General features: G+C 42.3%; 3 protein-coding genes and 2 pseudogenes across 3 annotated transcripts in view; 3 read left to right on the top strand and 2 right to left on the bottom strand.

The window, feature by feature from the left end:
• LOC132492646 (interferon-induced protein with tetratricopeptide repeats 1-like) overlaps nucleotides 1-2,732 on the bottom strand; it is a 15,631-nt gene extending 12,899 nt beyond the window's left edge. Inside the window, exon 1 of the mRNA XM_060102377.1 lies at nucleotides 2,578-2,732. Within this exon, the coding sequence (XP_059958360.1) occupies nucleotides 2,578-2,582 (5 nt within the window). The 5' untranslated portion in view covers nucleotides 2,583-2,732. The remainder of the gene's footprint in view (nucleotides 1-2,577) is intronic.
• A 6,655-nt stretch (nucleotides 2,733-9,387) lies between these two features.
• Nucleotides 9,388-10,766, bottom strand: LOC132492658 (interferon-induced protein with tetratricopeptide repeats 2-like; annotated as a pseudogene).
• A 13,721-nt stretch (nucleotides 10,767-24,487) lies between these two features.
• Nucleotides 24,488-27,144, top strand: LOC132487940 (serine/threonine-protein kinase MARK2-like; annotated as a pseudogene).
• A 10,841-nt stretch (nucleotides 27,145-37,985) lies between these two features.
• LOC132492668 (lysosomal acid lipase/cholesteryl ester hydrolase) lies at nucleotides 37,986-73,618 on the top strand. The gene is made up of 10 exons (XM_060102387.1): nucleotides 37,986-38,199; nucleotides 40,944-41,055; nucleotides 43,783-43,900; nucleotides 59,382-59,580; nucleotides 60,931-61,040; nucleotides 62,582-62,718; nucleotides 65,465-65,611; nucleotides 66,494-66,565; nucleotides 71,862-71,933; nucleotides 72,810-73,618. The coding sequence occupies exons 2-10, from the start codon at nucleotides 40,945-40,947 to the stop codon at nucleotides 73,041-73,043; spliced, it is 1,200 nt and encodes a 399-aa protein (XP_059958370.1). The 5' UTR covers nucleotides 37,986-38,199; nucleotide 40,944; the 3' UTR covers nucleotides 73,044-73,618.
• A 6,823-nt stretch (nucleotides 73,619-80,441) lies between these two features.
• On the top strand, nucleotides 80,442-81,765 carry CH25H (cholesterol 25-hydroxylase). Its single transcript, XM_060115479.1, has one exon. The coding sequence runs from the start codon at nucleotides 80,442-80,444 to the stop codon at nucleotides 81,252-81,254; it is 813 nt and encodes a 270-aa protein (XP_059971462.1). The 3' UTR covers nucleotides 81,255-81,765.
• The last annotated feature ends 62,414 nt before the right edge of the window (nucleotides 81,766-144,179 follow it).

The following is a 144,179-nucleotide window of genomic DNA, read 5'->3' on the forward strand; positions in this document are numbered from 1 at the left end:
AGAAGCATAGTCCTGGAGGTATTTTGTTTTGTTTTTTGTTTTCTTTTGTTTTGTTTTGGCAGTATGGTATGCGGGGTCTTAGTTCCCCCACCAGGGGATTGGACTCATGCCCCCTGCAATGGAAGTGAAAAGTATTAACCACTGGACTGCTGGGGAAGTCCCTGGAGGTATTTTGAAAAGCAGTTTCCCATTTGTGGGAGATCATGTAATGTATCAAACAGTGATTCAGACATCTAGAAGAAAGGAAAATAACCACAGAAAGCCTGGACTTCGGTTTTCTCTTTGACCAGCTCTGGGATATTTCTTGAATCACACCACAGCCTCATTTCCTCATTTCTAAAATGGCCTGGAATAAATTTCCTTTTTTCTTCCATCCAAATGATAGGAAACTGTGCCATAGGGAGATCCACTTTTACCTTCATGTCAGGTGTGGCTCTGGGCACTCTAAGGACTGATCCTCCCTCTCCAAATAGGGACCCGAGGGTCCAGACCTCCCAGTCCCTGCCCATCCTCTCTAATGTGAGCATAATTAAAAGCATTAATACATTTCACCCGTTTGGCCTTTGTACCCAGAAGAAGCTCAGCCCTGGAGTTTGGCACCTTAGTAATGACCCTGCTCTGACACACTTTCTATATGACTTCTCGGCCAAGTAATTTGCCCTCTGAGACCCGTTTTTCTCATCTAAAATATGAGGCTAATAAAAAATAATAGCGTCCCCTTCCTTGGGCTACTGGGAGGATGATAATAGATGATGCGTGTAGAGCCCTGGACAGAGTGCACTTCCAACTACAAGGAAACTGTTACTGCCATGATCAGTGGCATATCAGTGTTATAATTTTAAGTGAATTCTGGGTGTGCAAAGGGGCCAACAGAGTTCCTCAGTGGATGGGGCATAGGAGGGCACTCATTAGCCAGCCAGCAGGTATGAGGTGTTTCCCCAGGTGGCTTCCCCGTTTGGAAATTTTTAGCACAGCTGAGAAGGAACAGCCTAACTTGCCCCTGTTCCTACAGCCTCTGAGAACAGGGCACCTTGATGTGGGCCTCCGTCCAGCATAGTCCAGAGAGCCTCCCTCAGACTTCCTCAGGTCCGTGGCTCTGGACACACCCAAGCACAGATCACTGCCAAACTTCTTAGGCAGACTGGCTACCGAGGCACTGGGTAGGGCTAGGTTTCTCTGATCAACTCATTCATGTAGTTATGATTCACATCACTCATGACTTGAAGCCCATCACATAGGGGAAGTGACCTGAGGCATTTAGCAGTGAATTCCTCTTATCCACCCCGTCCCCAGACACAAGCCTGCAGAGCATTTGGGAGCCCTTGGATCGCCCTGTCCTCATTCCCGGAATGGTCACTAGGATGCTCCCTCCCCAGCCAGTCAACCCTTCAATCCCTTCCCATAGGTGTCTGATGGGAAAGTTTTCCTTTTCTCTCAGCTGTATTTTTCCTGAGGCTCTAACTGATGTTAGAACTCAAGCAGGTCTATATGCATCTTTGAAAATCAAGTTTACTAAGATTGTACTTTACATATAATAAAATGAACCCATTTAAAGTATAGTTTGATGAATTTTGACAAATGTATATACCCATGTAACCACCACCACTATCTCCCTATAGACTATTTGCATCATCCCCTGTGTACCCTCCTGGTCAAGCCCAGTCTCACCCTCTACCATCCCCGGGCAACCATTGCTCTGCTTTCCTTCATTAGAAATTAGATCAGTATTAGGAAAGAGATTAGGTCATTATGTTTTTTTTTTTTTTTTTTTTTTTTTTTTGCTGTACGCGGGCCTCTCACTGCTGTGGCCTCTCCCGTTGCGGAGCACAGGCTCCGGACACACAGGCTCCGCGGCCATGGCTCGCGGGCCCAGCCGCTCCGCGGCATGTGGGATCCTCCGGGATCGGGGCACGAACCCGTGTCCCCTGCATCGGCAGGCGGACTCTCAACCACTGCGCCACCAGGGAGGCCCGGTCATTATGTTTTGAAGAGAAATTATTTTCTGCTGCTCACAAGTTCTCATTACAGGGATAAAAAATAAACTCTCAGCTTCCAGTTTGTTTTCATATAAGAAATGGAAAAGATGTCTATCTGTAAGGATTGTTTTTTCCACTTCCCACCTTGAAGTGATCCAACTTTCAGGGCAAAATTCCCAACATGGGTTGCCTTTTTACTACCAATTTCATCTTTCATAACATCTGCTGAAAAGAAATGTTTCCTTTTAAAATGACAAGAAGAAAGCCTCTTAGTTCTTTCAAAGAAAAGAACAGAAAAAGCCTCAAAAGAGTAATTTGCTTAGATCTGAGTTTGAACCAGCAAACTTCGTACCTGATTGGATCTAACCACTCCTGCCAAGCCTCCCTCACATCCAGCTCCTGGCTCCCAGCTCCACCCGTGAAGCTTAGGGAGTCTGAGTGCACACACCAGAAAAAGTCACAGAAATAAAAAGTACCCCTATTGGTAAAGGCATGTTTAGTCCACAAGCAACAGGACAACTCTGGAACTTGCCTGCACCCAAGAAGCTAAGCTTACAATTTGGTTTCAAGATCGAGGGTGCTTGCAAGGTATCTCACTGACCTCATGATGGTGATCTGTTCTCTGCTGTTCTGAAAAGCTGGTGTCCAAGCTGATTTGCTCTTCAGAAGTCTTTCACGTCTACCTCAAGGTAAGTACTGAAGGAGCTATAAAAGAGGGATGTGGGGTGGGGAGAATGCATCAGCTGATGCTTTCTCCCAGTCTCTGAGTGACTGCCTTTATGAAAGGGAAGAAGATTTGGAAAGTGAAACTGATTTCAAATCAAGAGGAGGAAAAGGAAACTTAAGGGTTTCTGTCATGATTCAGTGGAAGTAAATCATTTAAAAATCATGACTGGGGACTCCCCTGGCCATCCAGTGGTTAAGACTCTGTGCTTCCACTGCAGGGGGCGTGGGTTCCATCCCTGGTGGGGGAACTAGGATCCCACAGGCCTCGGGGCGCAGCAAAAAAAAACACCAAAAAACAAAAAAACCCGGGCTCCCAGGAATCTGACCCTAACTCTAGGGTGGGTCCCAGGAAATTGCATTTTTAATGAAGTCTGTAGGAGATTCTGATGTAGGGGTTTCTGGGAGCACATATTGTGAAAGACTGCTCCAGAAATATGTTGTGAAAAGTAACTTCGTCAAGTCAATTTACTTGTGGGAGACAATTTGCACCTTGAGACCTGGATTTAATTCTGTGTGTTATTTACTAGCTCTGGGATTATCCATGAGTCAAATCACTGAGCCTGATTTTTTTTTCCCCCATGCTAAATATAAGAAGCCAAGCCCTGGAGTAAACCCTGAGCACTTTCAATCTCTGAGGTCTAAGGCAAGCAAGCTGCCTAGCTGATAAATTTACATATTTATGCTTCAAGCTCTGAAGGCGTGATAATACTCTGAGAGATTTTTTTTAAATAAAATTTTCTATGATGTAAATATCCGTGAAAATATAGGGAATATAGTTCTCATGGCTGATTTGAACATGAAAGACTTGTCAATTGCGTAGGAGAAAGGCTCCCTCCATTCTGAAGCTGCAGAAGGTGAGAGAGATGCTTGTGTAACAAAACGGACACCTGTTTGTTTTTTCCCAACAATGGGAGTACCATAAGATACTTCAAGTTCAGAGACTGTGTTATGTCCAACCAGAGTAACCTGCAACTGGGAAAGTCTGTAATTCTGTTGGTTGTCTGACTTAACAATTTGTTATCCTGGTAGTGATAAAGTGACATCCCTTTATATCTTATAGTGTCACCCAGGTAAGAGGGGCCCCTGCTTTTGGCCCTGTGCTTTAGAGGGCCCACATACCACAGACACACAAAATGTAAATTTGTTAAGGAACACAGGGCATCTCTGTTACTGAGAATCCGGTGCTTAATCCTGGCATAGTGAGACTTGCAACCTTAAACGTCCCACATACCACAGACACACAACGTGTAAAATTTTTAAGGAACACATGGCATCTCTGTTACTGAGAAACTGGTGCTTAATCCTGGCATAGCGAGACTTGAAACCTTAAACATCCAGCCCAGGGAAAATGTGTCTCTATCTCTTGCCTTCTTTGCTCAAAGAGAAAGGAAATTGTGTCATGAAAATTTCTGTGTTGTGAGGGTGCTGATTTTAGGGATAGACACTACTTTGAAGTGCAGAAATGATCGGAAGTGGTTAGATCAGAGAAAAGGCAAATTTACTGAACTGGCCAAAGCCTTCCTCTCAGCCTGAATGCAATAGATCTTACATTATGAAGTTATTTTCCAGTACAGTTGCACCAGCTGCCCATTTCTTGCCGCTTTTCTTGTTCTAATTCCTGGCTTATGCAGCGCTCATGAATTAGCATGGCATTTGCAACAGCTGCATATGGTAGTTGAATAACATTCTATGTGTTAAGTAATTCATAGTGTGCTTAAATTTGTACACACGTACATTTAGACTTACACAGTGACTCACATGTTCTTCTGCTTTTAAACTCTTCCTTTGTGGCAATTTGCTGAAGAATGGTTCCTGTGAACGGGTATTTAAAACTAAAACAAGTGGGACCAGATTTTCATCCCCACACCCTACTCAGAAAATAGAATATAGAATTTCTCCAACATGTCTCTTGAGTGCAAAAGTAATGATGGTACTTAAAATGTTAGTAATAAGAAGGGCACAACACAGTGCCAACAAACTTAGAGGTTAAAAGTAGAAGGCAATGAAAGGAAAGCTTGCTTTCTTTATATACATTTATAACAAGAGTACTCATTCTTTTTTTAAATAGCCATATTGAAATATAATCCACATACCGTACAATTCACCCATTTAAACTATACAATTCAATAGTTTCAGCATTTCACAGAGCTGTGCAACCATCACCACAGTCAATTTTAGAATATTCTCATTTCCCCCAAAAAGAAGCCCTACCCCCCTTTGCTGTCACCTCCAGTCCTCCCATCCCTCCCAGGCCTAGGCAACCACTAATCTACTTTCTGTCTCTTATAGATTCGCCTACTTTGGACATTTCGTATAAATAGAATCATACAATATGTGACCTTTTGTGACTGGCTTCTTTCATTTAGCATAATATTTTCAAATTTCATCTATGTTGTAGCATGTATCAGTAAGTACTTTATTTTTATTGCTGAATAATACCCCACTGTATGGAGATACTTTATTTAATACATCAGTTCATCAGTTGATGGATCTGCCTGTTGGCTGTTGTGAATACTCCTATAAACATTCATGTACAAATTTATATGAATGTGCATTTCCATTTCTCGTGGGTATATACCTAGGAATAAAATGGCTGGGTCATGTGGTAATTCTGTGTTTAACCATTTGAGGAACTGCCAAACTGTTTTTCCAAAGGCACTTTACCATTTTTACAGAAAAGATTTTAGTCAGTTTCCCTCTTTGTGGCCTCCCAAGAAGGCATAGATTACCAGTAATGAGGCAACTATGCTGTAAATCATAAGGAAATTTTGTAATTAGTCAAATCAGGTTACCTCCTTCCCCAAAAGAGACGATGGGGGAAATGGTGGAGGAAGAGAGGAAGCAGGAGTACGTGGTCTCTAGTTGGAGCCCACATTTTCCACATTGGCCTCCAGGGTTGACGCTGCACATGCTAAGGATCCTATCTGTGAGTATCTTCAGAATTCTCACACTTCCATGGTTCCAGTCGCCCTGGACACACATTGTGCAAGTCAGCTGACATGAAGTGGAAAGAAAGATGAAAGTTGTGTGGAAAAGGGGGCTGGGGGCAGAGGCTGATGAATCTTTTGCTGAGGACTCTGAGGCTGAGGAATAATTAGTATCACTTAGAACCCAGGCAGGATGAGAGAAATTCTCCTCACTCCTTCATGGGCATCAACACACTTGAGAACGTCTTTGGCAGGGATATCAGTACTCTCCAGGTGACAATCAAATACAGAGAATGACGAGCTGTATTGAAGCAGGTTTGTGGGCAGAGGACATTGTGGGTGCTGGAGCCATGCAAGAGGCAGATGTTATCAGGTAAGTCTGACAGACTTGTTCATCCACACTTAGGAGACACCTGTTGGGGGCTTGTTATTTATTTGGTGAGTCTGAGGGGAGGGAAATGCACCGAGAGATATGGTTAAGCACCAGGGAATTACAAGTCATTCCATTTAATGTGGCTCCATTTGTTATTTCTGGATAGTGAGATTTCAGGAAACAAGAGCTACATACATAATTGTTTTGATTGTTTTCCAATCATTTCTCTTAGCTTTAAGTCCTCGAATAAATATTAAGTGTAATATGACATACATCTCTTCCCTACCCTTTCTACCTTTTTTCCTTTTGGGCTCCTGTTCCAGCAAGGGTTTTGGTGGCATGACGTGCAAGGACAAGGTCACATACACCTGGGGTACCTTCTTTAGCACTCTGCAGGCGCCGATGGTCCTCTCTCAAGGTCAGCATGCCTGCCCATCTTACCCTCCACTCAGAACACTCCCAGTTTTTCTCCCCAGGCACCAGATCCGATAATAAGTTACTCAGGCCAAGTGAGCTAAATCTTCCCCTGCAATGGACACTTGCCCAATTCAGTGCAATAGAATAAGTTTACCTTTGCGGCTGGTGTGAATTGTATTTTCCACCAGAGGCCTCTTGAGAAACAAGAGAGACTTCTCAGCTTCCTGTCTCTCTCTGTTCTTTATTTAACAGAAAAACTTCTCCCACGTGTGTTTAGATTGCCTCCAGGATGGGGCCTAAAACAGAATTGGAGATACTCCTCGTTTCTCATAATGGACATCAGAAGAGGAGAGAGAATGTGGGTGGAAGCACAAGATGTTGACAAGATCTAGCAGAGAGTAGGGCAGCAGCCCACCTGCTTCCCTGTGGGGTCAGGGTGTTTATGTACACGTGGTGCGTGGGGGTGGTGTCAGGGTGTAAACTGAAGCCTTGGACTCTTAAAGCTGTAGAGGAAATGGTTGTTCTATTCAGTGGTCATGAAGTTAGACCAGTCTGTGTTATATGGAGCCAGTTCATGCTCAGTGTAACATTGTATGTATCAGTAGTTGAGTCTGGAAGATTTAAGGTACAGCAAAATTTCAGAAAAACCAGAACACGCCTTTATGTTCCATCACACCTAAATTATTATTATTATTATTATTTTTTTTGCGGTATGCGGGCCTCTCACTGTTGTGGCCTCCCCCGTTGCGGAGCACAGGCTCCGGACGCGCAGGCTCCGGACGCGCAGGCTCAGCTGCCATGGCTCTCGGGCCCAGCCGCTCCGCGGCATATGGGATCCTCCCAGACCGGGGCACGAACCCGTATCCCCTGCATCGGCAGGCGGACTCTCAACCACTTGCGCCACCAGGGAGGCCCACACCTAAATTATTTATTAATTAAGTCGATGACTTTTTCAGGCATCCACACTATGTATACTGATGATCTCAAGTGCACACCACGCTATTTTTAAAACAAAAAATATTCACTATACTGTGCATTAAACCTCCAGGTCTTATTTATCTACCAGTTGGAAGTTTATACCCTTAAACTACATTTCTCCTATTCCTCCCCACACCGCAGCCCCTGATAACCACCATTTAAATTTAAATTAATTCCAACAGGCAATCATTTTGCAACCCAGAGGGTGACTGGTGGTCTCATGCTGGGTCAGCTGACTGTTTTGATTCACACCAACCTTGATGTCTGTCCCTGGCCATTCAATATTTACCTAGAAAATCCCAATTGCCCCAGGCATACCATGACTTTTGTGGTTTCCCTCAAGATTTTCAAGGTTAAATGAAGTTTTATATCACCTAATATACAATATTTCTAATGGGGGGAAAAAAACCTCCATTATTATTTCCTAAGACCTTTCACTAGGTCCTTAACCACCCAATAATTCCTCTGTCCAGCCGCTTTCCTATCATCTTGAACCTGGGCTCATCAAAGCATTTCTGAATAAAGCAAGTCTTCATGTTATCAAGACATTTTCCCAATAGTGGCTAAGAAAATGAAAATTTCTCCGTAAGTTTATAATGTACGATGACAAACCAGCATTGTTCTCTCCTTCTCTTTTGCCTATCTTTCCCCATTCCTACTGGTAAGACATTTTTCCATATAAGTTTTATAGAAAAGTATTATTTTGGTTTCTAGCATATTGTACAGAATCTACTTTTTAATCCTTCACATGCTGTGTTATGATTACAGGGGGGGCAGAAAGGAGGTGAAATCTCCCCACATGCCTCCTGAAACTCTTGTATTGTTGTTGCCGGACCCCATTTCTTTTAGATATATTCCTTCTAGATTTGACCTGTTCTCTGCTCTCTTTTTCTAAAAACTCTCTTCCCCCTTCAGTTAATGGGACAGTTGAACTCATGTTGTTTGTAGAGACAATCCTAGATGGAGGCTTTTCTGAGGAGGAGGGGGAAAAAGGCAGAAGGGAGAGAGAGAGAGCACCCAGCCCTCTCTAGGCTTTGGTCCCCCAGCCTTTGGATGGACACAACACATTAGTGTCTATGCAGGGTGTAGGGGAGGGGCAATTCACCTTACCCTTTGGGGTTCCTCTGGCTGATCTAATAATTAAATTGACACAAGACAAATGAACAGGAGAAAATCTAAGTTAATTTCATACATATGGAGGTCTCATAGATACAGCCTAAGAAGTGACCAAAGCAAGCAGCTTTTATACCTTTTAGGCAAAGAAATAATAAATTTGTGAGGAATTGCCAAGGCAAAGAAACTTGGGCTTGGGTACGAATTAGTGGAGAATCTAAGCAGACCTGGTTTACATAGCCTTCTCGGCCCTCAATTCCCTGTCTCCGGCGACAAGGATGTCTCCCTACCTCCTGCTACAGTGAGGGTACCTTTCACATGGGAGATTTATTTCCTGCTTTCAGAGGACGGTCAGAGTGTTCTTCTGGCGCTGGCTGTTTTCTCAAGCAACAAATTCCGAGTAATCAGTATGCCACTGGCATATTTTGTGACAGCCTGCATTGAACTGAATCACAGGACCAATCTGTACAGGATCTAAAATGACTCCAAGGATGGAAAAACATTGCTTAAAAGGACCACAGTGTTACAGGTGTGAGGTATCTGACTGCTTTATAAAAACAGAGAAAGAAACCCAAGACATCACCCCACAGAGGGAATGTCAGAGTGCCAACTGATCCCAAGAGGTCAATTGGGAAATAGCCCCTTTACTGAGCCCCAGGACCTTCACCCAATCTAGTCCCCCTCCCAGAACTCTCTGAGCCATTCAAGTGTTAACACTTACCCAGCAGAGTTTCTCCTTAACCCTGATCCTGTACTGTGGCCAGGGCCTAAGTCCATGCCAATGCCATACCAGATGTTAAATATTTTGAATACCAACTTGGTGGAAGGGTTTCAGCTCCCTTCCAGCAGTAGCCCTATGGGTACCACATTCCGATTCTTATTCCTCGCTTAAAGATGCTAAAGGGATGAGGTTTCCAGAGTCCAAAACCCTCTCAGAGTTTTTCTCTGCTGGCTGCATTTCTCCATTCAGTTCCTGAAGAAACGCCAAGAGATGCAAAGCCTTAGGATCTGCTCTGTTTTTTGAGAGGTTGATTTTGGCAAATTTTTGCAGTCTGTTTTACATTTTTTTCTCTCTCCTTTGACTCCTGGTTTATTTTCACACCTGTCATAAAATGGTGGATGGCCTTGTCTTCACACTTCATTTGATACAGCTGAAAGTTGCAATATCGCAGATGGAGCACTTGTTTGGCTACAGGAGGTAGCTCTTTGCTGAATTCTTTTTGAAAGTAATACTCTGCGTCTTCATACCGACATGCTTGTGAAGAGAGACAGGCAATACAGGAGCAGATATGGAAGAAATTTCCATTGCTCTCATCAGCTCTCTTTAAATGATCTAGAGCATGTCGTATTCCTGTAACTTCTCTCTTTTCCCACCCATTTACTGTATTTGAAGAACTTTGGCCCTATAGTAGCACCCAATGTGGCAATGCAGGTAGGTGTTGTTTGGCATGCATTTTAGAGCCTTTCTCAGGAGTTCTATAGCTTGGTCCAGGTCACCTTTTCTTCCATACAGCTTTGCTGCCCCACGAAGCACATCTGTTGCCAATGGGGCTTTCTCCAAAGCTTCTTTGACTGACCTCTCTCCTTCACCTTCTTTATTAATCTTTTGAAGTCTCAGGGCCAAGAGGACTTTGACATACTGGTTGTCAGGATTCAGCTGAATGGCTTGCCTCAAAGGGTCAACGGGATTCTGAGACGGTGGCCAGTTATCCAGACGGTAGCTCGCGATGGCCAGTCCAGAGGAGAATTCTGGGTCTTGGGTTTCTTTTCCAGAGCCTTCTCAAAACACACCTTGGCCCTTTCATTTTGGTTTCCTCCACACCTTAACCGTGTCCACCCTTCCTCACAATGCATCTCAGGACGCTCAATTCTGTAGGGGCTGGAATACTTCTGGCATACTTGTTTCACCTAGTCTACATAAACCTGAGCTTCTGAGAATCTTCCCAGGTGGTAGTAGACCCAGGCGTAGTTTCCCCAGGTGACCAGGCTTCTGATCTCTGCCTGGTCAGCGTGCTCTCGCTGGATGAACTCTTCAGCCTGCCGTAAGCATCCCAGGGCTGCCTCGTGCTGGCCTCTGCAGTGTTTTATGTAGACCAATATGTTGCACATTGTGGCTTGGAATTCGCTGTTCTGAAACTCAATCAGGTTACACACTCTGTCTTCAAAATCATCCAAGGAATTTTCTCCCTCTACCAAGTTCCAGGTGAAATGGCATTTTAGTTGCCATAGGCTGCTGTCCAAGGAGTTCTTTGTGGTCTCACTGTGGGGGGGAAAAACAGAAAGATGAACACTCTGAGACATAGCACAGATTCACCAGACAAGAAATGGGGAGCATGACAAATAGCATTCTCCTCCTAAAGGGTGTCAACCCCAGTCAAAAAAGAATATCCTATTGGGAGACTGGGATTGACACATATACACTATTGATACTATGTATAAAATAGACAACTGATGGGAACATACTGTATAGCACAGGGAACTCTACATAATGCACTGTGGTAACCTAAATGGGAGGGAAGTCCAAAAGGGAGGGCATATCTGTATGTGTCTGGCTGATTCATTTTGTTGTGCAGTAGAGGCTAACACAACATCGTAAAGCAACCATACTGCAATAAAAATTAATTAAAAAAATTTTTTTAAGGAATATCCTTTCGGGGCTTCCCTGGTGGCACAGTGGTTGAGAGTCCGCCTGCCGATGCAGGGGACACGTGTTCGTGCCCCGGTCCGGGAGGATCCCACATACTGCGGAGCGGCTGGGTCTGTGAGCCATGGCCGCTGAGCCTGCGATTCCGGAGCCTGTGCTCCGCAAAGGGAGAGGCCACAACAGTGAGAGGCCCGCCTACTGGGAAAAAAAAAAAAAAAAGTGATGAAGGAAATGCTCTTTTGCAATGAGTTGAGAAAAGAAGAAGTGAGGAGACAGTTCTTCTGAGAAGTTTCGCTGTAAAAGCAGGAACTTGGGTGGCTATAGCTGGAGATGGCTGAGGGGAGATTATTTTTGAAAGTGGGTGATATTAATGAATGTTTATGTGCTGATGAGAGTGATGCAGTAGGGATGGAAAAACTGTGATACCAAAGAGCTGACAATTGCTGGAGAGAAGTCTTTAAGGAGGTGAAATGGGATGTGAACTAGAACAAAATTATGATGCTCAACCGTTTTTTTTAAAACACTAGGGATAATTCATCCAAACTATGGAAGGGAAGGCAGGCTGAAGGCATAGATTTAGGCAAGTAGAAGATTTGGTAGTGACACGTGAGGGTGGTTCTCTAAGTTTGCTTCTTGGGGAAGGTATACACCAAAATGTTAGCAATACTTTTTATCTTTATTTATTTCTCTGTGTTTCCTTCTCCTCTACCTCTAAGTTTTTGCTTCTGAGCATGCATTTCTGTAAACCAAGAAATGTAGGCATTATGACTCCATGGAGTCAGGACTCGATAGTTTCCACTTGCCCCTTCAGATCCACTCTGCATCCTTCCCCACCAGACTGTCACCGTCAGAGAGGGAGCTCCATGGTCTCTGGCTTCCCAGTGGGTTTGGCCAAAGGGAGACACAAGAGCTCAGAGGGAGGGAGTGGTATCCTCGTCGCTTCTGGGGCTTCCACCCTGCAGAACGTTCCTCTGCTGAAGCCCACAGGTGCTGTCAGTTGGCCTTCTGTTTACACTTGTTTTTTCAGGTTCCTGTAACTTCTCCTTTCTCTTGGGGCTTGGGGCCCTAGTGTGTTATTAGCCCCAGGGTGTTATATCATCTCTTCTTATCTCTGAACCCAAACCACTTCTTATTCAACTTTCTTTAATTACTCAGCTTGAGTTCAACATCAGTTTCCTGCTAGGAACTTGATTTACACAGAAAAAGAAAGGAAACCTTAAAAACCAGGACTCAGGACCTTAGAACTAATTGGCAGATGAAATTAACACATTCTTTTTGTGACCTTGTGTAAGTTGTTTAGCCTTTCTGAGCTTAGATTTCTTATATCTCTTGTGAGGATTAAGTGAGATACATATAAAGTGCCTGTAACATTGCCTGGCACATGGAAAGCATCTGAAAATGTTATTTGTTAGTACTGTTATCATTATGGGCAACAACAAGCTACATTAATCAAGTGAAGCCATTCACAGGGATCATCTTACTTGATATTCACAACAGCCCCAGGAGGTAGGTGGTCAATAACCCCATTTTCAGAGGAGGAACTGAAAGAGCTAGTTTCTTACACAGTATCACACAGCAAATACATTGCCATTTCAGTCAACCAAATGTGTGTGTGTGTGTGTGTGTTTACAGGAAAAGAAACGTCATTGTTGAGCAATGCATTCTTGATTTCTGGGATGATGACAGAAGTCATAGCACCAGAAGCCTCTGCTAATAATAGCAGCAGCACCAAAAAACCGAAACCATTCTTCATCTCTGTGGGTCCTGAGAAAGGAAACTCCAAGAAAGTCGATCCTCAGGGAAGTCACCTCCCTTCCATCAGACATAGAAATGACAGTTCTTGCTGGGAGCCCCAGTCCCCATGCTTACCCATAGTCTCTTGTCACGGTCCAAGGATCAGGGGAAATCTTCTTCATCTTGCCAGATTTCAGTAGCATAAAAAGTATTGTTGTTTGAGTCAATGAATACAAGATCCAGGATGCTAAGGGAGAGACATCAGTCAAAAATGATTTTTTTTACAAATCCCTTTATTTCCTAATTAAGATACTATGAAGACATGATCTGCCCTGGTTAGCTGTCCAACACAGAGGTCTCTCTTTTTAACTTGTGGGCTGCTTTGGGGGACCGAGCAGAGCAGAGACTTGAGCATCCCCCTTTTAAGAGGACCCACACCAAAGGCTGCCTGGAATCAGGCACTGTGGACATATCCTATGTCCATGGATATGGTCCTTTCCCTCAAGGTCATCTGTCTCCTTCTCTAATTATCCCCAGATGACTGACAATGACGACGTCCATATATGTCTCTCATTTTCATTTGGGTTTCCATTCTCTCTTCTCTAACAAAGACAATTCAAAGCAACAAGTGTGCAAATATTCTTACAGCAGAATGCAAGACCAGAGGCAATCCTTTGCTCTATTTTAGATTCTTGTTATTATTTAATTAAATTATGTCTCATAGGAAGCATTGAAACATTTCAAATAACCCAAAAATACCCCAGAGGGTGTCTGTACTTTTGTCCAGGGGTCCCTGGCACACCATCAGCAGTTTCTACCATCTGGTGAGTCTCAAGGATCCCAGGAATGGTAATCACAGCTATAATAATGTTCTCTAGCAGAGATTGCTAATATTTTTAAAGGCCCAGGTAGTAACTATTTTCAGCATTGTGGGCAACACAGTCTCTGTCTCAACTCCTTAACTCTGCTGTTACAGTACAAAAGCAGTCATAGACAATACATGTTCCAGTAAGACATATTTATGAAAGCAACTGGCAGACTGTACTATAGTCCACGAACTGTAGGGTGTTAGTCCTTGCTATGTCCCAATACATTCTTCATATTCACAGAGCATCTTGAGGAAATGGCAAATAGTGTTATTCACTCTACCTCGTTTTACTTCAAATTTCTGTTATTTTAAAAATTTTTTATTATTATTATTATTTTTTGGTATTTTTCGGCTGCGCTGCACGACATACAGGATGGTTCCCTGACCAGGGATCGAAACTGAGCCTCTGCAGAGAAAGTGCCACATCCTAACCACTAGGCCACCAGGGCACTCCCAAATTGCTGTAATTACAACAAATGACCTACAGGAATATCTCATTGAACATCCCAAACGTACCATCTCCATCTATACATTGGTTAAATCTTTTGACTAAGTGATCAATAAAGTCCTGACAATTGTGGCCTGATCTTCTCCTTAGCAGCCTCCTCGCTGCTCCCCACTTTACAATATTTTTCCTAGCAGACTTCTTTCCTGGCTGTCAAAAATGTGATTTGATTGATACTTAGGTAAATTGGGGCCGACTTGGTTTCTTAAACAGGAAACAAAAAGCATTAACCATGGAAGAAGTCTTGGTGGCAAAACACTTGCTAGGGTTTACTAAAATATACAGAGTGCTGTGAAGTTTTAAATGAAGAAGTGATCACATAAACTCCTCTGAAGCATAAATGGTTAGAAGACTTTGCTGCAGAAGCAGCTCTTGGATACTTGCTGAAGGATGCTGGAATGTTATTGAGGCAGGAGCGCTGCTGGAGACGTCCAAAGACTTACAAAGTAATAAAAGAACAGTGAAGGCTTTGTTGGGCACCAGAGAGCATTCCATTTGATGGCATGTCGTTGTTTAGAGCTAGAGAGAAAAGTTGGAGGCAAATGTGGGAAGCCTTGAATCATCCATCAAAGGCATTATAAGAGGATTGTCCTCTCTAGAATGGGTATTATGGTTAAGCCAAGATGAGCAGAAAGTTTCTTCTTGAGTATCAGCTCCCATGAATTGGTAGCTGATGTCTCCTGTGGTCACTGGAAGGAGTAGTGGTGTATTGATACATACATACATACACATATATATATATATATATATATATATATATATATATATATATATATATAATAACAGCATGATTCCAGTGGTATATTTCTACCTTGACACAATAACCCAGCCAGATGTTTTCCTTTCCCCAGATTTCCGGGTATAGCTGACTCACCCCTGTCAATTCACCACAAACTGTAGATGTCCAAATGCCTGAAGTCCAAAGCTCCAGATTTCTGCAGCTTCACGTGGGTTTCTGTGCTCATGGCCTCCTGAGTTCCCTCATCCCAGACTCCATGTTTATGGTGTTTGTTTTGACCTAGATGTGAAATTAACAACTCCGCACAGCACCCCTAAAATACCCATTCACACAGTGCAACAAACGATTTTGCATTTGTTGCCAAAAAAGAGCCAGGTCATCCAGCTTCCTCCCAGCTCTGAATCCCTTTTGTCAGAGGACACCCAGTCCCCACACCCCATCTCTCTCCTTCCTGTATCCAGGGACAAGATGTCCTCCCGCTCTGAACCCAGAAAATGAACCAGTTTATTTTTCTCAAAAAAAGAAAAAGAAAAAGAATACATGAAGAAAGGAAATAGAACCCCCCACACACAAAAGGAATTGAGATGCCAGTTGCTACTTTAAAAAGGAAAAGTCAACTCATTCCACACTAAAATGCTAGTGGACTCCCAGTGTTCTAAGACTGTGGATAAATTTTCTTTGTGGTTTTCTGTATTTTGGTAATTTTCTGAGTAGTCCTTTTCAAGAACTACAAAAGAAAAATGGTGTTTTTCAAGCACTCACTTCTGAAGGGGTTGTGGAAACCTTTGTGGGGAAAGAAGATGGACAGGCCACCACCGCCCAGCTCACAAGGGGCCAGTGAGTTGGCCAAGCCCGCCCCCTAGTGGGAAAATCTGACAGCGCCCTCCACCCCTCCAGGGTCCGTTAAAATTGTCCTTGCAGAAAAAGCTCCTTGACATCCGTCTTGACAATGATATTTTTGGATATGACACCAGAAGCACAAGCACTAAAAGCAAAAGTAAACAAATGAGACTACATCAGGACATGAACACTACATGACACTGTCCTTCTGTTGCTTTCTTTTCTCTTCCTTTTCTAATTTCAGTGTGTTCACTCTCCTGAAACACTCCTAAGGGTGAAGGCGGTGTGTGGAGCCATGCAGATTTTCCCACTCTGCCTAACACAGCGCCTTGCCCATGGTAACCACAGTACTTGAGTGAAAAGCAGAACACTTCACCACAATTAAAGGTGACCCAGTGGGAGTCCCTGATCGCCAGGATTCCTAGCTGCTCTTCTGGGAGAAGCTGCTGGGTGAGTGGAGGCCTGAGTGGAGATGCTGAGATGCTGCCAGATACTGGACACCTCCTGACTGACAGGCCTGAGATGGCTGAGAGAGACTGAGGGGAGAGAGGAGGGCCATACGACCACAAGTGTATGATGCAAATAGGATATGATAGCCTTAATAGGTTCTAATCGTGGAGATTTTGTCATTCGTTTGTTATCCACATCTATGCAAAGTAAATTCTTTTTATTGATCAATTTCACTAAATTATAACAAGTCTTACAAGTTCTTTTCATTGGCTTTGTAAAATAAGCTTGTTTTCAATGAGTTCCAGCAATGACAGGCTTTCAATAAATGTAACTGGATTCATACCCCTCCTGTCACCGGTGATTCCCAGGTCATTCCAGCCTGGAGTCAAAGCCGGCACCTCCATGAGAGAAACAGAAGAGAGAAGTAAAACCCTGTTTCTCTGCCTCCATTTCCACCCACAAGAGCAGAATCCAGCCCTGCCCTAGTCTACCCCCCCACTCCCAAATATGTCTGGGAGCTCCATGGAATCTCCATGGGGCTTCTCCTCCCTGCTTCCCATGCCATGGTGACACTCCTGCCACTGCTCTCTCCAAAGCCCAAGCTGAGTCTGGTGTCCTTGGCCAGGCCACCTGCTCCCCAGTGAACTGGCAGAAAGGTTTGCCTTGACTCCCTGCATGTAGCTGGGTTACCACATATGGAAAGTGTGGTGACAGAAGAGCTTTAATGTACTTTTACCTACACAAGTAAGTGCCTAGGCCGGACAGAAAGGGAAGGCAGATCTAGAATGAAAACTACTCCCTTCCCTTTCACACTGAGTCATGTTCCTCACACCAAATCTGTGTTCCCATTTTCTCTTCCCTTACCTTAAAATCTATCCAAGACACTCCTAGTCATTTCTGCAAATGGCCCCCAGAAGGGCACCACCCCACACAGCGACACACCAGTAACAATTAACCCCTGAATGCCCCCAGTGGCATGGTGGAGTCAGACTCAGCTTAGTACCACTTAAGCTGTTAAGCCACAATCCTGCTTCTCTTACCTGGACGCGCACACACTAATCATACACATCAGCCCACACACATACACACACAAGCACATACACATGTACACACACTGATTTATCTCCTATTTGAAATATTTCTATCTCCAGTCACTGTTTTTTATTTTATTTTATGTTTTTATACAGCAGGTTCTTATTAGTTATCCATTTTATACATATTAGTGTATACATGTTGATCCCAATCTCCCAATTCATCCCACCCCCACCCCACCCCCACTTTCCCCCCTTGCTGTCCATACGTTTGTTCTCTACATCTGTGTCTCAATTTCTGCCCTGCACACCGGTTCATCTGTACCATTTTCCTACGTTCCACATATATGTGTTAATATACAATATTTGTTTTTCTCTTTCGGACTTACTTCAGACTGAATGGCAGTCTCTAGATCCATCAATGTCTCTACATATGACCCAATTTCATTACTTTTTATGGCTGAGTCATATTCCATTGTATATATGTACCATTTCTTCTTTATCCATTTGTCTGTCGATGGGCATTTAGGTTGCTTCCATGACCTGGCTATTGTAAATAGTGCTGCAATGAACATGGGGGTGCATGTGTCTTTTTGAATTATGGTTTTCTCTGGGTATATGCCCAGTAGTGGGATTGCTGGGTCATATGGTAATTCTATTTTTAGTTTTTTAAGGAACCTCCATACAGTTCTCCATATTGGCTATATCAATTTACATTCCCACCAACAGTGCAAGAGGGTTCCCTTTTCTCCACACCCTCTCCAGCATTTGTCATTTGTAGATTTTCGGTTGATGCCCATTCTGACTGGTGTGAGGTGATGCCTCATTCTAGTTTTGATTTGCATTTCTGATAATTAGTGATGTTGAGCAGCTTTTCATGTGCTTCTTGGCCATCTGTATGTCTTCTTTGGAGAAATGTCTGTTTAGGTCTTCTGCCCATTTTTGGATTGGGTTGTTTGTTTTTTTAATATTGAGCTGCATGAGCTGTTTATATATTTTGGAGATTCATCTGTTGTCCATTGATTCGTTTGCAAATATTTTCTCCCATTCTGAGGGTTGTCTTTTCATCTTGTTTGTAGTTTCCTTTGCTGTGCAAAAACTTTTAGGTTTCATTAGGTCCCATTTGTTTATTTTTGTTTTTTTTCCATTACTCTAGGAGGTGGATCAAAAAAGATCTTGCTGTGTTTTATGTCAAAGAGTGTTCTTCCTATGTTTTCCTCTAAGAGTTTTATAGTGTCCGGTCTTACATTTAGGTTTTTAATCCATTTTGAGTTTATTTTTTTGTATAGTGTTAGGGAACGTTCTAATTTCATTCTTTTACATGTAGCTGTCCAGTTTTCCCAGCACCACTTATTGAAGAGGCTGTCCTTTCTCCATTGTATATCATTGCCCCCTTTGTCACAGATTAGTTGACCATGGGTGTGTGGGATTATCTCTGGGCTTTCTATCCTGTTCCACTGATCCATATTTCTGTTTTTGTGCCAGTACCATATTGTCTTGATTACTGTAGCTTTCTAGTATAGTCTGAAGTCAGGGAGTCTGATTCCTCCAGCTCCGTTTTTTATCCTCAAGACCACTTTGGCTATTCAGGGTCTTTTGTGTCTCCATACAAATCTTAAGATTTTTTGTTCTAGTTCTGTAAAAAATGCCATTGGTAATTTGACAGGGATTGCATTGAATCTGTAGATTGCTTTGGGTAGTAGAGTCATTTTCACAATATTGATTCTTGCAATCCAAGAACATGGTATATCTCTCCATCTGTTTGTATCATCTTTAATTTCTCTCATCAGTGTCTTATTGTTTTCTGCATACAGGTCTTTTGTCTCCCTAGGTAGGTTTATTCCTAGGTATTTTATTCTTTTTGTTGCAGTGGTAAATGGGAGTGTTTCCTTAATTTCTCTTTCAGATTTTTCATCATTAGTGTATAAGAATGCCAGAGATTTCTGTGCATTAATTTTGCATCCTGCAACTTTACCAAATTCATTGATTAGCTCTAGTAGTTTTCTGGTGACATCTTTAGGATTCTCTATGTATAGTATCATGTCATCTGCAAACAGTGACAGTTTTACTTCTTCTTTTCCAATCTGTATTCCTTTTATTTCTTTTTCTTCTCTGATTGCCATGGCTAGGAGTTCCAAAACTATGTTGAATAATAATGGTGAGCGTGGGGCTTCCCTGGTGGCGCAGTGGTTGAGAGTCCGCCTGCCAATGCAGGGGACGTGGGTTCGTGCCCTGATCTGGGAGGATCCCACATGCTACAGAGCGGCTGGGCCTGTGAGCCATGGCCACTGAGCCTGCGCGTCCGGAGCCTGTGCTCCGCAACAGGAGAGGCCACAACAGTGAGAGGCCCGCGTACCGCAAAAAAAAAAAAAAAATAATAATAATAATAATAATGGTGAGCGTGGACAACCTTGTCTTGTTCCTGATCTTAGGAATGCTTTCAGTTTTTCACCATTGATAATGATGTTTGCTATGGGTTTCTCATATATGGCCTTTATTATATTGAGGTAGGTTCCCTTCATGCCCACCTTCTGGAAAGTTTTTTATCATAAATGGGTGTTGAATTTTATCAAAAGCTTTTTCTGCAACTATTGAGATGATCATATGGTTTTTCTTCTTCAATTTGTTAATACGGTCTATCACATTGATTGATTTGCGTATATTGAAGAATCCTTGCATCCCTTGGATAAATCCCACTTGATCGTGGTGTATGATCCTTTTAATGTGTTGTTGGATTCTGTTTGCTAGTATTTTGTTGAGGATTTTTGCATCTATATTCATCAGTGATATTGGTCTGTAATTTTCTTTTTTTGTAGTATCTTTGTCTGGTTTTAGTATCAGAGTGATGGTGGCATCATAGAATGAGTTTGGGAGTCTTTCCTCTGCAATTTTTTGGAAGAGTTTGAGAAGGATGGGTGTTAGCTCTTCTCTAAATGTTTGATAGAATTCACCTTTGAAGCCATCTGGTCCTGGACTTTTGTTTGTTGGAAGATTTTTAATCACAGTTTCAATTTCATTACATGTGAATGGTCTGTTCATATTTTCTATTACTTCCTGGTTCAGTCTTGGAAGGTTATACCCCTCTAAGAATTTGTCCATTTCTTCCAGGTTGTCCACTTTATTGCCATAGAGTTGCTTGTAGTAGTCTCTTAGGATGCTTTGTATTTCTGCAGTGTCCACTGTAACTTCTTTTTCATTTGTAATTTTATTGATCTGAGTCCTCTCCCTCTTTTTCTTGATGAGTCTAGCTAATGGTTTTATCAATTTTGTTTATCTTCTCAAAGAACCAGCTTTTGTTTTATTGATCTTTGCTATTGTTTTCTTTGTTTCTATTTCATTTATTTCTGCTCTGATCTTTATGATTTCTTTCCTTCTACTAACTTTGGGTTTTGTTTGTTCTTCTTTCTCTAGTTCGTTTAGGTGTAAGCTTCGATTGTTTATTTGAGCTGTTTGTTGTTTCTTTAGGTAGGGTTGTATTGCTGTAAACTTCCCTCTTAGAACTGCTTTTGCTGCATCCCATAGGTTTTGGATCGTCGTGTTTTGTCCTTTGTCTCTAGGTAGGTTTTGAATTCCTCTTTGATTTCTTCAGTGATCTCTTGGTTATTTAGTAACATACTGTTTACCCTCCATGTACTTGTGTTTTTCATGGTTTTTTCCCTGTAATTGATTTCTAATCTCATAGCATTGTGGTCAGAAAAGATGACTTCAATTTTCTTAAATTTACTGAGGCTTGATTTGTGACCCAAGATGTGATCTATCCTGGAGAATATTCCATGTGCACTTGAGAAGAAAGTGTAATCTGCTGTTTGGGGATGGAATGTCCTATAAATATCAATTAAATCTATCTGGTCTATTGTGTCATTTAAAGCTTGTGTTTCCTTCTTAATTTTCTGTTTGGATGATCTGTCCATTGGTGTAAGTGAGGTGTTAAAGTCCCCCACTATTATTGTGTTACTGTCGATTTCCTCTTTTATAGCTGTTAGCATTTGCCTTATGTATTGATGTGCTCCTATGTTGGGTGCCTATATAACTGTTATCTCTTCTTCTTGGATTGATCCCTTGATCATTATGTAGTGTCCTTCCTGTCTCTTGTAACATTCTTTATTTTAAAGTCTATTTTATCTGATATGAGTATTGCTACCCTGGCTTTCTTTTGATTTCTGTTTGCATGAAATATCTTTTTCCATCCCCTCACTTTCAGTCTGTGTGTGTCCCTAGGTCTGAAATGGGTCTCTTGTAGTCAGCATATATATGAGTCTTGTTTTTGTATCCATTCAGTGAGCCTGTGTCTTTTGGTTGGAGCATTTAATCCATTCACGTTTAAGGTAATTATAGATATGTATGATCCTATTACCATTTTCTTAATTGTTTGGGGTTTGTTTTTGTAGGTCCTTTTCTTCGCTTGTGTTTCCCACTTAGAGACGGTCCTTTAGCATTTACTATAGAGCTGGTTTGGTAGTGCTGAATTCTTTTAGCTTTTGCTTGTCTGTAAAGCTTTTGATTTCTCCATCGAATCTGAATGAGATCCTTTCCGGGTTGAGTAATCTTGGTTGTAGATTCTTCCCTTTCATCACTTGAAATATGTCATGCCACTCCCTTCTGGCTTGTAGAGTTTCTGCTGAGAAATCAGCTGTTAACCTTACGGGGGTTTCCTTGTATGTTATTTGTTGTTTTTCCCTTGCTGCTTTCAATAATTTTTCCTTGCCTTTAATTTTTGCCAATTTGATTACTATGTGTCTGGGTGTATTTCTCCTTGTGTTTATCCTGTATGGGACTCTCTGTGCTTCCTGGACTTGGGTGGCTCTTTCCTTTCCTATGTTAGGGAAGTTTTCAACTATAATCTCTTCAAATATTTTCTCTGGTCCTTTCTCTCTCTCTTCTCCTTCTGGGAGCCCTATGATGTGAATGTTGTTGTATTTAGTGTTGTCCCAGAGGTTTCTTAGGCTGTCTTCCTTTTCATTCTTTTTTCTTTTTTCTGTTCCATGGCAGTGAATTCCACCATTCTGTCTTCCAGGTCACTTATCCATTCTTCTGCCTCAGTTATTCTGCTATTGATTCCTTCTAGTGTATTTTTCATTTCAGGTATTGTACTGTTCATCTCTGTTTGTTTGTTCTTTAATTCTTCTAGGTCTTTGTTAAACATTTCTTGCATCTTTTCAATCTTTGCCTCCATTCTTTTTCCAAGGTCCCTGATCATCTTCACTATCATTATTCTGAATTCTTTTTCTGGAAGGTTGTCTATCTCCACTTCATTTAGTTGTTTTTCTTGGGTTTTATCTTGTTTCTTCATCTGGTACATAGCCCTCTGCCTTTTCATCTTGTCTGTCTTTCTGTGAATGTGGTTTTTGTTCCACAGGCTGCACAATTGTAGTTCTTCTTGCTTCTGCTGTCTGCCCTTTCCTCATACATTTGTTAAATCATCCTCCAAACTCCGGAACTCCATACTCCAGAGGCCTTCTTTTCCACATGCTGCCTCTCCCATTCTGTGCAGGCCCTCTCCAGTCACTCTTGATATTTCTATTTGTCTCACGCTCCTGACCTTTCATAGGATGATGGAAAATGTATTTGTACAGCATCAGATCACATAAGTAGATACCCTCCAATTGATATTTTTCCGATTGTCACAACTCTCTGAGCAAGGCAGAAAGAAATCATTAGATCTTTTGGTGCCTCTGAGTCCATCATAAAAGTAGGAGAGTGGAGGTGGGAGTTGGGGGAGATATATTGAGAATAGTGACAGAGAGAGAGAGAGAGATAAATGAAGACTGAGAACCAGTTTGGGCTGAACTTCAAATCCGTTGAAAATATGGTGAACATGCTCCAAACCACTGGATTGGTTGAGCCCAGGCACAGTACTCCCAAACTTGGTGTAAGACAGAAATCCCCAAACAACAGAAATTTGTTCTCCACTGTTCTGGAGGCTAGAAATCCAAAATCAGCATGTTGGCAGGCCCACGCTCCCTCTGAAGGCTGTAGGGGAGAATCCATTCTTGCCTCTTCTAGCTTCTGATGGGTCCTGTGTTACTTGCTTTGTGGCTGTGTTACTCTAGTGTCTGCTTCTATCTTCACATGGTCTTCTTCCCTGTGTGTCCCTGTGTCTTCTCCTTTTCTGTCATAAGGACACTGTCATAGGATTTATGGCTAATCCTAATCCAGGATGATCTCATCTCAAGATCTGTAACTTAATGAAAAATACAAATAGTAGCCTCATTGAGGGTGTACTACATGCCAGTCACTGTACACATATTTTCTCTGTTTCTCACAACAAGACTGCAGCCCTGCAATCAGTTCTGCAAAGTGGGTGTTATGAGTCCCACTTTACAGATGGGAAAACCAAGGCTCAGAAAAGTTGCTCAAAGTTTTAGAGATAGAAACTAACAGATCTGACCAGGTTTAGACAGCATACCCCTTGATTGTCACATCCTTGTTGCCAATTCCATTCATTCATTCATTCCACAAACATTTATTGAATGCCTACTGCGTGTGAAAGCCATTCTAGGTGCTGAAGATACCTAGAACAAAGGACAAAACAAAAATCTCTGTTTGCTCGGGCTTCCGTGTTGGCGCAGTGGTAGAGAGTCTGCCTGCCGATGCAGGGACATGGGTTCGTGCCCCGGTTCGGGAAGATTCCACATGCCACGGAGCGGCTGGTCCCATGAGCCATGGCCACTGGGCCAGCATGTCCGTTGCCTGTGCTCCGCAATGGTGAAGGTCACAGCAGTCAGAGGGCAAGGTACCACAAAAAAAAAAAAAAAAAAAAATCTCTGTTTGCTCAAAGCTGAAATTCTAATGGGAGATACAGACAGGAAGCAGATATGTAAAATATGTAGTAATTTAAGTGTTGATATAGCTATGGAAAAATTATAAAGCAATATATGTACCTTGTCAAACATATCAACTGTAACAAGACACTTTGAGATAACCGGGAGATTTGAATATATACTGGTATATGATAATGTTAGTCTCTTAGATTTGATAATGGCATGGTAGCAGTGTTTCTAAAATACATTTATTTAAAGATGCAGACTGAAGTGTTTATGTATAAACTAAGATTGCAAAAATGTTGCAAATTATTGATATTGGATGATAGATACATGAGGAAGATACTCTAAAATTTTTTGTATGTTTAAAAAATTTCCATAATACATAGGGGTGGCAGATAAGACATGCAAGGGGTTTTGTAAGACCAAATAGGTAAATCAGGGAAGGTCGCACTGAGAAGGTGACATTGGAGCAAAGACTTGAATGAAGTTGGGGAGGAAACCATGTGGATCTCTGAGAATGTTCCAGGCAGAAGTAGGAGTTAGTACAGAGCAAAGACTTGGAGCAAAGACTTGAATGAGGTTGGGGAGGAAACCATGTGGATCTCTGAGAATGTTCCAGGCAGAAGTAGGAGTTAGTACAGAGCCCTGAGAAAAGAGAGAAAAAGAGAAAGAGTGTGGAAAGAGAGAAATGTACTCCAAAGAAACTGGGCAGAACTGTGAATAAGAAATCAAACTATGATGCCTGCTAGCTTCCCTTCAGCTTTAGAGTTATTAATAATGTTCTTTACTGTGTCTTATGCAACAGAGCATTTCAGACAGTATCATAATGCCAATTAAGTTGTGACATTATTTTGAGCCAAATCATTCAGATTTTCAAGGATATTGAATATTTTAAGTGTAGACATTATGAGGTTTTCAAAAGCCAGAAATGATCACACCTTTCCAAACTAGAAAAGGCCACTGAAGCATACTACAGGTTTCAATTTCTAATAAGGTAATGTCACTTGCTATAACCCACACAAAAAGCTCTCTGAGGCCCTTAAAAGTTTTTTAAAAGAGTAAAGGGATTTTGAGATCAAAAAGTGAGAAAATCACAATGGATTATCCCCAGCCTTGTTGGTAGATTCATTTCTTCCCATGACCTCATACGAAACTATTGCTTTGGAGTTCCTAGCACTTATCCAAGTCCCTGGCTGGGTCTAAATTGTCAGTCCTTCTGGCTCAGGAAGCTGCTTTTCAGTCACCTGAGAGATTTTGACCAAAGGTACCCTGTTTCTACCTTGGCATTTTTGTCTATTTCATTTGTTAGTTTCTTTTTCTCACTTTTTTCTTTTTCTCATTTTTACCTTTTATTCTCTTTTTTTCTCTTTTCTTTATTCTTTTTATTCACTCCTTTTTCAGTTTTTCTTATTTGTTTAGTTTATTTTCATTTTTGTCTGGCATTGTGTTTTGATTCAGTCATAAAGGGCAGTTCATGGGGTGAACATTGAACTGGTTTTCTTTTGATTTGGACCAAGCTTCTCACCAGCTCTTCCCAGATGTAACCCGACCATAGGACGCCTCGACTCCAATCACAGCAGTGAGTCCAGCGTGCTGCGGGGCCTCTAAGCTGTCTCTGCTGAGGAGAGACCCAGATTCACATGGCCTCCTCCAGACCCTCGAGACCGTCGGCAAGGAAGACCGGGCTATGGTGAAGATGGCCGGCACATCCTGGCTGGGAAAGCGAGAGCTGTGAAGATCATTGATGAGACTCAGCGGAACTCCTCCAGCCTCTGGAGACTGTCCCGCAAAGCAGGAATCATGAAGGCTTGGATCATCCCAACATAGTGAAGTATTTGAAGTGACGGAGGCTGAGGAAACTCTCCGCCTTGTTAGGAGGATGCTAGTGGAGGAGAGGTGTTTGAGTACCTCGTGGCTCATGGCAGTAGGAAAGCAAAGCAGCTGAAAGCAGAGTCCACCAGGAGGGTATTGTCCACAGAGAGTGAAAGGCAGAAAACCTGCTCTTGGATGCGAACAGGAACATCAGACTTTGGCTTCAGCAACAAATGCACCTTTTACAACAAGCTGGACACCTACTGGGGTGGTCCCCCTCATGCTGCCTGGAACTCTTCCAGGGAAGAACCACAGGAAGTCATCCTGTCTACACTAGCCAATGGATTCCTGCCTTTTGAAGGACAGAAACTCAAGGAGCTGTGGGAGCGGGTTCTGAGCAGAATATATCACATTTGATTCTTATCAATGAATGTGAATATCTGCTAGAGAAATTTCTCATTCTCCATCCCAACAAGAGAGGCCCTTTAGAGCAAATAGTGAAGGATCCGTGGATTACTGTGGGTCATGGCTATGAGGAACTAAAGCTCTACATGGAGCCACTCTCTGACTACCAGGACCCCAGGCAGACTGAATTCATGGCGTCCATGGTTCCACGTGGAGACAGAGATCCAGGACTCACTGACAGCCCGGAAAGACAAGGTAATGTTCCAATATCTGCTCCTGGGTTATAAGAGATCTGAGCCAGAGGGCTACGGGGTCACCCTGAAGCCTCAGCCTTCAGCGGATCTAACAGCAGCACTCCTTCCCCGCCCCCAGGAACGGCGCAGGGTCCCCGCCAGCTGCAAGCAGCACATTCCCACCTCTAACTGCTGCTCTGAGAACACTCCGCCGAGGAGGAACGCAGATGTGGAGGAACGCAGATGTGGAGGAGGATCAGGGCCCAGGGCGGAGGGCCACAGGACAGCCAGCGAGCGGCAGGGAAAGAAGACCGCCGCTGCCGCCCACCCCCCAGCGCCCTCCCCACCGGCACAAGTCAGAGCAGGAGTCCCCCGCGCTAGAAGAGAGCCAGCCTCCGCCAGCGGCAAAAGCCAGGATCGGCTCCACTGGGAGCTTCTTCAGGAAGTTCAAGTCCAAATCGACAGGAAGAAATCGAGGTTTGCCAGAGGAACCTGAATGAACCTGAAAGCCAAGACAGAGGGAAGACATTCCTCACTCATGTGGTGAGCAGCCGAGGCAGAGGTAAAACGTGAGCCGCGCTCACTACACTTGAGATGGACGATGGAGACCACGAGCTCCGTGGAGCGGGAGGAGAGGGTGCGGAGACAGGAGAGGATGCGGGGACAGGAGAGGATGCGGGGACAGGAGAGGATTCTGGGACAAGAGAGGATGGGGGGACAGGAGAGAATGCGGTGCCAGGCGATGCTCCAGGCGAGCAGCTGCCAGTGCAGCAGAATCAGGACCAGCTGCTGTGCGGGCAGCCGGGACTCGCGAGCAGGGAGCGCGGCCTCCCGACCTAGGGGATTGAAACGCGGACCCCCATCTCCACGCCTCCAGAAGCATCGCCTCCAGAACCGCTGCCCGGGGACTAGAGGAGGCGCTGTTCCAAACTGAGGCCGCGCTCCCCGACCTGGAGCCAAACCGCTGCCAGGCCCGGCGCCTCCCTGGAACCCTGCTCTTCTTCTTTTCTACTTGCTGGGGGGGCGCGAAGCCCTGTAAGATAAACACAGGCGACTCCAGTGAGAACACACAGCTGTTTACTCAGAGGCGTCCAGAGGAGTTGCCACCATCACTTGCATTTGGCGGGGACCCCAGGCAGACAGGGCAGTGGGAAGCTCCCAGGTGGAAAGGGAAGGCTCCAGGAGCCCAGACTGGGGGCTGTTGGCACCGGGAAGCTGGCGGAGGACTAACTAGAGATGGACATCTTATGTGATTGGTTTAAGAAACGTATTTGGCTTTCTCTGGTTGGACCTGAGTTGGAAGGGGAGTGTAGATGTGGGGAGGAAAAAAAAGGAAGCTGGCAATTATTGACCCAAGTTCTGATGTCTGTTGCATTACTGGAATAAGGAGCCCAAAGTGGTGACTTAGCAATTTCAGCGTCCAGGTTAAAGGAGCCACAGTCAATGTAGATCCATTAATTCTGGACATCTTTCCTCCTTGGAAAGATTAACATGCAGGCTAACTGTTCAAAGCTCTTCCACTGGGGGAAATTCCCATAACCACTGTCCTTCGGAACCACCCCTAAATGGCGCTAGAGTGCTACAGTTGTATACTTTGGGGAAGTACCAAGCATATCATGCAGAACCATGGATAAACTGGTCCAAATAATCTCTTCCTCAGTCAGCTAGTCACATGGAACTCCCCATGAGGCCATAGGTGAGACTGAGAGAGAAAAGGCAATGTAGAAAGAATACGGGTCATGGGAATCTTGCTTGTGGGACTTCCTTGCGTCTTTAGGTCCTACATGGGCTCAGTTTCATCTACAGAACTTCTTGATGATGGAGAGCTCCTGAGCACACCCAACTTTATAGTTTGATTGGTCAGGCTACACCCAATTCATGATGGGTAGTCAATCATATATAGCTTGATGGCCTATCGTCAAGTATTCATTCAGTCTCTACTAAGAGTCCTGAACAAGCCAGACACTGTTCCTCAAAGGAGAATAGTAATTTGCAGAGGATGACATAGCTATGCTCCAAGATCCTAAAGGTGTGTTCTGTGATTCACCTGACAAAGGCTCCATAGAGCATCACTATCTGTCACAGACACTTTAGGCATCTCAAATCTGTTGGGTCATATGGCACAAGTAGCAGAGCAGCTTGCCTTCAGCTCAGACCTGTTGCAGACCCTTCTCTTGCTCTGTGGGCACTAAAAACTGGCAGCCTTTAGGATAATTCAGAAAATGGGTCAAAGTAGCAGGCTCAAACGGGGTACACATTGTCTCAGACTCCAAGGAGGCCCACTAGGCTTGGTGCCTCTTTATCAGTAGTAGAAGGGAGCAGATGCAACAACTTGTATTTCACATTGGAAAGTACATGTCAACATGCCCCAGTCACTGGACTCCAAGAAACGTCACTAAGGTGGCAGACCTCTGAAATGTTAAGGGACTTATTTCCACCCACTGATACACATGAGTCTTACCAAGGTGTCTCGAATGGTTGCTACTTCCTGCGTACCATGTCCAAATCAGCAGCATACCATCAGCATCACAGTGGACCAGCATGATGTCTTGGGAAATGAAGAAATATCAGTCTCTGTGAAGGAAATATTGACAGAGGGCTGTATCCCTGAGATAAGACAGGGAAGGTGAATTTCCGGTCTGGCCAGCTGGAAGCAAACTGCTTCTATTGGTCTTTACTAGCATGAATAGATAATACAGCATTTACCAGTTGCATAGCTGCAGACCACCTGCCCCAGAATGGGTCAATTTGCTCCAACAATGAAAAGCAGGAACAGCAGCTAAACTGAAGTGACCATCTCATTGACTAAAATCCACTGTCCCCAAGATCCATCTGCCCTTTGCATAGACATAGTTAAGCAATCCTTTAAAGAGAAAGAAATTGGTACTGAGACCACACAGCTAACAAATGACAGACCCGAATTCTCACTCCAAATTCTAAGCCCAGGTCGTCACATCTTAACACCTCAGCGACTCTGTAATCACTTCCAGTTGCCATCACAAATTGGACCTGTAGATTCATTACTAGGACTTAATCTCAATTTTTGGTAAAGAAATTTTTAAAAATTCGTCCTCTCTCAAATATGAAATAGATTGCAAAATAGGTACCCAAAATATGATCCAGTCCTGCAATAATTGATCTCTGATGGAAGTTTAAATCGTGAGTGGCTTTCTAGATGGCGGTTTTGTAACGAATCAACATCCTTTTTCTTTTATTTTAAAAATCTTTATTGGAGTATAATTGCTTTAAAATGTTGTGTTAGTTTCTGCTTTATAACAAAGTGAATCAGTTATACATATACATATGTTCCCATATCTCTTCCCTCTTGCATCTCCCTCCCTCCCACCCTCCCTATCCCACCCCTCAAGGTGGTCACAAAGCACTGAGCTGATCTCCCTGTGCTATGCGGCTGCTTCCCACTAGCTATCTATTTTACGTTTGGTAGTGTATATATGTCCATGCCTCTCTCTCACTTTATCACAGCTTACCCTTCCCCCTCCCCATATCCTCAAGTCCGTTCTCTAGTAGGTCTGTGTCTTTATTCCCGTCTTACCTCTAGGTTCTTCATGACATTTTTTCCCCCTTAGATTCCATATATATGTGGAATTTATACGGTATTTGTCTTTCTCGGCCGTGATGGGCGCGAGCGGCGGGACTGGTGGGGGACCGAGTCGTCCGTCGCCCTCCAGCCTCGCGCCCGTGTCCCCACTTGGAGCCCCAGCTCCTGGGACTCGGGCCGCCGGGTCCGCCAGAGCTCCGGGAGGCGCTGCAGCGCGAGGTGAGGCTTTGACAACGACAAGGTCACTTGCAAATTGCCCGCCAAGGGTGAAAAGAGCTTCAACTCCGTGGCCAAATTGCAAAACGTGAGGACCTTGGAGGAAACGCGAACTGTTTGATCCCGTAGACCGTGCACCAAGGCGAAAAGCCACTGCGGGAGAGGATGTGGACCCGGTTAAGGCCCAGAATTCTGACAGTGATTCGCGACATTTTATGACCCGTTCCTGGCTGTTCCTCCGCAGATAACAGCCGGTCATCTAAAGCAACCTCATACAAACAGGGACCACTTGTCCCCTTGACGAACGGTGGAGAGACTGCAAAAGCGAGTCCGCAGCGGGAGAGAGCCAGCCTTCCAGCTGCAGAGCCCGGGCGCCTTCCTCTTCCGGAGCTAGTGAGTACCTCCCTCAGCATCGACATTCAAGTGAAACAGAAGATACTCCAGCTCTGACAAGCTGTTTATTTATAGGTTACAAAGGATCACAAGGTAAAAATCACTCAGAGGAAAACACAAGTACTGTACCTGTGGATAGGCCTTCATAGTGGAACTCAGAAGGAGCCTCATTCATGGAAGTGCTAGGAATTTGGGCCAAAAACCCAGCGGCCTCACCACATAAACTTAAAACAAATGTATTCCCTTTTGTCATTATGCGAGAAGAGGGCCTCCCGTTTCCTCTGAAGAAAGAGGCACAAGGATAAGAAGCATCTTTATGGCATCACAGCAGCTGGATTTCTACCACGTCACTGTACACCTACACGGCTGCTTTCCTAGAAGGATCTTTGGCGCTTCAGAAAGAGCAGAAACAGTTGTGAGGAGATGCAAACCAAGATCACAGGACAAAGATTAGCTGAAAGATTGACTATTAAAATGCATACCTATAATCCAGAGGGTAGACTTTGGGGGAAATACCAAGAAGTAAGGGATGAAGATGGTGATCAGTTCTCTGATGATGTATTCTGAAGACGGGCATTAGGATGATCTCCTAAATCTCTCACTCTTGAGATGTGGGTGTCTTATATCAGACTTTTTAACAAGTATCAAGACACCAGACACTTTTGAAGGCAAGAATTTTATAAAGTTACACTAAGGAAACTATTGAAAAAATATGCCCAGTTCATCTGTCAGAAGATGACCTTCATGTGCTTGAATATTGTGTTTAACCACATTGTATTAAATTTTTGCACTGTATCATGCATTGGTCTGAGTACTGCTTATAATAGAGTACTTTTTTTTTCTTTAAGCCAAATGAAAGCAAGTGAGTCCTTTTTGTCTTATTCTCATCTCTATCAGATATTACTTACTGTCTTTCACTGAGATACTTAGTTGTGCCAGGAGTCAACCTAAAATGAATTAGAAGACATAGCATCCTTCTTTTTTGGATAAAGAAGTGAGCAGTCTAGAGAACTTCATGCACATTTGCAAGGGGTTATTGAGATATTGGATGTGAAGTACTTAGGAAGACACTCACAGGAAATGCTTAACACATGTGTTTCCTCCTTCTGCCTTCCCTTAGGAAGAATGTTATCTTTCACCTTGTTCGGAATAAGCAGTACTTTTAGCATGAGCTAGAGGTGAAGGGTCTTTCTAGGTGACCAGAATTTCGTGGAGCAGCCTGGGGTCTAAGAAAGGTCTAAGATGATGCACGGAGGTGAAGGGAGTATCCATGCTTGTGCTTTTCCTGTGTTGAGTTCTTTGATCTAACGGGATATGTTCATTTACAGGATGTTAACATTTGGAAAGGAAATATTTTCAAAAGCTACGGTTGAGGGACTTCCCTGGTGATCCAGTGGGTAAGACTCTGCGCTACCAATGCAGGGGGCCGGGGTTCAGTCCCTGGTCAGGGAACTAGATCCGCATGCATGCTGCAACTAAGAGTTCGCATGCCGCAACTAAAGATCCCACGTGCTGCAACTGAGACCCAGCGCAGCCAAAATAAAGTAAATAAATAAAGTGCTTACCCATTAAAAAAAAGAAGCTACAGTTGAATTATTGTCTTGCCAATATGTCACTTTAAATTTACCCCCAAAGAGAGGGAAACCTCTAGACTGCAGAAACCTCAGTCTCACTTATACACACTTTCATGTCATCTTAAAGGATTGTATGGTTGTCTCCAGAGAAGTTAACACTTACATTACCAAAGATTTGTTTGTCTAATATGTTGGCATCTCTCCTTTTCTGAATTAATTTATTTTTATTTATATTTGGCTGCATTGGGTCTTCGTTGCTGTGCGCGGGCTTTCTCTCGTTGCGGAGAGTGGGGGCTACTCTTTGTTGCAGTGCACGGGCTTCTCATTGTCTCTTGTTGCGGAGCACGGGCTCTAGGCACGCGGGCTTCAGTAGCTGTGGCACGCGGGCTCAGTAGTTGTGGCTCACAGGCTCTAGAGCGCAGGCTCAGTAGTTGTGGCACACGGGCTTAGTTGCTCCGTGGCATGTGGGATCTCCCTGGACCAGGGATTGAACCCATGTCCCCGGCATTGGCAGGCGGATTCTTAACCACTGTGCCATCAGGGAAGTCCCTATGTTGGCATCTTTAAACAATGTTGAAAGAAGAATAAAATATTAATTAGAACAAATAAGAAAAATCCTTAAAGGAGAACCTTTGTTAGACCTATAAATTTTATTTCAAAGACTTTATCCTAATGGAATTACCATGCATAATAGCTGATATTGGTTTTTTATAAATTTATTTATTTATCTGGCTGCGTTGGGTCTTCGTTGCTGCACGTGGGCTTTCTCTAGTTGCGGTGAGCGGGGGCTACTCTTCGCTGCGGTGCACAGGCTTCTCATTGCGGTGGCTTCTCTTGTTGTGGAGGCTTCTCTTGTTGCGGAGCATGGGCTCTAGGCACACGGGCTTCAGTAGGCTCGCGGGCTCTCTAGTGCAGGCTCAGTAGTTGTGGTGCACAGGCTTAGTTGCTCCATGGCATGTGAGATCTTCCCGGACAAGGGATCAAACCCGTGTCCCCAGTATTGGCAGGCAGATTCTTAACCACTGCGCCACCAGGGAAGTCCCTGATATTGGTTTTTAAAAATGGAAATAACGTAAACATCCAACAAAGGGGATTTGTTAGTAAATTATTGTACCTCCAAATGACAAAATCATACATGCAACCATTAAAAATGATTTTTAAAATGTTGGATGACATAGAAAGATTTCCCATATTAAGTGGGAATAAAGTAGACAACTAAATGATATGTATAGTATGAGCCCATTTTTGTAAAATTAGGTATGCAGAGGAGAATAGTGTTAGATATATACCCACCAAAGTGGGAATTATATTGAACCTATAGGATAACTAAAAGCCATTAATAATCAAATAAATTGAATTTATAGAAAGGAATTTACTGTATGGAAAAATGTTAAAAAAACACCAAACAATTAACCAACATTTATCGAGTGCTATATGCCAGACCTATTATAAGTGCTTTTTTTTTTTAACATCTTTATTGGAGTATAATTGCTTTACAATGGTGTGTTAGTTTCTGCTTTATAACAAAGTGAATCAGCTATACATATACATATATCCCCATATCTCTTCCCTCTTGTGTCTCCCTCCCTCCCACCCTCCCTATCCCACCGCTCTAGATGGTCACAAAGCACCGAGCTGATCTCCCTGTGCTATGCTCCTGCTTCCCACTAGCTATTGGTTCTACATTTGGTAGTGTATATATGTCCATGCCACTCTCTCACTTTGTCCCAGCTTACCCTTCCCCATCCCCATGTCCTCAGGTCTATTCTGTAGTAGGGCTGTGTCTTTATTTCCATCCCGCCCCTAGGTTCTTCATGGCCAATTTTTTTTTTTTTTTTTAGATTCCATATATATGTGTTAGCATACGGCATTTGTTTTTCTCTTTCTGACTTCACTCTGTATGACAGACTCTAGGTCCATCTACCTCACTACAAATAACTCACAAGTGCTTTTACACATTTTATCTTGTCTAAACTTTGAAATGGTCTTAGACACTACATATTTTATTTTACAGATGAGGAAACAGGCAGAAAGAAGTTAAAAATCTTCCCCAAGTTTGCACAGCTAACAAGTTGTAGATACTGGCTTGAACTTGGGAGGTCTGATCCCTGAGTCTGCATTGTTAACCACAATTCTGCACTTCCTCCTACTTCCCTCTGCCAGCATAGAGTGTAGAAAGATCATGTGGACATTATCTTGAATTTCCCCAATCTAGCTCCATTTTTCATCTTTTTCCATCCTGCCCTGTGAAGTGGAAGGATTATGGAATAGACTATATGAACAGGTTCCTATGTCCTCCAGCTACTGATTGGGTTTTGTCAATGGGGAGCACTTTGCAGAAGAAGGGAGAGAGACAGTGATGGTAGAGGGTTTATTTCTCTGGTCCTCTCCCTGCTGAGAGGCTAAGTGCTGTGTCAGTCTACTGAAGGGTACTCTTCCTTTCAAGGGGGCTTCTATGAGACTCTTTCCTTCCGTTTTCCAGTAGCCATCTCATCTCTTTGGGCCTAGGGATGGCTAACTGCTGTGCTGTCTTGTGATTCCCCTACCCAACAACTGTTAAATAGTCCCTTTGTAAATCAGCTCTCTCAATCATCCCATTTTAAGTGTCCTAGTTAGAATCCAAACTGATACAAGTCGTGATACCTGTTTTCAAAAAGCTGACATTGAGCATTTTGGGTATACACCACATGAACAGGAAAGTTGAAGCTAGTATAAGAATAGATCCTCTGTAGGAGTAAGGTCGACGGTTACAAACTAAGATATTTTAAGTTGCATGTTCATGGCCACCTGCACATTATTCTATTCTCCATTCCTTAGTTTCCTCTTTTAGACAGATGGGCTGTAGAGATACCTGTAAAGCATGCTGCATGGTGATCAAAATGCTCTCTGAAGTTTTGCAATCTCGCTGTCATAAGTAATTATATCAAAGTAATTCTCACAGCAGTTTTCAGAGCCATTTACTGGCCTTGTGACACACATGGTCATCGAATCATAGAGCATTTTATAGACAGCTCTTCATCTGGAACAGATTTATGAGGTCATTAGACAGGACCTCTGCAGAGACTGAGAAACAGAAAATAGAAGCTGAGACAGACTGGAGTCAAAACATTTGTGTAGACTCCTTATCTTCCACTCACAATAACGTAAAGCATAATATAATAACACAGTTCTTTCCCTGCTTTCTCAGTCCTCTGATGTTGAGGACCTTCTCGTGAACTGTTGAACTATTTCACAAGCCTGAGCAGAACAGACATTTGAGGACTTGCAGAAAAGGTGTGTCTATAGCCAAGCATCACAAGTCATGACCGGGTCACTCTTCCACTCCCTTGAGGCAGCTGCCTTCTTCTTTTGTACCCAACATGATTGATGGTGATAAAATATAAAAGTTTCATAGAAACAAAAAATAAATATATATTTTTCTAAATTTGAGACAAGGAGAGAGGCTTTAATTTTCTGCTCTGACAGCTTAGTTCTGACTCACACAGGAAGGGAAAGGGTTGGAGGAGGAGGTGGACAATAAGGAGAAATTCTAGAAAGTTGCCTACTCAAAAAAGGAACAAGCTAGCAGATACAAGGGTACAGAACATCTTTTAAAGCTAATGCTGCATCTGCTAGTTCTGTCTATAGTTGCTTCCTTAACTACATTCAGATCTGTGCTTTCTATAAAATGCACATAAATTCTGCAATACTTGGAAAGACTGATCTTATGAGAGTAATTGTGAGACTGGCCTGGTTGTCTATAATTGGTTGGCACTTAGTATTGACACTGATTTCCATATTCCCAGGGTTTACATGGTAACCAGGATCTTGTGGGAGAACCCAGCACTGCTGACCACTGTGGCCTTTACTCAGGTCTCAGTCTGATCCCTTTCATGCCTTCTTTTCTCCTAAAGATCCCAGGGATTTAGCCTGGTTCTTCTCTTCTTTGGAAGATTCCTTCTGTATAATGAAATGAATGGTACAGACAAAAAGTGTAATTGCCCTCTGTCTCTCTACTTTAATAGCTCCTCTGAGTTTTTTAGTTTGTTTGTTTGTTTTTTCATTTGTCTGGTTTTTGTTTTGTTTTGAACCATGAATCATTTTTAAAATGATAATATGTTATAGAACTCCAACAGAAATTTGTGGAGTATAATGTTACAAGGGGTATAGAAGGCACTGCAAACAAATTGTTTAAAGACATAAGCACAATTTCATTGTTTTAAAATATCATGTAAATGTATCACAGAACAGCCACAAACTCAATAATAAGCAATATTAAAATAAAACAACAAAAGCATTTTCAAATCAGTAGAAGCCAAAATTCTCACAGGATTTATGTGGCCATACATGGTGGACTTCCCCATCCTTACCTCTACCCCGGCCACCCTCTGAATCTCCACCTGGAATGCTCCGCTGCCCCAGTATTGACAGGGCAAGCTCCCCCATTTCCTTCAGGACTCAATTGGCCCCTTCTTTGTGACAAAGTGAAAAATGGCCTGCTGGCAGTTAAACTATTAAGAGGGAATGGAATAGAGAGCCCAGAAATAAACCCACGCACCTATGGCCAATTAATCTATGACAAAGGAAGCAAAAATATACAATGGAGAAAAGACACTTCAACAAGTGGTGCTGGGAAAACTGGACAGCTATATGCAAAACAATGAGATTAGAACATTTCCTCACACCATATAAAAAATAAACTACAAATGGATTGAAGACCTAAATGTAAGACGTGAAACCATAAAACTCCTAGAAGAGAACATAGGCAGAACATTCTTTGACATAAATCATAGTAATATATACATATATTTTTAGATCTGTCTCCAAAGGTAAAAAAGGGGGGGGGGAACCTCGTTAAACTTAAAAGCTTTTGCACAGCCAAGGACATCACTGACAAAATAAAAAGACAACCTATGGAATGGGGAAAAATATTTACAAATGATATGACTAACAAGGTTTTGTTGCCTTTCTCCTGAAAACCTTCCAATGGCTTCTTATCTTGGTCAGAAGAAATAGCAGAGTCGTTCCAATTGGCCCCCGAGGCACCTCTAGGACTTCATGTTCTACCACTCTCCACCACGCGCATTCTGTTCTAGCCACGCTGACCGAATTTCGCTGACTAGAACCTACTAAGAATATTCCTGCCTCAGGACCTTTGCATTTGCTATTCTCTCATCTCAGAATACTCCTTCCCCAGTATCCACATGGCTCTGAGTCACCTCCTTTTTGTTTGTGCTCCGGTGTCACTGCATCAGAGAGTGCTTTCCCGATTACCTTGTACATAACATAGCACCCACCTTCATTATCCCTTTAGTTTTTTACTGCTCTTCATAGCACTTTCCATTACCTCATTTTTTTTATTTATTCATGGTGTTTCTTCCCATTAGAATGTAACCAGGAGAAGAGGGCTCCTGTTTGGCCACTATACCCCTAGTGTCTTAATAATGCTAGGCATTTTAGCAATAAAAATAAAATGTACAGCAAGATTGCTTTGCAGTAGGCACACCGCTAAGGGCTTTATACGTAGCATATAATTTCTTTTCATCTGTAGAGCCCATGTTTTCCGTGCTAGGCGCAGAAAGTGGCGGCCCTGCAAGAGCCCCTGGGGCAGAGCCAGGGGCAGCCGCTAGGAGACCGGGCGGGTGCGGCCTGCAGGTGGAGCTGGTAATCGACTCCGCCGGGGAGGAGGCCGCCTGGCGCCGCACCTCTTGGTCCGTGGCGCATGCTCCGCTTCGGCGGAGGACCCTCTCAGAAGCGGCGGCGGCGCTAGGCCTGGGCGGTGTCTCCGCGGCACTTCCCGGCGGCCGGCTGCTCTGATTGGGGGCGCTGGTAGCCGGAGGCGGGAGCGGGCCCTGGCGTTCAGCCGTCTCCGTCCCCTCCAGGTCCCAGCCGGGGACCCAGCTCACTGCGGCTGTGGACAGCGGCCTGGGAGGATTGCCCCAGGTGAGTGCTGGCCCCGTTGCGCTGCCAGGTGCGGGTGCCGCAGCTTCGGCTTCCCCCCACGGGCTCTGAGGCCAGGGCCCCGCACCGCTTCCGAGGCTCATTCCCGCCGGCCCTGAGCCTCTGCACGCCGTCAGGACCCTCTGCGCTGGTCTCCGGCGCGTCTTACCTGGAGCACCTGTGGGTGCCTCTTCTGCAGGCGGTCGCCCGAGGAATCTCGCTGTGACCCAGGAATTGAGGGCTGTCTTGAATTTGCCTGCCCTTTCCCAGGTGCCCTCGGGCTTCCTGCGCAGGCGCGGTCGCCCCTGGGCTGCAGCGACACCCAGGATTTCTGATTCCCAGCTTCCCTCACCTCCTTCCTCCTTGTCCTTTACTCCCATTAACTCCCCCAGGCAGCCTGCAGACCACTCTAACTTTTTAGTCAAGGTGCGGTCGAGAACGGTTTGACATCGGTCCTGGTTAATATCTTGGCGATCCTATTTAACCAGTTGACATTTTGCTTCCAGTACTTAACTTGGGTGAGGCTGAGTTTCCTGGAAAAAGGACTTAACGGTACTGCAGAGAGTTGGCGAGGCGTAATTAACATAGTAGGTCGGAAGCGCTGCCTGCGGAAGTCTGGAGCATAGCAGGAGCTTAAATGGGAGCGGAAATTATTAGTGGTGGTGTTATTAGAAAGCTGAATGACAAGCTGCTTTGGAGCTCTTCTTCAGCCACTGAACTCTGGACCGCCCCAGTCCCATTTTTCAAAATCTGTCTTGTGCATCTACACTTTGCTAGGTCCTGGGGGTTCAGAGTTGACTCAGATGCTGGCTCTGCCCTTGGGCTGGGGTAAAATGAAGACAGACAAGTACTTAATTGGATTGTTACAGTATAAAAAGGATTGAGCTAAAAGTTGCTGAGAGAGCCCAGCAAAGCACATTGCATGCATCCTGGAGGAGGCCTTTTCTCTTTTGAACTTCTCAATCCTCATCCTTATGACAATTACTGGACCAGTAGGTTGAAAAACTTACTAGTGTTTTGTTGGAAGGAAAAATCAACTGGGTGACATTTCCAGTTGAGTGGCTTCAGCTGTTATCTTCCTGGAGCTTCCATTGTGGACAGCTGGTCCAGGTCGCGGAGGATAGGCCTGAGTGGAAACGCAGGTACTGCCAGAGGCTTCACTGTTTCAAATTGTGGTTACAGACTTTCACTTTTCCTTTCAATATACTCCTTATTCCCGAGGAATAATGGGCTTTTGGAAGGTTATATTTATGATAAAAGGTAGCCCGGAACTGTACAGCCCTTCCCAACCACTGTAGAGAAATACAAACTTGTGAGTAAGCACAGTGGGCTTGCTTTGCCAGTAGAGACTCAAGATAACATCCCCTCCTGTCTAGAAGTTCCAGGTTCACCACTGCTGGGAGAAATCACTGTAGCACCATCAAGAGGTGCATCGACAGAAGGGAGTCAGTTCACTTTTGCAATCTTCTGAGAACCAGTTTCTTAAGACTTGTGGAATACTCAGTTTAAGCCCAAGTCTTAAAAACAGCTGTATTGTATTACTGACGTACAATAGCAGGGCATATTTAGAATGTACAATTTTATGTTTTGATATGTATACACATGTGAAACTGTGATACGCTCAATATCATTAACCTGTTCATCACCCCCAAAAGATTTCCCTTTGCAATGCTTAGCTCCTGGCCCTCGTCTCCCCAGGCAGCCATTGATCTGCTTTACGTCAATAGAGATAAGGTTGCATTTTCTAGAGTTTTATAGAAATGAAATCATACATATTTATTTATATGGTCTGGCTTCTTTTACTCACCATAATTGTTTTGAGATTCATCCATGTTATTTTATGTGCATTCCTTTTTATTGCTGAGTAGTATGTATATATCACAGTATGTTGACCCATTCACCCATTAGGGGAATTTGGGTTTTTCCGGTGTTTGGCTGTTGCACATAGAGCTGTTACAAACATTTTTATGCAAGTGTTTGTATGGGTATACACTCATGCATCTTTTTGAATGATTATATTTATTTTAAAAAACGTGGGAGGCCTGGGCTGTTGTCCCAGCTTTGCCTCTAACCATCTGGGTGTCCTTGGAAGCGTCACTTCATTTTGCCTTTAACATCCATCCTCAAGGTCTTTGCTACACTGTGATTTTGTGCCATCACTGCCAGAAACTAGATGGTCTTTGTTGATGGCTGGAGGGTCTCAGAAGCAAAGAGGGGTGGTCTCCTTTCCCTCTATTTCTCTTGCAAACTCTCTTTTCTTTCATGACACTTTTTCCCTTGGGTGTAATTTTATGCAGGAAGGGAAGTGAATAGCTAGTGGGAGCAAGAGCTCATATCGCTGAACTTAAAAGTGTTTAAATTGCAATTAGGAAAAGGTGGGAGGTTAACAGGCTCCGGAATTTGGGGGATCTTCCTTTTTCTCAACCTATTCTCTTCTGAGTCCTCCTTTCTGCTATTTCTCTGGGAACATTATGTTTAACCACCTGGTGAGGAGGTGAGTGGGTGTTCTGGGCTCCAAATGTCACATATTAACTGGGAGTGGCAGGTGGGAGGTTTCCCAGTAAAACAGAATTCCTCAATTTTTGCTTCGAGGTATGGCTTGAGTCATTTGTTCTATATTTGCCCTTTACCTAACTTTTACCTGACCTAAACCTGGTTCAGAACTTTGTATGGGAGCATTATTTACCAACATAATTTTGTGTAGTAAAACCTTGTGTAGGCAAGTAACAACAGACTGTTTTATACAGAATGAAAATGTGGCTCTGGTGTTTGGTGGTCTGTTTGGTCCTTGGGACCCTGCATTCCGAGGTATCCAGAGGGAAGCTGGCACCTGTGGATCCTGAAACAAATATGAATGTGGTAAGTTTCTCAAAGTCATCTGTTTTTTAAAAACGCATCTGTGATCAACGTTAATTATTTTCTGAAATCCAGTTATGTCGCTACACGAAGCCACGAACTCTATTCTCTTTATATCTCATTATGTTTTTCCTGTTCTCCGAATCTTAGATTCAGCTAGCTGGACTTTACCTAAAAGGTAATGTGTATTTTACAAGCCTCATTTGCTGTTAGAACATATACTTCTTAGTAAGATAAGTGATATTTTTTATACATTCATTTCATTTTTAAGTCTCACTGAATTTGTTTAAACAACAATAAAAAAAAGTGTCAAAACTTTCGAAGAATGTTAATACTCATTGTGCTGAACAAGGACAGATTACCAATGTCCATAGTTCAATACAAAAGTCAAAGTATCTGAAAAAAATTTATTAGAAGAAATAAGCAAAAATAATCCCTTGAGTAATGAAAACATTTCAAAGTTATTAATCTTACATAAACAATTAAATCTGGAGATACCTTATTTAGGCATAAAATATCAGGAAAGTACATGTTGCTACAGAAAACAGCAGCTTTAAAACAGATGATGCATGAGGCTTCCCTGGTGGTGCAGTGGTTGAGAGTTTGCCTGCCAATGCAGGGGACATGGGTTCGTGCCCCGGTCCGGACAGATCCCACATGCCGTGGAGCGGCTAGGCCCGTGAGCCATGACCTCTGAGCCTGCGCGTCTGGAGCGTGTGCTCCAGAACAGGAGAGGCCACAACAGTGAGAGGCCCGCATACCGCAAAAAAAACAAAAACAAAAAACAAAAAACAGATGATGCAGTGACGCAACTGAAGAATCAGGCAACTTTGGAGATGGAGATTAATTTATAGAAAGCCAAGAGAGTATGACCTGATATCAGGGTCTTAAGGTTACATTTTATTTCTTGTCCCAAATCTTTTCTTTTTTTTTTTTTTTTTTTTTTTTTCTGTACGCGGGCCTCTCACTGCTGTGGCCTCTCCCGTTGCGGAGCACAGGCTCCGGACACACAGGGTCCGCGGCCATGGCTCGCGGGCCCAGCCGCTCCGCGGCATGTGGGATCTTCCGGGATCGGGGCACGAACCCGTGTCCCCTGCATCGGCAGGCGGACTCTCAACCACTGCGCCACCAGGGAAGCCCCCAAATCTTTTCTTTTTAAATTTTTTTAAATTAAAAGCATTTTTATTTTTAAATCTTTTTCTGTAAGAATAATAAACTTAAATCCTTTCAAGTGTTTGTGGTAGAGAGAATAATGAGTACTTATTTACATTAAGTCTTCTGGATAATTGAGTTATGCATATGCCACTGAGCTCCCAATTAACAATTGCCCCATGGATTAATTGGTACAAACTGCTATGTATAAAATAAATAAACGAGGATAAGTTGTACAACACAGGGAATGTAGCCAATATTTTATAATAACAATAAATGGAATTTTTTTTTTTTTTTTTTTTTTTGCGGTACGCAGGCCTCTCACTGTTGTGGCCTCTCCCATGGCGGAGCACAGGCTCCGGACACGCAGGCTCAGCGGCCATGGCTCACGGGCCCAGCCACTCCGCAGCATGTGGGATCTTCCCAGACGGGGTCACAAACCCATGTCCCCTGCATCGGCAGGCGGACTCTCAACCACTGCGCCACCAGGGAAGCCCCTGTAAATGGAATTTAACCTTTAAAAATTGTGAATCACTGTGTTGCACACCTGAAACTTATATAATATTGTACATCAACTATACCTCAGTTTTAAAAAAAAGAAAACAAAAAACAATTGCCCCATGGATCTTTCCTTATGGAGTAGTGAATTTGATCATAATTCCTTACTTTTCCTCTTTTCCCTCCAGTTTTATTGAGATATAATTGACATATAACATTGTATTAGTTTAAGGTGTACAACATAATGATTATAAAATGATTACCACACTTTATTTATTTATTTATTTAACATCTTTATTGGAGTATAATTGCTTTACAATGGTGTGTTCGTTTCTGCTTTATAACAAAGTGAATCAGCTATACATATACATCTATCCCCATATCTCCTCCCTCTTGCGTCTCCCTACCACCCTCCCTATCCCACCCCTATTTACAATAGCCAGGACATGGAAGCAACCTAAGCATACATCGACAGATGAATGGATAAAGAAGATGTGGCATATATATGCAATGGAATATTACTCAGCCATAAGAAGAAATGAAATTGAGTTATTTGTAGTGAGGTGGATGGACCTAGAGTCTGTCATACAGAGTGAAGTTAAGTCAGAAAGAGAAAAACAAATAGCGTATGCTACCACAATCATTTTATCTTTTCTTGTTCAACTCTAGCTTGACATTCTAGTGTAGTTTTATTGGTCCATTGGTTAAAAACAGATTAATAGTTTTTATGCTTCATTTCCCAGGATAGGGTCTCTTAAAACAAGGAAAATGGTAGATTACAGTATTACCTGGCATATTTAGAAAAGAAAGAAAGAAGTGTTTATTTGTACCTGGGAGCCAGGATGGAAACAAAGAAGCCCAAAGCTATGGTAAAATAAGACACACTTGGTGTAGAACATGTTAAAATGGTTTAGCTGAACATCTATGAGTAGAACACAGAGGTAAAACAAGTGGAGGATTTACTTTTGCGATGGGATGTTGGCTACTAGGTTGAGCAGACTGAAATTTCAGTAACAATTCATTTCTTAAGTAAAACCTGGAGAATGTCATTGACACTTTGTCTTCTTCTGTGCTCCGCAGAGTGAAATTATCTCTCACTGGGGATTCCCTAGTGAGGAACACCTAGTTGTGACAGAAGATGGATATATTCTTTGCCTTAACCGAATCCCCCACGGGAGGAAGAACCATTCTGACAGAGGTATGGCTGTTTTCTGTGGTGAGAAAGGAAAGCTCTGAAAATTTAACAGCATTGCTGGAGTTTGGCTCTTTTTTTTATATCAGTAACCAAGTTCAGATTTAACTTGAAAACATTGAAATGGGATTATTTTTTATTTATTTTTTATTTTTTTATTTTTATTTTTTTGCTGTACGCGGGCCTCTCACTGCTGTGGCCTCTCCCGTTGCGGAGCCCAGGCTCCGGACACACAGGCTCCGCGGCCATGGCTCGCGGGCCCAGCCGCTCCGCGGCATGTGGGATCCTCCGGGATCGGGGCACGAACCTGTGTCCCCTGCATCGGCAGGCGGACTCTCAACCACTGCGCCACCAGGGAAGCCCTGGGATTATTTTTTATTTTATTTTATTTTTTATTATTTTTTATTTTTTTGCGGTACGCGGGCCTCTCACTGCTGTGGCCTCTCCCATTGCGGAGCACAGGCTCCGGACGCGCAGGCCCAGCGGCCATGGCTCACGGGCCCAGCCGCTCCGCGGCACGTGGGATCTTCCCAGACCGGGGCACGAACCCGTGTCCCCTGCATCGGCAGGTGGACCCTCAACCACTGCGCCACCAGGGAAGCCCGGGATTATTTTTTAGACCAAAGTACTCAACATGTTACATTTATGCAAGGTGTATAAAAAACACTTCTTCTTTTAAAGAAATAAGGACAAGAGTCATCTAATTTCATATTTCGCTTAAAGGTTCAAAGGTCAGGTTTGTTTGAGGATATGCTAAAATCTCTGCTTTCTTTGTTATAAGGAAGCATTTCATTTAATAAAATGGTTTGAGCATTAAGTAGATAGCTCTTGCTGTTTGAAAATTACTTAATTTTTTGAGTAGGTAATGTATTCACATAGTTGAAAAATCAAAGAGAATAAAAAGATACACAGTGAAATACCTCCCTCCCATCTCATTCTCCACCTCCCCCGTTTTTTATGTATCTTTCCAAAATCTCTTTATTTTAAATTTCTTTATCTCTAAAAAAATCTCTTTAGAAGCAAACATAAATTATTGTATTTCCCTGCTTCCCTTTTAATATAAAATATGGCTTATAATGCACATTCTTTTGTTCCTTGAATTTTTTACTTAATATTTTGGAGATTTTTCCATACAATACAGAGAGCACTTCATCATTTATCTCTGCTGATACATAGTATTCCACTGTATAACTGTACCATGATTTATTTAACAAGTGTCCTCTTGATGGGCATTTAGACTATTTCTGTTTTTTGATTAACAAATATTGCTGCTGTAAGTAACCTTGTATGTGTGCAAGTTTATTTATACGATACATTTTCAGAAATAGAATTTTTGGGTCAGAGGATATATGGATTTGTGATTTTGATAGATATTGTATAATTGCTTTTCATGTGGTCTTGTTCTGGTAATTACTCTCATAAGCAATATATGAAAGTTCTTATAGTTTTGGCTTAAAATCTATAGATATTTTTTCTTTTTCTCATAACTCAAGCAAAACTGTGGTTTCCAATGCAGATTGAGGAATTTCTAGATAGCTTACTTGAAATTGTTAGATATCAGAATAAGGATCTGATCCTTAGTCAGTCATCTCTCCAGATGTAGCTTATTTTTTTTCTTTTAACATTTTCTGATTTTAGAAACTTTCCTTAGGAAATTAAGGTGAGATTAAGGTAATTGGAGAACTATCTCTTCTTCAATTAAAATTTTATGTGAGTAGAAAATATTTATTCAGAGCGAACTTAAAAGCCCTCTGTGTTAATGTGAGCTTTGTATCATTATCTGTTTTTCTCTTAATATAATCTGATTTGTCCATGTTGTTCTGCCATAAATTCTAGCTCTAATGAGCCTTTCAGTAATGTTACCTGGTCAAGACAGCCAATGCTGTTTTTGAAATTTATTTCTAACTCTTGAGAGTTTTATGATTTACAGATCCTCTTAAAAACATGTTTACAAAATGAGCAATGAGTTACAGCAAGGGCTTCTATTTTTTCTTCTGCTCAAGACACACAAAACATATTTTATTTCAGAGTGAACATATGATCTTGATTTCCTTCCCTTTTTTTAAAAAAAGTAAACCCTGTATACAGATTTCGGATCCCATATAAAGAAAAATCGGTATTGATATTATTTCTCTTAAAAGTGGTTAGTTGACTAATAATTAGTAGTGTGAGCCATTGTTCAAAAATGCAGGGAACCACAGTAAAAACAGGCTTAGAGAATGTGCCTCCTCTTCTTTTTCTATATCCACCTCTAGGCTTCTCTTTCCTACAGCAGTTACAGCAAATAGTGCCAGATGCCCTATGGTATGTATCTCAACCACTGCAGCTGAAGGTGCTGTGCCCTGGGAAGTGAGCATCCTTTTTGATTTGCTCTCAGGTGGTAGGAAGAAGAATGAGAATTCCGCCCACCCCTAAATACTTCTGTGCTTTCTCCTGTGTAGGCCTTGGATTCTTCATCTGTAAACACAGTCGATTGTCTAGGATGATCTCAAAGTTCCCCATTAGTCTTTATCACTCTCTGGCTCTACGGGTTATATTCTATATTCATTCATTCATTTATTGTCAGGGGTGTGTGGATTGGGGCAGTGGATACCCTTGGTTTTCAGAATGGGGAACAGACTGAATGCACTCTAAACTAAGTCTGGTGATAGCATTAATTCCCTACCCTTTTCCTCTGTCCTGAGGAGGCCTCCCTGTAGAGGATCAGTGGAATGTATATAACACCTGCTGTGAGCTAAGCTCAGAGGCGAGTTTTGGAGGAAACCTGTGACAAGTGACTTAGTTATCTAAAGGAATTTGTGATTCTCCTGAAAACTGCATAGGTGTTTCTCTGATGGTTTGCATTTCCATGGTCCAAGGCAGAGCACGGAGCTGAGGCTCTGCACTGTCCTTCACTCCCATCCAGGAGCAGTGTTGTCAGTGGTGCTAATTTGGCTTATTTAAGCCAGCTAGACAAAAAGAATACACACAATCCTTCACACCCAACATGGAACCCAGCTCATCCATGCCCCTTCCTCTCCTGACTTCCCCCTCTATTAATCACATCCTCGTCCTCCTGGACCTAGACCAGAAACTGCATAGTCACTCTTGACTCCCATCCTGGAGGAGCTGTCAGGTCCTCTCTAGGCTCCCCTGTTATATGGCTTCAGTTCAGCCCTTTCTTCTCTTTGCCAGGCCACCATCGTACCTCATGCTCTTGTGACCATTTACTTGGCCATCTGAAATAAGCTCAGAACCTGAGAGAGAGAAAGAATTTCAAAACAGGAATAGGGAAATTCAGTCTGCTTATCTTTTAAGAAATTAATGCTTTTAAGAAAATAATGCCATACATCTGTACTATTTATAAGTCATTACAAGCTACGTTAAAACATTATTCATTTATCAAGGATGAAGTGAAGCTATTCCTCTTACCCTTCTTAATGTAGTTTTTCTCAGTTTTTGTGTTCTTCTAGGATGCTGTAACCTTACCCCTGGGCTCAGGGGTGCTAACAAAGGCATTCTTGTCTGTGGATAGTTGCTAAGTTGGAGTTTCTGTGAGGGGGCTAGGGCTGGGGATCTCCTATTCTGTCATCTTGCCGATGTCACCTCCGTTATTTATTTATAGGTACCACATTCCTTATGGAAGCTTAGTTTAAAGCTGTGTGGTGAGCATCTTTCAGTCCTGTCTCAGTGACCCCCTCTGATTGTATGTAGAGCCTCACTTGGGGGTCATTGGAAGTTTTTTATGATCACAGGACTTGGCCACATGGCTCCTCTACCCATGCCAACTGCTCTCCTTTCTGCCAACCTCCCTGTTTTCATCCATCTTACATAGTTTTGCAGGATTAAGCTTCGTAAAGCCCAGGTATAATTATATGATATTGCCACTCAGCAATCTTCATGAGCCTAATAAATGAAGATAACACCATTCCTTAATATTTTGTCCTAGCTGTTGTCTTTACTGTTCACCCTCATTTTATACAGCAGTGGACCTTTGAAGTTCACCATGGATATGTGCAAGAACTTCCTGATTCCTCAAACTAGTGATTACAGTTATAGGCTATGATGTCTACAGTGACTTCCTCTGTAGAATGGGATGGAATACCTCTTTCACAAGGTTTATGAGGAGTGCTTGAGAACCACTGGTTGCCAGCTGTGTTTACCCATCATCTAAGAAACATTTATCAACTGCACAGGTTTAAACTGGCACCATAGCCAAATTGCAAATGGTATAACTGAAGTTGTGTCTGTGATAAGTATCAAAGAACTGCTCTCTCACGTGCCGAAATCCAAATGAGTTATTTCCCTTTTGCTAAATTCTCCCTGGGCCTCAGCTGGTGACACAACCCTCTGGATTGGTGTTCACCCTGCCCACCATCTTTATTTTATACATTCCTAAAAACATTTTTTTTTCTGTCCTTCCAGCCCCACCCAGCTTAACTGCCAACTCTCCATGTTGCTTGAGCATGAAGGAGACACACTTCCTCCAAACTCCCAGATGCCTTGCTAACACCCCTCCTGAGGTGCTTTTCTTCCTCTGCTTCAGGGTTAACTCACGCGTGTACTTCTCTCTCCCCACCATCCCTCCCTGCAACCACTCTTTGAAGGCAGAAGCTTGTCTTTGTCACCTCTGTGTTCCTCACAGCAACTAACAGCACCAGGTTGCCTGCGTGCGTGGCCTAATTAAGAGATACATCGGGCAGTCTTCAGAATTGGGATTCTGAAGTGCATGAAGGGAATGGATCCTGTGTCTAGTAAAATAAAATAGACACTTGTGCACACACAAATTTTATATTAAGATGCAGAGGGTGTGTAAAGAATCCCCTGATTTATTTTTATTTAAAAAAATTTTCTTTATTGAAGTAGAGCTGATTTACAGTGTTGTGCCAGTCTCTGCTGTACAGCACAGTGACTCAGTTATACACAGATAGACATTCTTTTTTCATATTCGTTTCCATTATGGTTTATCACCAAGATACTGAATATAGTTCCCTGTGCTCTACAGTAGGACCTTGTTGTTTATCCATTCTAAATGTAATAGTTGGCATCTGCCAACCCCAAAGTCCCAGTCCCTCCCTCTCCCTCCCCTTCTCCCCCTTGGCAACCACAAGTCTGTTCTCTATGTCTATGAGTCTGTTTCTGTTTTGTAGACAGGTTCATTTGTGCCATATTTTAGATTCCACATATAAGTGATATCATATGGTATTTGTCTTCCTCCTTCTGACTTACTTCACTTAGTATGATAATCTCTCGTTGCATCCATGTTGCTGCAAATGGCATTATTTCATTCTTTTTTATTCCATTGTATATATGCACCACATCTTCTTTATGCATTCATCTGTCGATGGACATTTAGGTTGTTTCCATGTTTGGGCTATTGCGAACAGTGCCGCTCTGACCATAGGGGTGCATGTATCTTTTTGAATTATAGTTTTGTCAGGGTATATTCCCAGGAGTGGGATTGCTGAGTCATACGGTAATTCTATTTTTAGTTTTTTGAGGAACCTCCAATACTGTTTTCCATAGTGGCTCTACCAACTTACATTCCCACCAAGAGTGTAGGAGAGTTCCATTTTCTCCACACCCTCTCCAGCGTTTGTTATTTGTAGACTTTTTAATGATGGCCATTCTGACCGCTGTGAGGTGGTACCTCATTGTGGTTTTGATTTGCGTTTCTCTAATAATTAGCGATGTTGAGCATCTTTTCATGTGCCTACTTGCCATCTGTATGTCTTCTTTGGAGAAATGTCCTATGACGGTCTTCTGCCCGTTTTTCAATTGGGTTGTTTGTTTTTTTGTTGTTGAGCTGTATGAGCTGTTTGTATATTTTGGAGATTAAGCCTTTGTCTATTGCATCATTTGCAAATATTCTCTCCCATTCCGTAAGTTGTCTTTTCATTTTATTATGGTTTCCTTTGCTGTGCAAAAGCTTGTAAGTTTGATTAGGTCCCATTTGTTTATTTTTGTTTTTACTTCTATTGCCTTGGAACACTGATGTAAGAAAACAATGGTACAATTTATGTCAGAGAATGTTTTGCCTATGCTCTCTTCTAGGAGTTTTATGGTGTCATGTCTTGTTTTTAAGTCTTTAAGCCATTTTGAGTTTATTTTTGTGTATGGTGTGAGGATGTGTTCTAACTTCATCGATTTACATGCAGCTGTCCAACTTTCCCAATACCACTTGCTGAAGAGACTGTCTTTTTCCCATTTTATAATCTTGCCTCCTTTGTCAAAGATTAATTGACCATAGGTGTGTGGGTTTATTTTTGGCTCTCTATTCTGTTCCATTGATCCATATGCCTGTTTTGTACCAATACCACACTGTTTCAAAGAATCCACTCATTTAGGCAATCCTTTGCCTGTCTGGTCAGACCTCTACTAATTAGGAAGCTTGAAATGTGTATTTAGAAAGCTGTTAGTGACCTGTGGAGTGTATGTGGGCTGTTTCTCAATGTTCAGCAAACTTCTCTATCAAGTGTTGAGCTACCCCTACTTTGCACTAACTCCAATAAGGGAATTGAAATTCAGAAATCCATCCTTTATAGGGAAGTGGTTATATTTTAATCTGCTCAGCTGTATTTCAGAAAGTCACGGGATGCTGGCACTAGAAGGATCTCAGAGTCCTGCCTGGGCCGGCAGTTTGGAGAACTTGCATTTTTTTTTTTTTTTTTTTTTTTTTGCGGTATGTGGGCCTCTCACTGTTGTGGCCTCTCCCGTTGCGGAGCACAGGCTCCGGATGCGCAGGCTCAGCGGCCATGGCTCACGGGCCCAGCTGCTCCGCGGCATGTGGGATTTTCCCGGACCGGGGCACGAACCCGTGTCCCCTGCATCGGCAGGCAGACTCTCAACCACTGTGCCACCAGGGAAGCCCGAAATTACATTTTTAACATAACTCCCTAGTGGATTCCAAGGGAAAATCTTGGGTTTGGGAACCCAGGTTCTAGAGCAACACTCTCATTTTACTGGGCATGACAGTTAGGTTCAAAGAGGGAAGGGGATTTGCTTTAGGTCAAAAGATAGTGGCCCAGCCAGTTTGACTCCGGGTTCAGTGTTCTTTGAACTGGAGTGCGTGGCCTTTTGTAATAAGTATTGAGCAACTTGATCCTATGATAGTCAGAGTATTTATTTTAGTTGGTTAAAACAAAGAAATAGAGAAAGGCCTTGCCTAAAATACATAAAATAGCAACAGTAACAGCGAGGCCGACTTACTTCTGCCTAACTAGGAAATAAACTGTAAAATAAAGCAATCATCAAAAAAAGCACCAAACATGGAACGTTTATATCTGAAAAGCAGTATGTGTCTGATGGCCTGGTGAGTGAAGTGCATTCTGGAGTGTGAGTAATTGCCTTTGTGCAGAAACAGGGTTTTTGAACTTTGCCGTGGGGTTTTGCCCATTGAACTTTTTGAGTCATAATTGAAAATTCACAACCTGGCTTGTGAGTTAGGTTTTGAGGGGAAAGACCATCAGGCTATATGGTTTAAAAAAAAAATTTCTTTGTTTTGATTATATGTTTTAGGTTTCTGACCAACTTCTGGGTTTTCTGTTCTTCCCTTGTACATGGTTCCTAAGGAAACCATTTCCTAAATGCAGTGCTCTAACAAGCTAAACAGAGGCCTTGATCAGCTGGGATGTAATTCCTCGCCTCCCAGTGGCACTGGACAGATGTAGGGCCATTAGTCAGCACCCGGGCTTGTTCACTCTAGCTCCCTGAGCTCACGCCCAGGCTCGCTTGGACCTTGATGGCACGCTGGGCAGCGGGCTGTATTCAGACTCTCTGCGTCACGGAGCACCCCAAGGCAGTGTCAGCTGCACAGCACAGTTTGTCTCGTATTGGCAGGTTGGAGCTGGGGCTAAGAGTCAAGAGTGGGAAGGAAGAGAGTGCTGTGCTGGGCACCCCTCCCTCCTCCAGTGCTCCCTCTTTTCCTGCTACCTAACCTCGATGTCGCTTCAGGGAGGAGCTCCCCAGCTCTCACACCCGCTCAGGGTGGCCCCTGGCCACATATTCTCATAGCTCTTTGTGTGTTTCCTTCATAGCAGTTAAGACAGGTAAGACAATAAATAATAGCGTATTCTGTCAGTGATGATGCTTATAACCTCGGTCCTCCCCACTAGACCATGAGCTCTTGGAGAGCCCAAACCTTTTCTGATGACTCGATAATCTCTCCGGCCCAAGGCTTCAGTCTACCTGCTTCTACAGTCCTGGTCCTCCTGGGGACCGGGTTGACCAAAGCATCCGCCCTTTCTAATGTTCCTTGCCCAAGACCACATTGAATTAAGGATCCTCCTGAGCTCAGAGGCACCGTACCTCTGTTTGAAGGCAGGCTGTGGTCGCAGAGAAGGGCAGGGGAAGCAGAAAGGCAGTGTGGCATGGAGATAACAAGCACTTTGGTGTCACGTGATCACATGGTTCCCAGTTCCACCATACACTAATTGTATTTACATCCTTGGGCAAATCATTGCTTTTTTCTATGCCTCAGAGTCCCCGTCTGTAACATAGGAAGGATAACATAAATGGCGTAGTGCCATCCCGGATACACAGTAAACTCTAATTAAGGCAGTGCCCTGGAAAGTGCACATGGTATATGTGGGGTGGGTATCTCTGCGTGTGTGAATATGCACTGTTGTGTGTTTTTTTATTTCTTTCCTTCCTTTATTCCTTCATTGTTGCTTTTATTCATCGAATTTGCCTGGAGCGAGCACCACGTGGCAGACTCAGCATTGGGTGCCACGGAGGCTGCTGTGAATGAGACAGACCGATTGCTGCCTTCTTGTTGCTTAGTGATCAAAGTGACCACCACTGCTGCTGGTGGGGCGAATGGCATCCTGAGGATGGGGTGTTTTTCTTCCCTGCTCTGTGATCCCAGCACTGTTGTGTTTCCTTCTGCCGAGGGTCACCCCCTTTCCAGCAGGGTGACTGTGAAATGTGAGTGCAGTGATCTGGGCAGTGGCAAGGTCTGCATGCCTTTCTGAACGCTTCCTGTGGGTGGGCCATGTGCTGCACTCTGTGTGAACTGTCACATGACTTGTCACACAGCTGTTGGATGTCAGGACTCTTACTACCCCCTGTTACAGAGGAGGAAACCAAGGTTACAGAGGTTAATTAACTTGCTTATTATAAAGTAGCTGGTGGTTGGTAGTAAAGACAGGATTCCCATGGCTTGTGATGGCATGTCTGCCCGTTGGGCTCTTAGCACTGCAGCAATGTCTCTGATCAAGGGACACTGTGCAAAGTGCTTGATTTAGATAACCTGTGTACCAGCTTCCATTGCTTAAGTTCCTGGTGATGAGTGCTTTGGAGATAAGCCTCTCCTTATTTCTTCCTCCAGTGAATATAAGGTGTTGTGGCTGAGTCTTCCCGTTAATGTTATTTGTTGACAGTGTTTTGGGCTGTTTTTGAGGCCAATTCTTCAAATTAGAATTAGACTACAAAAATTCACCCAGTCGTCCCCTGTTGTGGATAAATGAAAGTCTGCTCTTGATAATTCTGGAGTAGGAGGCCCTAGAATTACCTTCAGGGGCCTCTTGGATGCTGGACCCGGGATCTCCGCGTCTGGTTGGTCTCTTCTCTGGGCCAGCCTGGTGCAGCAGAGGGCTGGACATGCTTCCCTTTTAATGAATCCACTTTGAACACAGCTATGGATGGGCTACGTCAGGAGAGCTGAGGGAGCTTGCCGAAAATAAATATTTCCAGGCTCCGTCTCTGGACTTCCTGATTCCCTAAATCAGGACCAAGGGCAGAAATGTGCATGAAATGCCCCCAGATGATTTTGATATGTAGCCACTTTTAGGAACTAGTGCTTGGCTTGATTTGAAGTGGCCACGTACAAACGGAATATTTATAAGCACTCTCCCTGCCCCCTACCTCTTTATTTTTGAATGAAGTTTTCTTTAGAGTAGTGGTTACAAGCAAGGACTTCAGAATGTGGCTGACTTGGGTTTCAGTTCTGGCTCACTGCTGAGGTGATTGTTCCAGGGCAGGTTACCTGACCTTTCTCTCCAGGCATCGGTTACCTCATCTGTAACATGGGGGTGGATCTTAACAGCTCTCTTGCAACAGTGTAATCTGTGTGAAACGTGGTGCATGATAGGTAGCTGTTACTGATGAATGGTAATAATAACAATAAATCCACCAGATGCCACAATGCTGGCTAGGGTTTGTCTTAAGCAGTCGGGGCAGATTCAGGAAGCCCCCTGGGCCCTGGCTCTTTGGGTGATCGACAGCCTGTCCTTGGCGTGGTTGAACCAGCCCTTGGACTTTGGCTTTGTCCAGTCCCATGGATGGCTGCAGGGAGGTCTAAAGTGAGGGGTGATCCTGACTTTGTATTACTCAGTGTGGGGTGCCAGGGATGCCTGTGCACCATAAGCCAGGTCCTTGTTGCCATTTTGTCTAGAACCTGCCTTTGCAGAGGAGATGGGGGGCCCTTATGCAACTTACAGCCTGTCTTCTAAGCTTTTCTAGAAGATTTTAGGTCATGCAGGCTCCTGCCAAACTAGCAAGCAGCCAGGTCTCTCTCTTCTTCAGGCCCAGGAGACATCCTGCCCGCCTCTGAGTCCTGGTTTGGGATTGGTGGCTGTGCAACTCTGTACAGGCTACTTAGCCACACTGTGCCTCAGAGTCCTTATCTGAAAAATGGGGGTGCAAACTCGCCCCCAACTGTATTAGTTTCCTACCGCTGCTGTAACAAACTACCACAAACTTAGTGGCTTAAAACAGCATAAATTTATTACCTTACTCTTCTGGAGGCCAGAAGTCCTAAGATCAAGGTGTTGGTAGGGCTACCTTTTGGAGGCACTTGGGGAAGATCCATTCACTTGCCTTTTCCAGCATCTGGACGCTGCCCACATTCCTCGGCTTCTGGCCCCATCCTCCATCTTCAAAGCCAGTAGGGTAGCATTTTCCAATCTCTCTCTGATTCTGACCCTCTTAGAAGGAGCCCTGTGATTACGCTTGGGCCCACCCGATAATCCAGGATGCTACCCCATCTCAAGATCCTTAATCACATCTGCCAAGTTCCTTTTGCCATTAGCCTTTTCTCGGCTAAAGAATGCCACTTCGTCTTGTCTTTCTTCACAGAGCTTGCGTTCTAGTAATGATTTATTATTACATTTGTACATTTATTATTACTGTGAGTCACTATGATTTATCAGCCATTGTATTATCCCCACTTTAGAAAAGGACATCGATACTCCAGAGAGATTGAGTAAATTCTGAAGGGTTTCATATCCAGTAAGAACCAAAGTCTGTTTCATGTCAACGCACAGATCTTTGTGATCTCCTCCTCTTCCTCCTTCTTTTGGTTCTTTGTTGGACCTCAGCTGATTTCTCACACCATTTTTGAGCATGGTGGAGGCCTGTCCAGACACTGCCCTGGTAGAGAAGGCCAGGGCTTGGGAGGCAGGAGGAACTTTCCCATGCACCCAGTTATCTTCCTCTTGTGAGACTGTGGGCTCAGCAGATTCATTTTTGGAGGCTGAGTAATCCCCTCCTGGCTTCCACCCACGTTTGGCCCCATCGGGCAGGCAGCGCCGTGGCGGCCCGTCACTGGGCTGCATCTCTTTGCTGGCTCTGTGCAAACTACGTAGGTGACTGTGATGAAGTCACTTGCCCTCTCTGGGCCAAGGTACTTTTAGGCTTTTCCCTCAGCCCCCAGCCCTCGTACAGCCAGTTTGGACAAGCTAATTGCAGGGCACAGCAGGAAATGCAGCCCTTGTCCTGACCTGTTGGTTTGTTGCTCAAAGACAGACCAGGCTGCAGGTGCTGGAGTGTGTGGGCTAGGCTGGTCCTTGGAAGAATTGCCTGAGCAGGCAAGGTTGCATATCGTGGCCTGGCCTCCTGTTCTCTGTCTCCTCCATCCATCTACTAGAGATTCCTTTCTTCCAAGCAGTTGGTCCAGCTCCCTCCAAAATAGCTTTCTCTCTTTGGCTTGTCATTCCCTGAGGGCCTCTGTATGTTGTAGAATGACTCTCTCTTGTTAGCCTTTCCCGTAGCAAAACCGCTAAGAGCATGGACCCTGGCATTAGACTTACGTGGATTCAAATCCCAGCTCCCCCACTTTTTAGCTCTTATCTAATCTTGTGCAAATTACTTGACTTCTCTTAGCCACAGTTTCTTGTTCTGTTAAATGGAGATAGTACTAACTTCATAGGATTTTCAGCACAGTGCCTTAGAGCACAGGGGTGCATAATAATATAGCTAGCTGTTAATTCAATGGCTCCTCTCAGCAGGATGACAAGAAACCTGATTAAAGTAATTCACTGGAAGATGTGAATGGCAGTAGGTTTAACCCTCCTAGAGAGAAACTTCTTTTTCCAGCAAATCCTTAAATCCTTGATTGGTGGCGGGATGGGAAAGATGACATAATGCCTTCCTTTCTCCCCACTCCCCCGCTCTTAGGAGCAGGTGGGAGAAGCTGGCAGACATGTGGGTAGGCCTGTCACAGTGCCCTTGTCTATTCTGCTGCCCTTTTGCATTCACGAAATGCCAGAGGGAAGGGACAAGCAGTTTAGCACTCATTTTCCATCCCAGGACAGGATTTGTTAATATTTTCTCTTTGTTGGTGGCCCATCATGTCTAATGGAATCACGGGCATGGGAAGCCCAGTGGGTTGTATCCTCTGCAGCTTCGTCCTTAGAGGCCCCTTTTGTTCTGGGAGGAAAGGGAGCTGGCCACACCTGCAAGGATGTGCACCCCTGAAGGAAGTCCTTCATCTCCCCTCTGTGCCCAGGTCAGACAAGGCACCATGCCCTACCAGCGGTTCCCCAAGCTGCCTGTGCATCAGACTCCTATAGGGAGTGTTTACATTTTACAGTACACTCTGGGGTCCCATCTGGCTGAGGCCTGGGATGCAGTGTCAGTTCTCTGCCAATCCAGGCTGCCGTTTCTTCACCTGAACCCTTTGTGGGGCAGTCTGTCTCTTACTTAAGAACCAGCTCGAATATTCCTCCCCTGTCTGAGTACTTTTCTCTTTCCTCTGGGCTTTCCTGCGTGGTGGTCTGGCCTTTTCCACACTGGGCTAGAAGGTAATCGTGTGTCTGTCTCCTTCACTAGAATGGAGCTCCGTGGGGGAGGGAGCATGGCTTACCCACTTTCGTGTCCCTAAATCTAACACAGTGACTAACACATAGTAGGTACCAGGACAGGTTTATACAAAATGTGACGTGTGTTTTGAATCACTCGATTTTTTTTAACTTCTAGTGCACTGCTTATTATACAGTAAAATTCTCAGTAAAAACTCTTCAGATGAATGAGTAGGACCCAGCTGAGATGCCTGAGGTTGCTGAGGTGCCATTTCTCAGCCATGTGCCTTCCCATGCCAGCCCCTTTGCTCCCCTGCTGGCATGTCCCACGAGCAAGCCGTGGGGTCTGCCATATGCTTTGCAGTTCTTGGCCCGGATCCTCCAGATTTGAAAACACCTGGCTTTTCAAGAACAGATTCACTATTTTCTTCCTATGTGGTGCCATCTTTTATATCTGTTCATTGAGCTTTCATATTCAGCTTGAAGTGAGGGATGGGGGAATCCCAACAAACAAAAAGAGAATTAGAAAAAAAAGTGACTTCGATCCTCTCCCTTCCCCCTTGACAGGTGTCTTAACAAATCACTGAGTTTTCTCCACCACCCCCTCCCCCGACACACACTGGATGGCTTTGCTGTCACCCTGGGGTCTGCATGGTCTGGCTGTGCGCACGCGTGCGCACGCGTGCGTGCGTGTGTGTGTGTGTAGCTGTGTTCTCTTTGTCCTTGTGCAGTTACTTTCATTTTGTAGGTACCCAGCTGATTGTGGCATAGAGTTAATGGATGTCCACAGATTACCCTTTAATGTAAACAGTTTATTTAAATTCCAAAGTAATTAAACATATTTTCTTTGTTTCTTTTTCTGTTAAACAGAGACTCTTTATAACCTGGATTGCAGTAGTGGTTGTTTTAGGCAAAGTCAAGTCCATGGAAATTCAATGTATGGGGCAAATATAGGAACTTTGGGAAACCCTTCTATGGAGTGTAGGGTGAGGGGTCTGGGAATGTTTTAAGCCTCGAGCAGGGGTGAATGGTAGGTACGGGCTGCAGTGGGGGTATTTGCAGGTATTGTTGGAAGCCCCTCAGCCACCATAATTGGCACGCGTGCATGGTGGGCACACATGCATGGTGGGCACATGCCTGAGTTGGCCGCCTGCACTTTCCTGGGCTTCACGCTCACCTCCTGGGAAAGTGTCAGTGGCTCCTAATTGCCTGTGGGAATCCCGAGGTTATTTATTGGCTATGCTTAAAGAGTTTCCTGGTATATCTTCAACTTGCCAACTCCCAGATTTCTCCCTTGAAGCCTTCTGTGGGGTTAGGGATGGAAGTGCAGAGAGATTTCAGGGGAATTTGAAATATTCCCCATCAAGAAAAGGTAGGCAGAGAAAAACAAATACCGTGTGCTAACACATATATATAGCATCTAAAAAAAAAAATGGTTCTGAAGAGGCAGGACAGGAATAAAGACGCAGACGTAGAGAATGGACTTGAGGACATGGGGAGGGGGAAGGGTAAGCTGGGACGAAGTATGAGAGAGTGGCATGGACATATATACACTACCAAGGGTAAACTAGATAGCTGGTGGGAAGCAGCCACATAGCACAGGGAGATCAGCTCCGTGCTTTGTGACCACCTAGAGGGGTGGGATAGGGAGGGTGGGAGGGAGCTGCAAGAGGGAGGGGATATGGGGATATATGTATACGTATAGCTGAAACTAACTTTGTTATACAGCAGAAAGTAACACAACATTGTAAAGCAATTATACTCCAATAAAGATGTTAAAGAAAAAAAAAAAAGAAAAGGTAGGCAGCTGACTCCTGGTCCCTGCAAACTGGCACCTGACCCCGCTTCCAGCTCAGTCCTGGCCTGGCTGCCCCACTCTCTATCCTGCTCTCCCCTCCTCGGTTCTCCCACCCCCACTGAAACCCGTCCTCCTTTCTCAGGACTCTGCCCTGTGAAGTCAGCTGCACAGCCTCAGGTTTTCCACTAAGTGTCTGGAGAGGCACAGGTTGGAACCAGCACAAGGAATCTGGCCCCCAGCGTGCTCTCCTTCTGCCTCGCTCTAACTCTGCTTTCCCCGGCAGAGGCCACCGCACTGCCGACGCTCCTTCTCTCTGACTGATGACCCGCGGCAGCGCCTCTTGGAACAAGGCAGTCCTGCCCTACTGCTCCCCATATGTTGCCAAGGTCTCTTCTTGGTTAGCTTGACTTCCTGGTCTTTGAAGGTCAAGTCTTCTTCCTCATGGCCCAGCCCCAGAGCACCTTGGATGGGTGAGAAGTGTCTTAATGTGCCCAAGGAAAACATACAGCTCCCAAGCGCCCTTCACACAGTATATATAGTACAGTTACCACGGAATGATAATGCTACCTCAGTCTTTTGTTTCTGTTTCATTATTTGCTTTGTGATCTTTTGTGACTTTTCTGATTTAGCAAGATATCATGTTTGTTTTGAAGCTTAGTGCTGCTAACTCCTAAACATGATTGCTTTCCAGGTCCCAAACCAGTTGTGTTCCTGCAGCATGGCTTGCTGGCTGATTCCAGTAACTGGGTCACAAACCTGCCCAACAGCAGCCTGGGCTTCATTCTGGCAGATGCGGGTTTTGATGTGTGGATGGGGAACAGCAGGGGAAACACCTGGTCTCAGAAACACAAGACTCTTTCAGTTTCTCAGGATGAATTCTGGGCCTTCAGGTATCTTTGAATTGATTATGACGGGGGGATCTTTTTCCTTGGTACCCTCAACATAGACACTGGGGAGGCAAATAGATGGGAAACTCAAGATCATATGATGGGAAATTAATGGTTTATGAAAGGTTTTATACCTTGTTAGGAATTTAATAAATAGCAGTAAGGTAAATTATAAATAAATGATTACATTTATGGATTAGATTCAATAAGGGATTTTTAGTTATTTTGACATTCCTGGTGGTGTGGGTGTCGCTGTGTAAATTGTGTACCATACCCTTCTCCCTTCCTCCATAAACACATCCTGAAAATATTCACTCTTCTTATTTCTAGAAGTTCTCCTCTTCTCTCTCTTACTTCTGGCTATACCAGTGGATCACTGCATGATATCAGGCATGTGGCATAAGCCCTGTGTCTGTTGCCTTTTTGTAAAATGGGGCTAATAAATACCTTTCTCATAAGGTCACTGGGGGCTTAAAGGAGAGGATACAAGGAAAGACGCTGGCACAGAGCCTGGCACAGCGCAAGTGGTGGTTACAGTCAGTACACATGTGTACAGGTTCAGGGCTGTGTCTCTGTACCAGGCATTAGAGAAAGTCAGCACCATGCCTCCTTCAGGCTTGCTTCCCCATTTGTAAAACCAGAACCTACCGGAGGCCGTGAAACACAGGAATGAGAGCTTTTACCAAAGGCATCTCCAAGAATATACTTGTTGTTACACTATTTGTAATAGCAAAAAATTGGAAACTACCAAATGCCCATCAGCAGTGAGTGAACAAATAAAGTGTCATGTATTTACACAATGACCAGCCGACAGCTATATGTGACGGCAAAGATGAAGTCAGATGCAGAACGATACATGCTGTTTGATCCCATTCATAGAAAAGTTCCCAAATGGATCAAACTAATTTATGGTTTAAGAAAGGAGGATAGGGCTTCCCTGGTGGTGCAGTGGTTGAGAGTCCGCCTGCTGATGCAGGGGACACGGGTTCGTGCCCCGGTCTGGAAAGATTCCGCATGCCATGGAGCGGCTGGGCCCGTGAGCCATGGCCACTGAGCCTGCGCGTCCGGAGCCTGTGCTCCGCAATGGGAGGGACCACAACAGTGAGAGGCCCGCGTACCGCAAAAAAAAAAAAAAAAGAAAGAAAGAAAGGAGATTAGTGGTTATTTGGGGGAGGCATGGTTAGCCAGGAGCCCAGGGAGGCTTCTGCAGCACTGGTAATGTTCATTTCCCTGTGCTCAGGGCTGGTTTACCCAGCTGTGTTCACTTTATGATAACTCATCAAGCAGCACACTTGTATGCTGTTGTATTTGCATGCAATGTCTCAATGAAGGATTTCCTTTTTTGGATTACAGTTACGATGAGATGGCAAATTATGACCTACCAGCTTCAATTAACTTCATTCTGAATAAAACTGGCCAAGAACAAGTGTATTATGTGGGTCATTCTCAAGGCACCACGATAGGTATGTATAAAATAAAGATGAGAGGTTGATGTAATGTTTTATTACAGTTTGTATTCATTCTTAAAAGTGAAATATAAAAAAATAATGTTCAGATAGAGTTTTGTGTTTGTTTTTTAATGCCAGGCAGAAATAATGAATAGGGCAAAGAATTTTGGTAATATTGAGTCTTCTCTGGAAATTCAGACAAGCATAAATAGATGAACATGATGTATGGTTCCCTTGATTGAAGGAATCAATGTAAACCACAGCCTATTACATATTTTCCTAGTTAAGTGATATGGGGATGTAAGAGAGTAGAAAACAGAAAGTTGTGTAAGTGCAGAGACTTCTATTAAGAAAACAAGGAAATACACTGATTTTTTAAAGTGAAGTGGAATAAAGCTAGCTACAAGGATGCCATAGTACACTTTATTTACAAATAATATTTAAAAGTCATATATATTTTTAATTTATGCTGATGATAAAAGTATTGTGTGTTCATTGTAAACAGAAACAGAAAATTTAGCAAAGTTTAAAAAAAATAAAAATTGCCAGGAGTTCTCTGGTGGCCTAGTGGAGGACTTTGAACTTTCACTACCTTGTCCTGGGTTCAGTCCCTGGTCGGGGAACTGAGATCCTTGAAGCCACATGTCGTGGCCTCCCCCCCCGCCCAAAATGCTCATAATTCGAGCAAACAAGAGTTCCTCTGATTAGGGACTAGAGACCTGTCCCATAATTTATTTAATTCCCCCGTTAGTGTTTACTATGACTAATATCTTTGTGTTCCTATCACACAATCTTCTTAGAATACATTCCTAGAAGAAAACTATGATATGAAAGGTATGAATGCTTTAAAGCATCTCCTTATACGTGGTTAAGTTGCCTTGCCCTCACTACCACTCCTCTTTGTCAGCTTGAGAGGCTTCAAGCAACAAGAAACATGGACGTAATTGCCCTTCTTATTAATGGACTTAAGCATTTTTTTCATCTATATTTGTTCTTCCATGACTTGTCCATTGGTGTCCTTTGCCCCACTGCTTTCAAAATTGACATTCTGGGGCCAAGTTTAAGGCAAGAAGTGACCTGAGAGGAAGCTAAAAGATATTTTAAAACTAGAGGATACTAAATGTGTAAGTTCCTTTCGAGTCCTTGGCGACTGCTTTGAGCACGTTCGTACATCATTCTTGGTGATGGAGTGGGGGCAGTAGGGGATGGACACAGTGGGGTGGAGCTGTTAGGAAGAGTCTTCCATTCCCTGGCTTACATCATTAAAGGAACGGGAAACATCTTCTGGTTCTAGCAACCTGGATTTCTTCCAGTGCATATATATGTAGGCTGAAAATTGAAACAAGCACTTAGCAAAACTTGATTTACTGGTTTAATCAAATTCAGTGTTTGTGCGCATAGGAGTTCAGAGGCCCTCGTTTCACGAGTTTTGCCTCCTGGCATCGCTTGCACAGTTCTCAGATTGCCACTAGAAGGCGACACGTATGCCTGCCCTTGCCTCTTCAGAGAAAAGTCCCAGAAGATGGAATTCTGTTATTTTCCTTTTGTTCCCACAGGTTTCATAGCATTTTCACGGATCCCGGAGCTGGCCAAAAAGATTAAAATGTTTTTTGCTCTGGCTCCCGTGGCCTCAGCCCAGTTCGCTATTAGCCCTTTAGTTAAATTAGGACGATTTCCAGATCTTCTCATTAAGGTACTTGGATTCCCCCCACCTCTACTCCCTTCCCTCACAGATTTCCCTTTTGGTTCTGAAGAATTGGCCTTCAGAAGAAGAAGGTGTGCCTTCCTCCCCTGTGTTTTGCTTTCAATGGAACAGTGGGTTTTCCTCTGTCCGTGGTTTTTCTTTCCCCCTTCACCCCTACTTCCAGATCCGGGGGAGCCAGGGAAGGTGTCCTTGACTCCACACTGGAGCTCCCTGTTCTCGTGGCTAACACGTCAGTGCAACTCCCCACCCACGTTACAAAGAGAGCAGCACGAGGAAGGCCGGGAGAAGGCAGCTTAAACCTCCCTGAATTTGCCCTTTATTCCATAGGGTGGGTCCGTGCCTAGGAGTAGGCAGGAGATGGGAGACAGGCGATGTGCTATTCCATATGCCCGACCCTGACCACACTGAGGGTGATCTATTATATTATATGGCCCCTAAACAGAGGTCAGTAACTTCATCAGAGCTCAATGTGTGAACCCTCCAGGCTTTGCTCAAGGAGGAAGCAGTTTTTTTTGTTTTTTGGGTTTTTTTTGCGATACGCGGGCCTCTCACTGTTGTGGCCTCTCCCGTTGCGGAGCACAGGCTCCAGACGCGCAGGCTCAGTGGCCATGGCTCACGGGCCCAGCCGCTCTGCGGCACGTGGAATCTTCCCGGACCGGGACATAAACCCGTGTCCCCTGCATCCGCAGGCGGATTCTCAACCACTGCGCCACCAGGGAGTCCCAGGAAGCAGTTTTTTTGAGGAGTTGAGAGCCAGCTGAGGCCAGATGGTCCGTTACGCACGCACTATCTATGTTTTATGTATGATAGGTTTGTACACACACATGTGAAATCCTATACAGAAATATATACTTAACTTATACATATCTCTTGGCCATTTAAGAAATATGTTCACTGGACATATAGACTATATACTCTGACCTCAGAATCTGACTCTCACCTAAGATGGGATTCTCTGTACCAGTGATCAGACAGGCAGGTAAGATGTGGGCCCCTCTAACCACATTTATTTTAAATACCTTGGATAACAGAACCTTCGATTTTCATTGTATACAATTCGGAGATTACAAATAAAGTACCCTTCAACTACCAAGGCTTCTCCTAGCGCCTTCCTCAGAATTAAGCACCGTGCTCAGCCTGGGGTCTTTTCCTATAGACCTTGTGTGTGAATTTATATACCTGTATAGGTCCAGAGAGAAATGTATTGTTTTGTTTCAATGTAGACAGTATCCAACTATGTAACTTGAGTACCTTGATAAAGACCCTATTTCTAAATAATGTCACATGCTGAGATACAGGGAATTAGGACTTCAACATATCTTTTTCAGGAGGGACACAATTCAGCCCATAAAACTGCCTTTGTAGGCATTTGAATTTTTCACTCTGCTTGTCCCTCCAGAGGGTAGGCATCAGCGAAAGTGTAAATTATAAGGAGACAAATTTGGGTTCACTATAAAGAAGATCTTTTTCCTATTTCCTATTACACATGTACACGACGATCTGCCTTGAGGGCATAGTGGTTGCCCCAGAAATACTTGAGCACAGGTCCAGGGGCCATTGGTCAGGCCTGATGTACACCAGGAGTCAGCCAACATTTTCTGTTAAAGGTCCAGATAATAAATATTTTTGGCTTTGTGGGTCATATGGTTTCTGTTTCAACTACTGAACTCTGCCTTTGTCTTTTTATTTTTGGCTGCATTGGGTCTCCGTTGCTGTGCGTGGGCTTTCTCTAGTTGCGGTGAGCAGGGACTACTCTTCATTGCGGTGCACGGGCTTCTCATCGCGGTGGCTTCTCTTTTTGTGGAGCACGGGCTCTAGGCGCGTGGGCTTCAATAGTTGTGGCACATGTGCTCAGTAGTTGTGGCTCGCGGGCCCTAGAGCACGCGGGCTTCAGTAGTTGTGGTGCACGGGCTTAGTTGCTCCGTGGCATGTGGGATCTTCCCGGACCAGGGCTCGAACCTGTGTCCCCTGCATTGGCAGGTGGATTCTTAACCACTGCACCACCAGGGAAGTCCTCTGCTTTGTCTTGTGAAAACAGCCAGAGACAATGTGTATAGAGAAAAGCATGGCCGTGTTCCAATAAACGTCATAAAAACAGGCAGTGCTGGCAGAGGAGGCATGGGGAGTTATTGTTTAAATGGGTACAGAGTTTCAGTCTGAGATGTTGAAAGAGTTCTGGAGATGGATGGATAGTGGTGATGGTTGCACAACAATGTGAATGTACTAATGCTGCTGATCTGAACACTCAAAAATGGTTAAAATGGTAAATTTTGTATTAAGTATTAAAAAACCCCAAAAGGCAGTGGGCAGGATTTGGCCCACTGGCCAACAGCATCGGATCAGATGTATGTGTCCTAAGCAGACACATTGCTGACCAACCACAGTTTCAACTCTTTCTCAGAAGTCACTAGCAATCCATCAGAGTCAGATGAAACTTTGGGAATGGCCCTGGGATCAGGGATCATTCAGGCCCCCTCCCACTGTAGAAGTCTTCTGTGGACCTATTTGATTTTTTGCCTTCTTTTTTTCATTTGAGACTTTAAATACACGTCTATAACATCTGCTATTGCCTTAGTAAACGTATCGCACAGGTGTCCTAGTTTGAATGCCCACTGGTTGCCATTTCTCTTTCTGAGGCCATCCGTGGACAAGGTTGGCATGTGTCTGCTTGTGAGGTGGGACGTGGAGGCCATACACCAGAAGGAAATGCTGAGATATTCTTTTTATTTTGCAGGACTTATTTGGGGTTAAAGAATTTCTTCCCCAGAGTATGTTTGTGAAATGGCTGAGTACACATGTTTGTACTCATGTCATTCTGAAGGAGCTTTGCGGAAATGTCTTTTTTGTTATGTGTGGATTTAATGAGAGAAATTTAAATATGGTATGTATGTTTACAATAACACTTACTTTAAACTGTCAGTGATTTATTTTATCTGTGAATGTGCTTCTTTGCGTTGGAGGGTGTGGGAGAGGCAAGAATGACCTCATTAGAGCTCTAAAGGCTCTTTCATTTAAGGGGTATAAGAATCAACCTTGGCAGGTACCTGGAACACCATTTGTGGCTAACCTCAGGCCAGCCATTGTCAGCTTCCTACATTGTACCTATGTGGAAACTATGGAATGAGGAGATCGGTCATCATTTAAATTGCAATATTTATATTTATTCTAGTGATCTTTTTCTTCAAAATAATTACTATAAATGTGTTTAAATTTGGAATGGCCATTTACACACACACACAGGCACATACCCACCCATGTATATATACATTTATTTATTTATTTTATAAAATGTAAACCCTTGGCCAGCAATGTGCTGGTGTTTCTAAATGCATTCGTAGTTTGTCATGTTGTATTTTGAAAACAGGTCTTAAAATTCTGGAATGAAGGCTCTAGGGAATTTTTAAGGGATGTTAATTTTTCTTGTTTCTGATGAATAAAAGCAAGGTATGATTGTTATATAAAATTTTGGAAATTCAGAAAAATATGAAGAAGAAAATGGAAATGAGCAGTAATCTCAACCAATACAGCCCCATGGTTACCATGTTGCTGTATATCTTTCATGTGTATTCTGTGTGTGTATGTGTGGTTATTCATATTTTTACAGGACGTATTTGTAGTCAAAGAATTTTTTTCCTGCTCTTAATCTCACGTATTTGAGATTGTGGCTCTGTAGTTTTTAATGCTTCAAGGTGAGAACTGTGTTTGTTATCAATGCCTCCTTCAGGCTGTTTTCATTCTTTATTTCCACATGTTTATTTTGCAGTCTAGAGTGGCTGTGTATGCCACACACTCTCCTGCCGGAACTTCTGTGCAAAATATGTTACACTGGAGCCAGGTACGCATTCCAGGAGTACAGTGGGGGGTTTGTGGAACATCGGCCTTAGAAAGTTCTGTGCATTCCATGAAGCAAATAGAAACATAGTCTACTTACACATCTGAGCTGCTTTCCTTCCTGAGTCCTGGGCTCCTGTCACTATGTTTATGTTGCTTGTGTTATCCTCCCCGGGGCAGACTGTACTAAGGTGTGAGTTCACCAAACAGCTATTGGGGTTGACTTGTTTGTTCTTTTGTTCCCCCTCCCCTCTGGCAGTTTTTCATTGAGTCCCAGATTTATTTTATTTCTGTGTTGCTCCAGAAAGCAAGATTTTAGAGCAGCTTTGGAGATAGAAGCTTCTATTTTAGCATTAACCTATGAACACTGTATGCCTGAAACATCAGTGGAGAAACAGAGCCAAATCAGTCAAGGATATAAGTAAGAGACACTAAATTTTAAAATAGAGTTTTGATTGTATGATCACACATCACAAAAGTATGCATGTTCATTCTAGAAAATTTATAAATTACATATGGGTATAATAATAAAAATTCTCATAAGGTGAAAAATAAAATTGTTCTGTAATCCCACACAGAGATGGAGAATGTGTACCAGGGATATAAAATGTCTCTACATTCTACTCCATGTCTCTCGCTGCGTATCATTTCAGAAAGAAGTGGTTAAAGATAGATAGAAATCATAATTGTAGAAATAGATTGATTACTTTTCTTCTTACTCTTTTATAGCTGTTTTTTTTCACCTGACAGTATGTCAGGGACTTTTTCTACCTCAGGACATGTTTTTGTATAATTTTTCCCCCAAAATTCTTTTTTTTTTTTTTTTGCTGTACACGGGCCTCTCACTGTTGTGGCCTCTCCCGTTGCGGAGCACAGGCTCCGGACGCGCAGGCTCAGCGGCCATGGCTCATGGGCCCAGCCGCTTCGCGGCACGTGGGATTTTCCCGGACTGGGGCACGAACCCATGTCCCCTGCATCGGCAGGTGGACTCTCAACCACTGCGCCACCAGGGAAGCCCATTCCAGCCCTTTTGTCAAGCAGCTGACTGGGGTCAGAGGCTGCTGGCTGTGGATCAGAGCACCACTCTCAGGCCCAGTGGTGACCATGTGGTTTTAGGTCCTCACCGCATTGCAATGTGTGCCACGAACGTTTCTGAAGCCCAGATTCCCTGCAGAAGTCAGCCCTGCCCTTTGTTTTTCTGCTCCCTGTGTCATCCCTTTGTTAAGAAAATGGTTGCTTTGTGCAGTTGTTTCATAGGATCTTCTTGATTCTCCCTCCTCTGGGCTGTTGGCCAAGGGCTGCCAGCCAGGGACTGCCACTCTCTGCCTACCCAGGACATGCTGGGGCAGCAGCCCTGGTCCCTGCTGGGAGAGGCTTCCGCTGAGGGTGTGCAGGGCCTGGATGCTGGCAGGCTTGAGGGCTACAATTCAGATGTGAAGTTGGGAGGTTTCTGTGGCAGGAGTTTGGGGGTGCCCTTAAAGGCCATTCTATTCATAGTAAAATTTGAAATGGATCTTTTGTATAAGTAATTAGCATTCAGCATTCTCGAAGTTCTAAAACCTAGTTCTTCACTGGGTTTTTTAAATTTAGCTTACAAATCTTCTTCTTCTCTTTATAAGCCTCACACGTTTCAGAAACCCTCCGGAATCTCTAGCCCCCTTGCCAACCATGCCCAGAGCCCAGCTACTTGCTCCTGTTTGAAGAAGGCCGGTCCTAACATATCTTTACAGTGCTGTTCAGAATTACTTAGGGTGCTATAAAAAAAATACAGTTTCTTGGGTCTACCCAAGACTTGTTGAGAATCAGAATTCCTGAGGGTATGGCTCTGGGATCTGCATTTTAATAAGCACCTTGTAAGATCTGATGTTCTCTGTTGTTTGAAACCTGCTGCTTAAAAAAAAAAAAAAAATGCAAAATATACATTAGCTAGGCTCTTCAAAACACTGTAAGAGACATTTAGTAAAATTTTTGTTATACATATATGTTCATTATGAAATTTAAAAAATATGTGAGTACAAAGAAGAAAATACATTACCTGTATGTCTACCACCAGGGATAACTACAATTAGCATCTGCGTATTATAGGGGAGGTAAAATTTTTCCTTTACCCTCTTTGGGTTTCTGACTGGGACTGCCATAGGACAAATTAACTGGAGAAAAGCATATGGATTTTATTTACGTGTACATGGGAGCCCTCACAGAAATGAAGACCCAAAGAAGTAACTAGGCCTAAGTGCTTATATACTAGGTTGAACAAAGAGTAGCAGTTTTAGAAAAGTAACTAAAATATATGGGGAGACTTACAAGACATAAGAGTTATTTTCACAAGGTCTTTTTGTATAGATTTCTGTCAGCCTCCTCTTTTAGACTCTGGTGATGAGCACGCTTCTTCCTCCTGGTATAGGGAGGGCTTCTTTCACATGGGAGTTTTGTGTTCTCCTTTTAGAAAGAAAAAGGAAGGTCAGCATCCTCTCCACATCTTCTGTTTTTCAAGTACCTTTAACTCAAAATAATCATTATGCCACAGCAGCATATTTTGGGGTGGCATGTCCTGAACTCTTACACTGTAATCTTATAATTTTTTGGTATAATTGTTTCCATTACAGAAGAAGGATTATGCTACATTCACTTTTTAATAATTTTATTTTTTATTTGATTAAACAGCATTGTATTTCTGAGGTGCAGGCTAAGTTGCTGTATCAAAGACCCTAAAATACAGCATCTAAATAAATAGTTTTCTTCCTCAGAATCCAGTCCAGACATCAGTGGCACACAGTTGTGGAGGAGTTGTGACTGCTCCGGGAAGCCATGCAGTGACCCAGTCCCCTCGGCACTATAGCCTGGCCATCTCTGGGGCGCTGGCCTCTTCTGCCTGGTTGAAACTGGGTCACTTTCATGGCAGTTCCAGCCCCCAGGAAGAAGGCACATGAGGGATATGGTTCCTACCCTGGCAGCCATGTGCTTAGCAAAAACTTTAGAAATTTTATTACTGAAAGGAAGAAGGCAAGAATGGGTACTGGGGGGCAAATAGCAGTCTCTGCTATAATCAAAAATGCTTTTCCAGGTCAATAACTACACTTAAAAATATTTGTAATTGAGGACAACTTTTTATTGTTTGAATTTATTATTATTACTATGATAGGTTTTTTTGGCAATGAAACATTCTGGGATAAATATTCTTGAATTAGAGATCTGTTCTTTTTTTTTTTTTTTTTTTTTTTTTTTTTTTTTTGCGGTATGCGGGCCTCTCACTGTTGTGGCCTCCCCCGTTGCGGAGCACAGGCTCCAGACGCGCAGGCTCCGGACGCGCAGGCTCAGCGGCCATGGCTCACGGGCCCAGCCGCTCCGCGGCATATGGGATCCTCCCAGACCGGGGCACGAACCCGTATCCCCTGCATCGGCAGGCGGACTCTCAACCACTTGCGCCACCAGGGAGGCCCAGAGATCTGTTCTTATACATTAGGCAGATGACTTCCTTAGGATACAGTCTTAGTAGACTTAGTGATCAGAAGGTAGGCATCTCTTAAAGACTTCCAAATACGTATGGTACTTTAGAAAGGTTGAACCTATTTACATTTTCAGTACCAACAAGATGTTAAAATAATTTTTAAAATAGTTTAAAATTAATTTAAACTTAAAATATTCATATGTGGATAAAGGTCAGGTGGAAATGCTTATAATATTAGGAGAGACTTTAAAAACTGTCTCTCCTAGTATTATAAGCATTTTCATCTGACCTTTATCCACATAAGATTACCACTTAAGTATAGCCATAGTGCATGTTCAATTTTACTTTCTGACTTTTCTCTACTTAGTATTATTTATAAACAGTTTTTCTTTCTATTGTATTATATTTACGACAGTGGCATACCATGTGTATATTGATGTAATTAATATAATGTATTTAACCAAGTATCTGTCATTGGATGTTAGCTTATTAGCAGGTTTTTGTTACTATAAATAGTCTTCTTCACATTTCCCTCCTTCTGAGATGCCCCTTCAAGGGCGTAGTTTGAAGTCCTATGACGCTGAGCACAAAAGTCAAATCTGAAGTTTAGCCTGAACTCTCGGCACGTCTTTCCTTTGTTTCTGCACTCACTCTGGGTGCTTTATATAAAAGCCAAAGACATGTGAGAAAGTGACAAGCTGATGTCTGTCTACGGGGGCAGAACAACTTGCAATGATATTTTCACTGGCAATTAGAGCTAGGGAAGAGATACAGTAACAGGTCCTGTAAATTCATACCTTATTCTGCTTGTTAAATGTGCTGCAGGTATTAATATCTGTCATTTGCAATGGCAAATGCAGATGCTAAACATTCCCCCGTAGTACCTCATCTCACACTGTTGTTTATTGTATAAAACAGTAGAATTTTATGCATTTGATAAGAACTGAAGCCAAAGGCAGTTCTGACAAAGAATGCCTAGGTTTTTCCTGTTTACCAGGCGCCACCCTCTGGCCAAAGCTTAAACAGTTTCCAATTCGTTTGGTTCGCCAATTTTGGATTTAATGACATTTTTAATTGGGGGATATAGAAGAGGTATGTATTTGCATTATCTAAAAATTTATGAATAAGTGACTTTCTGTTAATATTTTTATATCATGCTATCCTAAATAAGCATACATTTAAATTTCATATACAATATCATTTCATGGCTCTAGTATCCTCAACTGATTAGAATTGTTCAGTGTGCAGTACAATTTGGTGATTTTACTGGTACTGGTACTCAAGAAAAAGTGTTAAATAAATTAAATTAGTAAAATATTAAATAATATAACTAGTCAAATCGGATGGATATATAAGAAATATGATGGAGATTATATGTAATATAATTACATATACAATTTATTTACATACTAATATAAATATATTTATCCATATAAATACACATTAATATATTAATCCATATGTTATATGTAATATGTATTTTCTTTCCCAAGTGAGATAGTTAACTCTTTGGAAAAGTTTAAGATTCAAATTCAAATAAAAAAAATCAGCGTAAAGTTTATCCAACGGATGCAATGCTGATCCAGGATCATTTACGGCACATGTGTGTAGCTGCTTTATTGTGTCATGTAATAGCTACTTTCCCATCATACAGTGAGGAATTGAGTCATTTAGGAAAGGAGAGCAAAATTATGCCGTTTTATTTTAAATTGCAGTTTGGAAATTAAGAGTGAATCTGGGTATCGGTGTAAACTTGGTATCTGAGGGGGTGGCTAACTCTTGCAACCTGTGATGCTATATCAGATTTCTGTGTTAGATAACTTTATTTCTCCCCCAATTATCTTCTGTCTAGCTTATTAAATTGCAGAAGTTTCAAGCCTTCGACTGGGGAAGTAGTGCCAAGAATTATTTTCATTACAACCAGGTAAAGTCTTCAGAGTCTTTAGAATTAAAATGGGCCCTGAAAGCTCATCAAGGAAGCCAGCCTGAGTTATGAGGATTCTGGCTGGGCTCAGGTGCGGGGGGAAATGGTCGGGAGGGTTGACTAGGTAGCCTTGGTTTTCCCCCAGTCAATCCTAGAACAACCTAAGCATCCTGGTTCGTGCTTTGGACCTTGTCCTTTCCCTGGCTCTGTATAAATAGTCATCTCTGTCATCGGTCATGGATAGTGATCAGGTACACAGACCTTAAGAGTCAGACAAACCTAGGGCTGTTACCTGGTGGCTGGGGGGCCTTGGCCAAATTGCATTGCCTAAACCTTTTCTTCCATATACAAATGAATTGACCACTTTTTGGGTGCTAAGGGCTCTAAAATGTGAGGCACTCTGCTCATGTTTTTCTTATTTAATTATCAGAATATCCCTGTGACATAGATGTGATGATGATTGAAGAGGAAGAAACAGAGGCTTAGGGAATTTCTGTGACTTGTGTCACACCCCAGAGGGAAGGGAGGTGTGGGTATGACTCCAAAGCTCCTTCCCAACCACTTGGTTTGGTTCTACAGCTTGGCATCAACTACCTGGGAGAATGACGCCTTCCTCCCAGGGGATGAAACTTGTTACCTTGCCCAGCACAGGGTAACAACTCGATAGCTAGCAGTTGTAATGGCTAGTATTCTTTTCTTGTGGGTTAGGTAGGCTTCTTTTTGTTCTGGTAATAGCAACTTAAAAAGTAAACAGAGTGATTTTCAAACTTTAGTCTTTGATTCTCAGATGAGATTTACTAATCAGTGTTTACTGGGGATTGTATTTTTGTCAATTAAAACAACAAAGACAAAGCTTTCTATGGGTTTTCATTACAGAGTTACCCTCCCTCTTACAATGTGAGAGACATGCTGGTGCGGACCGCTGTCTGGAGCGGGGGGCAGGACTGGCTCGCGGACGTCAGCGACGTCAATATCTTACTGACCCAGATCTCCAACCTGGTGTACCACAAGCACATTCCTGAGTGGGAGCATCTTGACTTCATCTGGGGCTTGGATGCCCCGTGGCAGCTCTATAATGAAATGATAAATCTAATGAGGAAGTATCAGTGAACGCCAGACTGGAGACATTTACTGTCAAGTCATGTTAAATTTGTTTGCTTAATTTCTCTAAATATACTTGTTCTCCTTTCCCAGGCATTTTGTGTTTTTATATCCAAGAAAATTTTGCCGTTGAAGATGTCCAGTTCTCTCCAATTAGGATAAATGCTTTCGCTTTTTCTGTTCAATCAAACAAACTGCCCGCAAACCTTTGATCCTCTCCCATGGGGAGGAGAGTGGTCTTAAACCTAAGGAGGGGTGGGTGATGGTTTGGAAATCCGCAGTTTCCACTGAGCGAGGCTGTGAGTGGAGACTGATCCCTGATTAGCCCATTTGAAGGTAGTGGCTGCAGGTGGGACCCTGGATTCAAGGACTGTCCATCAAATGCTCTCCTTGGACAAATGAAGCAACCAAAGCGGGCAGAGACAATGCCATAGGGCCCCCAAAACATAGATTTAGGGGTCTAATGTGATTTCTCCCACTACTCTGTAAGCTTGAAGATATATCTTACTTATCTCTGTATGCCCAGAATCTAACACAAAGCCTGGAATATTAGTGAGTTAATAAATATATGTGGACTGACAGAATGTGTGACAGGCGATGGACTTTGTCGTTTAGCTATATGAAATTAGATGCACAAGTAACATCTGGGAGGGTCTGAAGTGGAATCTGATTTTTCATGGCAACTAAAGTGAAATTGTAAAGAAAAGAGTAAAATTGTACTAGATGTGAAGGATATACGTCCCCAGGAGGATGCCACTCTCCCCACTGGCCTTATGTCCCCCTAAAGAAAGGACAATTCTTTCTCTTTTGACCAAGGCAAACTGGTTTGGCCAACCAGGTACAAGATTCTTGGGTCAGGGCCAGAAAGAACAGGACAGTGAGTGGATTTTTTTTTTTTTTTTTTTTTTTTTTGCGGTACGCAGGCCTCTCACTATTGTGGCCTCCCCCGTTGCGGAGCACAGGCTCCGGACGCACAGGCTCAGCGGCCATGGCTCACGGACCTAGCCGCTCCACAGCATGTGGGATCTTCCCGGACCGGGGCACGAACCCATGTTCCCTGCATCGGCAGGCGGACTCTCAACCACTGCGCTACCAGGGAAGCCCTGAGTGGATGTTTTTGTCGTTTTCCAGTAGTGGGAGAGAGCTCGTCAGAGAATGGCTTCTGTGTCGTAGGTGACTAGGTTTCCCTTCTTTGGTTGCTGCCATGGAGTCTCCTTCAGATGTCCTTGAGAACTTGTGGTCAGTAAATCTGCCACTCAGACCACGGGAATGAATGAGCAGGGGCTACATTCTATAGAGTCCACCTGTTGTTGGAGTGTTTTTCTCTTCACCTCCTTCCCAAACTTTTCTTTGGGGATTTTTCTTCAGTATGTGGGCCAGTCCAGAAGTGGAGATGTTGCATGGTGGGTTTTGCTACAGTTGGGCTACACGGTGCATTTGCCTTTATTGCTGGCCTCTTGCTCCTGATGCAGCTTTGTAGGTTCTTATATCTTTACAACCCCAGCTGCATTCACAGTTTTGTTTCACCGTTGGCTGACAGTGCAGAGCAAGATTGGACCTTGTTCCTTGAGAAGTCCTGTAACAGGTTGGGAGGAGTTCTGACTCTGTTCTTTTCCACTGGGTTTGCTATATATTCTTTTGAGCAGAACACAAAGATCTCCACAGACCTCTAGGGCAAGGAGAAGACTAGTTAATATTCCGTCAACTTGGAACTCCAAGATCTTGTGTTTACTTGGGTAAAGCCACTACATGAAGTCACAATTGAGAATGAAGTCATTTTTTTCATTCGCCATAAGGGGGCACTCTTGGCTCTGCTTCCTAACCTTTTCTGGGCTAGGCAGAGAACTTTGCTGATTTAGGAGCCAGCTGGTAATTTGAGGACTGGAAGACCAACCATGTCTGTGGTCATTTCTGTCCAGGATTATAACTAATTCTTGCCTAATTCGTAATATCTGAAAAATGTTCTCAAAGAATAACTGTGCCCCAAATGGGACATGAAAATAAAAACTTGCCGAATAGCTAAGAATGGTCAGAACCTCAGACATGAGGAGGAAGTGCGGAATGCTTTAACCAAGGCTTCACACTTATTAAAGACTATTGATATTATCTCCAAACGATTATTTTGTGTTTGTGGGTATGAAACGCGTTAATTTGTTAAATGTATACCTTTAAAGTATCCTGTAATTTTAACTCAGCATTTTTTTTGATATATGGAGAGATTTTCAAAATGTGACCCCTGAAAGACAACATCAGGTTATCATAATTCTGATTTTAAAAAAGTTTGTCAGTGATTCATTCAAGAGTATTTATTGAGTATTTATTGTACTGTGCAAGGTATAGATTTCAAGATCAATTCCAAACTAAACAAATAAAACCTTCTCTACCAACTTGGTTTAGTAGTACTAAAACAAATACCTCGCATTTTTACACTGTGCCTTCCGGGGTTTTGAAGCCTTCTCATAAGGCTTTGATCTTTACAGCACCCCTTTGATGGGTAAGGTGAGTATTTTCTCTGCTTTACAGGCAACGGTATGCCTTTTAATGGGGATGATTTTATATGCTTTATATATTTTAAGCAGGTTGTCGAGAGTTCCAACAATGTCAGTAGAAGCACCCACTTACATGTGACACAGATGGATCAAAATATAAAGAGAACACTTTTAAAGCCAAATATGTATCAGCATCTGTGTCAAATAAGGCCATCAAGGACTCTCTTGGGGGAGCTTATACCCTCCCCCCACCATGTTCTTCATCAGCATCCCCTACTGTTTTGGTGTTGATAATTATTGTTTTCTGAGTCTTTTGTAAACTGCCCTATAAATGCAACTCCGATGCCCCACTCCAACACCAAAATCCTCCTGAAGAGGTACCTACCTTGAAATTGACACTGACCAAGTTCTGCTCTCAGTCTGGCCCTTACTTCCTATTGAACCCTAGCTAGTCTTGACTTTTCTGAGACTGAGTCTTCATTTTTACAAGGAGGGATTAGATTTTGATCTTTGAGTTTGCTCCACCCTCTATGAGTTTTATGTGTTACAGCTGTAAAATGTTCAAACACTTCTCATCTCTGATACCCAGGAATAATCGTTTCGGTTAGATAGATGCCAACACAGTCTCCCCTAATTATGGAGAGAAAAAATAATCGTAAAGGCCATGCAAAAAAAAAGAGATTATGGGGCTTCCCTGGTGGCGCAGTGGTCGAGAGTCTGCCTGCTGATGCAGGGGACACGACTTCGTGCCCCGGTCCGGGAAGATCCCACATGCCACGGAGTGGCTGGGCCCGTGAGCCATGGCTGCTGAGCCTGCGCGTCCGGAGCCTGTGCTCCTCCACGGGAGAGGCCACAACAGTGAGAGGCCCGCGTACGGCAAAAAAAAAAAAAAAAAAAAAAAAAAAAGATTGTGTCATTGGTAAAGGGTTTTTCCAACTACATCTATTTTTTCTTGAGGGGGGTGTGGGGGCATTACACGTTGTCTTTTGGTGAGGTGGTACCAAATAGCTTTGAGATTGTGTTAAATATGCATAGACCTGATTGGTGTACTCTCAGAAAAGTGATTGGATCTCTGTCAGAAAGACCACGCCAAGATAAAAATACACAGAAGTCAAAACCAACTGGAGATGCACAAGAAATAGTGTGGCCAAAATCCTAATACCATCACAAGTCAGTAAACACCCCCTTCTATGGAAAACCATCCCAGTAATCCCAGTAAGTAAATGGACTTAAATGATATCAACCAGTGCCCCAGAAAAAATGATTCCTTTTTAAGCCTCGATTTAAAGCCAATATCTTCTAAAATGAGCACTGAGTTCACAGATATCTTTTGAACCTCATTATGTGCAAGGTATGATGCTTGACACTGTGGGAAAAAAAATCCTAGAAGATAGACTCTGCCCTAAAAACACCTATTCATCTAGCAAGCCATTAGCTAAATTTTGTGTAAGTTTAAAGTGTTTAAAGGTGCATGTTTGCCAATGCAGGAAATAGCACCACTTAAGGCTAAATAGGGCTCAATTTTATTTGTGTCCATTAAGTGATGCTGGTTTTGATCAGTCAAAATGTTGTGCCTACTGTTTCAGCATCCTCCATGAGAGAGAGTGGACAACTGATGAGATTTTAACTGACCACTTTCCTCGAGACAATTGCATTTGTAGATAGGAGGACACAGACTTCTGTCCTGGGGGGCTTCATGGGCTGGAAAGGCAGAGAAACTGGTGGCTATTCTTCAAAGTGCTACTGCAAGTAAGAGGGGAGAGCCTGGGCCAAGCAGGCTGAAGTTGTGGCTTCAGGTCTTGCTGCTCAGGGTTTTATGGAGCATATTCTAATAGGCTTAGGGATAGAGGACGGAAGAACCAAGTAAGGAAAAGAACGTGTTGGTTGGGGCTGGGGCCTCAGAGGAGGCAGTCCTGATAGCAATCTATTAGCTAAATCCAAATTAAGCAAATGAAGCCACCCACTTAAATCTGAGAGAATCCAAAGCATTCAAGCATGAGAGCTGAAACCAAAGAAAAGAACAGCATGTGCTGAATGGGAATTTGAAGGTTGACTTAATTTCTGTGGAGGGCAAATATTAGTAAATGGCATAAGAGACATTCAATTGTGTGGTGTAATTCTCAAATAAACAACTTCTTAAAAATCACCCCGGGCTTCCCTGGTGGCGCAGTGGTTGAGAGTCCGCCTGCCGATGCAGGGAACACGGGTTCGTGCCCCGGTCCGAGAAGATCCCACATTCCGCGAAGCGGCTGGCCTCGTGAGCCATGGCCGCTGAGCCTGTGCATCGGGAGCCTGTGCTCCGCAACGGGAGAGGCCACAACAGTGAGAGGCCTGTGTACCGCAAAAAAAAAAAAAAAAAAAAAAAAAAAACACCCCACCCGACCCCAACACCCCCCAAAAAATGTAAAGGAGAAAAAACTCTCCTCTTCTCTCTGAGATGCTGCTTGAGTTATACAAAATTCAAAGGTAGGGTGATGTCTACCAGGAATGGGAAAGAAGAAGGTGCCTGGGTTGTCCTAAAGGTGAACTGCCAAGAGCAGTGGAGGAGGGGGAAGATTGAAGAGAAGCCTAGAAAGGACAGGCTGTCTAACTGGGAGAAACCCCCCGCAGGGAGGCCAAGGGCCTGCATGGTACCTGTCTCTACTACCATCCAGATATCCAAGCAACATTAGAAAATTCACCCCCTTTCCTTTTTTGCATTGGCTGTCAAGAAGCTCAAAGCTGCTTCTGAACATTTATCTGATCAAGACATAAGCAGAATATCATAATATTCTTATGGCCAACTGAGTCTAAAAAAATTTAAAAAGGCTGCGGTAGGGCCAGAGGCTGGGGGTTCCAGAGAATGAGCATCTAAGGAATATCCATATTCCATTAGTGGCAGTTCAAGGAGGTTCTGAATTATGAATTGACCTATTATAGGGGTGTGTGTGTGTATACATACACATAAAACATCCCATATATATCATATATTAATATATATGTTATGAATTGGACTATTACATATATATTTTAGGCCCATATATTGGTCTATATTTTTGTTGTACTTATTTCCTCATAGTATATGGCTTTATATCTTTTATTTCTCTTTACATAACTTTATTTGATTTTAAATGCAAACTTCCTCAATTATTCTTTAGGTAAAAGGTGGAGTACACATTTAAAATAATATGTCTCATTCTGTAACTCTGTTCCAGGCACTATACTTTTCCTTCTGTAAGACCATGGCAATAATAATCTTGGCAGTGTGGCAAACCCTGCTCTTCTAAGGACTGGATGAAATCACTTCAAGTAAAACAGTTAATGCCTGGCAGACGTTACATAGTAACTTTAACATTATTATTATTGTTTTCTCATTTAATGCTTGCAGTAGCCTCATGCGATGGCTGCTATTGTTATTTCCCTTTGGAAAGGAAGGGGTGATAAGAATACACAAAGCTTCATGGAGAGAGGCGCTGGCCCCAACCTCATGGTCTGTGAGGCAAGAAGAGGCAAAGCTAGGGTTAGGAGTGATCCCTGGCTTCGAAGTTTCCGTCCCAAACTTCTATCCTCTAGGCGCCCCTTGTGTCTGGCCCCCGGGGTCAAACGCAGAGGTTTCTTTTCATTCAAGTTCCGGGGTCACCCCCTGCCCCCGCCCCGACCCAGCAGAGCTCTCCTAGTACCGACTTTCTCAGGCTCAGTCCAGGCCAGTCGACTCCAGCTGATGGTGGAGAAACGCAGAGGTGAGCGTGGCCTCGCCGGTGGGCTCTCTGAGTCTGGGATGGTTTGGGGAAATAGGCGTCATGGACGTGGGGCAAGTTGGCGTCGCGAAGCCAGCAAGGGGAAGGTAGGGAGGGCGTGACATCATCTGTTCAATCAACAGCCTCCCCTGAGGCTTCCAGAATGCAAAAATATTCCCTTGATTCCTCAAAGTGGGTGGTTTACTGATTTCACTGCTTCCACCCCAAACTGAGATGCAGAGGCTTTTAGCCAGATCTGGGCAGGCTCTGGATGTTAAATCCAGCCCTTGACTTTTTTTTTTTTCTTTTTTTTTTTTTTTTGTAAAGTGAAGGGTAACAGTCGCGGTCCCCTCTCTTCCCTCCGTGCCTCCAGGTTCCCTTCGCTGGTCTGGGCGACCCCGGCGCGCCGCGAAGGGACGACCCGCCCTCCAGGTTTTGGGGCTCCTCCGGGGGAGTCTGCGTGAGGTGGGATCTGGAGCAGTCCGCGAGCTGGCGGGCACAGCTCCCCAACGGAGACACTGAAACTGGAGGAGGTTCCCGTCCCGCCAGTCTGATTTCCTGCGCTGCTCGCCGCCGCGCGCCGCCAAAGACCCGCGGTTAACTGCGAAAGGTTAGTTTGCTGATCACTGCTGGTTAGATCCATACGGCGAGAGCAGAAAGAAAAGACCCGAAATACGAAAGGTACGTGGCTTTTTAAAGTTTTTTGTTTTTTAATGCAGTTACACTTGTATCCTTATTAAAACACATAGACGCAATTTTATGTATGTATGAAAAAACACAAGTAATTCTGCATTGGTGGCAAAGGAGCTCTTCCCGGTGATGATGGAAATATTCTTCATCTTGTTTGGGAATGGTGATGATCCATGAATTGAGTTGTCAGAACTCGTAGAAATTCTATACTGAAGATCTGTGCATGGTGTCGTGTGTAAATCGTACGTCAATTAAGAAATCAGAACGTAATCCTGCATGCCTAGAAAGTACTGCGTGCCATTGCGTAACTGCATACAGGAATTCCGATTAAATGCAGCTGTAGATGAGTATTTATAGCAACTAAGCGCAACTCTGTTTGATTATTTAATTATGCAAGCTGCCCGAAGCCGGGAAAGGGAGAACGGCGGCTGACATCACTCGGGGCGGGGCCGAAAGCCCTAAGAAAAGTCGGTAGGACCCGAGCGGCAGCCGCTGCCAGACACCACCTCATCATGAGCAGTCACAACGGCTCCGAGCTCCACGTCCTCTGCAGCTCCGGCCAGCTGTTCTTGCAGCCGCTCTGGGACCGCCTGAGGACCTGGGAGGCCCTCATCCAGTCGCCCGTCTTCCCCGTCGTCTTCTCCATCACCACCTACGTGGGCTTCTGCCTTCCCTTCGTGGTGCTGGACGTCCTGTGCCCCTGGGTGCCCGCGCTACGGCACTACAAGATCCACCCGGACTTCTCGCCGTCGGCTTGGCAGCTGCTGCCCTGTCTGGGGCAGACCCTCTACCAGCACGTGGTGTTCGTGTTCCCCATGACACTCCTGCGCTGGGCGACCAGCCCCGCCCTCCTGCCCCCCGAAGCCCCCGAGCTGCTCCAGCTGGTCCGCCACGTCGTGCTCTGCCTGCTGCTCTTCGACACCGAGTTCTTCGTGTGGCATGTGCTGCACCACAAGGTGCCCTGGCTGTACCGGACCTTCCACAAGATGCACCACGAGCACTCGTCCCCGTTCGCGCTGGCCACGCAATACATGAGCGTCGGGGAGCTGTTTTCCTTGGGTTTCTTTGACATGATGAACGTCTTGCTGCTTCAGTGCCACCCGCTCACTGTCCTGACCTTCCACGTGGTCAACATCTGGCTGTCGGTGGAGGACCACTCGGGCTACGACTTCCCCTGGTCCACGCACAAACTGGTACCTTTCGGGTGGTATGGGGGCGTGGAGCACCACGACCTGCATCACTCCCAGTTTACCTGCAACTTCGCCCCTTACTTCACACACTGGGACAAAATACTGGGAACTCTGAGGTCTGCTCGCGCCAGGTGACATGCAGGCACCCCTCCCGGCGTAGTAGTGTGTGCTGTGGTGAGGGGTGGGTGTACCTCAGACATTGTGCATTTCACCCTTGAATCGGAAGAGACACCCTTGAGGTTGCTTTTTTGTTTTATTTGCTGGAAACTTATAGAGAAAATCTGATGTATTTTTCACAATCTAGTAATTTATGTAATGTTTGTATATCAACAATTATATTCTTGATGTGGAATTCTAGCTCATTTCAATAGCCTTGATTTCTGGGTATAAAGTATCCAAAATCACTGGCGTATTTAAATAATCTCTAAAAGGGTTTGTTTGTAGAACAAGGAATTTTACTCTGTTTGAAGGTGTCCTAGAACTAGGCTAAAATATTTTTATGGAGAATCTGATCTGTGACTCTGTAAACAATGAAACATGTTCCTGCTGGACAGTGACTAAGATTATTGTACCTTTTTTCTTTGTTTTCATAGAACTGTACATTTATATAGAAGGAAACATTATTTATGCTTGAAAAAAAGTAAAAAAGGACATAAACCAAGCAAGTACTGGCTTCTGGCATTTTCACTGGCGTTTTGACTGATAGAAACTTGGATGAGAAGAGGGAGCTGGGATGGCAGGTGCTCGTCAGAGTCTGCATCAGTCCAGCTGTGGAAAGAGGAATCTGGTGGTGGCAGGTTTGGGGGAGGAGGAGCTTGTAGGAAAGGAGGTGGGAGAAGGGATCTGTTTGTTGGTTTTGGTCTAGAGATTTCACAGAGGGAAAAACACTGTTGTTCTGGATGTGTTTTAGTTGATTTCTGTGTAACAGAAAACTGATAAAACTTACTCTGTAAAATTTTACAGAGAGATTAACGCTGGGCCACCATTGCATTATTTGGAGGGGAAAGGGTGGTGTTGGGGGATGAATAGAATTAGTGAAGTGCCTTGCTTTGCAAAACCTGTAAGTCAAGTGTGTGCTTTAAAGGGGCTGATAGGTAGCGGAGGGATTATGAGTGAGCCCCCCCCCTTTCATAAAGCCACCTAATACAAATGACCATCACACATTGTCTCTGCAATCTGAGATTTTTGTATGTTCACTTTTCTTTATGAAGACGTACATGCAAACTGCATACTCCTTTCTCAAAGAAAGAAAAAAGTGAAATTTGGCCCTAGATCCCTAGTTCCTCACCTGCAAAAGGAGATTGATTGTGTCCCAGATGCTCTCATAGATTACTTGTGACAGTAAATGTGCCTACAACTGACTGCACACCTGTCACCCCTCATATACCCCATTCTGCTGCTGCATAATTGTTTTAATTTTATCTTTGGAACACCATTTAGATAGATAGGGTAAAGTTAAAAAATCAAGGCAATTTAGACAAAAGATCTAAAGAAAGGCAGCTTTGCATGGAATTCTAGGCTCATAATATATGCACCAAACTATCTTGTTTAAAGATGAAAAAAATCCATCTAAAGACTTTATATCCATACTCTGCCAAATGAACCTCCCTAGAAATATGTTACGGTGCTCCAAACCTTTGAAAGACGCAATCAGAGTGCCTGGCTGCTCCTCTGATTTTCTCACATTCCTTCCCAATAGGCGTGCCCTCTTGGCTTCTGCTGAAGTCACCTCCTCCTCTGTCCACAGCAGGACCATGCTGGGACTTAAAGATTATATCATGAATAAAAGTGAAATTCACAAGCGCAGGTAGTGAGGGGAAAATGCCTCACTGGAGGTAGTATGTTAGTATCATGAGCCAAACGGTGAGCAGAGAAAGAAAAGGGGGATGAACAGGCCGGTGTAGAATATATACTATTAGTTGCTTTGAGCAGCTTTAGGCATCCAAAAGCAGTCTGCAAATCTTGGATAATGACAATTTGTTACAGCTCACTCCCAGAGAATTTTTGAAATGGGTCATAATGCCTCACTGTGTAAGGGAATTTCCCATTTAGGACAAATTGTACACATGGAAATTAGTTGGGGTCAGAACACTTTCTCAGAGTTGGATGTCTTAGCAGTGTTTGATACCTTGCGGGGTGGAACTAGGGGAGTGGAGAGGACGAGCAATTTCTTGGATAGTTTTGAGAGAAGAAGAACAATGATAACGAAATCATGCACATTTGCGTGAACTTTCTCACATTGTTTCACTTGTTCCTTACACTCTAAGGGATGTAGAATAGTTATTACTTTTTTAATCTTAGTTTTTATTATCATTATTTTTCCATGTTATGGATGGAGAATTGGTATCTGCAACAGTTAAGTGACTTGCTCCGGATGATAAGATACTAGGATTTGGAGCTGGTTCTTGAACTTAGGTCTTGTAGTGTATACTATACCTGTCTTTGGATGGTGCTTATGGTAATCTTCACAACTGCCAGTGAGCTACAAACCCTGCAACACCAACAAATGGCCTCCCTCTGCTATTCCTCCCCTGTCAAACAGAGCATCCGCCATGAATTCAAAGCCTCTGCTTGGCAGGGGAGAAAGCCAGATTAATCTCAGCAGGACGTGGGAAAGCATGAAGCAGGTCAAAGGCTCTGTTTTCTGTACCCCTCATTGCACATCAGGGAAGAGTACACATGCTGAAGCCAGATTGCCCTGGGAGCGGTGTGAGGGGAAACTTGACTTGGGACTTAACTAGCTGAGTAACTCTGGACAAGTTACTTAACCTCTCTGTGCTTGGCTTCCTCATCTGTAAAATGTAGTTAATTATAGAACCTACCTCCTAGAGCTGTTGTGAGAGATTTTGAGCTACTCTGTGTGAGTGCTAGGTGGGTTGGAGGTCTGGACTGTATTTGTGTTTGCTACAAATGATGCTTCACGATGTGAGCTCCAGGACTGTACCAGGATCGTAACCTTCGGTCCACACACATGTTTGAGCTCTCCTGTCTACAGGGAACCAAAAAAAGCCAAGTTTTTGATCCAGCTTTTATCAAAGCTGCTTCTCTCATCATCCTTTCAAAGCCAAAGTGTTGGAAAGAGCCAGAAGTCTGTGTTTGTCTGATTCTGTTTCCTCACCTCTGAGTCATCATCCCACCCTCACCTCTTCCTGAGACTTTCACTCCCTATTCACTGCTATCTTCCTAATGATCAAATCCAACGACTTCCCACCCCTTGATTTTCCATCTCTTTGGCTTTGTTCTTAAGGTATTTGTTTCTGCTCACCAGCCTCTTAGAATGTGGTTCTTGCTTGGTTTTAGTGACGCTTCTCTATGTTGTTTTCCTTCCTAATTCTCTAGCTGTTTCTCCTTCCTTCAGTGGCTGCACGCTCTCCTCAGCAGGGAGGCCAGCCTCAAGGCGCTTCTCATTTTATTAAAAAATATCTATGTTGTGTGTAATGATGATCCTTCCTGCCATCTTCTGGTGCACCCTCTAAATCTCCGCTTGCATTGCATTCCAGTGCACACGTGGGCGCCTCTACGTGCACAGGCCATGTGAAAATGCATAAATGCATGACATATCTATACACACTGTATATGTACCTACCACGTGCAAACTGTGTGTCCACACACTGTTATACAGACACAGACATGCATTTGCCCACTGTATATGTGTATGTGAACATACACAGTATATGTATGAACACTATATATGTACAAACATACTTTATACACCCTATACATGTATATATGTACCCATAATATATATACACTATATATACATGTCAAACGTGACATATATAGAGACATTATATACGTACATCTACCATATATTATATATGCGTATGTAATATGCATATGTATATATGTGTGTGTATATACAGATATATGTGTATATGTATATATATACACATATGTATATACAGGTATATGTGTATATATACGGATATGTGTGTGTGTGTGTGTGTGTGTGTGTGTGTGTGTGTATATATATATATATATATATATATATATATATATATATATACTCCTCTCTCTTTCTCTAACTACACACACATACTACTGTTTCGGTCCTGTTTATCATTCATCTGTGCCCCTAGTACTATGCCTCATTCTTGATAAATACTGGTTCAGTGTTGTGTGAATCCTGGAAGCAGTAAAAACACAGATTTGCCGTTAATCATGTTTTTCTTCATTCATTCCCTCCTCCATCACTAGTCCATCCTAGCTTCCTAACTAAGGCCATGCCCACAACCCATAATCTCTGTTCTAGAGAAGTTCACAGTCTACTGGGAAAGAGAATCAGGCAAGCAAATGCATCTAATCTAATGTAGTTAGTGCTATAATGGGGGTGTGTTAACAGGTTGTTAAGGGAGCCCAAAGAAAGACGGGTCCTTTGAACACTAGAAATCATGAAAAATGTGTATGCATTCACTGGGCGGGGTAAAGGACATCCCTGGAAGAAGAAACAGCACGTAAATCAGAGAGGGATGAAGTAACAGGATATGCCAGAAACATGGTGGGAAGCTCCAAGCACTGGGTGAATAAGGAAGGAACGTCAAGGCATGTTGTCTCACCACTTGACAAGCTATTGAAGCTGCTTCAAACCGCTTGCTCGTTTGCCTATGTCACAGGGACTTGGGAGATTGTATGGAAAATTACTTTGAAATGAACATTAGGCCTTGCTATTATTTGTTGGTTTATAATGAGTACATGGATGAGTTGAAAACTGGACTTGGAAATGACAGGCTAATAAGCTTAGGTTGTATTCTTTAGGCAATGGTGGGGGACAGGGGTGAGAGTTCCACAGACCTTAAGCAAAGGGATGATGTGATCAGATCTGGTGGAAGAAGATAAGTGGCAGCAGAGAATGGTAGTGGTGATTCCAGTTAGGACTGTTGCAAGTTCTGCCTGGATTCTAATCCTGCCTCCCCCATTTATGAATTTTGTGTCTTTGAGCAGATAACTTCATCTAAGGTTCAGATTCCTCATCTGGGAAAAGAGGGTGGTAAGACCTACTTGTAGAATTATGGTGAGGAATAAGGAGGATATTTAGAGAATTTAGCACTCTGCCCCACATAGAGCAAAAACTGTAAATAGTAGTAGCTCTTTTGCTAGAAGTTGTTACAAAAGGGTTATAATTGCAAGTGTGAGATGATAAGCCTGCAGCAAAACAAGCCGAGAGAGAGGTGGAGACTAAGACATAGATTTCTCTTTTAACATAAAAACATAAACATAAAACATGGTCATGGAAAAATTTCAAACCTAGAGGACAGTGTAAGGTAAAAAGTAACAACCAACCCCATTCAATGAACTTACTTCCACCACAGATATAATCAAAGTTAACCCTTTTTTGGATGCCAAACGGAAAGTCAGTCATTCAGTGTCTTTTTCTCTCTTTCTCCCTTTCAGCTGGGATGCATTAAGTGGTTTGCATTGAATGAATGCATTAAAATAAAAGGAAGTTAGTGTGAACAGAAGTTCTTTGGACAAAGGCCCAAGAGCATTTCCTCCTTCTAAATATCTTTTGCTTATTTCTTTTTTCTATTCCTTTTGATCACTACTCAAAACAAGAAGAGAAACTCAAGTTGTCTCTCTTCCACAGCGCACAGAACTGCCTGGGGCCAGAGGAAAAGTGAGGTTTTCCTTGCTTCCCCTTCTCACACCTAGAGCGTTTCTTTGGTGCCTCTTACAGTGATTTTACTTTCTGCCTTCCAGCGAAGCAGTTGCCTTCTCTGCCGGGGAGAAAGGTCTCTGAAAGAAGAGGTCATGTCTTACAGATCTTTGATTCCTTCAAGGATCTTACACTTGAAAAATGCTCAATAAATGTCTTTGGAGGGGAGGCTCCAGGGCTTGGAGTCTGAAGAGCCTGAGGTTGAGCTGCCTGATTTTCTGTTTGGAGAGAAATCATTGAATCACGCTAAACATCAGTTTCTCTCTCTGTGAAATGGGTGGAGGTTGGGGTAATAATAACTGGCATTGCCTACTTCCTCAGGCTGCTGGGATGCTCCAATGAGATAGAGCAGCAAGTTGCTGAGTGGGTGTGGGACGATGTGGACCTTCGGCAGCTGGGAGGCACCAAGGTGCTATGGCTGCCATCTCCCTCCATCTCTGCCACACTCCTCCACGGATGGAGGGCTTCCTCCATCCAGCCCCTGCCTCTTGGGCTCCATACCTTCCGTTACTTGTATTCCTCTCCTCTGCACGCCCTGGCTCTTGCTGCCGTGCTGAATCTCAGGAGAATATAGGAAGAGAGGCGAGCTTTAGAGGGACCAGAAGCGGAGGAAGCTGGCCCCAGGGTAGCGAGCGCAGTTTGCAGAAGTAGCCGGAGCGGTAGTATTTGAGCCAGTCAGAAGTCGTGTCAATCTGAGACACGCCAGGAGAGGGCTCTTCTTTCTGTACTAAGGACGGGCTCCAAGCCAGGAGCTGCAGCCTGCTGGATAAGTGGAATTTGGCTGCAAAAGGCTTTTGAAAGAAGAAGCCTCTTGGGAGTTGGACAGTAACTGAAAAGAAGTCACCCTTCACTAGGCAGTTTGAGTTCCTTGTCATGAGGTGAAAAGGAAGAGTGACCCATGCTTGGCAGTGGGTTTGATCTGCCTGAGATCCAGCATCGCCGAGGGAAGATAGCTCGCATGCTGACACTGTCAAGCTCGGAGATTCTACAAACGCTAAGGCTGAGACACCATTGTCCAGTCTCTCTATTTTATGAATAGGGAAAACTATTGCTCTCCTCTATTCTGGAGTTGAATGCTGCTATGGGCAAATTTAAGGCCAAACTGATTTTTGTCTCTCTTAGGAACTTGATCTTCTTGGCTGCGATGTCTGAAGGAATGTTTATCTTTCAAGTCCAATAACTTTATTAGGATATGTCTACACATCCAGATAAATTCTGAGTCATTTTCCAGGGCATATGGTATTCTTTCAATGTGAAGATTTGGAACTTCTTTTATTTCAGGAATTTGTTTGAAAATTATAATTTTTATAATATATCTTTGTTTATAAATATTTGTTCTGATCCATTGTTCCTGTCTTCTTTGGATTTCCTTTTCCTATTTCTATATCTATTTATCCCTCAAATCTTGTTGAAAACAAGGGATATAGCTTCTGCCTTTCAAAGTGAACTCTTCTCTTTTAGAAAATTTATTTGCTGGCACATTCTAAGATCTGCCACTGATCAGCCTTCCTACCATTCTTTATGTTTCCTTTTGTGTGACTTCTTCCCGACCTCATGTATATTTCAAGACCCTACACATATGGAGTGTTTTAAAATCTCTTAGTTCTACTGAAAAGATACTTTTGTTGTTTATTCTTGTTGTCCTTTCTCCTCTTTTCTCTGCGTGATTTCAGGAGTAGAAGAAAATGCTGCCTTAACAATTCATTTTCATGTGGCAAAATTATATTAATTTAAAAAACTATATACATACAATAATCTTCAAAACTGTCAAATATGGTTTTCCTTTTCCTTTTTTTTTTTTTGCGATACGCGGGCCTCTCACTGTTGTGGCCTCTCCCGCTGCGGAGCACAGGCTCCAGACCCGCAGGCTCAGCGGCCATGGCTCACGGGCCCAGCCGCTCCGCGGCATGTGGGATCTTCCTGGACCGGGGCACGAACCTGTGTCCGCTGCATCGGCAGGCGGACTCCCAACCACTGCGCCACCAGGGAAGCCCTACTTTTCCATTTTAATCTTCTAGGGACGTTTGTTGATAATGATGTGTCTCTAACTTCACAAATTTCTCTATTCTCTGCCTTCTTTCTTCTCCTGCTTCTTCTTCTAAATCTTGTGTTCTGTTCACACCCTTCAGCCACATAGCCACTGGGATCTTGACTTTGGAGTAAGACAGACCTGGGTTCAAGGGCAAGTGCTTGCAGCCCTGACCCCTTACTGTCTCTGCTCTTCTTAGCCCCTTTCTCCTCTCTCCATCATCAAAGGCACCACAGAAGACATGCTATGTGGTTACCACTGTTGTTTGGTCCACCAACAGTCATTCCCATTCCTTTTGGTTCCATGCGTACCTCTTACTATGAGGTTAAAAAAATTCTAGACACTCACCTCTCTCTTTCTTTCTCTCTCAGCTGCTGCAAGTTGTTTTTCTAATAAGCTGATCATGCCAGAGATAGGTACTCTCTGACTTTTCCAGTAGTTGTTTCAACTTACATCAAAATTTTAAGAAAATACACAACCCATGTATGATTTCAATTTGCCTTACTCTTTTGATCCTTGTTTTTTATTGGCAAATAAAGGGTGTTATTCCTCTTCTTTTTGTGCAGTAATTACTCGAGAAACTCTGTTCTAGTCAGTGGTACGTTCAAGGAGAGAAGGATATGAGCCCTAGGATTTAAGAAATCAGAGTTAACACATTTCCTTTGGAATCACCCACCAGCAACCCTTCAGTAACTCATCAATAACCATGAAGGCTTTGTTTTCAAACCCTCAAAGAGAAAGGGTGGGGAGAGGCGGGGTTTTAAAACACCAGAGCAGGGGCTTCCCTGGTGGCTCAGTGGTTGAGAGTCCACCTGCTGATGCAGGGGACATGGGTTCGTGCCCCGGTCCGGGAGGATCCCACATGCCGTGGAGCGGCTAGGCCCGTGAGCTATGGCTGCTGAGCCTGCGCGTCCGGAGCCTGTGCTCCACAAGGGGAGAGGCCACAACAGTGAGAGGCCCGCGTAACGCAAAAAAAAAAAAAAAAAAAAAAAAAAAAAAAAAAAAAAAAACACCAGAGCAGGGTGCCTGCAGTGGGTATGGTGGATTCCTGAAGCCATTTAGTTACATCCGTTTTCTTCACTTTCTCACCCCAGATGGGCTTGTGCTCTGCTGTGATTTTAGTTCCAAAGGCTCCTGCGTCCATGCTCTTGCCATTGTTGCAGATTTCTGCAGAGAGGAATCCCACAGGCAATGACTGTCCTAAGATAATGGAGGGGGAAAGGCAAGAGCAGAACTTACTCAGCTTTTCTCCAACTGATCTTTGCACAGTGCCAGCCACCCTCCACTGAGGCTGTAGCCATTACTCACTGCATTGGCCAAAACACACACACACACACACACACACGCGTGCGTGCATGCACACACACACCAGTTCAAAATAGTCTTCCGTCTCCCAAGGGGTTTCTTCTCTTCTGCTCTACCCCTCCCCCTTTCCTCACCTCTCTGCCCCCCTTTCTTCCTCCTCTATTCCCCTCACCTCTCTTCCTCCTTTTTCTTCATCTCCTCTTCCTTTTTAGCCCCCTTCTTTCTTCTCTTTAATTCCTAAAGTCTATATATTCTTCTATAGAAGAATATATAGTTTCTTTGGGTCTGATTTTGCTGAAGGAGCCAGCATCCTGTGAAAATTCACCATCTTTGCCGGCATCCTGCCTATTATGGTGACTGCAATAATTAGGCTGACTGTTTTGAGTGTTGTTTACTTTAGTGAATATCACGCAATCAATCCTTTGAAGATCAGTAGAGTTTTGAGCAGTGTCTCTGCAAACAGTGAAAACATAACTTTTGTTCTGTTTCTTTTTTCTGGCGGACTTCACTTGTTACATTTTACTGAAAAAGTCCCTGAGGAATATTTGACTTTGTTTGGGACTATTGCTGAAAAATGTAAAACAATAATTTAACTGAAGACTTCAGTTAAGTCACACAGAAAGCTCTGGCTGCTTAAGAGGTTGTGATAGTTAATTTTATAAACCAACTTGGTTAGGCTATGGTGCCCAGTTGTTTGGTCGAGCTGTTGCTGTCAAGGTGTTTCTCAGATGTGATTACTACCATCAGTTGACTTTAGGTAAAGGAGATTTCCCTCCATAATGTGGGTGGGCCTCGTCCAATCAGCTGATGGCCTCAAGAGCAAAAACAGGTTTCTCAGAGAAGGATTTCTGCTTCACAACTGTAACATAGAAATCTTGCCTGAGTTTCCAGACAGCCATCTTGCCTTACAGGTTTAAAACTTGGCAGTGTCTACAATCACATGAACCAATTCCTTAAAACAAAGCTCTCTCTATAAATACATACATACAGGTAGCTCCTGCTTTTCAAAAGTTTGCTTTATGCCACTTTGCTCTTGTGGAAGAACTACATTAGAACCTGTAGGTTCAAACGAAATCCAAAAATTTTTGCTTTTCAGAGAAAAGGCAAAAAGTAAAAATAGTGTTCAGCATTTGTTTTCCAGTTATTTTGGAGGGGCAGTGCGCCAGCAGGGCAGTGGGAGTGGTGCCACCAAGCTGCTTTCCCAGGAACTACACTCAGCAACTCAGCATACAGCCGCCATAGCTTTGAACTCTGTGAGCATCTGTGATTTATCTCGATTTATTTTGTGCATCTGTTAACAAGATGTGTCCTAAGGTAATTGCTTCTTTACTGTATGCCATTTTGACTCACAAAAGGTTTCATAGGAATGCTCTACTTTCAGAGAGCAGGGGAAACCTGTATCCTATTGGTTCTGTTTCTCCAGAGAACCCTGACTGATGCAGAGGTCATATCACATCTTTTCTTGAAAGTGAAAAAGGCTTTTAAATCAAAGTTGGTTAGATAAATTTCTCAGGTGTCAGTTTACTGGGGGTAAGTAGAAGCAGGTGGTAACTGCTGCTTGATTAGACCTGCCCCATTAGACAGAGGCAAGATAGAATAGCTTCCTTTGGAGCAGAACTCAAAACCAAATTTACCCGAGGTAAATGGACACTTAGATGAGAAATAATGAGGTAATCAAATGCTTTTTCCCAGAAATACATATATATATATATATATATATATATATATATATATATATATTATTTTTTCGGCCAAAGTGCACATCTCTTGAACCAGAGCCAGCAGCCCTTTAGGCCCTGCACATCTTTAGCTGTAATCATTAATTCTTACATTCATTCATTCATGCTTGAAACATTTACTGAATAGGGCAGGGACTCTCTCTGTCCTGTTCACCACTGTATCGCCAGCATGTAACACAGTGCCTGGGATGTGGCAAACATTCATGGAGTTTTTGTTGACTGAATGATAGACATCTTTTTTTTTAAGCATATTTACTGGAGTATAATTGCTTTACATTGTTGTGTTAATTTCTGCTCTATAACAGAGTGAATCAGCTATACATATACATATATCCCCATATCCCCTCCCTTTTGCGTCTCCCTCCCACCCTCCCTATCCCACCCCTCTAGGTGGTCACAAAGCACCAAGCTGATCTCCCTGTGCTATGTGGTTGCTTTCCACTAGCTATCTGTTTTACATTTGGTAGTGTATATATGTCCATGCCACTCTCTCACTTCGTCCCAGCTTACCCTTCCCCCTCCCCACGTCTTCAAGTCCATTCTCTACGTCTGCGTCTTTATTCCTGTCCTGCCCCTAGGTTACGTGTCAACTGAATGAATAATTAAGCTGGAATATCTGTAGAGGGTTTTCAGCTTCTTTGCTCCAAGTCGCCTTCTGTTGTTAAGTATTCAGGATGACCTGCCTTGTTCCCTGCTCCCGCACTAGAAACCCTTCAAGTCGAAGGCCCTGGGGTCCCATCTGCTGTCTAATCCTGACTCCAGGTTTGGGTCCAGGTTTGAAAAGCGGTGCTTAAGAAGGTTTAATTCAGCAGCTTGTTCCTGTGCATGCCCTGCCCTTGGACTTCTGTGCCTGTAAGGGGGCATTTGAAGTCCACTTGGTTAGGACATGCTTCCTCTCTTTACCACGGATGATTAAGGCCATGGTAGATCCCTCCACTCCACAAAGGCAGGGGTGGTGCAGTATAATGTCCTGAGCTTTGGGCTCCCTTGGATGTGGGTTCAAATTGAATACCTGCCTTGAGCCCTGGGTTCCTCATCTGAAGAAACGCATGTGATAAGACCCCTCTTGCAGAGTTGTTGTTCTAAGTGTGCTTTAACACTAAAAAGCACATAGGGGACACTCAGTACATGTTGATTCCTTCCTCATTCTGGGATCTAGGTCTATCTTGCTTTTCCTTGTGCTTACAGTGAATGCCATGACTTGGCAAGCCAGCGTACGTCTGCGGGGAAACATTTTCTCACTATCCAAGAAAATGTTGAAACTGGATATTATATTCCAAACATGCAACAAGAGATGTTTTCAACAATTTATTCACAAACACTTACTGAGTGTTAAATTTGTACCAGACACTTCAATGCACTAGGGATTCAATGATGAACAGGAAGAAAAGTTCATGCTTGCATGGAGCTTATGTAATATAAAGAAAATTAAAATGTGTCATTAAAATATGATAGAGAGGGCTGATGGCTGGTTTAAATTTGGTGGTCAAGAAAGTTTCTCTGGGCTTCCCTGGTGGCGCAGTGGTTGAGAGCCCGCCTGCCGATGCAGGGGACACGGGTTCGTGCCCCGGTCCGGGAGGATTCCACGTGCCGCGGAGCAGCTGGGCCCGTGAGCCATGGCCGCTGAGCCTGCGTGTCCGGAGCCTGTGCTCCGCGACGGGAGAGGCCACAACAGTGAAAGGCCCGCGTACCGCAAAAAAAAAAAAAAAAAAAAAAGAAAGAAAGTTTCTCTGAAAAAGCTTCACTTAACCTGAGATCCTAGTAACAAGGAGGCAGTCATGTGACGATTAGAAGGAAGAGGATTCTAGGCGGAAGGAATCACTCCTTCAACGTCCTAAGATCCGCTGATGTGGTTAAAGAACAGAATGAAGGCCATTGTGAGTCAAGAGTAGTAATTGAAGGAAAAGCCTTAATGTACTCTTGTGAAATGTGAATGTTCAAAAGGGGGTGATTTCGTCTGCAATATTTCTCAAGTTTATTGGACCAGAAAACCCTTTTTGCATAGGGTATCTATTAACATTTCTTGGCAAATAATGTTCCTACACCAGTTTCTGATTTATTTCTGCTTCTAGACTTCCCTGCCCTTGATCCAGTTACAATTCCGACTGAACATTATTTGGAGAGAAGTCATGCGATGCCAGGCGTTGAACAGATTTCTTGTCTCTCCCTATGGCGGGTGCTAGTCCCAGTTTTCCTAGCTGAGTGTTCTGAGGCTCTGGTCTGGTCCAATCAGGAGTCATTACAGGCTCCTTCCACAAGTGCACTGAGAAACCATCTTTTCTTCAGTAACAGCAGCCTCTAAGGCTTTCTTTCCAAGTATAGATTGCTGTTCATGTTTGACTCCTGTGATTAATTTGAGGGATGCATGGGGAAGGTCTTTGAGTTGAAAGAGTTTTGCTTGTGTCTCTGGCCATGGTAATCTACCTCTCTCCTTATCTCAACCCCATGCAACTGTCCAGACTCATTCACACGGTAATTATCCTAACAGAGAAGAAGATTTACTGTTATTCTTGTGTAAGTAAAATGGCTACTTAAGTTTAAGTACAAGGTATTTGCATATGAAGAAATACATCCTCCACAAAAGCTATAATGCCACAGTTAATAATGTTGTACCTGGGCCTTAAGCCAGGACTTTCAATTCCAAAGTTTATTTCCCTTTACACTATACTCTGCTACCTTCCTAAAACGTAAGAGTTCTGTTACCAGTCAGACTCATGGTCTATCCCTAGTTTGCAAACTCTTTTTTTATGCCTCCACATTCTTTATATGGCCAATACATCCACAAGCAGTAACTTCTAGTTATTTTTATTTTACTATTTTCATTACACAAAGTAAAAGATGAAGGCATGCTTTCATGCCGATTTTATTTGTGAAAATAAATGTTTATTTCAAGTATGAAAAGTAATGTTTAAACATTATCCAAAAATTCTGTTCAGTTTAACAAGTATAAAGCAAGACTTCTGACAAAAATTCTGATACAATCTCACCAGGAAAGCATGCCGTCATATTTTATTTTGTGTAAAATGTGAGTAAGCCCCTATTGACAATCCCTGGTGTATCCAGTCCAATATTCCATTTCTCTGCATTAAGAGATGTGGCATGTGGGATCTTAGTTCCCCAACCAGGGATCAAACCCGCACCCCCTGCAGTGGAAGCACAGAGTCTTAACCTCTGGACCACCAGGGAAGTCCCAAGAGATGTTTAAAGAGAAGATACACTGTGTTTCTTGAAATCAACCACCAAAGGAAGCTGCTGTTTCTCCCTCATCCCCCATCCCACCCCACTGCAGGAGCTTCTTGTAGACTCATCAACTGGGATCAGGGCTAATATATTTATTTCCTCCAATCTCTTCTCGAAGGAAGTTATATTTTTTCTTGTGCCATGGCTTAGGGCTACAAAATATCATACACTTACCACCTGCCATATAAAAGAGCTCTCTGTGAAGTAGGAGAGTGTAATCTGGCTTATTATGACTGGCCTCTAATGGGTTGTCAGTGCCCTGGGAATTTTAAACATACTTAACGTTTTGGGGGGTCTGAAAGATGTTTGGTCTATCAAGGTTGTTTGGGGAGGCAACTGGCTGCTTATGAAGAAATCCTACAGGATAAAATTGAATTTCAGGCTCCATGAGAACAGGATCTTTGTCTTGTTCATCACTATTCTCAGAACCTGCCATGATGCTGGAAATACAAGGCTCAATATTTGCCAAGTCAAAGTGAGTCACCATCGCATGGCATCCAATATGCAGCCCAGACTCTGGTCTTAAACTGTGTACCCAGACTCTTAGCTTTACTGACAACCCCCATGGATTAAGTAGCCAACTTTTTATTTAACAAGCGGGAGACATCCCTAGCCCAGGATGCAGTTTCCAGTATTTTGGTATCTAGGGAGCTGACCTAGGTGCCAGGTGGTTGCTTGTTTAATTCTGAGCCCCCTTAGCTACATTGACCCTAATGAGCCTCCTTGCCTCATCTGTGCTTCTACAAACTGCACTTCTCTAAATTTTCCAGCCCATTAGTTGTTACATTCTTGCTTTACTTGAATTGTTATCCCTCCTTCATCAAGATAGCCATTCCCACAGAAGTAGTTATTTTTACGGACTTAGAATATTTTTTCCTCTTCATTTTAAAAGTGAAGTTCATCCTCAAAGGGCAACTTAATTTCCCTTATTTCCTAGTCCTTGGGGAGAATGGAATTTTTTCATTCATGTATATCTAAAATCACCCTGAAGAAACTACCAGTGTTCTTCATTTTTGGCATTAAGCAGAGACCTTTACTAACATGGTTTGTTTCTTGGCTCTATCATAACAATGCTAATTGCTTCCTCATTATTATAGTTGTTCTCAGATTTTTTTTTTCAGGATTTCAAGTCTTGATTCTTAGTGTCTTTCGTGCTTATAAGAAAGCCTTTCTCAGGAATATGAGATTCACGTAGGAGAATCTGAGTCATGTTGGCCATGTTGTGTTACAACAGCCTAAAGACATTTGGAGAAAATGAAAGAGACTATTTCATCTATCTGAGTCATTCAAGCACAGACTTTTTCCCCATAAATTTAAAACTCAAGCTAAGGTGCCAAAGTTCATAGATTTTCGCTTGCCTAAGGGTTCATGTTACATACAAATTAGGCTAAACCATATTAAAAGTACAATTTTCAACTTAAATTCAGCAAACATGAATGTAAAACTCTTTCTGTATGTAAATGGAGGACCAGAAAAGGACCTTAGAAGTATGTTCTCCTTAGGTGCAGAATAGAGTGATAGGTTAGTCTCTTCCACTGAAGTATGATGTTTGTCTTTATACACTTGAGTTGTTGGAACCAAGTGTGGGAGCTTACACTTACTCTTTTATATTATATCCCTTAAATTTGACCTTTTCCTCCAGTGGACTAGGATCTTTTTGGATTCTACTCAACTTGGCTTTTTGTCTCCTGTACATTTTGTTAGGCAGGTTCTCTCTGACTGCATATGAGTCACTGGAGAAGAAGTGTAAAACAGGATAGCAAGGAGGACAGGTCCCAGTAACGGACAAGTGTCAGTGATAGGGGTCCTCAATTCTCCTAAATCTGTAGAGCAACTGTTCCCTCCCAGTTCGTTCTTCTTGATTCCCAACTGTCTGAAGAAAAAAAAAAAAAAAAAGAAAAAGAAACCCACTGTGCAACCAAGAGGGAGAAAGCGAACAGATATTTGTTGAGTGACTGCTACATACTAGGAGCCTACTGGTCTGGAAGCTTTATGCTAATTGCTGTTATCTAATATCATCTTCGTTACAACCTAAAGAAAAATGTGTTATTATGGCTACTTTATAGACAGGGAAACTGAGGCTACAGGAAATGCAATAATTTGCTAAAGCCCACTTGGCAAATAAGTGAGGGAGCTAGGATTCCAACCTAGGCCACCAGGTGCCATATTGGTCCTCTAGCTCCTTTACTTTCCTCCCTTGAAACCTCGTTGTCCCTCAAACTCTTCTGATGGTGTGATCTTCTCAATTTCAAGTTCAACATTGAGTTTTTAGAATTTACCTTGTCCATCCTCCATTCTTGTAGCACTTCTTCCATTCTCCATAATTTCTCAATAGTGTATAAACACCAGTTCAATAATTACATCTATACTTTCTCTTAGCATTCTGGGACCTATTTCAACTCCATTAGAAAACTTGGCTTATTTTGAATATTTATGTGCTTTCTAAAGGGCTTAAACCTCTCTTTAGCCATTTTTCTTCTATTTTCCTTGTCTAAAAATCCTTCTCCTTGAAAGAGATAAGTAAAATCAGTATCATTAGTTTCATGGTCACTTTATAATCTTTTCCCATTTGCCATGTGTCTCCAGCTGAGAGGCTTACACTTTTTTTTTTAGTATCTTCTTGCTCTAAATACAACTTTAAAGGCTCATTTGAGGACAGAAACTTTCTGGAATATATTTTGGCACTTCAAGTGTGGTATACCCTTTGATCAAACAATATCACTTCAAATGTTGGTCAATGAGATAATCACACATGTGACAAGTTTTCACTTCAGGAATGTTCATTGCAGTGTTACGTATAATATTAAAAAAATTAGAAACAACTCAAAAGTTCAATAGTATGATATTTGTTAATTACTATGGTAAAGCCATAACATAATAATGATCAGTAATTTAAATTCACTTTGATACTTGATGACAAAAGGTAAGATATACAATGTGTTACTGGATGAAAAAGAACTTGAAAAGCTATTTAGAATAAAAGTACATTATTTGTAAAAACATACATAGAAAGAAAATTTGTAGGAGAGATATCAAAATGTTAACTGTGATTACTGATGGGCTATAGGAGTGTGAGATAATTTTGTTTTCCATTTTGCTTATATGCATATTCAAAATTTTCTATGAAGAACTTGTATTACTTTACAGTTAATAAAATTTGTTTTTAAATTTATTTTTAAAAAGAAATTTCTTTTTTTTTTCCTGAGCTTTAGCTTTTTGAGACTCTTCTTAAGAAGTCCATTATGTACCTTTGACATGTATTTTCCTTTCATATTTTCTATCTGCCCTCTAAAAATAAGAACATAGTGAAGAGCTTCCTATCTAACCCAAGAGCTTTCTTTAGCTGCCTTCTCCTTTATTTCTCACATGACTTTATTGTCTGAATTCCCTTAAGAATGTTCTGTCTTGCTAGAACAGCTTACATTTCAGATTCTCAGGTCATGAGATTTCCCTATCTTTCTTTCCCACTTTATTTTTTGGCTTTTTAAAAAAACACACTTTATCTTTTAGAACAGTTTTAGTTCACAGCACAATTGAGAGAAAAGTACAAGAGCATTCCCATATACTCCCTGCCCCCTCACCCAGTCTCCCTCTCCATCAGCATCCCACACCAGAGTGGTACATTTGTTACAATCAGTGATCTATGCTGACACATCATGATCACCCAAATTCCGTAGCTTGCATTATGTGCACTCTTGGTGTTGTACATTCTATGGGTTTTGACGACTGTATAATGACATGCATCCACAATTATAATATCATACAGAGTAGTTTCATTGGTCTAAAAATCCTCTCTGCTTTGCCTATTCATCCTTCCCTCCCTCAAAACCCCATGGTAATCTCTGATCCTTTAATGGTCTCCATAATTTTGGCTTTTCCAGAATGTAATAGAGTTGGAATCATACAATATGTAGCCTTTCAGATTGGTTTCTCTCACTTAGAAATATGAAATTGAGGTTCCTCCATGTTTTTTCATGGCTTTCTAGCTCATTTCTTTTTAGTGCTGAATAATATTCTATTGTCTGAATGTACCACAGTTTATTTATCCATTCAGTTACTGAAGGGTATCTTCGTGCTTCCAAGTTTTGGTAATTATGAATAAAGCTGCTGTAAGCATCCAGTTCAGGGTTTTGTGTGGATGTAAGTTTTCAGCTCATTTGGGTAAACATCAAGGGGCATGAATATGTTTAGTTTTGTAAGAAACGGCCAAATTATCTTCCCAAGTGGCTGTACCATTTTGCATTCTCACTAGCAATTAGTTCTTGTTGCTCTGCATCCTCATCAGCATTTGGTGTCGCCAGTGTTTTGGATTTTGACCATTTTAAAAGGTGTGTAGTGGTATCTCATTATTATTTTATTTGCAATTCCCTAATGAAATATGATGCTGAGCATCTTTTCATGTACTTAATTGCCATCTGTATAAATTATTTGGTGGAGTGTCTATTCAGGTGTTTTGTTCATTCTTTAATCAGGTTGTTTGTTCTCTTATTGTTGAGTTTTATGAGTTTTTGGTCTATTTAGATAACAGTCCTTTATCAGATATTTCTTTTGCAAATATCTTCTTCCAGTGTCTATGACTTGTCTTCCCATTCTCTGGATAGTGTTTTTGCAGAGCAGAAGTTTTAAAATTTTAATGAAGTCCATCTTACCAATGATTTCTTTCATGGATTGTGCCTTCGGTGTTGTACTGAAATACCATCACCGTCCCCAAGATTATCTAGATTTCTCCTCTAAAATCTAGGGGTTTTATAGTTTTACATTTCACATTTAGGTCTATGATCTATTTGGAATTAAAATTTGTGAAGCGTGTAAAGTCTGTATACGGATTCACTATTTTTTGCTAGGTGGATGCCCAATTATTCTAGCACCAATTGTTGAAAAGACCATCTTTTCTTTATTGTATTACTTTTGTTCCCTTGTCAAAGGTTAGGTAACTATATTTATGTGGGTCTGTTTCTCCTTTGTGGATAATTCAACCTGGAAATAGCTTTCACTTTCTTTAGTTTTACTTTCTTTGAAGCTGAAACTAAGCTTCAAAACTAAGCTCACAAATGTATTCAATTCTCTAATTTTGGCTAATTTAATCAGATATCCAGATAGGAGAGGCTTTCTGTTGCTACTATATTTCATTCTGTGCTGATTTAGTTATCTTTGTCAGGAATACACTTTTATGTCCTTTGTCTGGTAAGTGGGAATTCTAGACCTTATTCACTAATCATTATTTCTATACTTTCCCATTTTCTCTAATTCCCCACCATCAGATTTATGCATTTCTTCTAGGTATACAAACATTTATAATTTACCATATTTACATCAGCACCAACATCTTTCAGAGATTGAGAGAGGCCCAAGCCATTAAAGTATTTTTGAAGTTAGCCGATTATTTAAAAATGATAAAAAATAAGAATACAGTGTTAAAAATCATGGTATATTTTAATTATATATATTTAAATACAGTTTTTCATAGAGAAAAAACAATTCAATTTAATTACTAAATAATAATTATAAGATTTTTTTTTCCATTTTTTTATTAGTTTCTGCTTTATAACAAAGTGAATCTGTCATACATATACATCTGTTCCCACATCCCCTCCCTCATGCATCTCCCTCCCTCCCACCCTCCCTATCCCTCCCCTCCAGGCAGTCACAAAGCACCGAGCTGATCTCCCTGTGCTATGCGGCTGCTTCCCACTGTCTATCTAGCCTACGTTTGGTAGTGTATATATGTCCATGCCTCTCTTTCGCTTTGTCACAGCTTACCCTTCCCCCTCCCCATATCCTCAAGTCCATTCTCAAGTAGGTCTATGTCTTTATTCCCGTTTTACCCCTAGGTTCTTCATGACATTTTTTTTTCTTATATTCCATATATATGTGTTAGCATACGGTATTTGTCTTTCTCTTTCTGACTTACTTCACTCTGTATGACAGACTCTAGGTCTATCCACCTCATTACAAATAGCTCAGTTTCGTTTCTTTTTATGGCTGAGTAATATTCCATTGTATATATGTGCCACATCTTCTTTATCCATTCATCCGATGATGGACACTTAGGTTGTTTCCAGCTCCGGGCTATTGTGAATAGAGCTGCAATGAACATTTTGGTACATGTCTCTTTTTGAATTATGGTTTTCTCAGGGTATATGCCTAGTAGTGGGATTGCTGGATCATATGGTAGTTCTATTTTTAGTTTTTTAAGGAACCTCCATACTGTTCTCCATAGTGGCTGTACCAATTCACATTCCCACCAGCAGTGCAAGAGTGTTCCCTTTTCTCCACACCCTCTCCAGCATTTATTGTTTCTAGATTTCTTGATGATGGCCATTCTGACTGGTGTGAGATGATATCTCATTGTAGTTTTGATTTGCATTTCTCTAATGATTAATGATGTTGAGCATTCTTTCATGTGTTTGTTGGCAGTCTGTATATCTTCTTTGGAGAAATGCCTATTTAAGTCTTCTGCCCATTTTTGGATTGGGTTGTTTGTTTTTTTGCTATTGAGCTGCATGAGCTGTTTATAAATTTTGGAGATTAATCCTTTGTCAATTGCTTCATTTGCAAATATTTTCTCCCATTCTGAGGGTTGTCTTTTGGTCTTGTTTATGGTTTCCTTTGCTGTGCAAAAGCTTTGAAGTTTCATTAGGTCCCATTTGTTTATCTTTGTTTTTATTTCCATTTCTCTAGGAGGTGGGTCCAAAAGGATCTTGCTGTGATTTATGTCATAGAGTGTTCTACCTATGTTTTCCTCTAAGAGTTTGATAGTTTCTGGCCTTACATTTAAGTCTTTAATCCATTTTGAGCTTATTTTTGTGTATGGTGTTAGGGAATGATCTAATCTCATACTTTTACATGTCCCTGTCCAGTTTTCCCAGCACCACTTATTGAAGAGGCTGTCCTTTCTCCACTGTACATTCCTGCCTCCTTTATCAAAGATAAGTTGGCCATATGTGCATGGGTTTATCTCTGGGCTTTCTATCCTGATCCACTGATCTATCTTTCTGTTTTTATGCCAGTACCACACTGTCTTAATTACTGTAGCTTTGTAGTATAGTCTGAAGTCAGGGAGCCTGATTCCTCCAGCTCCTTTTTTCGTTCTCAAGATTGCTTTGGCTATTCGGGGTCTTTTGTTTTTCCAAACAAATTTTGAAATTTTTTGTTCTAGTTCTGTGAAAAATGCCAGTGGTAGTTTGATAGGGATTGCATTGAATCTGTAGATTGCTTTGGGTAGTAGAGTCATTTTCACAATATTGATTCTTCCAATCCAGGAGCATGGTATATCTCTCCATCTGTTTGTATCATCTTTAATTTCTTTCATCAGTGTCTTATAATTTTCTGCATACAGGTCTTTTGTCTCCTTAGGTAGGTTTATTCCTAGATATTTTATTCTTTTTGTTGCAATGGTAAATGGGAGTGTTTTCTTGATTTCATTTTCAGATTTTTCATCATTAGTGTACAGGAATGCCAGAGATTTCTGTACATTAATTTTGTAACCTGCTACTTTACCAAATTCATTGATTAGCTCTAGTAGTTTTTCGGTAGCATCTTTAGGATTCTCTATGTATACTATCATGTCATCTGCAAACAATGACAGCTTTACTTCTTCTTTTCCGATTTGGATTCCTTTTATTTCCTTTTCTTCTCTGATTGCTGTGGCTAAAACTTCCAAAACTAGGTTGAATAAGCGTGGTGAGAGTGGGCAACCTTGTCTTGTTCCTGATCTTAGTGGAAATGGTTTCAGTTTTTCACCATTGAGGACAATGTTGGCTGTGGGTTTGTCATATATGGCCTTTATTATGTTGAGGAAAGTTCCCTCTATGCCTACTTTCTGCAGGGTTTTTATCATAAATGGGTGTTGAATTTTGTCGAAAGCTTTCTCTGCATCTATTGAGATGATCATATGGTTTTTCTCCTTCAACTTGTTAATATGGTGTATCACATTGATTGATTTGCGTATATTGAAGAAACCTTGCATTCCTGGGATAAACCCCACTTGATCATGGTGTATGATCCTTTTAATGTGCTGTTGGATTCTGTTTGCTAGTATTTTGTGGAGGATTTTTGCATCTATGTTCATCAGTGATATTGGCCTGTAGTTTTCTTTCTTTGTGACATCCTTGCCTGGTTTTGGTATCAAGGTGATGGTGGCCTCGTAGAATGAGTTTGGGAGTGTTCCTTCCTCTGAAATTGTTTGGAAGAGTTTGAGAAGGATGGGTGTTAGCTCTTCTCTAAATGTTTGATAGAATTCGCCTGTGAAGCCATCTGGTCCTGGGCTTTTGTTTGATGGAAGATTTTTAATCACAGTTTCAATTTCAGTGCTTGTGATTGGTCTATTCATATTTTCTATTTCTTCCTGAGTCAGTCTTGGCAGGTTGTGCATTTCTAAGAATTTGTCCATTTCTTCCAGGTTGTCCATTTTATTGGCATAGAGTTGCTTGTAGTAATCTCTCATGATCTTTTGTATTTCTGCAGTGTCAGTTGTTACTTCTCCTTTTTCATTTCTAATTCTATTGATTTGAGTCTTCTCCCTTCTTTTCTTGATGAGTCTGGCTAATGGTTTGTCAATTTTGTTTATCTTCTCAAAGAACCAGCTTTTAGTTTGGTTGATCTTTGCTATCGTTTCCTTCATTTCTTTTTCATTTATTTCTGATCTGATCTTTATGATTTCTTTCCTTCTGCTAGCTTTGGGGGTTTTTTGTTCTTCTTTCTCTAATTGCTTTAGGTGCAGGGTCAGGTTGTTTACTCGAAATGTTTCCTGTTTCTTAAGGTGGGATTGTATTGCTATAAACTTCCCCCTTAGAACTGCTTTTGCTGCATCCCATAGGTTTTGGGTTGTCGTGTCTCCATTGTCATTTGTTTCTAGGTATTTTTTAATTTCCTCTCTGATTTCTTCAGTGATCACTTCGTTATTGAGTAGTGTATTGTTTAGCCTCCATGTGTTTGTATTTTTTACAGATCTTTTCCTGTAATTGATGTCTAGTCTCCTAGCATTGTGGTCGGAAAAGATACTTGATACAATTTCAATTTTCTTAAATTTACCAAGGCTTGATTTGTGACCCAAGATATGATCTATCCTGGAGAATGTTCCATGAGCACTTGAGAAAAATGTGTGTTCTGTTGTTTTTGGATGAAATGTCCTATAAATATCAACTAAGTCCATCTTGTTTAATGTATCATTTAAAGCTTGTGTTTCCTTATTTATTTTCATTTTGGACGATCTGTCCATTGGTGAAAGTGGGGTGTTAAAGTCCCCTACTATGATTGTGTTACTGTCGATTTCCCCTTTTATGGCTGTTAGTATTTGCCTTATGTATTGAGGTGCTCCTATGTTGGGTGCATAAATATTTACAATTGTTATATCTTCTTCTTGGATCGATCCCTTGATCATTATGTAGTGTCCTTCTTTGTCTCTTCTAATAGTCTTTATTTTAAAGTCTATTTTGTCTGATATAAGAATTGCTACTCCAGCTTTCTTTTGATTTCCATTTGCATGGAATATCTTTTTCCATCCCCTTACTTTCAATCTGTATGTGTCTTTAGGTCTGAAGTGGGTCTCTTGTAGACAGCATATATATGGGTCTTGTTTTTGTATCCATTCAGCCACTCTGTGTCTTTTGGTGGGAGCATTTAGTCCATTTACATTTAAGGTAATTATTGATATGTATGTTCCTATTCCCATTTCCTTAATTGCTTTGGGTTCGTTATTGTAGGTATATTCCTTCTGTTGTGTTTCTTGCCTAGAGAAGTTCCTTTAGCATTTGTTGTAAAGCTGGTTTGGTGGTGCTGAACTCTCTCAGCTTTTGCTTGTCTGTAAAGGTTTTTTTTTTTTTTTTTTTTTTCCGGTATGCGGGCCTCTCACTGTTGTGGCCTCCCCCGTCGCGGAGCACAGGCTCCGGACGCGCAGGCTCCGGATGCGCAGGCTCAGCGGCCATGGCCCACGGGCCCAGCCGCTCCGCGGCATATGGGATCCTCCCAGACCGGGGCACGAACCCGTATCCCCTGCACCGGCAGGCGGACTCCCAACCACTTGCGCCACCAGGGAGGCCCTGTCTGTAAAGGTTTTAATTTCTCCATCAAATCTGAATGAGATCCTTGCTGGGTAGAGTAATCTTGGCTGCAGGTTTCTCTCCTTCATCACTTTAATTATGTCCTGCCACTCCCTTCTGGCTTGTAGAGTTTCTGCTGAGAGATCAGCTGTTAACCTGATGGGGATTCCCTTGTGTGTTATTTGTTGTTTTTCCCTTGCTGCTTTTAATATGATTTCTTTGTGTTTAATTTTTGACAGTTTGATTAATATGTGTCTTGGTGTATTTCTCCTTGGATTTATTCTGTATGGGACTCTCTGTGCCTCCTGGACTTGATTAACTATTTCCTTTCCCATATTGGGGAAGTTTTCAACTATAATCTCTTCAAATATTTTCTCAGTCCCTTTCTTTTTCTCTTCTTCTTCTGGAACCCCTATAATTCGAATGTTGGTGCGTTTAATGTTGTCCCAGAGGTCTCTGAGACTGTCCTCTGTTCTTTTCATTCTTTTTTCTTTATTTTGCTCTGCATCAGTTATTTCCACTATTTTATCTTCCACCTCACTTATCCGTTCTTCTGCCTCAGTTATTCTGCTATTGATCCCATCTAGAGTATTTTTTATTTCATGTATTGTGTTTTTAATCGATGCTTGATTCATCTTTAGTTCTTCTAGGTCCTTGTTAACTGTTTCTTGCATTTTGTCTATTCTATTTCCAAGATTTTGGATCATCTTTACCATCATTATTCTGAATTCTTTTTCAGGTAGACTGCCTATTACCTCTTCATTTGTTAGGTCTGGTAGGTTTTTATCTTGCTCCTTCACCTGCTGTGTGTTTTTCTGTCTTCTCATTTTGCTTATGTTACTGTGTTTGGGGTCTCCTTTTTGCAGGCTGCAGATTCGTAGTTCCCGTTGTTTTTCGTGTCTGACCCCAGTGGCTAAGGTTGTTTCAGTAGGTTGTATAGGCTTCCTGGTGGGGGGGACTAATGCCTGTGTTCTGGTGGTTGAGGCTCGATCTTGTCTTTCTGGTGGGCAGGTCCACGTCTGGTGGTGTGTTTTGGGGTGCCTATGGCCTTATTATGTTTTTAGGTAGCTTCTCTGCTAATGGGTGGGGTTGTGTTCCTGCCTTGCTAGTTGCTTGGCATAGGGTGACCAGCACTGTAGCTTGCTGGTCGTTGACTGAAGCTGGGTGCTGGTGTTGGGATGGAGATCTCTGGGAGATTTTCGCTGCTTGATATTATGTGGAGCTGGGAGGTCTCTTGTGGACCCGTGTCCTGAAGTTGGCTCTCCCACTTCAGAGGCACAGCACTGGCTCCTGGCTGCAGCACCAAGAGCCTTTCATCCACCCAGCTCAGAATAACAGGGAGAAAAAGCAGAAAGAAAGAATTAGTAGAAGAAAGAAAGAGAGAGGGAAAGAAAGGAAGAAGGGAAGAAAGGAAGGAAGGAAGGAAGAAAGAAAGAAAGGAGGGAGGGAGTGAGGAAGGATGGAAAGAAAGAAGGAAAGAAAGGAGGGAGGGAGGGGGCAATGAAAGCAAAAGGAAGAGTGAATGGAAGAAGGGAGGGAGGGAGGGAGGAAGGGAAGAAAGAAAGAAAGACAGGAGGGAGGGAGGGAGGAAGGAAAGAAAAAGAAAGTGGAAAGAAGAAGGGTGGGAGGGAGGGAGGAAAGAAAAAGAAAGAAGGAAAGGAAGAGCGGAGGGAGGGAGGGAGGGAGGGAAGGTAGGAAAAAAAGAAAGAGCAGGTAAAGTAAAATAGAATAAAGTATGAAATATAGTAGCGTTATTAAAATTAGAAAGTAATTATTGAAAAAAAAAAAAAAAAAAACGGACCGATAGAACCCTGGGACATATGGTGGAAGCAAAGCTATACAGAGAGAATCTTACACAGAAGATTACACATACACATTCACAAAAAGAGAGCAGGGGGAAAAATCAAAAATCTTGCTCTCCAAGCCCACCTCCTCAATTTGGGATAATTTGTTGTAAAAAGAGGAAAAGGGCAAGAAGTCTGAAATCTTGCTCTCTAAGTCCACCTCCTTACTTTGGAATAATTCGTTGTAAAAAGAGGAAAAGGGGGGAAAGTCTTAAATCTTGTCCTCAAAGTCCACTTCCTCAATTTGGGATGATTCGCTGTCCATTCATGCACTCCACAGACGCAGGGCACATCAAATGGACCGTGGAGCTTTAATCCGCTGCCTCCGAGGCTGCACAGAGAGATTTCCCTGACTCTGCTCTCACAGCTCCCGGGTCTCAGCCTTGGACCTGGCCCCGCCTCTGTGCGTAGGTCGCCGGAGGGCGTCCGTTCTTCGCTCAGACAGGACGGGTTTAAAGGAGCCGCTGATTCGGGGGCTCTGGCTCACTCATGCAGAGGGGAGGGAGGGGCGCGCAGTGTGGGGCGGGCCTGCGGCGGCAGAGGCCGGCGTGACGTTGCAGCAGCCCGTGGCGCTCCGTGCGCTTTCCCGGGAAAGCCGTCCCCGGGTCTCGGGACCCCGGCAGTGGCGGGGTGCACAGGTCCCCCGGAAGGCGGGGCGGACAGTGACCCGCGCTCGCACACAGGCCCCGCGGCTGCGGCGGCTGCGGGCGGCGGCAGGCGGCGGCGGTGGCGGGTGGCGGGTGGCGGCGGCGGCGGGCGGCGGCAGGCGGCGGTGGCGGCGGGCCGCGGGGGCGGCGGCGGCGGCGGGCCGCGGCGGCGGTGGCGGCGGCGGCGGCGGGCCGCGGCGGGCGGCGGCGGCGGCGGCGGGCGGCGGGCGGTGGGCGGCGGCGGGTCGCGGCGGCGGCGGGCGGCGGCGGCCCACGCCCGTCTCCGAGGTCCACGCCTTACCCGCGGCTCGCGCCTGTCTCCGGCGCTTCCCTAAGCAGCCCTTTTAATGCCCTCTCCTCGCACACCAGGAAACGAAAGTGAAAGTGAAAAAAGACTCTTGCCTCTTCAGCAACTCCAGACCCTTTCCCCGGACTCCCTCCGGGCTAGCCGTGGTGCACTAACCCCTTCAGGCTCTCTTCCTGCCGCCAGCCCCAGTCCTCTCCCTGCGCTCCGACTGAAAGCCGATACCCAAGCCTCAGCTCCCAGCCCCGCCCGCCACGGCGGCCGAGCAGACAAGCCTCTCGGGCTGGTGTGTGCCTGAGGGCACCGATCCTCTGTGCCAGAATCTCTCCGCTTTGCCCTCCACACCCCTGTTGCTGTGCTCTCCTCCGCTACTCCGAAGCTTTCCCCCTCCGCCACCTGCAGTCTCCGCCCGCGAAGGGGCTTGCAGTGTGTAGAAACCTTCCCTCCTTCACGGCTCCCTCCCACTGGTGCAGGTCCCGTCCCTATCCTATTGTCTCTGTTTATTCTTTTTTTCTTTTGCCCTACCCAGGTATGTGGGGAGTTTCTTGCCTTTTAGGGGGTCTGAGGTCTTCTGTCGGCGTTCAGTAGGTGTTCTGTAGGAGTTGTTCCACGTGTAGATGAATTTCTGATGTATCTGTGGGGAGGAAGGTGATCTCCGCGTCTTACTCTTCCGCCATCTTCCTCCGGCCCTAATTATAAGATTTTATTTAAAATATTAATTCCTATCATGATACTCAGTTTGTCTGCCTAGTTGTGAGGATCGTGGGATCTTAGTTCCCCGAGCAGGGATCCAACCCGGGCCCCCTGCAGTGGAAGCGTAGAGTCCTAACTGCTGGACTGCCAGGGAATTCCCCTCCTTATCCTGCTTTACTAAGATAATAATTTTTTTTTCAGAGCTGAAATGAGACCAGCTGAACAATTAGATTTCCTGGCAGTAAGGGGTGGTCTATGACAGTGACCTATTCAGTGGAGATACCAGCCAGCCCTGGGGGAAGGAGTCCCCTTCTAAATAAAACAAGCAGCAACCTTTGCAACTGTCCTGCAACGATCCTCATCAGACCGATGCTTTTTAGAAAGGAATATCCTTCTTCTATTATCGCATTTTGGTTGTGAATTCCATTTAATAAAATAGTATTGATTATTGATATTTATCGTATTAGGCTTGCGTCTTTATGTTAAGAACTCAAATGCACTGTCTTTTTTTTTTTTTTTTCTTTTTGCGGTATGCGGGCCTCTCACTGTTGTGGCCTCTCCCGTTGCGGAGCACAGGCTCCGGATGCGCAGGCCCAGCGGCCATGGCTCACGGGCCCAGCCGCTCCGCGGCATATGGGATCCTCCCAGATCGGGGCACGAACCCGTATCCCCTGCATCGGCAGGCGGACTCTCAACCACTGCGCCACCAGGGAGGCCCCAAATGCACTGTCTTTATGTCCCTTGTTCTGTGCCTTAGCAGATGGACATCTGCAGCAGGAGGATGGTTCTAACTCTATTCATTTTCATTCGATAAATGCTTCACAGTGATTTCTTTCTGTGGTGACTTCCTAGAGTTTCTTCCACTGATAACCTCCTCCTCCATGAGTGACCCTTAAAGTTCTCCACACCACCATCCTCAGCCTAGATTATATAGCCCCTTCTTTATCCTGTAACAGAGAAGATATAATGACCAGAATCTTCTTTCTCTCTTTTTTTCCCCCTTCTCTCCTTTTCTTTTAAAACTCTTCTCTTGCATTTCCCTGTTAAATTTTTTTCCCCATTCTTCCTCTATTTCTGGTATTCATTTATAGCAGTCACCAATCCCTGGCATAATCCAGGGAAAACTATCCTAGGCTCAGATGGCTCAACCCAGCCCCCAACTCCCATCTGTTATGCGCTGGCTGCAATGGCTCTTACAGTTAGTTCTTCTTTCTCCACCAGGTTCTACTTGGCTGGTGCCCACACCCGTCCTCTGCCTCCTGTACTTTCTGGGATGCCTCCTTGAGAGTCACTGGCAGCCCTCTGCCCCTTTTAATCAGCTTGAGTAGCCATGATGCCTCCTTTCCATCATACCCTTCCCTCTCACATAGACAAAATTTATTTTTTCCTTAAACTCTCTTTAAGGTTGGCTTTGCAGACATATTATTCCCAGAGAAGTTAAAAGGCTCCTAATACCACAAAGTTACTGGAAAAACCGCAAGTAGAATTTCCAATCTAGAACGTTTGAATAGATGCCATGAAACCAAACTGAACATTGCTACTGATTCAAATTCATGTCTGTGCAAAACTAGGCAATTATGTATGTTGGGAAGCTGACAGAACAATGTTGGGACATGCTATCTGGTGAGTGGCCTCTCTTGTTTGGTTGCAAGTTTCCACTTCCTAACAAGTCTTGTTTTGCTGCCCAGATGGTACAAATGCACATCAGGGAGCCAGGATAAGCAGAAAGCCAGCACATACAGGAAAATATAACTCATCTTGCAGGTGGTGTTAGTTTTTCAGACACCTACTCACTTTTTCCTTTCTGCAACTAGGTTAGAACGTATTTGTCAACCTACTGGAGAGTTGACCACCAGCCAGATTGCAATTCCGATCCAATTTGCAGAGAGTAAGTCTTGATTACTTGCACGTAGGGAAGGTGAGTGTCTATTTTAGCTTCTCAAGGCCACACATAGTTTGTTGTCTAATTTATGTAAAGGAAACCACTAAGACTGGACTTACTAGAAAGCATCCTGGGTGCTTGCCCCTGAGTAGTGCCAAGCTGTGACCCATACTTACTACATATACTTCGCCCAGGGCCAGTCATGCATCTGCTACCAGCACTAAAGATATCAAGGCTCTGATTTAGGTCATGCATATCTTCAATCTTCAGTTCATCAACTCTGGGCTCAATTTCTTCATCTGTGAAATGAGAATAACACCACCTATCTTGCAAGATTGTGCTAAAAGTTAAATTATTTCAAAGCATATGTTAGATGTACAACAGAAATTCTATTCATTATTTATGGAATATTTATTGAGCATCTACAGTGGGCCAGATACTATACTAGGGATGGAGTCTCTGCCCTTAGAATGCTTATAGTTAATCTAGTGGAGGAGACAAAAATTTTACAGATAATCTTACAAATAATGCTATAATTACAATAAAAATTAAGAAAATAAACAGGACACTATGTTAGTTCCTGCCATCACTTAACCCTACGTGTGGTATGATACTGGAAATCAGCAGTTTTTAATATAAGCAAGAAAGAAAACATTTTAGCATTCATTTCTTAGGAGAAAATTGGAGCTATTACATAATGGGTTTTATGATATATACCAGAAAAGTTGAAAGAGTTGTCCCATAGATAATAATTTGTTTTGCCTTAATCTTCTCAAAAAGGAAATGAAAATCAATCCAATTCAAACCAAACAAGCAAAGCAACTAACTCAACAGCAAATCAATCAGCCAACAAACATAAAATAATTAAACAGCAAGAGGTTTCTAACATTACAGAAATTGATTGCAGTGACACATTTCAAAATAAAATAATAATAATGAGAGTAGCTGATATTCATTCAGTTCTTCTCATGTCCCAGTCCTGTGCTAACTGCTTTCATGGATGCCCTCATTTATTCTTCATAACCCTTCCAGGTATGCAGTGGAATATTCACATTTTACAGATGAAAGAATTAAGAGTTAGAAAATAACCTGCCAGGAGTCTCATTGTATCAAAAAGACTGAGTTGGGTCTCCAGTAAAGATCCTTGTGACCAAAAAACCTTGTGCTATTAACCATCACACAATAAAGCATTTATCGACAAATAAAATGATTGATGAACCAACTGTGGAAAGAATTAGACTCTCAGACCATTCATGAATAAATTCCAACTAGGTAAAATATCTAAATAAAAAAACAAAACTCCATGAAAAGATAAAATGTAGAAAGTATTTTTATATTATTAAGGGTGGAGAAGCCTTTTCTAAGTATGACATCAGCCCATAAATTATAAAAGAAAGTAAAGACTGATAGGACTAATTTAAAATGTTGTTAGGGCAAAAGAAAACACAAACAAAATTAAAAAGGAAACAACTGAGAAAAAAATTTGTAATCTAGGTAACAAAGAGTAGAGGTCTATAAAGAAATCAATAAACCAAATAAAGAAAACAAGTGGAAAAATAAATAGATTAATAATATGACTATAACTGTCATGGTAAAATTAAATTTACTGATAATTAAATAGCAAATCAAAACTGTAATTATTATTTCTTAAATATTGTCAAATTAAAAAATTCAATCAAATGTCAAACACAAATAAATACCAACAATTTGTCAAATATTAAAAAGCTATTATAATTTTAACTGTTTCATTTCTTGATCTCTTTTAGTTCTAAGATGTATCCTAACAAATATTTCCACATCTGTGCAAAAATTCAGGTATGAAACTTAAATATTAAATTTCATGAAATAGAGAAAAATAGAAAAAACTAACTACTGTCCATGTAATTTAGTGGAAACAGGTCCTTCAGGAAGAATGCAGGTGTTACCATATGATGGACTTTGCAGTTATTAAAAAAATGTTCACCTATATATTCTGATAAGAAGGGTATGATTTGTTACAAAATAGAAAAACACATTGTTGAACAGTATTATTTCATTTGTTTTATAAAACTGTATGTCTGTATACACAGAAAAATAGCTGAGACATAAGTACTCAAATATTAGTAATAGTTACCTCTAGGAAATAGAGAGAAGAAGCTTCAGTATCTACTTTTGTATTGTTTAAATTTTCAACACACACACACACACACACACACACACACCCATATTTCTTCAAAAGTTTGAGACAAGTCAGAAATAAAACACTTAGTCATTTCATAAAATACAAAAAGAAATTATTTATTTAAGATCCAACTGACCAAAATGTGATTTTATTCTAAGGATGATGGTTGGATGGTCATTTTCATTCTGCTGTAGCTATTTTGGGGAATCTGTCAAGATTGTTTTCTTTTTCTTTCTGAGAATTTCAGTGGTTCTTTCTGGATTTTTTCCCCCTGGGGGAAACAAAAAGAGTATTCTATCTAACTGGTGATGTGGACCTGTCTATTGGCTTGGAGAGGTAACCAGGTGTAAGCAGCACCTTTGTTCTCACTGCACACACAGCCGCCACCCTCAGTGCTGAGGCTGCTGTTTACACATAGGACCACGCCTCTAATTCTTCACCTTCATTAACTCCCAAAGGAAATCCCAGTTCTTGTGAGCAGCTCCCAAGTTTTAACTGCCAAGCCTGAGACAGAAGAGTTGTGCCTTTTTAAGTAGATAATGTTCATTAAAAGACAACAGAATTTGATCAACTTTGGGCTGGATGGTCATCAGCTGGGATAGGAGGTTCTGATAACAGCGGGGCTATCATTCACACTGGCCACAGGGGCACTCATGGGATTCCTAAAATATCTCATCATTAAGTTCAAGATGTTAAAAGTAGTCTATGAAATGGAAAAAGTTAATGGAATTTGGTTGCAATGAATGCTGAAGAGAGATGATTAATAAGTGAATCCTTCCTTCCTTCCTTCCTTTCTTTCTTTCTTATCAACTGAACAAAATTTAAATACTTGCTTAATCTTGCAAGAAAATATCTGAGGTGTGCTAGGACACACAAATGATCACGGCGATATTTCCTTAAAGTTTTCTTGAGTCATCCCTCTCACCCTCAAAGTCTGTTTTCAAAAGTCTCCTTCTACTTACTTTCCATCTCTCTCCAGTTGCTCTGGCCTCCAGCATGATGTTTTCCTTCCTCCCTGCCTGTCTTCTTTCCTTCCTTTATTACTAAATGTAAATTTCACCTTACTTTTAATTATATAAGTAATTCCTATAGAATTTACATGATATAAATTCAAATAATTCAGATAATCAGAATGTCCCTTTGGGAAAAAAAAGTCCCCTTGAGCACTGATCCCTAGTCTCACTCCCATTCCCAGGGGTAACCATTGTTATTAGTTGATATGTATCCTTCCATATCTTTTCTTCTACAATTACTAGATTGGATCATATAAAATTGTTTTTTTGGTTTTTTTTTTAGGACACAGATGTTTGAATATCAGCAGTTTTATATGATGTATCCTTCTCTCTCTCTCTCTCTTTCTCTAGATATATGTATATATACACACACACATAGACACACACGGAGGTGTAGAGTAGTATTTTGTGGATTAAAAAAACATGAATAGAATCATTTCATACTATACATATTTTATTGCAGTTTTTTCACATAGATCCTGGAGATCTTCTAGGTCCACGCATGTAGCTCTACCCTATTCTTTTTAACTGCAAGTAAAATTCTTTAGTATAGATCATTTATTTACCTTTTCCATTCCTCTCTCTCTCTCTAACTTATCTATTTATTTGTTGCTATTATAAATCCTGTAACACCTGCACATGTCTCTTTGCTTATGTGAGAATATTAAACATTTTATTTTTGAAAGCAAATGTTTATGTAAGGAAACAAGTTAGAAATAAGTTAGGTATTATTCCAATAGAATCAGTGCATAGCATGGGGTTAGAATAGTCAATATTGGGTCCACTCTTTTATTTTTCCAACTGGAAAATTGGAGATTTAAGCTTGAGATAGTGGTGGTAAGGTGAGTGATACTTTGAAATTCTCTTTGTCTAAGAGTGTCCTATCTGGGTTCGACATTTTTCAGTCTGGCTTTGAGGGTCTTCCAGTTCTGTGTGTCTCCTCTGCTATTTGGCCCTTAGGAAGTTCTCCTTGAGGTCGCAAGTGGGTCATCCTTTTTATAGTAAACACAGAAACAGAATTTCAACAGCCAGATTCTGTGCTTCTTAATTTACTAATCTGTTCCATGGTGCCATGGGGTTTAAAAGATGTTAACTGTATGGCTCCAAACTTGTTTACCACCAATGCACTCCCCTCTTTGTAGTTTTCCTAACTATGGGCCTCAGAACTTAAAAGATTTCCTTTTGGCCCCCAAATAGCATTTATTAATCAATACATTTTATTTTGTAAGTATTTACCACAGATAGAGAAATATATCCATCATCTGAGCCGCATGAGGGTACAAGTGTGGTTGCACTGAGTTACTATGATTCAAAGTGAGGAAATCTAATATTTGAGTCTGTCTCAGACCCTTTTTGAAGGTTGATGTATCATTTCATTAGGCTATTCGAGAGACTGAAAAAAGATTTGGGCCTCATTACTACTCATATAAAATGAATAAAAGCCAGGGAGGGGCAGTGGGGGGTAGGATTCACAATGTCTAGTATAGAATCTCACTCGAAGAAACAGTCTGCCAAGTGAAAGTGATTCGAAGTGTTTCAAATGTTTATTAGAACTTCCTGTAGAACATCTATGAGGACTCAATTTATATCCTGTGGTAAAATTCTCATTTCCCATTCCTTCATGAAATTCTTGTTTCTCATCTCTCTTGCTCTCAAGATCTCTGTCAACCTATCACTACCATGGAGATTCTCTGTTTACCTTTCAGTTTCACTTCAATAAAAACTTCCTCCAAACCCAGCCTTGCATGGTTCTTGACTTCCTGCCCTGCATCTCTCTCTTTCATTTATTTTTTACCCTAAAAGTTGCCCTCCTTCCCCTGTTACCTGATCATCTCAGACTTCTAAGTTAAGAAATCCTTGATTTAGAAGATTCTCAGGGTGGAAGAGAGGAAGATATAGGGAGAAGAGAGAAAGATGGCTCCTCCATCTCTCCTGGAAGTTGTAGTTTTAGGAGAAGAAGCTGGGGCATGTGAGGCTATAGTGATTCTTTAATTTTTAGTACCTGAAAATAACATGTGTGTAATACACTTTTTGACTATTTTCTTGGTGCTTTGGAGGAAACAAACGGAATTCTATGTGTATTCTCTGGAAGGTACATAACCATTTCCTCCTTCTTGATCTGCCAAAGAAGAAATACTGTGTGTTTCCTAGGAGTGCAGGGCCAACCTACTTCTGCAGAGGACTTAGGGTTCCTTATTGGGGGCAAGAAGAAGAGAATGAAAGGACTAGTGACTGTGGAAGCTTAAGCTTCTGGGCACAGATTGATGAGAAACTGAATGATGGTTTGGGGTCACTGCTGGTATTTCTCTTACCCTTGCCTCTGGTCCCACTGACGTCCTAGGAGAGAACTGTTGGAACATGAGAAAACAATATTAAAACTTTTATTCTTAGTAACTTTTTCATCTCAGCCTTTTTAGTTTCTGTTTGGGTGTGTGTTTTCTAGTGTACATAATATATAGTAATAAAATGGTGTACAAATATAATAACTAAATATGTCCATGTATATATACTAGGGGTGCTTGCTCAGATGTTTTTACCCATAGAGGCACACTGTCAAAAAGTGCATTTGTCCATTTATTCATTATTGCATTCCTGCTGTGTGTCAGTATTTCCTACGTGATGGGGATGCAACAGTGAACAAAGCTTAAGAATTATTGCTTTGTAGGGATGGTCCAACCACCCTTCCATCAGTAATACTGATGAATAGTTCAAGCAATAACTAACGAGACTCTTGCTTTCAACTACATTTGATAGATGGACTAGAAACAGAGTCAACCCCAAACTGCATGAAAACTGTTACAAAATGTGAGTGAAATCTCCATGAGAGAAAGCATCTAAGTCTAAACATTTGGATTTGAACAGTGTAGATAGAGGATCACTTCCCTTCCCAGAAGAAAGAGAAACCTAAGAGTAAAGGGAGGGAAAATGCTCAGAGATGTTCAAAAGGATGTAAGCTTTTGGACTGCAAAATGGGGAAAAATCTTCCTTCTAAATCTCCTTTGGCATCCATATCAAAGCACAAAGCAAATTTATATAAATTATTCTGTCAAATTATACTTGGTGTAGGCATACTAAGTGAGAGAAACAGGATCCTTCATCTCAATACCAGGTCGCTATTATTATTCCAGTTCTCTAGAAGAGAGCACCGAGATTCAGTTAAACAAATTTCCCAAGACCCTGGCAACTAATTAGGGAAGGTGCATTTACACCCAAGTCTGATGCCAAATCCATCTCTTACCCATTATGCCATTATCACCCAAGGCACAGGGAAAAGCTGGAGGGATTAGAACAGAGATGGAGAAGGAAATTCAGAAGAGGCAAAATCAAGGAGTATTGTGATTCCTGATCCTTTTCCTCCTGAGATGTCCTCTTCTTTTCTTGTTTTGGTCCTTCTTGTTTTTGGTCCTTACATAAGAATAGACTTCAAAGAATACTAGGAATATTCACAGTTAAGTTCGTGGTTAGCACGCCATAAAATTCATAAGGATACTGTATGGTGAGGGGAGGATTTTGGGGGGCCTGTGGATGTGCTGTTCTGGTACAAATGATGGGCTTTTTGGAGTTAGGCTTGCATTGGAATCTTCATTCTGCTACTTACTGATTATACAAGTCAGAGCCCTTCCTTTACCATCTCTGAACCTGAGTTTCCACATCTCTGAGATGGAGCTAATTTCACTTACCTTACAGAGTCACTGATAATGTGTGCAACTTGGCCCACATCAGAGCTCTTTTCTTCTTCCCCAGGGAAGCCAATCCATCTGCTTTACTACTGGAGTGAATAAGCAGCCATAGTCCTACAAATAAGATTTGTTTTACTGCAGTCAGAAACAAGTAGCCTGTCATAAAAGCTTGTAAGCTTTGCCCTAAGCACCCGGGTGTATTATCTCTAGTACTTGCAGGAGCCCTCTCAAGTAGTGCTGTTATTTCTGTTTTAGAGATAAGAAAAGTGAAACTCAGAGAAGTTCTGATTGAACACTGGAAAATGGCAGAGCTAAGAGTAATACTTTTGCACAAATTCCGCTCCCGTTCACCAGCCCTAGTCCTGTGGCTACAGTGACGGGAGAGGCAGGGACATTGACTTCTAACTGTTTAGTCAGAGAAAAGAAGCAAGCGTGTTTCCTGATATTCTAAACCAGACCTTATTTTTTAGGGGAGCCATAGAACATGATAAGCCTTTACTTCCTATGCTCGTCCTGTGGGAAATCGATCCTCAAACTGTGGAGGCAGAGGAAGGAAGGGGTGGCAGGAAGGAATGAAGCAGAATTGTTACTCATTTCCCTTTTAGCTCTGAATCAAGTTCTCTGAAACAGGACCACTTGATAGCACGATGCCCCACGCGAGACGTCATCCTGACACTTCCTTATTGTTTGACTACGTTTTAACATATCTTGGTAGAGAATGCAGTCCTATTCAGGAGGAGAGCACTGAGTCCCCCCAGACACATCAATTACCAAAATGAAAGCTGAAGAATTAAAGCGATCATATAAAACTCTTTCAAAAAGAGGCAGTCTATGATACTGATTAATAGTAAGAGAAATCTCTTACTATTGGTAAGAGATAGTGTTGGATAGACTAGCATTCAGCACAGCTTTGCAATTTACTAGCTCTGTGACCATGGGAACTTGTGTTCCTGAATTCCTGTTCCTTCAACTAGAAAATGGTAGCAGACACTCATTCAGTGATTACTGAGCAACAACTATATGCCATGCACTATTTTAGACATGAGGGATACAGTAAAGAACAAAGCAAACAGAAACACTTGCCTCTCAGAGCTTACATTCAAGGCAAGGGAGGGAAATAATAAGTAAGATCTATAAATAAAAATACATTATAGGGGCTTCCCTGGTGGCGTAGTGGTTGGGAGTCCGCCTGCCGATGCAGGTGATACGGGTTCGTGCCCCGGTCCGGGAAGATCCCACATGCCGCGGAGCGGCTGGGCCCGTGGGCCATGGCCGCTGAGCCTGCGTGTCCGGAGCCTGTGCTCCACAACGGGAGAGGCCACAACACTGAGAGGCCCGTGTACCGCAAAAAAAAAAAAAAAAAAAAAAAAAAAGTTTCAATTTTTTTTTAAATCAGGAGAATTATTTTAATCATTTCTGCCTTACTGCTCTTGTAGTACTGTTGGATGAGACTTTTAAATTATAACAAAACATGAAACTGGTAACAGGACACCCAACCCTCTCAGAAGCTCCCTAATTCAATTTCATGCATCCAGGTGGTGTACCTTTATGGAACATTGACTACGCCTCAACCACTACTTTATTTTACTTTATTTATTTTAACATCTTTATTGGAGTATAATTGCTTTACAATGCTGTGTTAGTTTTCTGCTTTATAACAAAGTGCATCAGCTATACATATACATATATCCCCATATCTCCTCCCTCTTGCGTCTCCCTCCCTCCCACCCTCCGTATCCCAACCCTCTAGGTGGTCACAAAGCACCGAGCTGATCTCCCTGTGCTATGCGGCTGCTTCCCACTAGCTATCGATTTTACATTTGGCATCGACATATATACACTATCAGCCACTATTTTAGAAACTGGATTACAAAGATAAATAGGTCACCACCCTTACTGCCAAGTTGTTCACAAATGGAGCAATAGACAGGAAAACAATGGCAATACAAGATGGTATCTGCCAGACTAGAGTCTTTTTCTGACACAATGGAGCGACGGGAATGTACCCTGAGTTTCTTTGGCAGCGTCACTGAAGTTTCCCATGGGCGCTTGTTCAGAGGTGGTAAAGACTGATCTGATCACACTGATCTCACCCCACACACTAATTTTAGTGCTGAAGCTGAGCTGCAGTCAGTATACTTTTCTTTTTTCTTATTACCTACCTTTTTTCCTATTATCTATATCTGGAGAGGATTCTTCTTCCACCACTGTGTTTTCATCAGAACCACATTGCAGTTCTAAACCATTATCTAATTTTTTAATCTTAGATACTTTAAACAAACTAGCAATGTCTTTTCTGGCAGGGATAATGACTTCTTAAAACAGAGGAGGAGGGTATGTGACCAAATGCTCTCTCTCCCTTTCTAGGCCATCTTGTTCCAGGATGTTGTCTTTTGGCTTTCAACCCACTCTACGAGTGGAGTTTAATCAAGCCAGTTGTGCTTCCACATAATAAAAGATAACTGTATTAAGTATAACAGACCAAACAGTAATAAAACTTGTCTAGAAGGACTTTATTTAAAGACAAGCTATTACATAAACAATTTATAATTCTCCACAGAATTTAGTTTAACTCCCCTTGGAGTATCTGTATGAGGTATAAGGTTGCTTTCATAAAACTTGTTTTTCAGATATTGATTTGAGATTGGGGCCCCTGGGATGTCATTTGACTAGAAGACTCAGATATAACTAAAGCCTAGCTTCTAAGTAACGGAGATTGAATTACAGTTGAGGACCAAGGGCATAGCACTTATACGTACAAACCTTTATTATAAATCTTAGTGATATAAAGGATATGTAGCATACAATTTACGAATAACAATAAAATATACAATACTCTTTTTTTCGGGTGTACATCAAAGTGATTCAGTTATATATTTTTTTCAGATTATATTCCATTGTAAATTCTGCATAAGCAATTGATTCTCAAAGAATGCCTTCAATGATTTTGGCTGAAACCTCGTAACTCTAGTCCAACTATAGTTACAACTGACAAAGTAATGTAGTTCTGATAGGGATGCTTATTGGTATTTTCATAGGTTTTAATGAGTAAGGTGAAAATGAAGCAGCAAAGACAAACATTGGACCCTCACTCATTCATCAGTTATGTGATTGACTTCATTGCTGAATTGGATAATAGTTTTAGAACACTAGAAGAATAATCCTCAAATTTTGATACTACGCATAATATAACCGTTATGATGCTGTTTAAACTTTTAAGTTTAATTTGCAATGTTAACATTTCTCCATTGTTTTCTTAAGTCTAGACCAAGCAACCAAATTGCTCCACCATCCCCAAACATCTTGATTTTACTTAAAAGAATATTTTATTGGAACACAAGCATACTCATTTGTTTCCATGTTGTGTATGGCTGCTTTTAAGCTGTAGCCTGAGTTGATTAGTTGTGACTGGAAGAGCTCGTAAAGTCTAAAGCATTTATAATCTGGCTCTTCACAGAAAAGGTTCACTGACCTCTAGTCTAGACAATCAACAAAACAGCAAACCACACATTGTTCTGTAGTGTTTGCCAACTTCCATGTTGTAAAACTCGAAGGCTCATTTCAAGCTTCCAACGTGACATCGCTGAACGTGGAGCTGGGAAGAGATGCACAGTAGTGGCACATGATTATATAATATTTGTACTGTACAGTTAAAATTGACATAAAGAATTTCAAGGGCATGGATAATCAAAAAATACAGTAAAATAATTAGGAAGTGATGAGTTTCAAGTTTATTATCTTTAGCTTTAATATAATTTATTTAATTTCAAGTTTATGTAATTTACTCAAGTTTAACAGCTGACTTGCTAAGTTCCTGAACATTTTGTAATGGGCTTTCAGGATCTGGTATGAGATGACTCCAGCACATCATTGTAAATAGCACCCTTGTGCACGGTGCGGAGGGTAGGGTTGTGTTCTACATTTGTCTGGCTAGTGAATAGGAAAGATTTCAAAAGGGGGAAGGTGGAAGCGTAGCATGGAGGATCCTTGAAGAACTGGTAGGAATTTGACTGAATAAATCATTTTTATAAACATTTACTGAAAACCTACAAGTATTGGTTCAGAGTTGGAGCTACAGGGCTGAGGAAGACACAGCCTCGGCCACAGACTCCACAGCTAATGAGAGAGGTAGTCATTCAGTCAGTTAATCAATAGCTTCTCCTACTGTGAGTCCTGTGCCACAGATTTAATAGCCCATAAGGTATCACAAACATATAATTATGATGCAAAGTTAAAGGCTAAAACAGAAATATGGAAAAAATATCCAGAAAGAGGGAGAAGAGGTTTCATAGAACACTTAGGGTGCCTTCCACATTTGCATAACACTCTTTCTTTCCAAATTAGTTGTCTCACTGCCTCAGAAAACGCCATGGGCTTCTTATCTTTCATGTTTTTTACCCTTCCTTTGACCTGGCTTCTCTTACCCTATCTGCCTTTCCAAATCCAGCCATCCCTTAAGACTCGGTTTAAATCTGACCTCCTTCAGACCATGGTTCTATCTGCCCTCTCTGAGCTTCTGTAACATTTACTAACTGTAAATTCTCTTGCATATTTTTAAAATTAATTAATTTATTTATTTTTGGCTGCGTTGGGTCTTTGTTCCTGTGCGTGGGCTTTCTCTAGTTGCGGTGAGCGGGGGCAACTCTTCGTTGCAGTGAGCGGGCTTCTCATTGCAGTGGCTTCTCTTGTTGCGGAGCATAGGCTCTAGGCGCGCGGGCTTCAGTAGTTGTGGCAAGGGGGCTCCAGTAGTTGTGGCTCACGGGCTCAGTAGTTGTGGCTCATGGGCTCTAGAGCGCAGGCTCAGTAGTTGTGGTGCACGGGCTTAGTTGCTCCGTGGCATGGGGGATCTTCCCAGACCAGGGATTGATCCCGTGTCCCCTGCATTGGCAGGCAGATTCTTAACCACTGCAGCACCAGGGAAGTCCCTCTTGCATATTTTTTAAATTGTTAACTATATGCATCAGTGTAAGGTGGAAAGAGCACACCACAACCACAATTGACAGGAGAGTCAGTGAATTTCAGAATTACAGGGCCATATTACATAAGATTGATGAAAATAACAAGCTTGTAAATTTTTGCAGTCATGAACCCTTTTTATTTTAGTGAATATAAAATTTGATAGAATATGAGCAAAAAATGTCAAGGTATAAAGTATTTTTTATAAAAGAGTTTGAGTCCAGAGGAAAGCCACATAGTGGAAAGAAAATAGGTCTTACCCTTAGATGAATGTGCATTCAAATGCCTGCCCTGTCATTTCTTAGCTGAATGACTTTGGATGAGTTAGTCAACCTTTTTGAGACTTTATTCTTTTACCTAAAAGTTGGTAATAGTCCATCTAACTCACATAATTATTGTGAAGATTACTTGACCATGAAATCCTTGAGATTATGGATTAAATGTCATTTTTCTGTCCTTAGCACCTGGCACTAAGTTGGTTTGCAATATCTATTTGTTGAAAGAATGATTGAGTCGGCCATTATGGAGTCATTTAAAAATACCATTACTCTCACTGCAATGAAATATATCCATAGACATTTTCTTCATCCATGTGACCAAACTGACAACTTACATTGAGAATTTATGAAGGAAATAAAAGAAACCCACTCATGTAAAAGGAGAAGTGAAATTAAGTACTCAGTGCATTTGTTAACATGATCCAGTTCCTTCTGTGGTCACTTACTGTAGATATGTCTGTACCATTTCCTAAAGTCTCAATTTTCCATTCTGAACAAAGTACTTCAGTTTTCCATTCACTGGCAATCCTACCCCTTCCAGGTTATTTACACCTGCAGAATTCCTAAGTGCTAGACCAGTCTGAATTGCCTTTGGTGGGCCCATCGTACTCTCTTCTATGTTGCTGGTTTCTAGAGTTGATATGTATATCAGAAACACAGAGATGTACCAAGAGCAGTCATTATAAGGAATGAAGCCTGTTATATTTTCCTACTTAGCATCTTTACATTGTCATCAAATTTTAAAAGCTGACAGTGATTTACTGATTCAGGGCTAGGATTAAGTCACTGTTCCATATGTGGCAGGCAGACTATTGCTCTGCCCAAAGTGTTCACATCCTATCCACAGAACCTACAAAAATGCTACCTTTCATGGTAAAAGGGGCTGTGCATATGTGATAAAGTTAAGGGTCTTAAAATAGGGAAAGTATTCTGGATTATCCAGATGAGCCCAGGATACAGTAAGTCTCCTACATATAAACCTTCAAGTTATGAGCTTTCAAAGTTGTGAACATGCATTCACATGTCCAATCATGTAAGTTCACATGTCTGGCGTACATTGTCACTTGCCTGCATCCTCTACAAGTGGTTGTGCTTCTGTGTACTTTACTGTATAGTACTGTATAGAGTACCATAGTACAGTATCTTTATTTCCAGCTAGATCTTCAAGAGAACGACTTCATTGAACTCCTTGCTATGCAACATGAGGAGCTTACTAATGAAGACCTGATGGAATTGGAGGCCCAGAGGAAGGACGAAGAGAGACAAGAGGAAGAAGTAACTGAAGTACCAAAGAGATTCACAATGCAGGAAATGGCAAGGGATTTTCTTTATCTGAGGAGGCACTGTTAGTTTTTGAGGCACAGAACCTGAATGTAGAACAGTACATGTTGTTTTCTTTTCTTTTCTTTTTTTTTTTTTTTGTGGTATACGGGCTTCTCACTGTTGTGGCCTCTCCCGTTGCGAAGCACAGGCTCCAGATGTACAGGCTCAGCGGCCATGGCTCACGGGCCCAGCCGCTCTGCGGCATGTGGGATCCTCCCGGACTGGGGCACGAACCCGTGTCCCCTGCATCAGCAGGCGGAGTCTCAACCACTGTGCCACCAGGGTAGCCCTTACCATGTTATCTTTGATGAGAAAAAAAGAGACTACCCGGACATCACTGGATTGGTTTTCCAAAGGGTAGATAGAATTGAATCCGGCCAGGAACCAGAACCTGTGCCATCAACATCAGGCGTGAGTGAAATTGCAGCTTACCCTCTGTCTCTCATTGCTGACGATCCTTCAGCTCTACCATCTCCCACCTCCTCTCCCCACTCTAGTCAGTAACCTTTCTTGCCTGTTCACTTGATGCCAGCCCCTGTATGCCAGCTGTTGTACTGTACTACTGTACTTTTCAAGGTACTGTACTGTAAAATTAAAAATGTTTTCTTTATTTTTTGTGTTTGTTTTTTATGTGTTATTTGTGTGAAAAGTATTATAAACCCATTACAGTACAACACTATATAGCCAATTGTTTTAGTTGAGTACCTAGGCTAACTTTGTTGGACTTAACAAACAAACTGGACTTATAAACACACTCTCGGAATGGAACTCATTTGTATGTGGGGGACTTAATGTAATCACACAGACCTTTAAAAGGTGGAAGATAAAGGCAGAAGAGTCAGAGAAGGAGATGTAGGGGTGGAAGTAGAGGTTGGAGTGATATGATTGCTGGTTTTGAAGATGGAAGAAGGGGCAACAAGCCAAGGAATGAGGCAGCCTCTAGAAGCTGGAGAAGGCAAAGAAACAGATTCTTTCCTAGAGCCTCCAGAAAGAATAGAACACTGTGTAAACCTTGATTTTAGCCCAGTATGACCCATTTGGGATTGGTAATTTCTAGAGCTGTAAGATCATAAAGTTGTATTGTTTTTAAGCCACTGTGTTTGTGGTAATTTGTTACAGCAGCCATTGGAAGGTAACACATCATACCTTTCTCCTACCCCGTGAATTATACTGACTCATTTCTCCCTCCCATACCAAGTGCCAACCTTTCTGCCTTGTCTCCCAGGGCCCCTTTCATCTGAACCTACCTCTCTATAAAAGCCTGGGCACTATTTATTTCTTCTAGTCAAATCGGTGCCATTATGGTACCTCTAAAACCCATAGAACACAATACATGAAAACACCACACACACACACACACACACACACACACACACACACACACACACACACAGCCCGTTCCCGAATAGTTTCCTTCTCTTTACACATCCAAATAACCAAATTCTACCAGTTCTTCCAGCCTCATATCTGTTCCAAAAAGCCTTTCCTATTTCACCCTCTGTGACTGATCACTTATAACTGTTCTATGCAGTTTGATATTTGATAACCAAAACTATGTGAGAGGGATGGAACACAGGCCTTATTATTCTCTTACAATTCCTTTGCTACAGAGCTAGATAAACAATCAAACTCAAAAAAACACTTGTTGCCCTAATCATTCTTCTGAATGAGCTGAGCTGTCAAACCTTGGTTTTGGGGTCCTTGTTGAGCCCAAACAATCCTATCAAATTGTTAAAACTTCAAATGTCATAAAACTAAGTATTGTGCTTTCTAAATCCATCATGTCACAAAAGTAAGTATATGGTTTTTAAAAATTTTGATTCTTGTATATGATTCTGAGTGGTTGCCCAGGCTGTGAGTTTCTGACTAGCTTGATAACATGGAAAGTCCAAAGTCATGCACCAATTCTGTACACACTGTGCCACCAAAAATATTTGTTCTGTGTTCTGTCTGAATTGATTGCATCAGGCTTGTTATCTCCCTAAAACTGAGTGGTAATCCTAATCTGGTTTAGTGTTGACTTGCAAAATAGCGCCAACTGATTTTGCTTCTGTAAGTAGCATTTTCCTTATTTGGAATGATGTTCTGAATATACTTGCATAACTATTTCTCTCTCTCTCCTTCTCTCTCCCTCTTTATCTCTGTCTCTCAGGAAAGTCAGGTATCATGTTCTGCATTCTTTATTTATATCTCATCAGTATTTTCCTTGAAATCTGACGTTTGCAGATGTGAGGCATGAACCTAATACTTTACTGTTGACACATGAATCCTTACATTAGAATTATTTTTTCAACAGAGTCAAAATAAATGAAGTGGAGGCGTTGGCAACAGTCCCTGCTGACTACCCCAAAATTCTTACAGGAACCACTTCCTCCATGTGACTTACCGAATGTCTTTGCTCAACTTCAGCTATCACCATTTGGGATCCTACTGTCTCTTAAAAGAGGAATAACTGCAGAAATTTGCCTCTTATGATGAAACAAAACTCTCCAGTTCTGACCTGATTGGATCAGTCATCTTCAAAAAGCATATACAAAGGAAGCCAAAGGTTTTAATTAGTTAAAATGATTCTGACTTCTTTAGAAGGCAACAAATGTTGCATTTGATTCAAAACAATTCCTGTGTTTAAAAGAGCAAATGAGGAGATGAACAGTCCAGCCACACGGAGATGGAATGACAAAAGGCAGCCCCATCTCAAGGGGCCCATTTACTCACCTACAGAGGGGCTGCTCTCACGGAGAACTGAGCGGGTGTGTCTGTGTCACTGGATTTGAGGATGGAAGGAAGGGTCAGAGGGAGTTCCAGAGTTTTGCATGTGGACCTCTGTTAAGCCGCTTGCTTATAAGTGACAGAAACTCAATTTAAACTAGGCTCGAGAAAAACAATTTTTTAAGGGTTTAGTTGGATATCTTAGTCGAAAAAGTCAGTGGTAAGATGGATCAGACATGCCTGAATACACTCAAAGGTATATTAAAAGGTATGTCTTTCTATCTCTCAGCTCTGCTTTCTTTTTGTTGGCTTCATTCTCAAGCAGGCTCTCCCATCATACTCACAAAATATTTACTCACTGCAGAATTGTTGTCCTGGTTCACATCTTTATAGCTCAGAAACCTTCATGGTAAGAGAGATTCTCTTTGCCAAAAGTTCCAATGCTGTCATTGGATTGAGTCTCACTGAACCAGTGTGGGTCATGCATCAATACCTGAGCCCATGATGATGTCAAGGAAGTCACATAAGTTGATTTCAGTTACTATTATCATCCAGGCTGAATCACCACGGATCTTAGATGGGAGGACATGGGGTAGGAAGCAGGCAACTCTATTTGGGACTGGGGGGCTGAGACAGGGGTTCACCAGTGCTATGGAGTGCATGGCTCACTCCTTGCCAAATCTGTTTCCCCTTCTTCCCAGATGCACATTCTAATTATAGTTTTCAGCCTTCTTGACAGTTGGGTGTGTCCATGTGACTGAGTTCTAGCCAATGGAAGGTAAGAGGTAATATGGATGTATTATTGATAAATCCATAAAAACCTCCCAGCCAACTTTGGAAGCCACAGCTGGAAGATGGTGGGGCCACAAAATAGAAGGAGTCTGAGTTCCTAAATCTTTACCACTTGGAGGAAAACTGCTCACCAAAAAGGAACACTCATTGTGGATATTCTATCATTTTTTTATTCTCTTTTTATTGAGATACAAGTGACATAAAACATTACATTAGTTTCAGGTGTACAATGTAATGATTCAATGATCACCATCACACACGTAGTTACAATTTTTTTCTTGTGTTGAGAACTTCTGAGATTTACTCTCTTATCAACTTTCAAATATAGAATGCAGTATTATTGGGACTTCTCTGGTGGTCCGGTGGCTAAGGCTCTGTGCTCCCAATGCAGGGGGCCTGGGTTCAATCCCTGGTCAGGGAACTAGATCCCACATGCTGCAACTAAGACCCAGCACAGCCAAATAAAAAAATAATTTTTTTTTAAAAAAAGAAGAATACAGTATTATTAGCTAGAGTCACCATGCTGTATATTACATCCCCAAGATTTATTTATTTTATAACTGAATGTTTGTACATTTTGACCTCCTTCACCCATTTCATCCCCCACCTCCTGCCTCTGGCAACTACTAATCTGTTCTCTGTATCTCTGATTATTTTCTTGTTTTGTCTGTTTTGCTTTAGGTTCCACATATAAGTGAGATCATGTTTATTTGTTTCTTCTCTGTCTGGCTTATTTCACTTAGCATAATGCTTTCAAAGTCCACCCAGGTTGTCACAAATGGTAAAATTTCCTTCTTTTAATGGCTGAATAATATTCTATTGTGTATATGTACTACATCTTTATCCATTCATCTATCACTGGACACTTAGGTTGTGTCCATGTCTTGACTATCGTAAATAATGCTGCAATGAACATGGAGATGCATATATCCTTTCAAGTTAGTGTTTTTGTTTCCTTTGGATAAATACCCAGAAGTGGAATTGCTGTATCTTATGATAGTTCTATTTTTAATTTTTGAGGAACTTCCACACTGTTTTACAGAGTGGCTGCACCAATTTACATTCCCTCCAACAGCGTACAAGGGTTCCCTTTTTCTCCACATCCTCACCAACACTTATTATTTCTTGTCTTCTTGATAATAGCTATTCTAACAGGTGTGAGATGATATCTTACTGTGGTTGTGATTTGCATTTCCTTAATGATTAGTGATGCTGAGCACCTTTTCATGTGACTTTTGGCCATCTGTATGTCTTCTTTGGAAAAATGTCTATTCAATTCCTCTGCCCATTTTTTAATTGGATTGCATGGTCATATTATATAGAGTCCATATGTTTAGGTTTAATGTTCCAACCCCCACATCACAAGGTATACATGCATGCCAACTCCTGGGATACATAGTCTTGGGATACACACTTATTTCATTTGATTGGGCTCTTTCCAGCTTTCTGGATACTAATCGTTTCATTGTCTGGATCCCAGGACTTCTCTTTTATTTTTAAGTGCTACTCTTCTCAAAACAAGACTCACCCCGTATTCTTTCAATATCATTTTCTGACTCATTTTCCTTCTCCTCTCACTCCAGACATTTGAGTTCCTTTGCCCTTCACCCCTATTGTTCTCTATTCTAGATTTAAAATTTTTTATTTTAATCTTGAAGATTAATAGATTATTTTGGGGGGGTCATTAAAAATCATTTCCTTTCAGACTTGACATAGCTTTTTATTCCCAAGTCCAGAAAATTTCAAATTGTGCTATTGTATGTGTGATTAACAACATGTTTACTTATCTGTCTTCCCCAGTAACTAAACCAGTTTCCTTGAGGACAGGCAGTAGGCTTTCACCTCCCTGTTTCTAGTGCCTGACACAGTTCTCAACACAAAGTAGGAGGAGTTAACTGAATGAATAAATTTCATAAACATTCAGACACATTCAGTAGAGATCAATCTGTTACATTTGTTAAAAAATTGGTGGAGGGCTTCCCTGGTGGCGCAGTGGTTGAGAGTCTGCCTGCCAATGCAGGGGACACAGGTTCGTGCCCTGGTCCAGGAAGATCCCACGTGCTGTGGAGTGGCTGGGCCTGTGAGCCATGGCTGCTGAGCCTGCACGTCTGGAGCCTGTGCTCCGCAACGGGAGAGGCCACAGCAGTGAGAGGTCTGTGTACCGCAAAAAAAAAAAAAAAAAATGGTGGAATAAATTGGTGAAAAAATAGTGAAAATTTAATATGGGCATATTAGGGTTTGGTTAAGTCTTGGTACTTATTTATGAGAAGAACTTTGTTTGCATTATCCCTTAAAGCCTGGATTTTCATTCCAATAGCTCCTCTCCAAATAGTAGAAATTTCTTCGATATGCAGCTCAAATGCACCTAGATTCTTCCTTGATCACTCCAAATATAGGTGGTCTCTCTTCCTTCTTTGAACTCCTATTGCTCCTTGTACTCCTTTTGTGACTATTACCAACACATCAATGAACCTACCCTACTGCCCTGGATTCCTGTCATCGGTGAACTCACTTTATTATAAATTTAAGATTGTAAACTTCTTGTGTAGCACACGGATCTATTTAATTTACCTTTGTAGCCTGTCTCTCCCCAAACACAGAGCTTTGATCTGTGTTAGTGATGAGTAGATGTTTGATGAATATATAACATCTAGTTAGATTTGTTCTGTTACCCAACTGCACCCTAGGCAATTGCACATATAATACTGCTTCCAGATGAAAAGCGGTGTTGAATTTGAGGAGGGCTTAAGTTTACTCTTACCCTTTCATCTTCTGAAGATGATAGTGTATGTTAAGTAGTGTTCTTTATCCCTTGAAAAGTCTATTTTATTTTCTCAGGTACAGCTTCTGTCAGAGTCAGATGGAGATCCATTAGCCAAGGTTTTATACTCCAGTTTGGAAATTTAGGCAATGTCTATCCAATGCCTGGCAGTATAAAGACTGAGTTTCTGGCAGGAAGCTGGATGTCTTCCAACAAGCCTTACTGGTTGAGTTTTCTGATGTTCAAACCAATGTTTTGGTGTAGCCATAAGCTTGGTGGACACACCCAACTTATGCTCTTCCTCTTCCAGAAGATTTTACCTCTCTAATTAGCTGGAATAATAACATGGGGGATGGGAGACATAGTATATAGATTAAGAGCACACATTCTGGAGCTAGACAGATGAGTTCAAAATTTTACTCTGCCACTCGCTAATTGTGTGACTAAGGATAAATTACAAATCTCGACATGCTTCAGTTTTCACATCTCTAAAATAGAAATAACCTAGTACTAATTTCATGGAGTTTTGGTAAGGATTTAATGAGATTATTTATGTAAAGAGCATATGACAATGCCTGGCACTGTGTAAATACCTCAAAATTATTTACCATTATCTTAGTCAAGTTTAGGTAGAGCAGAGGGTTAGAAATGAAAGTTTGTTGAATGTCTATCACATTCCAGCCTCTACACCATGCTCGTGCATAGAATACTTCGTTTGAATTTTCATTACCAGAGGAAAAAATTTTCATTTCCTGTAGGTTTTCATAAAAGTTATCCTTTTGGAGAATTAAATATCCTGTGCCATTGGAATTACATTTTTTTTAGACAAAAGTACTTTCCTCCATTAAACATTATATCCTTTTAGTATCCTCAATTTACTTTCTGCTTTAAAAATTACTTTAAATTAAAGAATTAAATTTAAATTCGAATACATTGGCACTAATAAAAGAATTTCTTCCACTTTCTATAACTGTAATACATGAAAAGGAATTCTCTCTTAGGGCAAAGGCACATGACTCATAGCAAGATTTCCCTCTTGAATTTCTAGGTAAACTCTCATATGTATGGTATTAATTAGTTATATTTAGAATTATTTTTGAAGTTTAACAGTTTTACATCTTGGGAGTTTAAAGACTTGAAGGGCTTTGTCCAGGACTAGCAGAAGACCTATTATATTAGGAATGGGTTCATGTCAGGAAAAGGACCTGGTAGAAACAAATCATGACTCTTTCTTTACAGGAAAGAAAAGGCAGTTTGTCGTGAGACTGCTGATTCTAAGGAATTAGGTGTGGAAAGGCAGAAGGGAAATAAGGGTGATATCCTAATCTGATGAACAATCCACCACATCAATTAAACAAATGCAAGGCATAGCATGGAATCCTTTAATGATAATAACTATCCTACATGAACCAATTTGTGTATGTGTGTGTATGTTGGGAATAAAACAAAAAACTCTAGGAATACTAGAACTACAGAGACTTAAATCCAATGATTTTTGTATTCAATATTATTTTTCTGATTATTTTCAATTCAATAAAAACAAACAAATAAACAACAACAAAAGCAATTATTGGGCATGATTTTATGGCAGACATTATTACAAGGTTGAGTATATAAAATTGAATAAGACATAGACAGACATCCCTCTAAGAAAGCTTGCAATCTGGTGGTGTGAGGGTAATTCTCCCCCCAAGTTCAGTGGGATAATTATTTTTGTAAGATATTAATAAAGATTTATACCCTAGAGATATAAACAAAATGCTATATGACTACAGGGACAACTTTCAGGGAAAGAACTTGAAGTTCCTCAGTGACAGAATGGATGTGTTATTAATCTTCATATCCTAAGACCAGACATAAAGAAGGCCTTCAAAAATGATCATTGAACTGAAGTGAGCATTGGCAGTGAAGAATGGATAGTTAGAGATTTAGGGGCTAGAGATTAAGGTTAAAGTAAGATTTGGATGAATCCTTCCACTTAGCATTCTTCCTCATGGGACACTTGATAGCTAAATGGAATAAAAGGGATATTATATTAATTGCTTGGTAAACATCTTCTCAATAATTCTGTGAATACATGTTTTGTTTTGTTTTTGCAGTACACGGGCCTCTCACTGCTGTGGCCTCTCCCGTTGCGGAGCACAGGCTCCGGACGCGCAGGCTCAGTGGCCATGGCTCACAGGCCCAGCTGCTCCGCAGCATGTGGGATCTTCCCGGACTGGGACGCAAACCTGTGTCCCCTGCATCGGCATGCGGACTCTCAACCACTGAGCCACCAGGGAAGTCCATGAATATATGTTTTTTTTTTTTTTTTTTTTCCTTTTTGCGTTATGTGGGCCTCTCACTGTTGTGGCCTCTCCCGTTGCGGAGCACAGGCTCCGGACGCACAGGCCCAGCGGCCATGGCTCACGGGCCCAGCCGCTCCGCGGCACATGGGATCCTCCCAGACCGGGGCACGAACCCGTATCCCCTGCATCGGCAGGCGGACTCTCAACCACTGCGCCACCAGGGAGGCCCTATGTTTTAAGCTCTGTTTTACAGAATAGGAATATGAGGCCCAGAGAAGGAAATGACATGATTATTAAGATCAGACTTTCCATCATACCCTATTCCTACAAATTTAATTTAATTTCCTTTCTGATTCAAGCTACCACTGAAACCTTACAAACCTTATATTAGAATCAACCTTCTTGTTGCCCTAGCCTGAATATACCCTGCCATGGAGAGTTATACTTGTCTTGCTTTCTGCTTCCTGGTTACTAGGGTTTAACATCTGCAAGTCCACAATCTATTAAAACCCTCTTATAATCTGTATTGAAATCCCAACTGTCATATCATATTTCCCTAATCAATTTGAGAATGAGATCAAGGTTTCATTCATCTGTAGCCTTAGTTTCTAACACATGGAATGTTTTCTGAATAAACAAAACAACAAAACAGAGTTGCTCTTCAATGGAAGATGCCTGATTTATTGCCATTAGCTGTTCCATGAGCTATGTTGGTTCATCAGCATTTAATTATTTCCCGCAGGAGCCCAAATTCTCTAAACTCTATGTGTCACATGTCCCCTCACAAAGACACTCACCAGATTATTGAGTATATTAGAGCTCCGTTTGGTTTTTGTTGTTGTTGTTGAGATAAAATTGACATATAACATTATACTAGTTTCAGGAGTGCAACATAATAATTCGATATTTGTATATATAGAAAAATAATCACTGCAGTAAGTCTTGATAACATCCATTACCATACATAGTTACAAATGTATGGTGAATTCCTAGAAGAGCTGGAGGGTACACATTGGTCAACCACCGTTGCTCTTCAGGAAAGAAACCTCTGGAGGGGGCGGCTGGAAAACACATCCCAGGGCTCTGCACAGTGGAATTCTTCCCCTAGAGAGATGTGACCCCCACAAACATTACTGAAACCAAAAATCACAATATGCTTGGTAAGATAGGATTTCTGGCAGATATTGGCAAAAAGATATATTTGCATCTAGATCAAAAGGGCCTAAGCCTCACGTCAGCACAGGAGATAAGGGGCCATGAAGAAGTAAGATCAAAATAGACAGCAACAGGAGGGTGCAGAGACTAAGACAATGGGCATTGGAGTCAAGTTTTTTAAAGCAAAAAAACACTAAAGGGGGCTTCCCTGGTGGCGCAGTGGTTGAGAGTCCGCCTGCCGATGCAGGGGACATGGGTTCGTGCCCCGGTCCAGGAAGATCCCACATGCCGCAGAGTGGCTGGGCCCGTGAGCCATGGCTGCTGAGCCTGCACGTCCAGAGCCTGTGCTCCACAACGGGAGAGGCCACAACAGTGAGAGGCCCGCATACCGCAAAAACAAAAACAAAAGCAAAAACACTAAAGGCTAAGGAGTTCTTGGGTGATCCCGGGGTTGTCTTTTGGAATCATGGCTTTGATATTTAAACAGAGGTGCATTTCCTTGCCACATCTCTGGTGACAACATTTCATCACACAGAATCCAGCCAGGTGTGTGCCTTCACCGTGACAGCCAAACTGTTGGACCTGAGGGTCCAACATGGGCCGTGATGGTCTGCAGATTGTTATAGAGCTTCTAGCTGTCAAGGTGGTCACTTAGGGCAAAGAACCAAACTGAAAGTGACAATCAAGGCTTTAGACACTTACTGTGATAACACAAGCAAGAGGCCCAAAAGAGAAGCACTGGCTTCCCAGTGTTTCATCTTTTCCCATGGAACGGTACTGGGCAAGGATCAGGCGACATGACATGTAGTACAGATGAGAAGAGTTGTCTCACTGCTGAAGGACCCCAAACTAAGGGGTTCTTCTCTTCATGAACCTGGGGGTCAGGGGTAGGAAAATGGGGAAGAGATAGGAGTAGAAAAATTACTGGATCAGAGTGGAGAAAAGTGCCTTAGCCAAGACCCTGGATAAGGAAGGCACCTAGGAATTGCCTCGGCTGAGGCCCCAGTAAGATGTCTGGGCTAGGGATGCAGATGTGAGTATAAACGTGGTTGCCCTGGGGGTAAGGGGTGAGGCCTGAGTCCTTGACGGCAACTCCCTTCAGAAAACTGCAATGCGTTGGCTGAGCACCTCATCTAGTGTGGGGAGGACGACTACCCCCAGGAGGCCTGCCATGCAAAGCTTCATAATCATCTGAGGTTTAGGGCCTGAAGGACCACACGTGGGATTATTGTCTCTGGCTGGACTCCCCAAACACTGCATCCGTGATGGATAGAAGTTGTGGAAAGTACTCTGCAATAGGCAGTACAGCCCTTGAAGGAAGCATCATTCAAAAGCTGATGCTCCTGATGGAGAATAAGGAAAATGCAGCCTCATATGAGAATAATAAGAATGTCTAAGAAACTCATGAGAGAAAAGGCCAGAAGTTGGCATTCTTTCCAGCCTTCGTGTACAAACCTTTTATTAAGGACTTGGAACCTTTCTTGGTTGAAGGCAGGTACGCTTGTGTTGGTTCATGGTCTTTTTGTTTTGCCTGCCAAAATAGGACTTACTGGTGATCAGGTGAACCACTGGTATAGAGAATGCTATCAGTCATTCACTGGAAACCCTAGTCAAGGCTACATGCTGCCAGAAACCATAGACCGCTGGGTATTGTAGTTCCTGATCCTAAGGAGAATGATTTGGGTTGTGGTTAGGACAGGTCCCAGACTTGCTTGGGATCTGTCTTCGTTTGAGTACTCTTTAGAGCAAACCCAGAGATAAGGATTTCAGTGTAAATTTATTTTGAAGGTGATCCCAGAAAGCATGCCAACAACATGAGGAAGGCAGACAGAGTAGGGAGAAAAACCAGTGAAGGGTGAGTTCATCATCAGGTGATGGCTAAGGGTCACTAGGGTTCAATCCCACAGGGGACCCTCTGAGAAACTGTGCACAACACTTCAGAATTGTCCAAAGAAGGACAAGGAATCTTTCCTTCTTCAATAGGCAAGAATCCTTCCTGACACCTTACTATTTGGCATTTCCTGCCTGTTCTAAGCACAGGCTGAATATAAGTTGAACAGATGCTCTAAGGTATAAAGCTGCAGGAAGCCATTGCTCTGAATGGAAACTGTCTGCAGGGGGTCCTTCATGAGGAGCAATGTACAAATAGCATCTGCCATAGGGTACCTGGCCTTGGAGATCGAGAAACAAAGGCTGTCAATTACTCCATGACTTTTCGGGTCCAGCCTTAAGAATTATAAGTCGTCGTGGCAGTGTAAATGACTGTGCCTTTTTGGGATAACACCTGGTAGCACTGCAAAGGTTGTTGGTGATTGGTGATGTATATCGTTACTGGGATTTGTATGCTGGCCACACATGCACAGGAAGGGGAAAGCCTTACACAATTGTTAAGGCTTCCGTGAAGAAACATACCACGAAATGCCATGAGCTGCAATTTGGGAAATCAGACCCAACTGGGACTTGAAAGGATCATATGGCTACTTCTACCTTCAACTTGCCAGTGATTTGGCTATAAATAAAAATACTTCAAGAGGAAGAAGAGAGAAAAAATGAAGCAATGTTAGAGAACAAGACCAGACAGGGAAGTCAGGTTCGGAGATGCCTATTTCAATCCAGTGACCGGAGGCTCCTGTGAGTGTGACTCAACTCTTCAAGTTGGGGCATCCCCAAATAAGATCCTAGGGATGGGAGATGGAGACCCCACTTTTGGTCACGGGCACCAAAGTAAGTCAGAACTCATGCCTTTTAATTTGCTTCCAAATTCAAAGGGATAAACAGGAACAGTGCACTCTCTAGCACAGTAAAGCACAGTATGTTTGGTGTGGAAACAGGAGACAGTTAAAAAAAGAAAAAAGAGCACTGAATGAGGTAGAAACATTTACCCAACTGTTCTGGTTGTTAAAAGGAATAGCATCTTGTGGCAGGTTGTATATGTGAAAGAAACTATTTTGTCCCTCAAAAAAAGACCATGAAATGCTGCAGGGGGTGGGAGTAGATGCATCCCCACGAGAAAGGAGCTGAGGTAGGGAGGGCCACCCCTAAATGATGCTTCTTCCAGATACGAGGGTCAGTGGCCTGCAGCAGGGCCTTGGCTGTGAGGATATAAATGTGGCAGAAGAAATTCAACCTGCCTTTAGGTCACTTGGGAACCTCTTCTACCACAATCGATAAAATAACAACTCCCCACTCCTCAGCCTCTGAGGGACCCCACTCACATGCACTGGTGCTGTCAGCCCCATGCGTGGTTAGGTTAGAGTGGTGGTGATCCACTTCAGGAAGCCGAGGAGATACTGTTCCCCTGTCCAAGCCACAAGGCTGAGTGAGAGAACGGCCCTTCCAAATGTTCTACAGTTGTAGAAACCCCGGAGGATGTCTAAGTTTTAAATTAATAATTATTTTCAGAGGTGGGTAGCCTGGGAGCTTATGTCCTTAGCATCCCCCCAATTTATGGTTGACGGTCTTTTACTCAGGCTTGTCTCGTATTTGAGGAATTACCAAGCCTGCCTGAGCTGAAACATCTAAATTACGCAGGTGGATGTGTCTCATAGACCCAAGCTGAATCATAGTTTTCTGTCCAATTCACAGAATTCTTCTCCCATAGGTTTCATGTAAAAAGGAGAATCAGGAGCATCAATATAAAAAAAAAATCAACTAGATATTGTTGTTAGGATCATTTTCTGTGTGTTCTTTCCAGACAGTAAAGTTAGAGATTAACCTACAGGTTTACCTGGATGGACAAAAGGTTGTGTTCGACTGCTTTTTATAAACAGCCCAAACTCCTCCTTTAAGAAGTATATTTAAATGATTTATATTTAGTTGGAAAATCATTTGTTCCTTTCTTGATAATTAAGGTGAAATGCCACATTTTCTTGGTAAAACAAAAGAACGTTCTTGGTACAGCGGAAATAGATACTAAGAAAGTGTTTTGTTCTGCTTTTTCGAGTCCAGTTTTTCCAGTACTGGAGAACTGAAGGTCCTGTAATTAGGGAACTAAGCACCAAACTAATTGTAAAATATGTGAACTTAAATCAAGCAGTGGATCAGAGTTAGACTCTTAGAAACATGATCATAGCCACCTGGTGGTGGTCTCTCTGTTTCATGATGTTCCTAAGTTCTTAATTGGTTCATCTGATTTAAGCATTGCTTGTCCTTTCTTTCCTAACAACACCAGACCAAGCAGCCAAGTATTGACAGAAATCAGTGCATCCCAAAATACCTCAAATCCTTGGACCAAACCAATTGCGGTTTCCTGAATATTCTATGTTTTTTCACATCTCCTTCTGTTCCTTCTGCCAGGAATGTCTTCTCTCTTCTCATGCCAACTCTCTAGAAGCTGACTCATTCCTCAGGAGTCGGTTCAAGTGATACCACCCCTGTCATTCCCTGAAGGAGTCTCTGTTATGGCACCTATTACCTGATATTCACAGTTATTGAGGGATTTCTTTTGGTGAGTTGGCTGTTAGGTCTTTTCTTCTAGGCGAGAATTTCTCAAAGTATAATTCTTGGATCAGAGGCATCAGAATATCTGGTGACTGGAGGAAGTCACCTATTCCTAAGCCCCACTCCTAGCATTTTCAGTCAGAATCTCTGGGATCTCTAGAGACTGAATCCCAAGAATCTGCATTTTTACTAAGCTCCTTAGGTGATTCTTAGGCAAATGAAAATTTGAGAACCACTGGAATATACTATAAGAACAATAAAGACTACATTTATATTCATCTTTGTGTCCCTAGTTTCTAGCATGTAACCAGGCATGCAGTTGGAGCTTAATAAATGTTGAGCAATAAATAAATGTCTGATGAATACTGATTCTTCATGCCTTCCTGCATGTTTTCATTTAGTCACTTATTCATTAATCAGTTATTCAACAAATATTTATTAAGAGCCTACTATAGGCAACACATTCTTCTAGGAACTAAGACTATAGTGGTGAACAAGTCCCATTCATCCAGTTTATTGTCACATGATTTATTCAAAAATCTATGTTACTGTTGTCAATTGCACAGACAACAAGATCCTTCTTCAGATGTTACACTGGGCCTCCATCATTATATTTCCACACTTTAATTCTCACTTTACACAATGCCTGCTCCTGTTCTTACCCTTCAAATTCTGCCACCACTTACACAGAGTTTAAGTTTCATTTCTTTCTCGAAGCCTTCCTCTTAATGCCTTAGTCTTATGTTTATTTTTCCTCTTTTTGACCACTCAAAGATCTCTCCCATCAACTGCATTAACAACTGCTTTAGCCATTAAATTTTTTTAACACCTTTATTGGAGTATAATTACTCCACAATGGTGTGTTAGCTTCTGCTCCGTGACAAAGTGAATCAGCCATACATATACATATATCCCCATATCTCCTCCCTCTTGCATCTCATTAAATTTTTTTGAGGGAGGATGTCCCATGTTATTTTCTAATTGTGCCATGGATCTATATCATGTGACTCTCACATGAGATTATAAATGCCATGAATGAGGGAGTCAGACTGTATCTTTTCCTGAATGTTTCATGACATTCTGCATTTCATTTACTTTCCCACTTCTGCATTCAATCCACAAAAAATCAGTGAACACCACCTATGTGTGACACTCTATTGGTCAGGCCCTGAGAGCACAAAAAAAGCTGGAGATGTCTGCATCAAGAATTCCCAGTCATGGGAGGAGCAAGCATGTTGGGAAAGAGTTACAATCAACTGAGTGGACAGCTAGAGTGGAGGTCTTAACAAAGAACCACATAGCCTCACCAAGGGACATAGTAGATGCTGACTCAGTAACCATTGATTTGAATTGATCATACACAGAAACAATGATTTCGTATGATTTAATTAAATGAATGCACTTTCAATTGTTTTATGCCGTATCTGTGCAGGTTTTTGCATTCATATATATTTGCTAATGTTATTTTATTCCTTGACCCATCTCTGCCTGGAAATATATTACCTTTTTCTTCCAGCACTTATCTCAAGTTCTATATAAGCATTACCTTAGGAGCTTTGAAGAAGAAGAGGAGGAAGAAGAAGGGGAAGAGGAAGAAGAAGGAGAAGGAGAAGGAGAAGGTGAAGGAGAAGGCAAAACATGAATGCCTTAAATTTGGACTTCACCCAAACCAACTGAACCAGAATCTATGGAGCTGGCGCCCTGGCATTGGCATTCGTTTTTTAGTTTTTTTTTTTTTTAAGTTCTTCACGTGATTCCCGTAAGTAGACAGGTAGCCAGCTAATGCTAAAGGTAAATATTTATATTAACAGGATTTTTTTGGTTGCAAAGCCCATATTAGATGTATTCCACCACACTTAAGCAAATAAATAAGTCTGAAAAATGTGGGCACCCATTGCATAACCCCCTGAGTGATGAGTGTCTGCTAGTTCTACAAAGAGTAGAGATGAGGAAGAGAGAAATGGAGGGTAAAAAGGGATTGGGATGAGTAGCAGATGAGGCGAATGTAGAAAGGGGTGTAGGGTATGAGGAGACAGAATTGTGTCATGTGACTTTCACAAGGCATAAGTAAGCCTGGCTCTCCCTTGACAAAAATATGTACACACATACACATGTGAACACACAAGCACGTACACACATGCACACACACAGGCACACAGCCCTCCACTTGGCTTGCTTTTGTACTTTTGTATGTGGCTGGAAGCAGAGTGTCCTGAGAGAGAAAAACAAAATAAAAGAGAAAGTGATACAGGCTATTCTGTCATATAGTTTGTGAGGTTTACCTTTTACTGAAAAAAAAATTCATTTGACTAACAAATTCCATGCTTCATCTTGAGTTGAGGCGCTAGTCCTAATTATAAAAGAAAATACAAATAAATTAGTACTACTAAAAACAATACATTTTAACAATGTTCTGTCTCCCAATGTCTTATACAGATATTTACTGAATGAATCAGTGAACTCAAGCAGAATAACATTAATATAAACAAACTTCTTTTCTGTAATGGCTCTTGGGTAGATACTAGCCTCAAACAGCAGTTTCCAAACTTTGCTGTACATTAGAATCATCTGGGAAAAACCCCATGCTCAGGTCAAATCTTGTATCAATTAAGTCGTGATGTCTGGAAGTGGCAAAGAAAAACCTGGATTTTTTTTTTAAGACTCCCAAGTAATACCAGTGGGTGGTAAAATTTGAGAACTACTGTCCTACTAGATTTTTAATGCATAAATGAAGAATATTTGGAGGATAATTAATCATAATAAGTAAATATCTTTTTTGGATATATCATGCTTGGATTTCTAAAGGAATGAGATTACATGATCCTTTAAGGAACCAGTCTTATATATATCTACATTTGTATTGAGTTAATCTATGCATGTGAAGGGTAATTTCAAAAGAGTGAATGATTCAAAAATGCTTAGGTGTGCAGTGTATGAGTTTGACCATGATTTAATATCTAGCATTCTTATTAGGGGTTCCAGAATCTAGTATTCCAAAGAGTTTGTCTTTCCACATTCAATACCATCTAATGACAGGAGATGGAATCCAGAATAATGCAAGGAGGTAGAACTCATTGGAAAAAAGTAACAGTGGAAGAGTATAAAAGCCAACTTGCAGGAAAAAATTATGAGTTTATTGTAGTCTTAGGAATTCAATAGCAGAATATAAGATGACACATTATGTTCTGCACTGTCACAGACCTCAGGACATGGTACTTATGTAAGTAAAAAAAAGTGATAAGGGGGGACAAGTGAACTTATTACCTGATCATGTACTACTATTCACCAAGTTTTATACATGTCATCATGATTAATCCTGCCATAGACTATGTAAAGTTGATATTATTGTCTCCTTTTTCCAGATGAAGAAATTGAGGCTCAAAAAAGGTTAATTTTCTAAGGTGATGAAGCTATCAGTGCCAAAGCCAGGATTCAAATTCAGATTGACCTCGCTCCCGGCTTCACATCTTTTCCATTGCACTGAGCCGTAAAATATGGTCTTCTCTTCCATCTTCTCTCTCCTGCTGTATCTTACCTGGATTTATAGCTGGTGTGCTCTGCAGCAACAGGCTGTAACTCTAAGACACTGTTCTAAGAGATGTATATGTATTAACTCTGCAAGGTAGGTAGTATTATTATCCTCATTTTACAGATAAAGGAAGCTGAGTGTGGTAGACAAAATAATGCCTGCCCCAACGCAAGGTGTTCGTGCTCTAATCCTTGGGATCTGTGAATAAATTACATTATGTGACAAAAGGAATTTTGCTGATGAGTATTGATGCTAAAAAATGGGAACTGACAGCATCCGCCCCTGAGGGCTGCCTGGTATAGCTGGGTGGAGACAGACGTGTGGGAGAGATCTGATCTCCCACAATTGAGGAAACTGGAAAAGCTTAGCAAAAAGCTTGCCCTGATTTCAATAAACTCTGATGACTGGAGAAAATCAGAGTCTCTGACGCCAGCATCTCCCACGATGAAAGCAGTTTAGTCTTAGGACGTTCTTCCGGAGGCCAGAGAAGATGTTTGTTCCCACATTTCCGGAAACACTTAGGGAGAGAGGCTGTCTTCAGAACTGTGTCCCTTCTCGGACACTTTTAGAACTTCCACCAGCCCCAGCTGAGGGCAGGTGGCGAGATCCTGGCGGTCTTTTATGAAGTGTTACCGTGACTCACTTCTGTGCCCTCAGCTGTCCTCCAGCTGCTCTATCCGCATCCTTGACTGCATCATTAGCTTTCCTCATTCGTGAGGGTTGAAGATTCAGCAGCCTCTCAGCTCCCACTCCACTTTCTTTGCATTATATCATTTTATTGGTTTATGGGGGAGGATGCTGTCTATTTCAATGAGACAAGTCCATTCTGCTACTCTGTGCCACCAGCTGGTAGCTTACATTCTGCTTGTAGGCAGGGTGGAGACCCTTTCGCTTTGTGTAGATAAGGTGGCAGTGCAATTACTCAGGCAGCTCCCTCACTTCAAAATTCCTTGATATTCTCTATGCATTGGCCTTTGTTTCCACCTTGCCCTATGTACCTGTGGTCATACCTGCCCTTTACACCAATTGGGAATGTTCTATGGCAGAAATAAGTGTGCCATTCTCTGATCACAGCCTCCTTTTCCTTTCACTCCCTGACTCACGTGACACCACTTTAATCGAGACTGCTATTCCTTCTGCCAGTTCCTTTTGTCCCCGTATGATGGTGAATTATGTCTCACGTTGACCTCACTCTTCTCTATTTATTCCTTTATTCTCATTTCCTAGCATGTCTTTCCTCTCCTCTTTCCCCAGTCCATAGAGTATTTTCTTGGTCTGGGAGATTATGGGAGAAGGAGAAAACAATTCCTCTATTTTCCAAATCTTTCAGTTTCACTGCTTCCTCTCAGTTTTTAAGTTCATAGCCCAGAGACGCTTCTTTTGTGGTTTTGCCCTGAGACCTTCCCCTCAGGCAATGGCTGACACATAAATGGTTTCCAACCTCAGACTTTGAGAGGGAGGAGGTGTAGGAAGTGGGGAATACATCTATTAAGTACTCTGGAATAAATTTCTGCCACATGTGCAAATAGCTGTAAGACAAAGTGACATGTGCTATAAGAGAGGCATGTGAGAAACCCAACTGGAATATTACTGAGGGAGCCAGGAAACATTTACAATGATGTTTTTAACTTATGTCTCCTAACACTCACCCCATGCTACATATTAGGTCAAGCTTCAGGATTAACAGGCACACTCAAGTATAAGACTAGGGGCTGCTGATTCACCTAATGCAGATTTATCTTCCTTTTTATTTATTGATTTGGTGGTTCATTGATTTGGGTCTTTGTCAGAGAATGAAGGTGCCTTGTCTATTTAAAGCTTGCTCATCAAGCTTCCTCATAAGCCTCTCTAAATGGATGGAATGTCAGAAGACATTTTTGGAACAAATTTATTTGGAGTAGACTTTTCCCTGGGGGCTTGGAAATTAAAGTTAAATTTTAAATTAGGCTTAAGGGTTAGACATCTTGGGAATCTTGTTGAAGGGGGATACATTTTTTTTCCATTTCTTCAAAAGGAATTTGATTAATCTGCTCAAATAACGTTTACATGATTCCACACATATAGACGGAAAATGGAAAATGCACTAAATCATCTTGATGTTTTCTTGGCATGGAAAATAAAATCTAGATTTATTTAAGCATCTGGATGGTTGAGAGCACTCACTATTGGGCTCCACCCTGTGGATAGTCACAATTATTCAGATTATTCTGTCCTTTTACCACTATTTCAAATTATATTCAGAGCTCAAGAAAAAGGGACAAAAATGTATTAAGAGGCTTCTTCATGATTACAGTGGGTATAACTTACTTTAATTTTTATTTATTTATTTATTTATTTTTTACAGGTAAAACAGATAACTTTTAATGAAATGGGTGAATTCCAAAAGGGTATAACTTACTTTAGGAAGGGGAGAAGATAGGACGTTTGTACTTCTGACTTTGCATCGATGCACCTGGACCACTTTTTGTTGGCAGGATTGGTTCCCAGCTCTGCTTTTGGAGACTTTCCCTTGTGCCCCCTCCCCCTTATTATTTATTTATTTAAAAATTTTGGCCTCGATGGTCCCAGCTTCTTGATCTTGGATGTCCTTTTTCAGTTC

The sequence above is a fragment of the Mesoplodon densirostris genome, chromosome 1 (assembly GCF_025265405.1).
Source record: "Mesoplodon densirostris isolate mMesDen1 chromosome 1, mMesDen1 primary haplotype, whole genome shotgun sequence".
Taxonomy (NCBI): domain Eukaryota; kingdom Metazoa; phylum Chordata; class Mammalia; order Artiodactyla; family Ziphiidae; genus Mesoplodon; species Mesoplodon densirostris.

Coding starts and splice junctions, on each gene's coding strand:
- CH25H (XM_060115479.1), top strand. CDS start 80,442: ATGAGCAGTCACAACGGCTCCGAGCTCCACGTCCTCTGCAGCTCCGGC.
- LOC132492668 (XM_060102387.1), top strand. CDS start 40,945: ATGAAAATGTGGCTCTGGTGTTTGGTGGTCTGTTTGGTCCTTGGGACC. Junction 43,901..59,381: donor GAAGAACCATTCTGACAGAG/GTATGGCTGTTT, acceptor ATTGCTTTCCAG/GTCCCAAACCAGTTGTGTTC. Junction 59,581..60,930: donor GATGAATTCTGGGCCTTCAG/GTATCTTTGAAT, acceptor TTTGGATTACAG/TTACGATGAGATGGCAAATT.